This window comes from Saimiri boliviensis, chromosome 1, assembly GCF_048565385.1.
Source record: "Saimiri boliviensis isolate mSaiBol1 chromosome 1, mSaiBol1.pri, whole genome shotgun sequence".
Taxonomy (NCBI): domain Eukaryota; kingdom Metazoa; phylum Chordata; class Mammalia; order Primates; family Cebidae; genus Saimiri; species Saimiri boliviensis.
Genome location: NC_133449.1, coordinates 251465458 through 251568654, shown reverse-complemented (window position 1 = coordinate 251568654; position 103197 = coordinate 251465458). Strand labels below are relative to the sequence as shown.

Here is a 103197-nt window from a genome sequence, read left to right as displayed (position 1 = left end):
CTCGTTACCTCTCCAGTGACTGCAGCCACCCGCCCCCGCCACCCCACCCAGGACTTGTTACTTCTTTCTGCAGAACAGTGACTTCTGGTAGGTACGTTGAGGAATGAGGGAGGCCTGAGGCAGGGCCCTGGAAAACAGGACTCTAGGGCAATGCCCCTGTCCCTTTGTCCTGCACCCAAGCCCAAGTGGAGGAAGGGACCAAACAAAAGGGATGCGTCCGGGTCTCACGCCACCCTGATGCCTGCCCTCCCATCTCCACCCTGCTGTGGTGTGGGCTCTTCTGTGAGCCCATGTCCCCAGAGTTCCAGATGGGGCCTTCAGCAACCCCACCTCCAGACTCGTGAACATGCGGGGAGATGCTAGCCTTGCCTCCTGTCGTGGCCCAAGGATGGGGGAAGACGCAGGTACCCCACAACTGCTCTTTCTCTCAATCCTCCTGCCCACCTGTAGTTGGGGAAATTTTCTCAAATTCTGTGAGACATGGGTGAGAGGAGAGTCTGGAATGAGTTCTCTCAAACTTGTCTGTCTCACACCTGGATGTAGATGAGGCTCTTGAACCTAAAATTTAAGAATTGGATGGGAGAGAAAATGGGTCCGAATGGGTTCCAGAGATGAGAATGTTGCCCTCTGGTCCCTGCTCCGTCATCATCAAAGCCGGAAGCGTCTTCCACTGGACAGTTTGCAAATGCCCCGCCCAGCTTTCCCTGTTTCGTTTCTTCTTTCCTTTCTCTCCTCTTGCCCCTGTCTTCCGCTTCATTTTTCCCCACTGCCAGAGCCTCTCATCTTTTCACACTTCCTATTTTTTCTTGTTTCTTTTCATTCCTTTCTCACCATCCATCAGCCTCCTTTGATCATTTTCCATGGTTACTTTTATTACCTTTGAGGGGTGGGAAGATCGTGGCTATGAGTCCCCAAAACGCAGTGGTTGTCCACGCGCTTAGCTCTCCTGAGCAGATTCACAGGATGCAGGCCTCCGTTCAGAGCGCTGGTGACTTCCTCTCCTTGATCGAGTCACGAACTGTCCCAGCTCTGGGCACGCTGGACTGCCTCTGTGGCTGGAGAAGGCCATCTGTATTTTCCTTATTTACTGTCAGTGACATTGTGAGGATACAAACAGGAAGACTTGTGTTTTGGCAAGGTCATTAAAAATGGGTACAATTCCTGTTAACCAGTTTTCTGGGTCTTGGGGATCCATGCAGACAGCTACGTTAGTGGCCTTTCTATAACAGTCAGAGCAGAATATTTTAAAAGAATGGCAAGGCCGGGCGCGGTGGCTCAAGCCTGTAATCCCAGCACTTTGGGAGGCCGAGGCGGGCGGATCACGAGGTCAAGAGATCGAGACCATCCTGGTCAACATGGTGAAACCCCGTCTCTACTAAAAATACAAAAAAATTAGCTGGGCATGGTGGCGTGTGCCTGTAATCCCAGCTACTCAGGAGGCTGAGGCAGGAGAATTGCCTGAACCCAGGAGGCGGAGGTTGCGGTGAGCCGAGATCGCGCCATTGCACTCCAGCCTGGGTAACAAGAGCGAAACTCCGTCTCCAAAAAAAAAAAAAAAAAAAAAAGAATGGCAGAGAAGCCAATCTGTGGCTTAAATAAAAGGCCACAGGTTTCTTCTGGTGTCTTGGGAGGCAGCAGTGTGAAAACACCATGTAGGGGTCTGGAAAAGGCAAATGATGGGGAGAGGTGAAAAAGGAGAGGCCCCCAGCATGGGTCCCTCCGGCCGCTCTGCGATGCTCCATGTGCTGGCTGGTCCAGCCCAGTCTGATTCTGTCCCCATTTCCAGCATCCGCCTAGTTACTCCTGCTGCAGCAGGCACCCTGCTGCCCAGAGCAGTGGCCTGCAGGCCAAATGCAGGCCCTGTATTTGTAGGTTCAAGTACTAAAAGCCACAATGACCTATTTAAATGGTTGAAAACAAAATCAAATAACATTTTGTGACGTGAAAACATGTAATTCATATTTTGGTGTTCACAAATAAAGCATCGTTCAAACACAACCATGCCCATCACTGACCTACTCCCTATGGCAGCTTGCCCCTACAAAGACAGAATCGAGTAGTTGCAACAGTTTTTCCCACAAAGCCTAAAACATTTACCCTCTGTCCCTTTGCAGAAAAAGTTTATGGACGTCTGCCATAACCCACAAACGTGAAACTCAGACTGCCACTATGTTTCAACTTTGAATTAGTTGCAAATTAAAAATAAATCAGGATATGTCATTCTGGATCTCCGACCAAATAGGGACTGCCCTCTTTGAAGGGTGCACACATGCTTACTGGTTCACCCCAGCCCTCCTAAGTTCCTGTCCCCTTCCCTTTGCTAAGGTGGACAGTTGGTGGCTTACACCAGTGGTTTTTCAACCGGAGTGATTTTGACCCCTACGCGCCACACTTCAGACGTTCGGTGATGCCTGGAGAGATTTTTTATTGTCACTACTGGGAAGGTGCTACTGGCCTCTAGTGGGTAGAAGTCGGCAATGCTGGAAAGCATCCTGCAGTGCACAGAACAGCCTCACGACAAAGAATTATCAGCAGTGCCGAGGCTGAGAAGTCGTGGCCTGATCTACCCTCTCCCTTCTAGATCCACACATGGCACTCACATGAGACTCAGCTCTAGGCATCTCCTCTTTTTTCTAATTTAAAATGTGTTCGACTTTACAATGATAATCCTAGGAGTTTTAAGTAGTAATTGTTTACATCATGCTTAATGAACTCCCAACACGATCTGTGTGCCCCAAACGCATTTTCAGCTAATTGCAAATCATATATTGAATACATTATGTTCTCCCTTGACTTTCAGTTATTTTATATATAAAAATTCATGCACGAGCAAAGCATTTTGAATGTCCAAAAAGAACCCCTGGCATGTCTGCATGGTGTAGTTTGCTAAAGCATCCCTTGGTTGAGAGGATTAGTTTAAAAGTCCTCCTAGTAGAGAATGCAATGCAATAAACATTTATCTTTTCTTACCTTTGTCCTGTCTCTTTCGGGCTGTTTTCAAAAGTGGAATTGCTGGGTCAGAATTTTATGGTTGTCACATTTAGCCTGACTGTGTCCCATCAAAGGTTATGCTGATTGGGGCCGGGAGTGGTGGCTCACATCTGTAATCCCAGCACTTTGGGAGGCTGAGGTGGGCAGATCACCTGAGGTCAGGAGTTCAAGATCAGCCTGACCAACATGGAGAAACACTGTCTCTACTGAAAATACAAAATTAGTCTGGTGTGGTGGTGCACACCTATAATCCCAGCTACTTGGGAGGCTGAGGCAGGAGAATCACTTGAACTCAGGAGGCAGAGGTTGCAGTGAGCCAAGATCGCACCACTGCACTCTGACCTGGGCAACAAAAGCGAAACTCCATCTCAAAAAAAAAAAGGTTATGCTGATTTACGGTATCACCAGACCGGATCCTTTGTCCTTTTCCACTGAGAATCAGCTGTTTACCACTGTGAACTTGACTTTGTCAATTTATTGAGACTAGATAATGAAACTTTATAGTTATTTGTGTTGCTTTAATCCTTGTGAAGCTAAACTTTTCCCATTTTTATTTTGTTGCCGTGTCCCTGTGTTGACATAACAGAATGTTCTCTGCCTTCACGCTCCTGGGGGCGTTGAGAGACCAGCTGAGTTGCTAGAAATAAGAGGCCCTTAGCACAGCAGGTAGACTTTGCCATGTGGTTGACCATTTAAAATACTCAGTTTTGGTAGGGCATTTGAAAAAGCAATTTCACACGGGTGTATTTTGTTAATTGGTTTTACGTAAATATTGATTATTAACAAGGCCTATTTGTAATCAAAGTGTCGGGTATGGTCAGTGTCTTGTGCTCTTATTGTGGAGGTCCTGAAGAGAGGAGTATGACCAAGGATAACAGCAGTCCTCATTCCCTCGGGACACTGGGGTCAGTAGGGAGAGAGTTTGCCCTGAAGCACAAACAGCTCTGATCCGTGCTGGAAGAGTCCCCAGACCACAATAGCCCTCGACACAGAGCCCTGTGCAGGGCTGTCCTGCCCAAGAGATGTCCTGTGCTGGTGAGAAGAACCCGGGAGAGGTGAGGGACAGGGGAGGGGCAGAACTCCAGGAGAGGGCAAAACCTGCTGTCAGCAACCCTCCTGTGGCTGTCTAGGGAAGTGAGATGCATGCGCTATGCATTTCATTTTTAGGAATAGAATTCTCTCGTCCTGCCCAACTTCAATGTAAGTGTGAACTAAAATGCCAGTAAGGTGTCCTGTGCTCTAGACTTTAGAGTAGAAATAAAAATATGCAAACTAGAAAGGACATGCAGAGTATTGTGTCTAGGAAGACTGAATCTGTGGACCCAAGAGAACCATCTCTGAAGACTGGATATGTCTTCAGAACCATCTCTCAAGATTCTTTTCCACATATGGACCATGTATGGGTGCAGTCTGATGCACATGCATGAGAATTCTGTTATTATGGTAACAGGAACAGTTTTTAAAATGCTTTTGTATTTGGACCTTTCATACAAAAAAGCCATAGTACCATTTTCATGTAATGCTATACTTCTGTATTAAAGTTTTACCTACTCAGCCAGGTGCGGTGGCTTCCGCCTGTAATCCCAGCAATTTGCAAGGCTGAGGTGGGAGAATATCTTGAGGTCAGGAGTTTGAGACCAACTTGGGCAACATGGTGAAACCCTGTCTCTACTAAAAATACAAAAATTAGCCAGGCAGGGTGGTGCCTGCCTCTAATCTCAGCTACTCAGGAGACAGGTAGGAGAATCATTTGAACCCGGGAGGCAGAGAGTGTAGTGAGCCAAGATCGTGTCACTGCACTCTAGCCTGAGTGACAGAGCAAGACTCTGTCTTAGTAGTTTTACCTACTCTGCTGTCTAAAATGAGACTCCACAATGTAAATACGTGAGAAATCACGGGACTGTGGGAAAGGGCTCCAGGGCACCAGGACTCCGCAGGTCATCACACTCTTTGCTGCAGGAAATGACTCTTGTCCGCCATTTCCTGCTGAGGATCTGGGGCCCACGGGCTCTCATTGTCTTCCTATTCCAGGCTCCTTCCTGCTCCTGGAGCTCCCTCCGGTCTTGGTCTCAGCTATGAGGCTGCGCCACCCTGGTGGAGCTCCCTGACCTGTTCCTGTTCAGGCCCCCAGGAAACCCCAGAGCGGCAGGTGCCTGCTATTTCCCGTCTCCCGCCCACCCCTCCGTGACCTCCTCTGTACTTTCAACTTCTCCTTCTCTGGCCATTTCCTCCCCTCAGCTTCTAAACGCATATGGGTCACTTCCATTAACGAAGGAAGAAAGAAAGAGCCCCGTTGGTGTTCCTCTCCCTCTGGCTGCCCACGGACTCTCATCACAGCACAGGCTGTGGCTCAGAGGGAACCGGGTCCACAGCCCGTCTGGCAGCTTCTCCAAGCAGCTGAACTTGCTTTTTGGTAGTGAGAGAATTGCACCGCTAGAACTTTCCAGAGGTGTGCAAAGCAGGGAGTGACGCTGAACTCATTCCGGTTCGGGAGACTGCCCAATTCAAAAAAATAAAAAAGGCGTAGAAAGCAAGCACTTGAGAGCAAACCATTTTGGGACAAGGAATAAGGACACCAGAGCAGGCTGGTAAGTACCCAAATATATCCACCATGGTTCTCGGAGAAAGCCTGGGGCAGGGCATATTCACATGCAGCAGCGACCCCTGTTCATCACTAAGCTTATGAAGAACCATTTACCGGCACTGGGTACCAGGTGCTGAGCTCAGAGTGCAGCATGCACTACCGGGTAAGCCTCACAGCCTCACTGTGAGTAGGTAGCTCTGGCCAGTGGCAGATGAGGAGGCTGCGCTCAGAGAGGCTAGATGACTTGGCAGAGGCTCTGGGGCTCTGAGCAGGAAGTGGGGGGTTGGAGCCCAAGCTTTTGCCCTACTTGTGCTTTTCTTCCTCCGGAGAGTAAGATGACCAAGGGGTCAGGGAGATCAAAAGAAGTGAAGGCTCCACGGGGAGCAAAGCCCACAAGGGCCTCCTTTTGGTGAGAGGGGTAGAACATTCCCCACCCCCTCCCCTGGGTGCCTGGACAGCTCTTGAGACTGGCTTTAGAGCCAGTGAGGTCTAAGAGAAATGCTGATGGCGGTCACGGGGGTGAGGAGGGGAACCCTGTCCATGTTCACAGCCCAGGTGACAAGAAGGCAGAGGCTCCCAGAGACCCTGAGCTTCAGAAGGGTTGACAGTGGCTCCAGAAGCAAGCAGTCCCATGACGCTGTAGCATCCGTAAGCACCCCGAGGACCTGGGCAGGACAAAAGCAGATCTGCAGAAAGCGTGAATGTCCCATAACTGTTGGAATAAGGTACCACGTGGGTGCCTTCTCCCACCCCTCCTTCCCCCTCCCCCACCCACCCTGGCGACAAAGCGAGACTCCCATCTTAAAAATAAGTTATTGCCTCATGAACTACACTTTCAAAGTGTCCACAGTTAGTAAGCTTTGTGTCCTCATGCCCCATAACACATTTCCATAAGCTCGATGTCTTCAACCACAGGAATTGATGATTTCACAGTCCTGCAGCTTGGAAGTCGCCCTGGGTTACAGTCCAGGTGTTGGCAGGCTGTGTTCCTCTCTGGAGGCCACAGGGCAGAGTCTTCCTTGCCTGCTCCAGCTCCTAGGCGATGCCTTGATTCCTTGGCTTGCGGCTCGTTCCTCCAGCTGCAGAGCCAGCAGTGAGCATCTCTCAGTTCTGCAGTCACGCTCTGCGTGCAGGGCCTGGGCCGCGCAGCACAAAGGCCCCAACTAAGGCCTCCCTCTCCATGTGGGGACTTGCTCTCGAGCTGCCAGGAATTTGTCCACTTACGAGTTCCTGGCCCATAGAAGACTGTGACCACCTAATCTTGTGTGAGATCAGAACCCAGTGGAAGCTGGATGGGAACTGAGCCCAGAAATCCTTCAAAATCTCATTTTATTGTTGTGAAAGCTATAGGGCCAAAGGATCTAAGGGCCTAGAAAACCTGGCCCTAGACCTGTGGCCGAGGGGGCTCACTAAGCCAGCTGGGTTCCCACTGGACTGGCCTTGCTCTGCAGGGACAGGCTCTGAGAGAGCAGGAGGGGTGGGTCCCGGGGTTGAACCAGGGCTGTCTTGGCTGACTGGGCCTGGGGAGGCCCCAGCCCATTAGAACCTCAAGAGCAGGCCGCAGGAAGGGGGAATAAGGGGAGGCAGGGCCAGTCCAAATGAACGTCCATCTGAATTCAGAATTCTTAAGGATTAGCAAGTGCCGGGGTTTGCACAGGGCTCGGGAGTCCACGAGGGTGCACCCCAGTTAGTGAAAAGCCCAGGGCACTGGTTTAGTCAGAACTACCACCGCCTGTGTGTACCTCACACATCTCCCAGGGGCTTGATGATTTCACATCTTCCTTCACAGGAAACAAGCCACAGGACACAAAACACTTCCAGTTGGCCGTTTGAAAGAAATAATATCTATTTACTTAGAAACAAACTTGCAATTTTCTCTATGAGTCAGCAAATGCTAAGAGTTCTGGACATCAAACACTTCCAAAGACACTTTATCAGCCAGACTTTGTTGTCCTTCAGGAAAAAACATGAGTTCCAGGAAAAATGACAGCATCCCGAAAAATCGGGATGCTGATTTCCTTCCTGATGGTGAGATAGCAGCCTCCTCAACGGATGCTTTCGTGACCTCTCAGGCCGGTTCCAGAGAACGCCTTACTTTAACCACAGGGAGAATGCCGTGTCCAAAGGCATCTTCTCTTGAACCTAAAGCAGTGTTTTCCATCATATATCAGAATTTTCACTCCTTCCTAGATCCTTATCCCCTCACTACTCCTTCCCGGCCAAAAATATAAAACAAGAAATAAAAACAAACGAAACCTTTTTTTCTTAGAGACATGGTCTAACTTCGTTGCGCAGGTCAGAGTGCAGTGGTGGGACCATGGCTCACTACAGCCTCCACCTCCTGGGCTCAAGGAATCCCCCCACTTCAGCCTCCCACGTAGCTGGGATTATGGCACCACACCCAGCTGATTGTTTTGTTTTTCATAGAGATGCGGGTCCGCTTTGTTACTGAGACCAAACTGGTCTTGAACTCCTGGCCTCAAGCAATCCTGCTGCTTCAGCCTCCGAAAGAGCTGAAATTATAGGCATGAGCTGCTGCACCCAGCACCAAATCTTCCAAAAACAGAACGAAATGAAAGCCCCAGGAGTCCTACTGCCTGAATATCATCCTTTGAGTCCTCCCTGACCTCCTTGTCTGGGAGAGCCCTGAGTGAAGGAGCCCGGGACGGTCCCTCTGAGGCCTGTAGCACAGGCAACCCGTCCCTGTGCTGCCAACAACAGAGTGGACTTGCAGGGCTTCTAGATGGGCACCGTCCCTGTAAAAGCATCTTAATGCCGAGTCCGGGCACGGTGGCTCACACCTGTAATCCCAGCACTTTGGGAGGCCGGGGCGGGTGGATCACGAGGTCAAGAGATCGAGACCATACTGGCCAACATGGTGAAACCCTGTCTCTACTAAAAAATGCAAAAATTAGCTGGGTGTGGTGGCGAGCACCTGTAGTCCCAGCTAGCTACTCAGGAGGCTGAGGCAGGAGAATTGCTTGAACCTGGGAGGTGGAGGTTGCAGTGAGCCAGGATCGCCCTACTGCACTCCAGCCTGGTGCCTGGTGACAGAGCGAGACTCTGTCTCAAAAAAGAAAAAAAAAAAAAAAAAAGCATCTTAATGCCTTAGGCTGAATCCCACCTCAGAGTCAGGGTTTAGCTAGCTTAACAGGTGGGAAGCTAACTTCACTCACAGCAGGCCTGGCAATCGGAACCACTGTGTGAGGCCAGATGCAGTGGCTCATGCCCGTAATCCTAGCACTTTGGGAGTTTGTGACCAGCCTGGGCATCATGGTGAGACCTCTTTACAAAATAATAATAATAATAATAATTAGCTGGATGTGGTGGTGCAATAATAATAATAATAATTAGCTGGATGTGGTGATGCATACCTGTAATCCCAGCTACTTGGGAGGCTGAGGCAGGAGGATCCCGCGCACCCAGCAGTTCGAGGTTACAGGGAGCATTGATTGCACCACTGCACTCCAGCCTGGGTGACAGAGTGAGACCTTGTCCTAACAATAACAAAACCACAGGATCATGGTGTGTGAGTTGGAGCCAATCCTCAGCAGGGCAGAGCCATCCTCAGGGTGTGTGAATACGGATGGTCACCCCAGGTTCCTCCCATTCCCTACCAGCCTTGGAGGTGGCGAGTGAGTGGCTGCAGAGAGCGAGTCAGAAGTAACGCCTCCAGGGCTTTGCACACTGCCACCCTAGCTTCCCCGGCCACATCCTCATGGGATTAGGACACCCACCCAGTAACAGACCAGGAATTCTGTGGTTTATTGCTCCCCTGGAAGCCTGCGGATCCACAGCAACAGATCCCTCTCTGCTAAAGCTGGCAGGGCCATCTGCCTCTCCCACAGCTGCCCCTGTGCCTCCCACCTCCCTACCCTGGTGGCTGGTAGGGCCCTGACTGGCTCAAATGATTGGCTGTGTGTGACTGAGGGGTTTATTGAGATGTGGGACCTACAGTGCTAAGCCCCGAAAGTTCCAGGCCAGCTGTGCTGGTGGAGCCTGGTATGCAGCTCCTGGACCCACACGATCCTTCAGAGGGATGCACCAGTGCCGGGGTCATCTTGAGTGTAATGGACGGAGCTGTCCCAGGCCCCCAGCCAACTTGCGCCCAGCAGCTCTGCCCTCAGGGAGCCCCTGCCATGACTGGGGCACAGCTGGGGATGGAAGGGTGGCTGTCGCTGGCTGCTTCCTTGGCAGGCTTGGCCCCCAGGTCTGGCTACCTCCCCTAAGGCTCTGGGGCTCCTCCCACTTTTTATAATGCCTCTCAAGACACTCTGTCCCCCTCAGTCCACCAGGTCTTGTCACAGAGAATCGACCTAGGAGACACTCCTTTCTTTTCTTACAACAGCAACCCGCTGGGCTGTGTCTTTTCCTCACTGTTCAGCTGCTGTCCATTTTAACCACTTCTCACCATGGAGCCAGGTGGGTGTGGGATGCAGTCTTCAGACGTTGCTGTGTCCTGCCTCCTGAGATGACCTGAGCCTAAATTCGGGCTGCCCCATCTTCTCAAGAGGCACTGGTGTCCACACATCTGTTCCTCCCAGGGGACCGGAGCCCGGGCAAGCCCTCGGCAAAGTTGGCTATGTCCATTCCTGTCCTTATTTGGAGGCTCCAGCCAGCCCCTCTGATTGGATTGGTCACATGTCCCCCAGCCCTGCTACACACTGGAGGATGGGGTGATTCCTAGTGAGGGCTCGCTGGTCTGCCTGGGCTTTGGCTGATGCATAGGGCATGTGGGTTAGTGAAAGGGGGTGGGGACAGGGCCACAGGTGTCTAAAGCTGGGCCCCCAAGAGCTCATAGGCCTCAAGGAGCCTGCAGAGGGCAAACACAGTGACACTTCCACATTTCACATTCATGATACATCGTTTAGCCATACACATTTTGGAAGGGTTTTTGTGTCTGATTTTTGAAACCGTTTTACTCTATGTAACTTTGTTTTCTTATTTCTCAGCACTCATCTCGTATCTGTAGGGATCCTCATCTCATTTGCAAATGGTATACAAGTATCACATTTATAAATTCTAAAATAATAAAGCCAATTGTATCAGTCTGTTCTCACACTTTTAATAAAGACATACCCAAGACTGGATAATTAATAAAGGAAAGAGGTTTAATGAACTCAGTTCCACCTGGCTGGGGAAGTGTCACAATCATGGCAGAAAGCAAAAGCCATATCTTACATGGCGGCAGGCAAGAGAGAAGAACCAAGTGAAAGGGAAATCCCCTTATAAAACCATCAGGTCTCGTGAGACTTATTCATTATTATGAGAACAGTATGGGGGGATTGCCCCCAATATTCAATTACCTTCCACTGGGTCCCTCCCACAACACGTGCAGATTATGAGAGTACAATTCAAGATGAGATTTGGGTGGGGACACAGCCAAACCATATTGCTAATGAACCCACTTAATTAAATATTCTTCAATTTTGAGATTTTCTTTTCTTGGTTATTTGTCGTCAGTTGTTTTCTTCAGGTCAAGTGTATTTTTGCAGGTCCCCAAAAAACTCACTGGCCTGGGAGCCTGCCTCTCTGGTGCCAGGTGGATAGAATATCTCTGGCTGAGTGTTGTTATGCAGATGCCCTGCTGGCATCTCACTGGAGACTGCTGTGGAGTCCACTCAGGAACTTCTACTTACAGGTATCGATCGACTTACGACCTATGCAACTTAGGACCATTCGACTTTACGACCACAATCGCTAGCCACGACTGCTCCGCGCCTGGCAGTGCAAACGTTGCCTAGCTGGGCGTACGACAGTGCGGACCAGCTTCCGGCAGGACTACCATCTCCACGTGCACCAGTTCAGCTGTACATAGAGCCTACTCAGCTTATGACCAAATCGTGTCATGACTGTTCCGCGGTCCCGACCGTGGTCGTAAGTCGAGCACTGGCTGTACTTGGAAGCAGTGTGGTCCCAGGTGGAGGGCATGCGGTTGGGGCAGCCTGGGCTGTGGGTGGAGAGGCAGGAAGGCACCTGCAGGCTGACAGGACCCAGCTGCGGTTTCCCTTGGTCCCAGTAGAGCTGGTCCTAGACTGGGTGTTAAATGTGATGCATTAACAGGTGATCCTGATGGGCCCTTCTGGATTTTGCTAAACTGAGGTCTGGTGAGTGAGTCTGACACTTTGGGTGGTTCTGCATCCAACCATCACCTGGACCCTCCTGTGAACACCTTCCCACTGTCGCCGCAGAGAGTGGACCATGCGCAAAGTGTCACAATTCCGAATGCTGTATTTGTATTGGGATGGGGTTAGGAATGCAATCTTAGGTTAAGTCCCTCAAAAGCAACTCCTGAGACAAACATCCAGGTGCAAGTAATTCATCAAGAGCACATTCCCAAGAGAAACTGGTGAGTGAGTAAGGGAGGCTTGAAAGGAGGGGAAGATGTGGCGCAGGGTGGGATTCAGGCAGGGTCCTGCAGGCCAGCTCCAGTCTCATCCCCAGACGATACCAGAGGTATGTGACTCGGTCCTCGGTGCATGGCCTCCCCAGGCAAGGGGCCGGGGCTGTCACACTCCTAAGCTCCTCAGTCTTTACCAACAGCTGTCCCCAAAGGGTGTGAAACCCCCAGCACCTTTGACTCTGTGCTTGGAGGCCAGGAGTCAGGCTCAGGTAGCCCGAGGGAAGCTGTGCAAAGGTAGCTGCGGGTACCCACAGGGGAAGCAAAGCCCAGGGAAGATGGTGGAGATGGGGGCAGATCCTGCACAGCATGTGTTTACATAACACGTACCTATGTGTTATTCAAAGACTGTGTCGTTTAACCCCAGTCTGGCCGGTTCTGGAGTGGGCGCTCCCCTATTATTATTATTATTTTTTTTTTTTTGAGACACAGTTTCGCTCTTGTTGCCCAGGTTGGAGTGCAGTGGCACAATATCGGCTCATTGCAACCTCTGCCTCCTGGGTTCAAGCAATTCTCCTGCCTCAGCCTCCCAAGTAGCTAAGATTACAGGCATGCACTACCATGCTGGCTAATCTTGTATTTTTAGTAGAAACAGGGTTTCTCCGTATTGGTCAGGCTGGTCTCAAACTCCCAACCTCAGGTGATCCACCCACCTCGGCCTCCCAAAGTGCTGAGATTACAGGCATGAGCCACCGTGCCCAGCCTGATGTACCCCTGTTTTGAAGGTAGAATGTAGTCATTTGAAGCAGTACCACTGGGGTCAGACTGAATTTTTGAGCCCCAGCCTTGCTACTTACTCCTCGGTTGCCTTCCATGAGTTCCTCAACCTCTCTAAGCCTCAGTTGCTTTATCTGTAAAATGGGGTGAAATAGTATCACCGCAACGATGGGGGCAGTGCAATGAAGCAATGATTCTACCACTTCATTCTACAACTGTCTGCTGCACAGAGTGCTTGGCACGTAGCGCAGGTGCTTGTCATCCTCACAGGTGACGTGATTGAAGAGAGAAAAGCCCGTGCTGTTTCTAAAGGTGCCTCCGCGTTGATTTTTGTTTCTGTGTGGGTCCCTGTGTGATGGGGGAAGGGATGAACTGGGGCGGTATGAATCTGGCTGTGTCTGGGGCAATAGTCCCCTATTTTCCAAGCCCCTCTCAGGGCCACCTTCCTGATACTGTCCACCAACAAGAAGGGGTCTGTCCAGGCTGGAGGACCCCAGAACCTCATGGCAGGCCTCGGGGGGTGGCGAGGCGGCGGTGCTGGAATAAAGGAGGAGGCATGGAGGAGAAGCTGGCCAGGGGATTGTCTACAGTTGTCCAAAAAGAGGAAACAAGCTATTTCTTGGCCCTTTGCCTTTAGTGCTTGCCTGGAGACACCTCTGTTAGGGTCCCAGGCCAGTCCCACAATCTAGAAACCCTCCCTCCCCACCTCACAGACACAGCCAGAGTCGTGGCATGGGCACCGCATGAGCCGCCACAAGCAACACACAGGCCTCCCCAGGTCGGGAGGCTGCCAGCCCTCAGGAGGGGAGGCCCCATCTGGTTTCTGGAGCCTCAGGCCTCCCTCACCCTCTGCAGGACACTTCCCCTTGGACATGGTGTCACCAGGCTTGGCAGCAGCTACCCCGCCTTCGCCTCCCTGGCTCATTGCCCCTCTCTTTCCCTGGAGCCTCCAGCTGACCGGCCACCGCGTCTGGCAGCATTGCTCCTAAGCTGGCTTTGCTTTCCTAGTTTCCTCCTGGCCTCAGCCGCCTTCAGACTTCACCCGGATCAGAGAAGTGCTCCTGAGCAGTGTCCCGTCCCAGGCTGACCCTCTCTTGTCCATTCCTCCAGTAGGCACTACAGTAATCTCAAAGGCAAGAAATTTGAGAATTAGACTAGTCCCCATCTCATGGGCTGAGTGACCAAAAGCCCAGCTCCCCAGCTGGTGACGTCATCACCAAGCAGGGCCGGGACTGGGGTGAGTCTAGGGCTCACAACAGAAGGAGGCGCTCACTCTCGGGGTCAGGCAAGGGCACCGAGGGCCTCCCAAGACTGTGTGCCCTGGGTTCCTCCCTTGCCTCACCCACTGCGTTTCTTACTCTTCCTTCTGTGCTGTGGGAGGTCCTTTGAAATCACCAGATTGTGACCTTTTTCTTATTGTGGAATCAGGAGAAAATCTGACACCTGCAGAATTATCTGCACGAAGATAGCCTTCTTGTTTGGAAATGGGCCTGGTTTACATTCACACCTGACTCTATTGGAGAAGACAGAGACCTGTTTGATGTTGCCTTAAATGCAGTAAAAATGTTGTGGTTGGGCTGGCACAGTGGCTCACAACTGTAATCCCAGCACTTTGGGAGGCCAAGGCAGGAGGCCTTGAGGAGGCCAGGATATTGAGGCTAGCGTGGGCAACATAGCAAGACCCCGTCACACATTTTTTTTTTTTAATTAGCGAGGTAGGTGGCACATGCCTGTAGTCCCAGTTACTCGGGGGCTGATGGAGGAGGATTGCTTGAACCCAGGAATTCGAGGTTGCAGTGACCTAAGAGCGCATCACTACACTCCAGCCACAGCATGAGACTGTGTCTCAAAAAAAAAGGTGGTGATTAGACATCTATTTTAAATCTGTCTCAATTAAGGTCAGAAGTCTATGATTAGGTGCCACCTTGGGCATTCATTTCTGTCCTGGGAGTAGAAAAAGTATAAGATTACTTCCCCACTGGCCCTTGAGCATGGATTGCGGATAAACGCATCTGTGCCCCTGCTGGGACGGATGGAGATAGGAGGACTGAAGGGTCCTCCTTACTTGAAGTCGCACCTTTGGCAAAGGGCTGGAAAGAGGGCAGGGAATATCTGGGTGCTGCTCAGAGGTCAACAAAAATTCTTCTGACCAGTCCTGAAATATAAGTCTCAATGTAACCATAAGAAGTAGAGTTTAGTCTGACCCAGAGAACTGAGGCAACATTAATTTGAAAACAGTTTGCGCACACTGCTGGCTCTCCTCATCACCAGTTCATGCCTGCACAACAAAATTCTACAGAAGATGCTTTTGCTCCAGGAAGGTATCCTGGATGAGCATAGCTTTACGCCGGAACATACAATGTTTTCTGCAAAATCTTTCCCCCAAAGAGAGGGAGTCCCTTAGCAAAGTACTTACAAAGTTTCTCATATCAAAGTTTCTCTCTTATTTATTCATGTATTTATTATTTTTTTGAGACAGATTCTCACCCTGTCACCCAGGCTGGAGTGCAATGGCATAAATTTGGCTCACTGCAGCCTCCGCCTCCTGAGTAGCTGGGATTACAGGCACCTGTCACCTCACCCAGCTAATTTTTGTTTTTTGTTTGAGGCAGAGTCTTGCTCTGTCACCCAGGCTAGAGTGCTGTGTTGTGATCTTGGCTCACTGCAACCTCCGCCTCCCAGGTTCAAGCAATTCTCCTGCTTCAGACCCCGAAGTAGCTGCGATTATAGACATCCACCACTGTGCCCAGCTAATTTTTGTATTTTTAGTAGAGACAGGATTTCACCATCTTGGCCAGGCTGGTCTCGAACTCCTGACCTCAAGTGATCTGCCCACCTGGGCCTCTGAAAGTGCTGGGATTACAGGCGTGAATCACCGTGCTTGACCCTTCTTCATTGTTTAAACACAAAAGTTCTGTTTGTGAAAGACCCATTCACCAAAATGACCTCATCCAATGTTAATTTTTAATTTTGGGAGGCACATGGAGATCACCAAAAGGAATTGGCATAAAAGGAGACAAAGTCATAGAACAGAGATTTAGTCATTATTCCTGGGATGTGATCTCAACATTAACTATGCTAGATTTCAGCATAAAGGTTTTTAAAGACCATTTTAAAAAGCAAAAGGGTAAGAGGTTATATTATTGGGATAAGGGGAAAGTCTCTTAAAAGTGCATACTTAGAGCTTTAATGCTGTTTTCTGTGACAGTGTCATGTGTGAGAGACGTGTTGTCTCTCACAACTAGGTGGAAATGATGGAAACAAGCTCCCAAAACCTGTGCTGATGATTCACAAGGGGCTCTGGCAATGACAAGGAAGGACCTCAGTGTTCAACTGCAGGTGAAGAGTTGTGTGGAAAAAATCAGTTCGGTATTTCTGCGTTGTTCCACATCTTTTTTTTTCTTTTTGAGATGCAGTCTAGCTCTGTTGCCCAGGCTGGAGTGCAGTGGCATGATCTTGGCTCACTGCAACCTCCGCCTCCCAGGTTCAAGCGCTTCGCCTGCTTCAGCCTCCCGAATAGCTGCGACGACAGGCATGTGCCACCATGCCTGGCTAATTTTTTGTATTTTTAGTAGAGATGGGGTTTCACCGTGTTAGCCAGGATGGTCTCAATCTCCTAACCTCGTGATCCTCCTGCCTCAGCCTCCCAAAGTGCTGGAGTTACAGGCATGAGCCACTGCGTCCAGCCCATATCATCTTATTTAAAATATGAACCATAGGCTGACATCTGACTAAACATCTGTAAAACGTATACAGTTAAGTTGCCTAAAAACTTTTCTTAGGATCTTCTCATTGAGGAATTGGGGGATTGTTTTATATTTGGGGCTACCTGGTGTTTGGCCAGGTGGTAAGTCAGGTTTGTGAGGCCTGAGTCTACTTGAACTTTCTGATGCGTTCTTAAGGTGGAGCCTGATCCTGGGTGTTCACTCCATCTTCCTCGCTAGACAGTATCTTCCCAAAGGCAGGGCTGTCCTTTTATAACCTACAAACCCAGAATGTTCTCCTGTGCTGTTGGGAAGATTTGCTGGCCTCTCTTCTCTGGACCTTATTTTCCTTGTCTCCAGGTTGAGGAGTTTGGACAAAATGATTAGTAAGGATCCATCCTGACTTTAATTTTCTCTAAATTTTTGCTTTTGGATTGAGTACATATTTTGCTTCAAATGAAAGCTCTTGCCAGGCATGGTGGCTCCTGCCTGTAGGCAGCACTTTAGAAGGCTAAGGATGGAGAATTGCTTGAGACCAGGCATTTGAGACCAGCATGGGCAACATAGTGAGCCCCTGTGTCTACAAAAAAGAAAAATTATTAGCCAGCCATGGCAGTGCTGCCTGTAGTCAGAGCTACTTGAGAGGCTGAGGTGGGAAGATTGCTTGAGCCTGGGCAACAGAGCAAGACTCTCTCTTGCAGGGAAAAAAACCTCTTGCCTGTGGTCAGGGTGGGATGGGTGTAAGATTTATTGCTAAGGTAAAATGCGGAAACTGAGGCAAGTATAAGAAAACGAGAAGCTAATTTATTCACCTCCCAAGCGAGGTTCTGTGGTCCAGGAAGGGACTAAAGAAGTCATGCCCGGCTGTTTAGGTCATGGGGTTTTATGGGGAGGGAAGGCAATTGATTGGCTATTGGGGAAACAAAGCAAAGGCAATTTTATTGGCTGTTAGGAAGCAGGAAATACCTGGAACTAGTTACCATTGGTAGGTAGGTGAGACTTTGGGTAAGTGGGCCTCGATTGGCTGTTGGGGAAACAAAGTGAAGGCAATCTTATTGGCTATTAAGAAGCAGGAAATGGCCGGGCGCGGTGGCTCACGCCTGTAATCCCAGCACTTTGGGAGGCCGAGGTGGGTGGATCACAAGGTCAAGAGATTGAGACCATCCTGGTCAACATGGTGAAACCCCGTCTCTACTAAAAATACAAAAAATTAGCTGGGCATGGTGGCACATACCTGTAATCCCAGCTACTCAGGAGGCTGAGGCAGGAGAATTGCCTGAACCCAGGAGGCGGAGGTTGCATTGAGCCGAGACCGTGCCATTGCACTCTAGCCTGGGTAACAAGAGCAAAAAACTCCATCTCAAAAAAAAAAAAAAAAAGGCAGGAAATACCTGGAGCTAGTGGCCATGGGTAGGTGGGCAGGACCTTGGGTAAATGGGCCTTCTGGGGGCATACAGAGCAGACTGCTACCGGGCAGGGTCTGATGGGGCTTCTTTAAAAATTTTTCTGCAGGGTTTTTCAACAGCGGGCTGGGGGTTAAATGCATGATTTAGTGCTGAATGTGGGCTTGGGTCTAGTATGCGGAGGCGGGTGCGGGGAAGCTATGCAGGAGGCCAGATAACGAGTTTGGGTGATGACGTAGTTATCAGGCGCAGAGAGAGATGGATGTGTCTGTTTAACCCTCTGCGAGGCAGCTGGCCTTACAATGGGAATCAGGAAATGATCCCAGATTGGAGGTAGGAAGGAGGCAGATTCCTGGCTGCCCATGGCACTGTGCAACTCTGGATTAGATGAAACTGGAGATATTTTAAACATTTATTTGAAATTTAAAATAACCTATTTATTTACCCACTTACCTCTTCATATAAGCAAGCTCTGCCAAACATGTATTACAGCAAGCACTGTGCTGGGCCTGGAGAGGACTAAGCCGCAGCCTCTCTCCAGGAGCTCAGCAGTAGGTGTCAGGATACAGAAGGCTCTTAACTCAGGGGGAGGGAGACGGGGAGAATGGAAGATTTCCCTGAAGAGGGTATCTATTTGAGTTGATTTTTGGTGAACCAGTAAGAATTTCCCAGCTAAACAGGAATTGGGGACTGGAGAACACTCTAGGAGAGGAAATCATGAGCATGGGCTAGGAGGTTAGAAGAAACAGTATGTTCTGGAAACGGTAAAGTGTGGAGCTGGGGGCCTGGAAAGGTCCAGCAAGGCCCCAAAAGGATAGAAGGCAAAGGTGGGGAATGGTCAGTGCAGCAGGGCAGCAGCAGGCGGCCCCCTCCGGGAGTGGCAGGAAATGGAGAGGAATGGCTGGTGGCACTGTGAAGGCGAGGCAGGCTGAGACGGGGGCTTACACTAGGTTGTGGGCCCGGGTAAGTCTGTGGACAGAACCACCTGGGGCAGGACGGTGGTCTGAGCACCCAGGAAAGGCCCCTGCCCGAGATCCTCCTGTCACTAGCTGCCGTGGGCTGGCTTCCACCATTAGAGTCTTTGGCCAAAAGAATGAGACTCTAGGGGTCCTGTGAGAGGGCATTCTTGGGACAGTGGGACACAATGATCTTTTTTTAATGTGTTGCTCTATGGGGTCAGAGCAAAATGTATGTGCTAGTGGAGGGTGGGGAGCTGGCCTTGGAGTAAACCTTGAGGGCATAAAGAGAAACACTGCTCTGGGCTCGAGGCTCAGTTAGGACGCCTCAAGGTAGGCAGTTGCGGGGGGCTGTTCAAGGGCATGAGGTGCCCCACGTTCACCAACAAGGGTGGTGGGGAGGGAGATGACAAGGGGAAGAGAACCTCAGAAGAGTTAGAAAGGTCTGGGAAGCAGGTGTGCAGCCTCTTCGAGTTAGCCTGGGCACGCCAATCATCAAGGATTTTGCTGGCGGTGGTTGGGTACAATTGGTGTACACATCAAAGAATGTGGACTTGGGATCAGGTTGGAGTTGGAACTCCACTGTTTGTTCACCACACGACCCTGGGCAAGTTCTTTAACCTCGGAGCCTGTGTTTGTCAATGGTGCTGGTATTTACCTCCTAAGTTTCCAAGGATTTAGTAACCCACAATAAACACTCCATAGAGGGCATTTATTTGCTCACCTTTGACACCCTGCTATGGCGTGTGGCCCTGACAGGTGATCAGAAGGGTCTGCTGGTTCGTTTGAAGAGGTGTGGCCTCTCACCCCAGCAACAATGTCTAGTCTCGAGTCTCACCGTGGCAGTTAAAGTTTCTTGGGGGTCCTTTCCTAGGCGCTGATGCTGGCTGCATAGCCCTGGTGTTCCTATGTCTAGATTGAACAACTGGCAAAATCCACACTGGCTGTGACCTGAAGAGTGGCCAACTTTTCATTCTCTGAATGCTTACGCAGAATGATGGTTTCTATTGTCAGAATCTCTGTGCCTTTTTATTTAAATATTCTTCATGCCATTCATTTGGAAGTATTCTCCCTCTCGTGGAACCTTACAGAACCTATTTCCGAGAATTTCTTACGAATTCATTTAAAAGCCACCATTAGTCAACAGGCTCTTTCTGGCTACGGGCAAGACTGCAAGGAAAACCTTTTCCTACAGGGACAGGACCCAGATGTATACTTAATAGCTGTGTCCTGGACCTGTTACTAAGTGAAGAGTGTTCTAGGAGAGTGGGCCTGGACTGAGGTATAAGACTTTTGGTCAACAGGCTGTCTCATTCAGAGTTTCAACCAGTACTCTGGCGGATAAACCACTTGTGGCCACTGAATTACTCTGGCTAGTCTGTCTCAGAAGGAACATCCACAGCGAGGGCTAATGAGACAGTTGAAGAGAGAAATATTTTACCTGAGGTTTTTTTTTTTTTTTTAGTTTTAGTTTTGCGTGTGTGGATTACCACCATGTATCTCACCATGTTATCCCAGAAAGACTCCAATTTCATATAGAATGCACAGATGTTTAAATAAAAAGCCATTTGAGTAGATAATTCTCACTAAAAGCTAAAAAATGAGAAATGACAATTCTAAACTTATTTTGACATGTAAAATGACATACCCATAGTTACAGAAAATAAAAGAATCAGGTTTGGACTGGACACAGTGGCTCATGCCTGTAATCCCAGCACTTTGGGAGGCCGAGGTGGGTGGATCACGAGGTCAGAAGTTTGAGACCAGCCTGACCAACATGGTGAAATCACATCTCTACTAAAAATACCAAATACCTAAATATCCTGCTGTGTGTTGTGCATAATTAATAAATAAAATCGGGTTTGAATGTCCACAGGTTTCTAAAACTAAGCTCTGGCTTCACATCTGTTGAAAATCTTCAGCAGTTGGGGAAAATAGCTATATTTAAAAATAAATATTGAATTTTGAGTTGAAAAGTTGATTTTCCTCCCTTGATGGAGACAGAATTAAGCTATGGAAAACCCAAGTAGCCTTTCCATGGTCTTTCTAGGTTGTCTAGCAGCCAACCCCAATCAGCAGCAACAGGGACTCAGCTGTTCACCTGACTCTGAGTTGGCTGAGCTCCCTGCTGCTTTCACACATTCTTCTACCTCAGCTCCTCTTTGCTCACATTCTGTTCACTCCATTAACTAGCCCAAGCACTGGACTTAAGTATCAAATTGCTTATACATAGTTATAATGTGTTTCATATTTTAAAGTATAAAAGTTTGTATTAAAAAAAAAAAACATAAATGGAAAGTTAAGCAATCCTGAACAAGAAAATTGTTTCTCTATCTTTGGGGTAGGAAAAGAGAATGCTCTAAAGGAGTTACATAATCTTTTCCAAAGCAGGATGGACTGTATCCATCACACGAATTAGGATAAGAGGACATACTCTCCTTAAAGAAATCAGGCTTGAGCCTATACAAGCCATAACCAAATAGAAGATTTTAAACAAAGGAACACATAGCCCAAAGGTGACAAGTTATTTCTATAAACTCTGGTATGTATGTGAAGGACTTACTGTTGGCTGGCTTGTGGGCTTTTTGACTCACTGCATTTTTTTAGACAAAATCACAATGTGAAGGCACGTAAATCTAATAGCTGAGATTTTCTTTTCCTTCCAAGTGGACTTGCTGACTGATTAGTTTCACATAATACTTATAACCTCAAGAGGGAGCAGGAGGATGCCATGTATCAATCTGCTTCAGTCTTAACGCAACAAGGATGGAGACTCCAGCAGAGCGGAGTGGGCATAGACAGGCCACGAGATGGCGCAGCACCTCCATACTTGGGCTCTTGACAACCAAGTAGGTTTCCTTTTTAACAAAGTCCATTAGGCGGTAGGATGCTGGGATTTCAGACCTCAGCTATTGAATAGTAAATCTGGAAAACTGGTAAATAAATCTGCTATCTCCACTCTATGTTATTAAGGCCAAAACAGTGTATTGGTTTTCTTTTAAATCCTATTCCATTATGTCAAACATTTAAAAAGTCACAAAACCCCACAAGAAACATCTGATTTACACTAAGATGCTTATTTACCCAACACCACTAATGATAAATGCTGTTACAAGTATGCATAGTCGGATGATAGTAACCACATACAGAAAAAAATCTAAACAAGAATTTATTAAAATTTACTTAAAGGATTAGAGCTGATATATAATAGAACATTTAAGATAACATTTGGAGTTATGTCAATGTAAAAATGATAGCTGTGGTTACAATTAGCACATGCAATTCACTGCAAAGGTAAAAATACATACTATACTCTAGACAAGCCTTCCAAATGAAGTTAGAGTAGATGGGGTAACACAGCAAGTGAACATGAAAGGATTGCACTTTAGAAGAAAACGGGACATAGCTAGAATATAAAAAAGAGACATACCTAATGCTAATCACTGCATTGTCCTACTAGCAAATTGCACGTTTTTAGGGTATAATCAATACACACATACATTGAGACTAGAGAATTTTCAAATATCTACCTTTAAAATATCCTTTTGTTTCTGACACATCACATTTGTACCAGCACTTGAAACCTGCAGTTATCGTTCAAAGTTTATGTTCAAGAGATAAAAAAAACATCTATCACTTTCGGCCTTAAATGCATCTCATTATGATCCATCAACTTTAATAAAATGAGTAATGAAGTTAAACTAACCAGTTTGTATACTGACTGGAAAAAAGCCCTTTAGGAGCAGGCCAGGCATGATAGCTCACGCCTGTTACCCCAGCACTTTGGGAAGCCACGGTGGGCAGATCACCTGAGGTCAGGAGTTCGAGACTAGCCTGACCAATATGGTGAAACCCCATCTCTACTAAAAATACAAAATTAGCCAGGCATGGTGGCGCATGTCTGTGATCCCAGCTACTCGGGAGGCTGAGGCAGGAGAATTGCTTGAACCCAGGAGGTAGAAGGTTGTGGTGAGCCGAGGTAGTACCATTGCACGCCACCCTGGGCAACAGGAGCGAAACTCCATCTCAAAAAAAAAAAAAAAAAGGAACAAACGAGTAACAGAAGAGCTCACCCTTCGCTGCCACCTTTTAATTTTTAATGCAATGTATATGAGACTATCATGCTGATGCACATACTAGTAGCATGTATGATGGAAAAAAACATCAATGCAAAAGATACTACACTTGGCTTTGTAAAGTTTTGTTTTGACTTTTATCTGTCTGAATTCCATTTAAGTCTTAAAAGGAACTGCTGCCAAGGACCAGTCCAAAGAAGAATTAGGCTGTAAGCCCGCTAGTTCAGACCTTTAAAATCTATGACAATGCCCAATTTTAGGCTAACCCTAAAACACTTGTCATTTTATTACTCTATATTCTTTTAATTTACAGTACACACATTTTTTTAGGAAGTAATCTTATCTGAGTAATATAATCTAACGATACCTATAATAGAAAGATATCCCAGTAAATGTTTTTGAACAATTGAGCTTTTGTCTTATGTAGCTTATAACTTTGGTATTTTACTCATCTCAACAAAATAAAACTCCATTGAAACAGAAGTGTATGGTTTAGGAATATGCTCTTAATAACAACTGAGCAAAATTAGAATGATGTGGACTACAACAGAATGAAGGACGATTTCTCCTGCTTGATTTACTTGATATGTCAGTAAACAGAAATATTTTAGGGAATTCTATATGATTATTCTACTTCTACATTTACATGTCATGGTTTTAACTAGTTAAGTGGGTAGAAAAAAGACATTTTTAATTGTCTGATTTCCATTTCTCAAACTAGATGCTCTACTTTAAATATGAGCTTTAATAAATGTAAGTATACTTAACTAATCTTTAACTTCACATTAAGAGCTAGGGTCATTAGATGACTTCATGTGGTAAAATCCCTTATCAAGGAATAAGGCTGAAATTAAATGAAGAGATAGAGAAGAGGTAGAGAAGAGATATTAACATAGAACATACTGCTTTTTTCCCCTGCTGTTACTCAAATTTTGAGTATGTTCCCAAGTGCTGATTAATCCATACTAAAAAAAGATAGTATTAAAATTTTAGGTTTTAATGGTACAAAGTGTAAAGTTTTAAGTTTTCTAGTAATTATTCAGTATTATCCCTTTGAGAGATGAGGGTGGGATACCACAGACACCAGTAACTGACATTATAATATCAATCATAATATCAATACATGTGACATTTGGGTCCTTTTTTTTTAACCCTAAAGGGAGCAACTGCAGAAACAGTAAGTGAACTAGTTTTGTCCACAAAAGGTTTTCTGATGTGCTAGTAGTATTACTTTAAACAACACTTTAGACACTGAAGATTTAAAGTGATAAAGCTACTAACTTTATTAGACTAGTTTTTACATCAATAAACCAGATTTGCCTACCTAAAATACAATTTGCATGCAACACATAGATTATTCTAAGACATGCTTGGGAAAGTAATTTTGAATGTGAAACAAGTTTTATGATTTATTTTCTCCTTAGGGCAGAAAATGTACATTACATATTAGTGCTAAAATATATATTCATTTCCAGAATGAATTTTTGCACAGTAATCACATATCCATTTAATATATATAAAGTGCTCTTGGGGATGGGGGCATTCACTCACTGTACCATGTTTTATACAGGCTTCGACATGCAGACTTGTTTCTATCATGGCCTTCAATGATCCTCCGTTCTCATTTCCTTGGATCATGAGTTCACACTGTATAACTGACCCGGAAATGTACAAACTTCACACTACAATATTCTTCATGACACTGTTATGAGAAAAGTTGCAGCTGAACATTACAATCATGTGACTTATTTTAAGAAAATGGAAAACATATAAATTTCCTGACACACATAGCAAGACAAATCCAGCCCAGCCTTTGATGATCAATTTAAACGGTGGCGATGCCATTATCTTTTTGTGTGAATTTGGGTCTCTCTATCCCTATACTTCTCTGTGCCTGATTTTCCTCATCTACTTTGAATTCATCATTCTATTAATCTACTTTTGCCTGAAGTGGGAAACTGGATATATCAGAATAAAGCATCTACTTTGTTTCATAAAGAAGATCATATATGTGAAAGAACTTTGAAAGGATCAGGCATTATATAAATGTTAAGAATATAAAAGATAAACAGGAAGTCTAATGTGAATAATATTCTGAGAGTAAAAATTGTAATTATATTTCAATTATAAATGTATACCAAGTTTTCTTAGCTTTTTATTCTCCAATAACCTCTAGAAACTATTCTAAGCCTGCCTGGTTTTTGTTACTTAAATATGGCTGAAAAACCTGTTTCCTCTGAATTCACTTGATAGCAGTAGTCAATCACTAATAACGCTTGTTAATTTCCTCTTACTTTCTTAGCCCCTATAGTTAGCCTTGGCCTTCATGTCACATGTGGTGATTAGGGGACAGCATAAGCACACTAGTGGCTTTAGCACTAAACTCAAGGCCTGGGCCACTTCTCCCCTGAAGAAAAAGGTTTTAAAAATGCCTAAATCACAATGTAGAGAACGAAGTTCCACCCTACCTCAGAACTGCATATTAAAATACCACCTCTTTATTAAGTGTCTCTACAATAAGGATATTTACTAAGATTAAGGTATACATTTTTGGGGGTTCTGTTTTGTTTTGGTAAACATTGCCCAAGTCCTCTTAGTTTGCTTCAAACATTTACTAAAAAAAAATCTAATCTTTGCCTACTTAAAAATAAAAAAATACTCAAAACACAATTTAAGCTGAAGATATATGCTGAATAAAGTACTTCATCTACCCAATTCTCTGAAGACTTAAGAAAGGTCAATGATATAAACATTAATAATGTAAGCCTTTAAAAATGGCAATTTTTTAAATGCTTGAGATAGTTTGGGGGACCCTTAGCTCTTGTCATGGCACTCTGTTAAATTTGTAAAATGGATCTTTAAAGAAGTTGTCAATAATAAGCAAATTTTTGGAAACTAGTGAGATTACTGATTATTGAATAAAAAATGTAATCTGCCAAGTTAAGGCTCTAGAATTCCTTTTTTCCAGTAATAACTGGCAGCATCACTACCAACGGAAGGGACCTACAGAATACTGTGTACATTGATATACACAAGAGGCTACTCTTTTTTTTTGTCAGATTATGAAAATGGGGCTCATTACAGTTTTGGCCTATAGACCTCTTTTTAAGTTACTTTAGCTGAAGTAGATGATCTAGACCTTGCTCCTCTAATCTTTTATATTAACTGTCCCTAAGCCACTTGGATGACTATTCTAATCAAAATCAGTATAGCTGTGCTCACTAAGCATATTCCTGCTTCTTATTTAAATACCTTCTGTTTTCTATGTAGCAAAACAAAAAGTTTTACTTTATAAATTTCAGGTAAGCTTTCTATTTTTCTTCAGTGCAAACATCCTGAAACAGCACAAAATTATTTAGCTAGTCTGAGGATAAAGTCAGTTTATGTAGTGCTTAAAGTAGAATCCCAGATATTCTGGAATGGAAATAGCTCATGTACAAGTTCAGTTCATTTTTGTCCTTAAGGGCAAATGATTATTTTCACAGAGTGAAGACTTTTTAAAATCTGAATTCACAGATAAAATAATTTTAGCTTTTCTCTTACAGGTACTGCTGAAGTGTAACAGGAACCGCTAGTCCTTCACTGAGGCATGTAGCCGCCTTGCCGTACAGTCTGTGGTAAGTAACTTTTAGGCATTCCTTCATCAATTGCAGCCTCCATCGCAACTGTTTCAAATCTTTCTACTTGTCCCTCAGTCCCTGGACCAAAAGCATCTGCTGCAGAAACTTCCTGAAACATTTTCATTTGCCCAGATCCACAGGATTGTGAAATACGATCTGAAATCTGTTGTTTAAGTCTAACAAAATCTTCCTCATTGACTGATGACACTTGCTTTGACCTTTCAAAATGTGAAATATCTGGACTGGATTCATGCTGACTGCAGTTCTGTTTGAAGTACTGTTGCCTGGGCAAAATGCCATCACCACCATCTACATGATCTACTAATTGAAGATCTTCTGGCCGCTCCTCTGAATCTAACAAGGGCTGGGTGGACTCGGATCTTGAGAATACTTGGACTGATGGAACTTGGTGTCTGTAGCCACTGTGTACCACAGTAGAATACTGGACAGTACTCGAAGTGTTTTGTGAAGACTCATTTTCATCACTGCTAGAAATGCTTGGCCTAGAAGATGACATGCATGAAGACCCCCCAATACCACTGCTGTGTCCTTCGGTATTAATTTTTTCCTTTTTGAATAGGTCCAGTGATTTCAGATCTTCTGGAAAAGGCTTTTTGTCATTCGCTTCTATTTCCACAACACTTACATCGGTGAAATTGCCATCTGAATACATTTGATCTTTTGAATTAAAATTGTGCTAAGAAAGAGAGAAAATTTATTATTTATGGGACATGTTCATTTAGAAACTCTCGTATGTATATGGCAAATATTTGTTAAAGTCACAGAGCTAATGCATCTCTGAAACTTCCCAGTAACTTTCAGTGGTGCAGAAATGACCTGTATTATGTTCACTAAGTCAATGACAATGACCCAAAATGCAGATACTGTAAAATGAGTCTAAGTAGTCTAAATCAATATTGTTGGTGTTACATTTTGATAAGCTAATGGTCTACAAATAGTATTTAATTTAATTTCATGCCTAGACTAGGCAGCCTAGGATTAACTGGACAGAAAACTAGAAAATATTAAGAAAATCAAAACTGAACGATGGAGATTTTGTGGAATATAAAAATACACAACACATTTTAATCTGTTAATATCAACTTTAAGGACTATCGGAGGATACAAATACAAATAACTTTCCCTTTGGGGCATATTTAAAATCCAGAGTTTAGTGTAGGTTCCCAGAGATCATTTCATCAGTATTAAAATGATAGACTTTTGAACTTGGTTGTAATATTTAATCCAAAATGCTTGCTTTGAGATAGCATCACTTAGCAGTTTTAGCACCTTAAGTTTACAGTTTGCAAGTTCAACTAAACATCTGTAGTGTTTACTAAACAAATTTAAAACATCAGAACAAATATGCTATGATGGTGATAAACCTCTAAAATGTGTCGTACATATTTTGATTAAAATTTTCATTTATGTACTATTTTCATTTACTTTTTGATTCAGCTTGAATATCTTTTGGTACATTTGAAGATACTCAATATATATACTAACACGTCTGTATATTATAAACAACTCAAAAGCATTTTCTCTTACCCTTGGAGGAGTGTGAGGTGACCACTGGGCAATATGACTCTTTGAGGGATCTGGAACATTAGGCCAGATGTGTTTTTTAATTCTGAAGAGAAAAGAAAAATGACCTATGTAAAACTACATGTAATAAACAATGAATAGTCCCTATTTCTAAACATGTTCATCAAAGACTCTTACCAACCAATTACCTAAATGAACAAAAATACGTACTCTACCCCAAACAAAAATTTTTCTTGTAACCAACAGAAAAATGCTGTTGAAAATGCATACGGATTGTAATGTATTCATAATGAATAACAAGGCTAAATTTAATAATCAGTGTTCAATTTTTTAAAAATCTCTCAAAATTCTGCAATTAAAACCACTTAGAATCTTTATCCAGGCCACGTGTTGTGGTATTCCAATTAAAAGACTCTAGATAACAAATTAATGTTCCCAATGATACCAAATTATTTTTAATAAGAAAAGGCTAACTATTTAAAATTCGTTTAAGATATCCACATACTCAAAAACCTATTGAAGTATGTTTTTCTTACAGTTAATACAGTTCCTAGCTCAAAGTTAGAGGTTCATAAGTGCACAGAAAATGAGTAATCTTAAGAATAAGTTCAAATGTAAAAATCAAATTTAAAAAAGTGACCACTGAGAATGCTGCTTCTGGTAAAAGAGTAAGATCCTACCAGACTGACTCTCCTTAGGAAGTATCTATAACATTTGGATGTAATATAAAAAGCAGTACAGCTGACAACCTAGACAAACCCATGAATGCATTCCTTGAAAGACACAAATTACCAAAATAGATCGAAGAAAAAGAAAGCTGTGCTGTATTTATAAATAAATTGAATTTTTAATTAAGAACCTTCCTACAAAACTCTGGGCAAAAGGAAACATACTACACAAACTCTTCCAGAAAATAGAGGAGGTAATATGTTCCCATTCATTTTATGAGACCAGTATTATCCTAATTTTAAAACCAGACAGACATCGCACACAAAGACAAACTAACATCACTCATGAACACAGATGAAAGCATTTTTAAACTGAATGCAGAAAAATCCAAGGAATGCAAGGATGGTGTATGAAAATAAAATTCACTACACTCATGGAAGGAGGGAGAAAAACCATATGATCATCTCAATAGATTCAGAAAAAGCATTTGACCAAATTGTGACATACGTTTACGATAAAAATTGCTAGCAAAGCAAAAAAAAAAATAAGAACTTCCTCCTGGAAATAGTAGTAAAGGGGAAAAAAACTCCACAAAGCAAAAACTTCAACCTACAGCTAACAACACATGTGATGGCAAAAGACTAAATATTTTCCCCTCTAAAATTAGGAAAAATGCAATGCCCTTATCCCTTCCGGTCAACACTGTACTGGAGGTCTTAGCAAGTACATTAAGACAAAAAAAAAAAAAAAAAACTAAAAGCATAAAGATTAGACCAACTATAATTACTCGCAAGAAGCATGATTGTGTACGTAGAAAATTCTAAGGAATCAGAAAAGCTAATAAATGAATTTATCAAAGTCTTAGTATACAAGATCAATATATTTTTAAAAATCTATTGCATTCTTATATAATTAGAAAATATTTTTCACACCTTCCATTTATAATAAAAAGATACCTTTTGTCATGAATTTAACAAAAGCTATGCAAGGCCTGTCCACTGAAAACTATACAACACTGCAAAAGTAAACTAAAACTCAAATAAATAAACCAGGTTCACAGATTCAAAGACTCAATGGTGTTAAGACTGCAGTTCTGCCCTATATATTCAATAAAATCTGACCTACAGATTCAATAAAATCCCAATTAAAATGATAGATTAAAAAAAATTGACAAGCTGAATTAAAACATATATGAAAAGGCAAAGAACCTAGCCAAAATCACCTTTTTAAAAACACACTGGAAGAATTCTACCTATTTTCAAAATTTACTATACAGCTACACTAATCAAGACAGTGTGATACTGACATAAGAACAGGTACATATACATTGATGAAAAAGAATTGAGAGTGTGGAAATAGATACAGACTTATAAGGACAATTGCTTTTGGCAAAAGTACCAAAGCAGTTAAATGGGGGGAAAGACAGTCTTTTCAAAATAAGTAACAATGGAATTAGACATCTGTAGGAACAAAATCAACCTTGACCCTGACCTCACACCATGCACAAAAATAACTTGAAATGGATCATAGATATAAGAGCTGAAACTACTGAACTTCTGGAAGAAAACATGAGAAAATATTTTTACATTGGGTTTGGTAGAGACTTCTTAAACAGGACACAAAACTCAGGAACCACAGAAAAACTGATAAACTTCATCAAAATAAAAAAAACTGCTTTTCTAAAGCTACAGTTAAGACAAAAAGGTAAAGCATAGACTGAGACAAAAGTTTGCAAAACATATTTGACAATGTTGTAACCAGAACATATAAAGCACTCTTATAGCTCAATTATAAACAAAATAACCCAATTTGAAAATGGGTGACAGATTTCAATAGACATATCACAAAAGAAAATATGTAAGTCACACATGAAAAGATCCATTACTAGTCGTCAGAGAAATGACAATTAAAATGAGATAGTACTACACACCCACTAGAATGAAAGAAGTCTGACAGTGCTGAGTTGGTAATGATAATGGAACATTGTTGGTGGCAATGCAAGACGGTCGGTGTAGCCACTCTGAAAAAGTTTGGCAGTTTCTTACAAAGTTGAACATATACTTACCATACAACCCAGCACCCTCACTCCTAGTTATTTGTTCAAGATAAAAAAAAATATGCTCACACAGTTTTGTATGTGAATATTCACAACATTATTCATAATAGCTAAAAATTAGAAATAACCTAAACTTCCGTTAACAGAGAGGTTTTGATACATCCATACTACAGAAGACTGTTCAGCAATAAAAAGGAAAAGAGTAGCCCAGGTGCCGTGACTCATGCCTGTAATCCCAACACTTTGGGAAGTTGAGGCAGGTGGAACACTTGAGGTCAGGAGTTTGAGACCAGCCTAGCCAACATGGTGAAACCCCATCTCTACTATAAAAACACAAAAATTAGCCAGGCATGGTAGCAGGTACCTGTAATCCCAGCTACTCAAGAGGCTGAGACAGGAGAATCATTTGAACTCAGGAGGTAGAGGTTGCAGTAAGCCAAGATCATGCCACTGTACTCTAGCCTGAGGAACAAAGTGAGAATCCATCTCCAAAAATAAAAAATAAAAAAATACATGCAACAACATGGATGCATCTCAAAAATATGTTAAGTGAAAGACATACACAAAAGACTATATGCTATTTGATTGTATTTATATTAAATTCTTGGCTGGGTGTGGTGGCTCACGCCTGTAATCCCAGCACTTTGGGAGGCTGATGCAGGTGGATCCCCTGAAGTCAGGAGTTTGAGACCAGCCTGGCCAACATGGTGACACCCATGTCTCTACTGAAAATACAAAAAATTAGCTGGGTGTGGTGGCAGGTGCCTGTAATCCCAGCTACTGTGGAGACTGAGGTAGGAGTCTGAACCAGGGAGGCAGAGGTGGTTGTGAGCTGAGATTGTACTATTGTGCTCCATCCTGGGCAACATGAGTGAAACTGTCTCAAAAAAAAATCTAGAAAAGGCAAAACTACAGTTACAGAAAAGCAGACCAATGACTGCCTGGGGTTGAGCTGAGGAGAGGACAGATTATAAAAGAGAACACGGAAGCTTTACGAGGGTGACAAAAATGTTCTATATTGTGATTGTAGCAGTAGTTATACATCTGTATGCAATTACAAAAATTCATCAAACTGTACACTTAAAATGGGTAAATTTTATTTCATGTAAACTACAGCACAATAAAGCTGGAGAGAAATGCGTAACTATGAATAAGGGTACTTACAGGTCTCGCTTATTAAAGCAGAACAACACTCCCAGAAGAGTTGTCAATAGGAATGCTAAGCAAACAGGCACGACTATGGCTTCAATTTCTCCTTGAGCTTAAAAAAAAAAAAAAAGAGGCGTGATAAGAAATAATTGTTGATACATGCACTCAGGAGATATAATACAATTTCTCAGCCAGACTTACTGTTGAAAAGATAAAATACAGTCTTTTTTTTTTTTTTTTAAGTCTTTTCAGATTGGGTGTTTTTTCACCCTCGTCTCTCCTTGGTGTAAATCACATCCCAACCATTTACGTCTTAGGCAGTAACCTGGTCACACAGCATAAAATGTTGGTTGGGGGATAAAAATGATCAGTGAATTGGGTATTAGAGCTTTCAAACATAACCATTCGTAACATTTATGATCTGCATTCAGTAGAATCTTAGTAAAAGTTTATCTCTGAGTTCTAATACTGTATAACAGAGAAATTATGTCAGAACAAATTAATACTGGGTAAAATGGAAAAGCTATAAAAATATAATTGAACTATAAATTTAACCTTCTAAAAGAAATAAAAATGCAACTCTCAGAATTTTAAAGTTATTTATCATTTTCCAAAAAGATGATATATCTGACACAGGGCTAAGAAATTTAGGAGATGCTCAATGGGCAGAAGGAGCGGCACAAGTAGGAATAAACTAAAAAGTAACCAAGCCTGAGATTCCTAAATACCACACAAATCCTCATCTGCATTTAAAAGAGGACTTGTTCATCAAATGAATCACTAATTTATTGGAGATTTTTAAAATCTCCAATATTAATTTTTAAAACGAACTTTCCTGATGGTTGTTTCTGGTTAATTTTGAATTTTAATTAGTCTTTTACAGGAAAAATGTATGAAAGTAATATTGCAGTCATATACTACTCAATTTTATCCTTCCACCACACACATCCCTTTGTAACTACCATCCTATGAAACGCATTAGAAATCAATTCCGATAAATGCTTGAGAATAAACTATGAGTTGGCAAACATTAATACTAAGCATCATATGTATGTGTGTATATACATGTATTTATGTGTGCACATATATTGATATGTGTATGTATGTGTGTATACATATAAAATGTCAAATCTAATTTAGGCAGAAACTTTTCTTTATTAACAGCTACTTTTATGTTTTCAATCCTGAGCCTTTGCTCGTGCTGCTCTCTAAGGTGCCACCTTCTTCCTATCTGTCCACATCTTAACTCAAGGCTCAAGTATTATCCCCATAAAACCTCCTTTGAAGGTAAAATTATCTGCTACTGATATATTTAAATTCCTCCTCTATTTACTGTCTACATATTCCACTGGTTCTTTTTTTGATTTACTTATGTAAAATTTCTTCAACAAAGCTACAAGGTCCTTGTTGGCAAGACTCATGCCATGTCAAGAAGCCATAATGGATTCATGAGACTATAGAGAACTGAAAAAAAGGTTATGAAGTAATACTAATATAATTTTTTTGAAAAAAAGATATACAGAAAAAAGACTAAAAGGATATATACACAAATACATGTGAGGAAAGGATTAGGACTCATTTTTCTTCCTCTACATTTTACTATGCAGTCTAAATTCTCTTTAACAAACACTTTTATATTTTAAAAATTTTAGGCTGAGCATGGTGGCTCATGCCTATAATCCAGCACTCTGGGAAGCTAAGGCAGGAGGACTGAGGTCAGGAGTTCAAAACCAGCCTGGGCAACATAGCCAGATTCCCATCTCTACCAAAAAAAAAAATTTTTAATTAGCTGGGCATGGTGGGCCTACCAACAATCCTAGCTACTTGGGAACCTGATGCAGTACCGCTCAAGCCCAGGAATTTGAGGTTACAGTGAGCTATGACTGTGCCACTGCACTTCAGCCTGGGAGACAGAGCAAGACTCTGTCTCAAAATCAAAAAACTTATATGGGTTTTTATGTGTGCATGTATGGACACACACAGAGCTCTGTGGCTGGTCTCCACAGAAATATATAAAACATACGTTTTTAAAGTTTATTTTGAGATGGAGTCTCGCTCTGTCACCCAGGCTGGAGTGCAGAAGGCACAATCTCAGCTCACTGCAACCTCCATCTCCCACGTTCAAGCAATTCTGCTGCCTTGGCCTCCTGAGTAGCTGGGATTACAGGTGCCCACCACCATGCCTGGCTAATTTTTGTATTTTTAGTAGAGACAGGGTTTCACCATGTTGGCCAGGGTGGTCTCGAACTCCTGGCCTCATGATCCGCCTGCCTCAGCCTCCCAAAGTGCTGGGATTACAGGCATGGGCCATCACACCCGGCCCTTTATTTTTTTAATTTTTCTCAACATTATGGTATAAAGTTTTATTTCAAATAATGTTAAATATATATTAACATGCCATCACATGGGACAAACCTTGTCCCAGTAACTACATTCATTACTGGCCCTAACAACAAAGCTCAGGATCTTTTATAATTTATGACTCATTCATTTTCTCATTCAGCAACCAACAAGGCACACGGAACTTACTACTTATCATTCACTAGGGGTTGGCACTTGGGGGTGGGGGTTACAATTATGGTAAAATTAGGTAATTTTCTATGATGATTCAAAATGCAATGAGAACAAGAAAGAATGATATCTGGATAATGAGGTGAAGACCTCACTGAGGGCAATGCACTGAGAAAGGTTAAGTTAGCACAAGGAGCTTGCAGGTGAAGAACGTGATGATTAAAGAGTACACACAATCAACAGGACTTGACACTCAGCTTACATAAGGGGGAAAACATGAATACATTTATTATAATCACATCTAAATTTCTGGCTTTGGCTAAGAGTTGGATAGTTGTGGAACAGAATGAGGGAGGGGAAATGTATTTGGGAAGGAAAGAGGACGGTGGACAGAGTTTGAATAGGCAAGAAAATAGGGTCAAGAACAGAGCTCTGGGGAATACAAACCATTTAAACGTAGAGCAAAAAAAAGGAGAACAAGCAAACACCAGAGAATAAGGGAACCGCGCTAGTAGAAAAATAAAAGTATGGTTAGAAAACCCAAGGGAGGAGGGAGTTTGACAGATGGAAGGCCAACAGAGTCAAAAGCTGAAAAGAATAGAAAAGGCTGGAGGCAAAAAAAAAAAAAAAAGTAAAAAATAAATAAAATTGATTTGCAGTGGCTTTGAATAAAAACAAAACAAACAAACAAACAAAAAAAATAGAAAAGGCTGGAGGCAGTGGCTTACATCTGTAATCCCAGCACTTCGGGAGACCAAAGCGGGAGGATCACTTGAGCCTAGGAGTTCGAGACCAGCCATTTCTATAGAACAATTAGCTGGGTGTGCTGGCACTGGTCCCAGCTACTTGAGAGACTGGAGGTAGGAGGATCACTTGAGCCCAGGAGGTCAAGGCTGCAGTGTTATGTTCATGCCACTGAACTCCACTGAATAAGACCCTGTCTCCAAAAAAAAAAAAAAAAAAGGAAAAAGATAAAAACTAAAAAGCACGCAGTAGATATGAGACCAAGAGGTCTTCTGAGTGATACCACAGAAGTTTCAGTGCAGGGGTGGGGTTGGAACCCTGATTTCAGTATGTTAAAGACTAAGTGGGAAGTATGAAGTGAAGATTGTAAAGTGGATTAGTCCTTCAAGTAATCTGAAGATAAAGACCACCACACCCAAATCAGTGAAAAAAATGAGCCCACTTGGAAAGATACACAAATTCACTTGGGATTTTGAGTATAGCTGAATTTAGTCAGAAGCAGTTAATAAAACACCAAAAAGGTGATAAATAACACTTTTTAAGTTCTGGGGTACATGTGCAGATCATGCAGGATTGTTGCATAGGTATACACATGCCATGGTGGTTTGCTGCATCCATGCCCTGTCATCTACACATTAGGTATTTCTCCTAATGTTATCCCTCTCCAATCCCCCCACCCCCTGCTATCCCTTCCCTTGGCCCCTCCACCCCACAACAGGCCCTGGTATGTGATGTTCCCCTCCCTGTGTCCATGTGTTCTGTTACACACCCACTTATGAGTGAGAACACGCAGTGTTTGGTTTTCTGTTCGTGTTTGTTGAAAATGGTTTCCAGTTTCATCCATCTCCCTGCAAAGGACATGAACTCATCCTTCTTTATGGCTGCATAGTATTCCATGGTGTATCTGCCACTTTTTTATTATTAAAGTTCTGAGATACATGTGCAGATCTTGCAGGATTGTTACACAGGTATACACATGCCATGGTGGTTTGCTGCCTCCCTCCCCTCTTTACCCACATTAGGTATTTCTCCTAATGTTATCCCTCTCCAACCTCACCACCCCATGCTATCACTCCCCTAGCCACCTACGCCCACAGCAGATCCCAATGTGATGTTCACCTCCTTGTGTCCATGTGTTCTCATTGTTCAAGACCCACTGATGAGAACATGCGGTGTTCGGTTTTCTGTTCTTGTGTCAGTTTGCTGAGAATGATGGTTTCCAGATTCATCCATGTTCCTGCAAAGGACATGAAACTCATCCTATTTTATGGCTGCATAGTATTCCAGTGTATACGTGCCATATTTTCTTTATCCAGTCTATCCTTGATGGGCATTTGGGTTAGTTCCAAGTCTTTCCTGTTGTAAACAGTGCCGAAATGAATGTAGTGTGCATGTGTCTTTATAATAGAACGATTTATAATCCTTTGAGTATATACCCAGTAATGGGATTGCTGGGTCAAATGGTATTTCTATTTCTAGATCCTTGAAAAATCACCACACTGTCTTCCACAATGGTTGCACTAATTTACACTCCAACCAACAGTGTAAAAGTGTTACTATTTCTCCACATCCTCTCCAGCACGTTGTCTCTGCATTTTTTAATGATCCCCATTCTAACTGGCATGAGATGGTATCTCAATGTGGTTTTGATTTGCATTTCTCTAATGACCAGTGATGATGAGCATTTTTTCCTGTGTTTGTTGGCCACATAAATGTCTTCATTTGAAAAGTGTCTGTTCATGTCTTTCGCCCACTTTTTGATTGGGTTGTTTTCTTGTAGATTTGAGTTATTTGTAGATTCTGGATATTAGCCCTTTGTCAGGTGGGTAGCTTACAAAATTTTTTCCCCATTTTGTTGACTGCCAGTTTCCTCTAATGATTATTTCTTTTGCAGTGCCAAAGTTAAGTTTAATTTGATCCCATTTATCTATTTTAGTTTTTGTTGCCATTGCTTTTGGTGTTTTAGTCAAGTCCTTGCCTATGCCTATGTCCTCAATGGTTTTGTCTATGTTTTCTTCTAGGGTTTGTACGGTGTTAGGTCTTATGTTTAAATCTTTAATCCATCTGGAGTTAATTTTTGTATAAGGCGTAAGGAAGCAGTCCAATTTCGGCTTTCTGCACATGGTTACCCAGTTTTCCCAATACTTTCCCCATTGCCTGTTTTTGTCAGGTTTTTCAAAAATCAGATGGTTGCAGGTATGTGTGGCAATACTTCCAAGGCCTCTGTTCTGTTCCATTGGTCTATATCTCTGTTTTGGTACCAGTACCATGCTGTTTTGATTACTGTAGCCTTATAGTATAAAGTCAGGTAGCATGATGCCTCCAGCTTTGTTCTTTCTGCTTAGGGTTGTCTTGGCTAGGCATGTTCTTTTTTGGTTCCACATGAAGTTTAAGGTGGTTTTTTTTTTTTCAGTTCTATGAAGAAGGTCAATGGAATAGCATTTATAGATTCAATGATGTGGATAGCATTGAATCTGTAAATTACTTTGGGCAGTATGGCCATTTTCACGATACTGATTCTTCCTAACCATGAGCATGGACTCCAATCAGTTTGTGTCCTCTCTTATTTCCCTGAGCAGGGGTTTACAGTTCTTGAAAAAGTCCTTCACATCCCTTGTTAGTTGTGTTCCTAGGTATTTTATTCTCTTCATAGCAATTGTGAATAGGAGTTTGCTCATGATTTAGCACTCGTTTTTGGTGTATAGGAATACTTGTGATTTTTGCACAATGATTTTGTATCCTGAGACCTTGCTGAAGCTGCTTATCAGCTTAAGGAGATTTTACACTGAGACAATGGGGTCTTTTAAATGTACAATCATGTCATCTGCAAATAGAGACTATTTGACCTCCTCTCTTCCTAAATGAATATCTTATTTCTTTTTCTTGCCTGATTGCTCTGGCTAGAACTTTCAATACTATGTTGACTAGGAGTGGTGAGAGAGGGCACCCTTGTCTTGTGCCAGTTTTCAAGGGGAATGCTTTTCCAGTTTTTGCTCACTCAATATGATACTGTCTATGGGTTTGTCATAAACTGCTTTTATTATTTTGAGATACGTTCCATCGATACCCAGTTTATTGAGAGTTTTCAGCATAAAGGTCTGTTGAATTTTGTCGAAGGCCTTCTCTCCATCTATTGAGACAATGGTGTAGTTTTTGTCTTTGGTTCTGTTTATGTTATAGATTACATTTATAGATTTGCATATGTTAAACCAGCCTTGCATCCCAGGGATGAAGCCAATTTGTGATGAATTAAGCATTTTGATGTGCATTGGATTCGGTTTGCCAGTATTTTATTAAGATTTTCGCAGCAATGTTCATCATGGGACACTGGCCTGAAATTTTCTTTTTTAGCTGTCTGCCAGGTTTTGGCAACAGGATGATGTTGGTCTCAAAAAAGGAGTTAGGGAGGATTCCCTCTTTTTGTATTTTTTTGGAATAGTTTCAGAAGGAATGGTACTAGCTCTTCTTTGTACCTCCAGTAGAATTTGGCTGTGAACCCATCTGGTCCTGGACTTACTTTGGTTGGTAGGCTATTGCTGCCTCAACTTCAGACCTTGTTATTGGTCTATTCAGGGATTCAGTTTCTTCCTGGTTTAGCCTTGGGAGTGTCTAAGTGTCCAGGAATTTATCCATTTCTTCTAAATTTACTGGTTTATGTGCATAGAGGTGTCTACAGCAGTCTCTGATGGTAGTTTGTATTTCTTTGGAATCAGTGATGATATCCCCTTTGTCATTTTTACTCATCCATTAAATTCTTCTTTTATTTTTATTTATTATTATTATTATTTTTATTTTTATAAAGACAGGGTTTCACCATGTTGGTCAGGCTGGTCTTGAACTCCTGACCTCAGGTGATCTACCCACCTTGGCCTCCAAAGATTACAGGCATGAGCCACTGCACTCAGCCTCTCTTTTCATTAGTCTGGCTAGCGGTCTATTTTGTTGATCTTTTCAAAAAACCAGCTCCCGAATTTACTGATTTTTTTTGAAGGGTTTGTGTCTCTATCTCCTTCAGTTCTGCTCTGATCTTAGTTATTTCTTGTCTTCTACTAGCTTTTGAATTTGTTTGATCTTGGTTCTCTAGTTCTTTTAATTGTGACATTAGGGTATTGATTTTAGATCTTTCCTTGCTTCTCATGTAGGCAGTTAATGCTATAAATTTCCCTCTAGACACTGCTTTAAATGTGTCCCAGAGATTCTGGTATGCTGTGTCTTCATTCTCATTGGTTTCAAAGAACATCTTTATTTCTGTCTTCATTTCATTATTTATCATTAGTCATTCAGGAGCAGGTTGTTCAGTTTCCACGTAGTTGTGCAGTTTTGAGTGAGTTTTTTAATCCTGAGTTCTAATTTGATTGCCTGTGGTCTGAGAGACTGTTCGATTTTCCTTCTTTTGCATTTGCTGAGGAGTGATTTACCTCCAATTATGTGGTCAATTTTACAGTAAGTGCGATGTTCTGGGGAAGAATGTATATTCTGTGGATTTGGGGTGGAGAGTTCTGTAGATGTCTTATTAGGTCTGCTTGGTCCAGATCTGAGTTCAAGTCCTGGACATCCTTGTTAATTTTCTATCTAACTGATCTAATATTGACAATGGAGTGTTTAAGTCTCCCACTATTATTGTGTGGAAGTCTAAGTCTCTTTGTAGGTCATTAAGAACTTGCTTTATGTATCTGGGTGCTCCTGTATCGGGTGCATATATATTTAGGATAGTTAGCTCTTCTTGTTTCATTGATCCCTTTACCATTATGTAATGCCCCTGTCTCTTTTGGTCTTTGTTGGTTTAAAGACTGTTTTATGAGAGACTAGGATTGCAATCCCTGCTTTTTTTTTTTTTTTTTTTGCCTAAATTTGCTTGGTAAATCTTCCTCCATCCCTTTATTTTGAGCCTGTGTGTGTCCTTGCACATGAGATGCATCTCCTGAATACAGCACTCTGATGGGTCTTGACTCTTTATCCAGTTTGCCAGTCCATGTCTTTTGTTTGGGGCATTTAGCCCATTTACATTTAGGGTTAATATTGTTACATGTGAATTTGATCCTGCCATTTTGATGTTAGCAGGTTGTTTTGTCTGTTAGTTGATGCTGTTTCTTCATTGTCTCCATGGTCTTTACAATTTGGTATGTTTTTGCGGCGGCTGGTCGTGGTTGTTCCTTTCCATGTTTAGTGCTTCCTTCAGGAGCTCTAGTAAGGCAGGCCTGGTGGTGATGAAATCTCTCAGCAATTGCTTATCCATAAAGGATTTTATTTCTCCTTCACTTATGAAGCTTAGTTTGGCTGGATATGAAATTCTGGGTTAAAAATTCTTTCCTTTAAGGATGTTGAATATTGGCCTCCACTCTCTTCTGGCTTATAGGGTTTCTGCCAAGAGATCCGCTGTGAGTCTGATGGGCTTCCCTTTGTGGGTAACCCGACCTTTCTCTCTGGCTGCTCTTAGCATTTTTTCCTTCATTTCAAGCCTGACGAATCTAACTATTATGTGCCTTGGGGTTGTTCTCCAGGAATATCTTTGTGGTGTTCTCTGTATTTCCTGAATCCGAATGTTGGCCTGACTTGCTAGGTTGGGAAAGTTCTCTTGGATAATATCCTGAAGAGTGTTTTCCAGCTTGGTTTCATTCTCCCCATCACATTCGGGTACACCGATCAAACGTAGATTTGGTCTTTTCACATAATCCTATGTTTCTTGGAGGCTTTGTTCATTTCTTTTCACTCTTTTTTCTCTAATCTTGCCTTCTCGTTTTATTTCATTGAGTTGATCTTCAATCTCTGATACCCTTTCTTCTGCTTGATTGATTCAGCTATTGAAACTTGTGTATGCTTCATGAAGTTCTTGTGCTGTGTTTTTCAGCTCCATCAAGTCTTTTATGTTCTTCTCTAAGCTGGTTATTCTAGTTAGTATTTCATCTAAACTTTCTAGAGTTTAAAAAAACAACCAAAGCCAGATAATATGAAAACCATTATGAATCCAAAGACATACTTCTTAACACAATTTTAGCACATAAATCAAGTTCATTTCTAATCTAAGTTTGAAAGAGGGAAAAAACAAACTTCTTTATTTCTTACCAAACTTTGGTGTAGTAAAAGTGAATTCTGGACCATCCTTCCCACCTTCATCTGTGTATGCTGCCATTCGAACCATGTACAATGTGTCACTAGTCAAAGAGGACAATGTATATTCTGTGTGGGAAGAATCCACATTCACAGCTGGAAGAAATAAAAAACTGTGCTTCATTCAATTATTCAATGCTTTTACTTATCTGGCCTATATGTGGCACATAAAAGTATTAACGAAGCAAAGTATTTTTGTCAGAAAACAACTTTTTTTATGTTCTGACACAATTTTATGCTCTAAAGCACAACACAGTAGTTTTTTAATACACCCATGAAAGCAACCATAAGGCACATTCTCAGGTCTCTCCTGAGACCAATATACTATAATAAGATGTATAACATAACAAAAATAGACTTAAATTAGCACCTAAAAGCTTAAGGAAAAAATGTCGGATCTAAATAACTCATACAGTTTTATTACCGGTTTCATTTCCAATGATGGTTCTATAAAATATAGTGTAATTTCTGATAAATCCATTCTGAACATCAACAGGAAGTTGGTCCCACTCTAAGACCGCTTCATTTTTCCCTACTTTTTTTGTCCGAACAGTAGGTCCTTTGGAAGGTGCTGTAAGAGAATAAACACATTTGCTAACTGAAAATCATTTGGAATTTAGTAAAATTTCCTTATCATAAAATTATTTGAACCTAATGAGATATAACCTTATTTAAAAGTGATAAATTTTTTTTGTTAATACAAATCCCTAAACTTTTTTTTTCCCCCCAAAGAAAGTGAGCTTGGACTTACGGGCTTGTTTAAGGTATGCCTTTATGGATTGAGGCCTTCCTGGTCCATCAGCATATACTGGAGTAACTGTTATCACATAGCATTTGCTCTCTGCTAAGTTCCCTAAAACAAGAACACCAGATTAAGCATGTTTTTCTATAATGAAAAAGTTAATACCATTATTTATTTACATTATAATTTCATGACCACTTAATTTTCTTTTTAAACGGCAGTTTTGAGCTGGGCACAGTGGCTCATGCCTATAATCTCAGCACTTTGGGAGGCCAAGGCAGGTGGATCACGAGGTCAAGAGATCGAGACCATCCTGGTCAACATGGTGAAACCCCATCTCTACTAAAAATACAAAAATTAGCTGGGCATGGTGGTGCACGCCTGTAATCCCAGCTACTCAGGAGGCTGAGGGAGGAGAATTGCTTGAACCCAGGAGGCAGAGGTTGCGGTGAGCCGAGATTGTGCCATTGCACTCCAGCCTGGGTAACAAGAGTGAAACTCCGTCTCAAAAAAAAAAAAAAACCTGCAGTTTTCTAAGTAAGCATTGCCTTTTGTGTACTGGATTCAAGTTTAATTGGGTACAACTGTCTGCAAAAGTATTGCCAATGCAGTGAATAAAAATTATATTGTTAAGAATAATGATGGTATTTACATTTAGAATTTATAAAACAATGATCTCAAATTACTCTCGATTTTAGAGTCTCATTATTTTTGTATGTCTTTTTTTTTTCTTGAGATGTAGTCTCACACTGTTGCCCAGGCTGGAGTGCAACGGCACAACCTTGGCTCATTGTAACCTCTGCCTCCCAGGTTCAAGTGATTCTCCTGCCTCAGCCTCCCGAGTAGCTGAGATTACAGGCACTCACCACCACGTCCAGCTAATTTTTGTATTTTTAGTAGAGATGGGGTTTCACCATTTTGGCCAGGCTGGTCTCGAACTCCTGACCTTGTGATCTGCCTGCCTCGGCCTCCCAGAGTGCTGGGATTACAGGAATGAAACACTGCGCCTGGTCCTTGTATGTCTTACCTACAAGAGAGAACCGCCTAAGGAGCAAGATGAATAAACTAGTAAGATCTAGGAGAAAGCACTAATGGCCCTAGTTTGTTGGGTGAGTTGGAAAAAAGGTATCTGAAAAACTTCCTTGGCCAGGGGCTGTGGCTCCTATCTATAATCCCAGCACTTTGGGAGGCTGAGGTGGGTGGATCACTTAAAAAAAAAACAAAAACTTCCTTTATTTTTATCTTTTTTAGCATGTAGCAGTTAAATTCCTTTTTTATACAGTATATTATCTGTATATATCAGAAAACATTTTATTGAAATTTACCTTCAATAAGAATGTACATTCCTTAGCTATCACTCACGAAATTACATGTTCCTTTACCTTCTTAAACAAAGTGATTTTACCTTTTGATGATTCAATATTACCAAGAAATGAACAGTTTTTATATTCTATTCTAATAGTGATGCTTTTAGGCTTACTGAGCTATATAGGACTACCTATCCCAACCTTAATGTCTCCACAAGCTATGCTAGTTTTTTTTTTTTTTTTTTTTTTTTTTTTTTTGAGATGGAGTTTTACTCTTACTGCCCATGCTGGAGTTCAATGGCGCTATCTTGGCTCACTGCAACCTCTGCCTCCTGGGTTCAAGCAATTCTCCTGCCTCAGCCTTCCAAGTAGCTGGGATTATAGGCATGCGCCACCATGCCCAGCTAATTTTGTATTTTTAGTAGAGATGGAGTTTCTCCATGTTGGTCAGGTTGGTCTCAAACTCCTGACTTCAGGTGATCAACCCACCTCAGCCTCCCAAAGTGCTGAGATTACAGGTGTGAGCCACCATGCCCAGCCACTTTTTTAAAAAGTTTCTATTGGCTCTGAGCAGTGGCTCATACCTGTGATACCAGCACTTTGGGAGGTTGAGGTGAGAGGACTGCTTGAGGCCAGGTGTTGGAGACCAGCCTCTGCAATACTGAGTGTGGCAGCATGTGCCTGTAGTCCCAGATACTCCAGAGGATGAGGCAGACGATCACTTCAGCCTGGGAGCTGAAGGCTGCAGTGAGCCATCATCACGCCACCATACTCCACAAGATGAACTGAGACCCTGTATTTGTTTATTTTTGAGGTTTCTATAGTTATTTTCAGCCTGTTTCTTCCCTAAGCGCCAAATGTTTTTAATTTGATATGGTCAACAAACCAGACAACCAAGCTCATTAAAACTGTACACTAGTAATAGGTCAATGAAGTCCAAACAGCTTGTATTATGATTAAAGCTCAAAAACTTTATGGTAGGAATCTCTCTGCTTACGGCTTTTCTCTAATTAACTATATTATTCACAGCTGAATTCTAATTATTAATTATCCTTCATCAACAAAAGAACATAAATTGAGTTTGTTTTCTCTTTAAAGTTGTTATATCACTTTAAAAGCACTTAAGCAGCTCTGTAACACACAGACTGGAGCGCTATGATTCATTACTTCTGTCCTTCATTAGTACTTCCAATTGAAAGATATAAGGAAATCGGAATTCTAGTTCTGCTTCCTCTGTCTGATGGCTCTAAGACATTCAACAAGTCATCTGGATGCTCTAGGAAACCATTTTCTCATCTGAAAGATGAGGGTGTTAAGTACAGAGAACATACAACTAATCTGCAGCAAAGTTTCGACTCTTGTATATTTCCCTTTACTCTATAGTTTTAAGAGTTTTCCCTTGATGATAAAACTGTACTGGGGTATAAACAGAAGACAGTATTAACCCCAGTCTGTTCATAGAGAGACTCTGTAATTCAGAGAGGTTAAGTATGAATTGCTGAAAGTCACACATTTAATAACTAGTGGGGCTATGATAAATTGGAAGTCTTTTCAACGGACCACAACACCTATAAGCAAAAGAAAAAGCTGCCTAAGGAGTTAGAAAAAGGATATCAACTTAAGTGTTTCTAGCCAGGTATACCTCTTAAATAGGTGCGATGCACGGTACCATCTTCTTGTTGCCAGTCTGTGATACAGGGTGATGTATCTGATAACACACACCACTCAAGTACATATTTCTTTACAGATTCCCTTGGAGTAGTCCATTCTACCCAAAGCATGTTATCTTTGGGGAATGCTTTAAGATCCATTACAGGGCGAGTAGCTTTAAAACAAAGTTTGAATATTGACATAATAAATACAAATTTGAAATTTCCATATTTTACAGTCATTTCTAAAACATGATTTATCAATTTTTGTAGCATATATTTCCTTGCATAAAAGCACTTTATTGTAACTTACAGGTAAAGTAGTCAATTAATTTTTAAATGTAAATGTTGCTTTGCCCGCCGGGTGCGGTGGCTCTCCTGCCTGTAATCCCAGCACTTTGGGAGGTTGAGGTGGGTGGATCACTTGAGGTCAGGGGTTTGAAATCAGCCTGGCCAACATGATGAAACCCCATCTCTACTATAAATGCAAAATTAGCTGTGTGTTATGGCGCATGCCTGTAATTCCAGCTACTTGGGAGGCTGAGGCACAAGAACTGCTGGAAGCCAGAAGGCAGAGGCAGCAGTAAGCTGAGATCATGCCACTGCACTCCAGCCTAGGCAAAAGAGTGGCACGCTGTCTCAAAAAAAAAAAAAAATTGCTTTCCCTAAATTCTTCAAATGTTTGGTATTTCTAAGTTTGTAATTGCAATTCTTCTTCTTTGAAAAGTACAAATAAAGCTAAACATATTTCAGTCACATGTATATGAGGTTCCCAAAGTCTTGAAATAATATTTTAAAAACCATGTAAGTAATCAGAATATGCTTAAAAGAATTAAGTAGCTTACTGCAAAGTTTAAGTGAGCATGTTGTGATGGAAATGTATCCTGAAGAAATTTGTCTGTTGACTGATTCCTAAAAATGTGTCACTGGCTATGTGCAGTGGCTTATGCCTATAATCCCAGCACTTTGGGAGGTCAGGGAGAGATCGCGTGAGCTCAGGAGTTCCAGACCAGCCTGAGCAACCTGACGAAACCCCCCCCCCCCCAAAAAAAAAAAGGGAAAAGAATCATTATTTATAAAATTAAAACAATTTAAAAATAAAAACGTGATTATCCCTGATACTGAGGAGATAGTCTTAGATGACTTGTGGTTTTTATGGGAGCCCTGTCCATCCCTAACCACCTTTTTTCCATCCAAGAGTCAGTCTCCATCTCACAGACACAAACCTTGAAAGTCACAGGCAGGAATAGTTAAAACAGCTGCATCTGATTTGCCAACAAGATTTCTTGCTGTTAGGGTTGCTACATAGTGATCACTTGTAAGATTTGCTGTCAGCTTTGTGTCATTAACTGTGTAAAAATTTTGTAAACGTGATTTCCATCTTGTGAGAGTCACTTCATAATCCAAGATTTTTCCATTGGCTTCAAAAGGAGGCAATGTCTGTAATAAAGTAGTTTACTTTTAAAAATAATTGCATAAATCTTAAATATAAGTTAATCAGTTTTTTCCTCATATTCACAAATCATGCCATTATGTCAAATCTCTAAATATTTAACTGTAAAGGACTCACAATCTCATTTTAAATTTGGTTCTAAAATAAAACAACCACATACTAGATGAAGAGCAAAAGCATGACCTCAACTAAAACAGGGTAAGTAGCATCATTCTGTTAGCTTTTGGTTCTGTATGCAATTCTGCATTGTGGCTATGTAGGCCTAAATTATTGAATTTATGCTTGAGTATTTTTCTTTCTACCTTCTTTTTTAGTATGATCTACTCATACACTTATCAGCATACATTTTGATTATCATGAACTTTTATTATTTTCTGAGGTACTCTGGAAAATTCCAAATTACAAAACAACATTCCTCTTCTTATAGAACTTATACTTTCACAGAGCTGTACTTAAATACCTATGAGGTATTATTTATAGTTTATGAACTTCACTTCTATATATTAATACATACAAAGCTTTAACTTTTTAACTTTTTTATTAAAAATAGTAATCAAATGCTTTGCTGTTAAGATGAATAAAAACTTACCTGTTTAAAAAACCACCACTCATAATACCATCCAAAATATATTTATAAGGGTCAGGTACGGTGGCTCACGGCCGTAATCCCAGCACTTTGGGAGGCCGAGGCAGGTGGATCACAAGGTCAAGAGATCAAGACCATTCTGGCTAAAAAAATGGTGAAACACTATCTCTACTAAAGGTACAAAAATTAGCTGGGCATGGTGGCATGTGCGTGTAGTCCCAGCTACTCAGGAGGCTAATGCAGAAGAATTGCTTGAACCCAGGAGGCGGAGGTTGCAGTGAGCTGAGATTGCACCACTCCACTCCAGCCTGGTGACACAGCAAGACTCTGTCTCAAAAAAAAAAAAAAAATGTATTTATAAGAGATAAAAGACTGTAAATGTGATTTTTACCTTCCACATGAGTTGTACAGTTCTATTGCCACGAGTATGGGATGGATCTGTTTTATACCAGAAACTCGGTGCTTTAGATGGTCCTAAAGAAAAGACATAAACTTCTTAAAATAAAAAGGTTTTAACAGTAAAATAACATTCTGCAAATTATTCTTTTACTTTGTTCTGGCTACTCTTGCCCTCCAATTGCATGGTGTCTCTACCTCTTTATACCAGCATTTTCCCATCCCAGCATGATACACCTGGCTCTTCCTTTTGTCACAGTGATATAGCCTGATGATTCCAATTACAATGGAACTCTCTTCTAACCTCAAAATTGTAAAGGTACAAATGTATCCTGAGCAACATCTAGAAGAGGCATCACTCTTTCTTATAACTTCATGTTCTTTATTCGGTGTGTGTGCTGCACTGTATTCTTGCATATTTATCTACTTGAATCTCCTGTACCAGCAGCCTTTCCCCAGACTTCCTGGTCTGCCTGTCTTCACTTCTGTTTTGTCATCTGTAATTGCCTCTTCATGATCAACACATCACTGCTTAGATTTTATTTGGCTCCTCTCTTATTCTATTGATACTACTTATCGCTGAAAATCAAACTCGAAAAACTATTTAAACACATTCAATATTCATAGGCATATAAAACAAGCTAAATGTAGTAAAATAAGTTTACTACTTTTACTACTTTATGTAGGGATGATTGAGAGTGATGGGATGTAATAAAAACAAATTCACAGTATTGTTGTGATAATCATTGACCATTTGAAAAAGCACTCCATAAAACATAGTGTGTTGGTTTTTTTCCAGAGACAGTGTTTCACTCGGTTGCACAGGCTGGAGTACAGTGGATGACTGTAGCGCACTATAACCCTGAGCTCCTTGGCTCAGGTGATCCTGCCACCTCAGCATCCCAAGTAGCTGGGGTTTGGCCACCATACCCAGCCAAAACACAAATTGTTAAATATCAGTAATTAAATTAGGTTTTAAAAATGCCTGTAGTATCAATTCTTCCAAACTTTTAATAACAGCTATTGGACTTTCTGCAATAAGTAATATCAACTGATACTACTGATACTTTTTATTGTAAAAAGTTTGTCTTTAAAAAATGAATGGCATTGATTGGTTTCTCAAAATTTTTATAAATATAATAACAAGGTATGGTCATTAGGAGAGTAAGAAAAGAGTTGAATAAAATCTAAGCAGGGAGGCTGAGTGTGGTGTCTCATGCTTGCAATCTCAGCACTTAAGGCTGAGGCATGTGAATCATACTTCAGCTCAGTAATTCAAGACCAGACTAGGCAACATGGCAAAACCTTGTCTCCACAAAAAATACAAAAATTTGCTGGTCATGGTGGCATGTGCCTGTAATCCCAGCTACATTGGGGGCTGAGGCAGGAAGATCGCTTGAGCCTGGGAGGTTGAGGCTGCAGTGAGCTGTGTTCATGCCACTGCACTCCAGCCTGGGTGACAGAGTGAGATCCTGTTTCAAAAAATAAAAACTCTAAATACTGATATGTTATAAAGAGGCAATTACCGACAACAAAACAGAAAAGAGGACAGGCAGACCAGGAAGGCTGGGGAAAAGGCTGCTGGTACAGAAGTTCAAACAGATAAATACGCATGAGTACAATGCAGCACCCAAACAGAATAAAGAACATAAATTATTTTTTGTTGTTGTTGAATAAATAATTTTATTTTTATTTTTATTTTTTTATTGCATTTTAGGTTTTGGGGTACATGTGAAGAACATGCAAAATTGTTGCATAGGTACACACGTGGCAGTGTGATTTGCTGCCTTCCTCCCCCTCACCTGTATCTGGCATTTCTCCCCATGCTATCTCTCCCCAACTCCCCACCCCCCGCCGTCCCTCCCCTATTTCCCCCCAACAGACCCCAGTGTGTAGTGCTCCCCTCCCTGTGTCCATGTGTTCTCATTGTTCAACACCCGCCTATGAGTGAGAACATATGTGTTTGATTTTCTGCTCTTGTGTCAGTTTGCTGAGAATGATGGTTTCCAGGTTCATCCATGTCCCTACAAAGGACACAAACTCATAGTTTTTGATGGCTGCATAATATTCCATGGTGTGTATGTGCCACATTTTCCCTGTCCAGTCTATCATTAAAAAATGTATGAGCCGGAAATATTTCCTAACATAAAGAGAACCAGAGACTTCATGCACTCATTGATTTGACTAAGATTATGTACCTCTGTCCCATAAAAATGCACACAGGCACTAACCACAATATTTTACCTACATTTTAAAGTATTTCATGAACTCTTCCCCATGTACCTCAGTTTAAGAATTCATGGTCAAGACAAAGGAATCTGGCTGAGGACTCCCAAGCCAGCAATAGCAAAATTGCTTTTCTGCCTTTGACATTCTCAAGTCACATCATCTAAACCACTAGATGAGCTCTAAGTAAAGGGACATAGGTGGTAGGGGATTATTTAGCCATAGCTACTGCTATTGATAACTAAGGGGTGAATCTGTGACAGGACAGTGTTCAAAATGAAAAATCTATGCCACAGGATTATTTCTTGATGGCTACACAAGAACTTAGTAACATCAGCTGCTTTGCAGTGAGAATCTTACTTTAGACTGTATACTCTTTTTGTACCTTTTATATTCTATAACATATATATTATATTATCTATAGGAGAAAAAAGGAAAATAAAAACTAACCAACCAAAATTCCAGAGTCAATCGCTTCACAAGGCCTTATCAAGTGCTATTAGAAAAAAAATGAACAAACAGTATAATACAAATATCTTTCTGATAGTGAGGATGGATCTAAGGTATAGTTTGCTAGACAGTCTGATTTTAATGATTCAGGATATGATTCTCTAGTTAGGAGTATCTCTGGACAAGTCTCCTTAAATAAAATCTTCTACAGACGTATCAACACTTAAGTCAATGGTTTTCTGATAGTATCTAAGACACAAATCCATAATAACTTAATTAGGTATCAAATAGACTTATACTATCAATAATCTATATTAAATTTTACAAACTAATGTCCTTAAAAATGAAAATGTAAAATACTGCAGTTTGAATAAAATGATCACAAAAGAAGAAGCAATCAGGCTATATTATTAAAACCAGAACCAATTCACAGCTGGAATTCCAATAGCTTTACTTCTTCATATATATGTATTTACTTACTATCTTCATAGGTGATCCCACTTGCTTCTTCACTCCAGTCACTCCAGTATCCCTTACCATCTTCCTTCATACAGCGAATCCTAAATACATATTCTGTGAAAGGCTTAAGGTCCTGGACAGTGAATGAAGATCGGGTGGATGCTGTATCTTCAGGAGGAATCTGAAACAAAGGAAATCAACCAACAGAAAACCTCGATTAGTAAGGTCTTCTAAATTTTGTTAAAATTTAGAAATTCTTTTTTGAGGTAGAATCTTGCTCTGTTGCCCAGGCTGGAGTGTAGTGATGTGATCTAGGCTCACTGCAGCCTCTGCCTCCCGGGTTCAAGCGATTCTCCTGCCTCAGCCTCCTGAGTAGCTGGGATTACTCACAGGCACCGACCACCACTCCCAGCTCATTTTTGTATTTTTAGTATAGATGAGGTTTCACCATGTTGGCCAGGCTGGTCTCGAACTCCTGACCTCAAGCAATCTCTACCTGCCTTGTCCTCCCAAAGTGCTGCCGTGGGCCACAGCACCCAGCCTATAAACTATATTATTGAAACAGGACTGATACATTAAACTCAACCTCAGGAGAGAAATAAGTGTAAGTTTTCCAAATCAGTAGTTATTAGGTTTGAGAAGTATGGAAACATCTGTTACCCTTCCTTTTTTCCCTTTATTTCTTCCACAGGGCTTTTAATATAACTCAGGATTTCAGTAGAAAACAGATGGCTCACTTCACTTAGAATTAATTTGAGGAGGGCTTTGTAAAGGGACTACATGCAGAGTATATGAAATCTTTAGACGGTGCAGTTAATACTCTGGGGCTGTTTCTACTTCTAGGCCCAAAGGGATGAGGAGAGGTACCAGAACTTGAAAGAAGAGGGTCAGCTAGGGAGGGCTGTCTTGACAGGCAGTGATCTTAAGTTGAAAGACAGCTGGCTGGGTGTGGTACTTAACACCTGTAATCCCAGCACTTTGGGAGGCTGAGGTGGGTGGATCACCTGTGGTCAGGATTTCAAGACCAGCCTGGCCAATGGTGAAACTCCATCTTTACTAAAAATACAAACAGTAGCTGGGCGTGGTAGTGGGTACTATAATCCCAGCTACTCAGGATTCTGAGGGAGAAGAATCACCTGAACTGGGGAGGTGGAGGTTGCAGTGAGCCAAGATAGTACCACTGCACTCCAGCCTGGGCAACGAGAGCAAAACTGCATCTCAAAAAAGCAACAACAAAAAAAGCCAGTTCCAGAGAGGAAGCAGAGAAAAATCAACATGCCAATTTCACTTTTCTTCTGTCTTCTCTCCTGCCCAGCATTAGCCAAAGTCACTAGGAAGCTAGAAAGAATGGGAACCCACAGATGAAATCCATACAGGTCAGCATAACACAACAAAGAGACGGGTAGGGAAGAGAAGAGTGTAGATGTGGATGGACAAAAGGAAGGTATCCAGCCCAATCAAGAAAAACAAGAGTTTCTGTGGCTTTTAAACTTGGCTTTCAGAGAAAAAAAAAAAAAAAAAAGAGATTAAACATAGATAAATAAGTGGTTTTATTACTCTGACAATTTAATATTAGATACAAAATAAATGTCAGTATTTTTGTAGCACTGAATTAAGATGCTATACTTAATATCTCATTCTGAAGAATTTCAGGTATGTACATTCTCTATACAACATGAAGCATTAATCCAATTTTGTTTTATTGCTTTTTCTCATTGTATTCTGAGCACTTTAAGTGGGATAAAAAGAAGTAAGGTCATGAGCCCAATTCCCTTATAAGCTCACTGTGACCACAGCAGCAAAAGCAAAGACATACTGTTAGTGATAAATGAAATCAAAACAGAGAAGAGTATGGATAGCTGAATGCTATGGTGATAGCCTTTTAAAAAGCTCCAAGTATTTTTTCTTTTGCTGACAAGCATCATCTTTTGGTACACTATCCTTTTCAGTCCTATAAGTTCCCTACCAATCCCTTCCTTTACCTCAGTGGTTGGCAAACTTTCCATAAAGAGGTAGATAAAACATTTACTAATATTTTAGGCTTGCAGTCCAGATGATCTCTTTGAAACTACTCACTCTTCCAATGTAGAATAAAAATAGAGACAATATGTAAAGAAATTAGTATGTCTGTGTTCAAAAAACACTTTATTTACAAAAACAAGTCACAGACTGATTCTGGCAGAGTGCAGCACACCAACTAGCTACCTTATCTTTATAATCTCTTTATTTTTGCTCCTCTACTTAATTTGCTTATTACCTATATTCTTTGTATCCCCCATTGAAAATGCCATTTCTAGGTTTGGAGTGGTAGCTCACATCTGTAATCCCAGCACTGTGGGAGGCCAAAGTAGGAGAATCACTAAAGGCCAGAAGTTTGAGACCATCTTGGGCAACATGGTGAGACTCTATCTCCACTACTACTACTACTAATAATAATAATAATAATAGCAGCAGCAGCAGCTACGTGTGGTGGTACACACCTGCAACGAAACTAAGGCAGGAGGATCACTTAAGCTCGAGTCCAAAGTTGGAGTGGGCCGGCAGCCTGAGCAAAGGGAGACCCTGTCTCTTTAAAAAGTTGCCATTTCCTATCAACCTGTATCATTTTCATGTTGTACTTTAAGGCTACTCTATACAGCAAGCTGTATTTTCTCTCTTCCTGATTGCCCTTGTTTGAAATAAAGACCCAGAAGAGGTGTCAAGCAAAATATTTCACTTAACCAGAAACTTAAGACATTTAGAAAATGACTGAAACTTTTTAAGGTTACAGGGTTGAAAGAAGTATTTGAATAAACAGTAACTTTCAATTTACCTGGCTCCAAGTTGAGGCATCTTTGGTCCTATATTGAATGTTATATTTTAGTGTTATTACACTCTTAATACCTGGGTTGGTCCACGTCAGTTTTAAGATACTAGACAGTTCCTCTGAGTTGATCACTGATAAATTATGTGGTGGATTGGGTTTCACTGAAAAATAAAATAAATCCTAAGGCTTATTATGTTTTACAATTTAATATACAAACTCAAATATACTCTTTATATTATCCTTTATTTTACAATATTCATTTATCCTTACCAAATGAACTAATTTCTCTGAAAATTATGCTATACAATATATCTTATAATGGAAAAAAAAAAGATTTCTAAAGAACCTTTAGTTTTCCTTGTCAGTTTACTGTATTTGTCAATCTCTTCAGGTTCATATATCAAAAGACAAACATTTATGATATCAAATTTAAAATGAGAATAAAAATGGAATATACATATTGTAATTACAATGGTGTAAAATGTTTGAGAACTCGACAAATACCAGAAGATAACATTCAAAGTGAAAACAGCTATACGTGTGGTTAAATTATGGATATTTTTCTTTTTCCAAATTCCATTTGATATTATTGATAAAATTACTTCATAAAAATCACTAAGATAAATAAATGCTTGTATCTATATTAATTGAAATCTAAAAACTGCTTTAATTTTTAAACTACTAGAGAGTCAAATAAACTCTCAAATTCAGGTTTATAACTACCTTTATATACAGGATCAAAATTGATGTGATCTGATGTGACATTCCCAAGCGCATTCTCTGCTTCTACCCAGACTTCAATGTTGACAAAATACACAGTAGAATAATCAACAGTGCATGAGGTAGGGGTGTCACGTTTTGCTATGCAATCAGGAAACTTGTGTGTTGCCCTAAATACAAAAAATTGAAGAATCAGTCATTAAAAACACATCTGAAAAAATTAGACTGAAAAAAATTACTTGCAAAGAATTTGATGAGATCTAGACTGTTGTAGCAAATTTTGCAGTAAATTGATCACTAACAAAATTTCTTAAAAATTAACCTTTAAAATTGACTTTGATCTAAAGACATAAATTATTTTCAAATTTGTAGTCTAAAAATATTGTGCTTTAAAATTTTATGCTCCATCTCCACTGACTCCTCTCCAAAAATTATCTATTTCCTTGTGATCCCAGTGCTGTTTTTTCCTAAAACAGAACCCTTACTGTACCAGAAATTTCTTTAAGCACAATATGCTTTCTCTAAGCACAGTATGCTAGAAGATGACAGGAGGTTAAGGATAAGAATTTCTATCACCCCTCAGCCTTTAGTCTTAAGGCAATTCCTCTTTCTAGTCAAACTTAAGCAACCACTATCTGATTTCTAACACCATGGAAAGTTTCAAATAATATTACTATATTTATTTATATGTATATAAATTATGCCTCAATTAAAAATATATATATAAAAAACACTTTTTAAAAATAGAAGGATAAACCAAACCCCAAATTGAACCAAAACACAAACAGCCTCTAAGAGGAAGAAGGAAATATAAGGCAGAGGATTCAGGAATATAAACTTCACTGAATATGCCTTAATACTATTAATAGATTTGACTTTTGGGATTATAATTATTAAGAAAAATTCCTAAAAATCAAAAGCAAAATGGAACACATAAACTTGTGTACTGACTATGTGGTATAACCACATAGAAAGGAACTATTCCAAGTAACATTAAAACATAGTAATATTCCATACTTTAGCTAAGCCTTAAAAAAAAAAATAATTTGACTACTACACATCCTTCATAGAGAAAAACAATCTTAAAATCATGGTTGGGCAAGGTGGCTCACGCCTGTAATCCCAGCACTTTGAGAGGTCGAGGCTGGCCGATCACGAGGTCAAGAGATCAAGACCATCCTCGCCAACATGGTGAAACCCCGTCTCTATTAAAATATGCAAAAATTAGCTGGGCATGGTGGCACATGCCTATAGTCCCAGTTATTCAGGAGGCTCAGGCAGAAGAATTGCTTGAACCCAGGAGGCAGAGGTCGCAGTGAGCCGAGATCACGCCACTGCACTCCAGCCTAGCGCCTGGCTACAGAGCAAGACTCTGTCTCAAAAAAAAAAACATTTTTAGTAATCATTTTGTTGGTGCTAATACTGGTATTATTCTGCAGCTGTTGTATTAACCACAGGATGAAGCAAATGAATAATTATATCAGTGTTGTTGTGAACTAGGTTTTTCTGTTCATAAGAAAGAAGATGTAGATGTTAGGTGAATGTAATTATGTAAAAATCTACAGTCCTAATTTTAAACTGAAAATATCAGTATGAATTTGTATCTTTTTAAAAGATGTATTGTATCTCAAACCACAAAACATTCTAGCTCTTTTGACTGAAAAAAACCTAAAAACTATGACAACCCAGTAGTAATGAATTCCACCCAGATTGTAGTCTCTAAATATTATTTCCCACTAAATGAAACCAGAGAGTTTTGGGGAATAGTTGACTCCAAGTCTGGGTGAAGAAATATGTAAGATGAGCCTGTAAAAACATGTTATATCAGAGAGCTACCAACGGCTAAGGAAGTTGTGTCAAAGCGATGAATGAGCTGGGTGTGGTGTCTCACACCTGTAATCCCAGTACTTTGGAGGCAGGTGGATCACTTGAGGTCAGGAGTTCAAGACCAGCCTGGCCAACATGGTGAAACCCCATCTCTAATAAAAATACAGGGCTGGGCGTGGTGGCTCAAGCCTGTAATCCCAGCACTTTGGGAGGCCGAGACGGGTGGATCACGAGGTCAAGAGATCGAGACCATCCTGGTCAACATGGTGAAACCCCGTTTCTACTAAAAATACAAAAAACTAGCTGGGCATGGTGGTGCGTGCCTGTAATCCCAGCTACTTAGGAGGCTGAGGCAGGAGAATTGCCTGAGCCCGGGAGGCGGAGGTTGCAGTGAGCCGAGATCGCACCATTGCACTCCAGCCTGGGCAACAAGAGCAAAACTCCGTCTAAAAAAAAAAAAACAAAAAAAAAAACACAAAAATTAGCTGTGCATGGTAGTGGGCACCTATAATCCCAACCACTCAGGAGGCTGAGGCAGAAGAATCACTTGAACTCAGGAGGCAGAGATGGCAGTGTGCTGAGATCATGCCACTTCACTCCAGCCTAGGCAAAAAAAGTGAAACTCTGTCTCCAAAAACAAACAAACAAACAAACAAAAAGGCCGGGAATAGTGGCTCATGCTTGTAATCCTAGCACTTTGGGAGGCCGAGATGGGTGGATCACCTGAGGTCAGGAGTTGAAGACCAGCCTGGCCAACATGGTGAAACCCCGTGTCTAAAAAAGGAAAAAAAAAAAAAAAAAAAAAGACAGAGGCTGACAAATGCAGTTTCTCTTAAAAATGAAAAAAGAAAAAAAAAAAAAAAAGACAAATGAGCCAATCTGAATAAAGTGCCACTGATCAAAGATGGTAAAATTTAAGCATCAATAATAACAACCACTATAATGAATTAAAATATCAAATGTGTTTAAATATAAATTTATAATGAAAAAGAAAAGCCCTCATTATCCAGGAGGATACTAAAAAAATCAACTCATTATAAAACTGGTAATTAAGGAAAAATATTTTTTTTTAAATTTTTTTTTATTTTTTTTATTTATTTTTATTTTTTTTTATTTATTATTATTATTATTTATTTATTTTTTTATTTTTTTATTTTTTTTTTGCACCAGGGGCTTCCGGGATTTCTACTATGATGGGGTGCGCTTCTGCTTCCAATACCTGGACACTTCAGAATGCAAAGTGCCGGAGTCCACCGGAGCTCAGATCTTGCCTATAAACATCACGAATGTCTTTTTTTTTTTTTTTTTTTTTTTTAAAGAATAAAGAAGAGGAAGAAAGAGAAAGAGGAAGAAGGAGAGAGGATGGGGGTATTGCTTTATTGCCCGGGCTAGAATGCAGTCTAAATATGGGTATGCCTATAATTGTCCTTAATAATGGAGACATGAAAGAAAATGAGGGAAGAGAATAGCAAACAAGGAGCCAACCAAGATTTCTTTTAAACTTCTAAGTTGATATGATGTGGTACTGATAAGAGTGTATATTTTGTATATTTAAAGTGCAGAGTTCTATAAATGTTAATTACATTTACTTGTTCCAGATCTGAGTTCAAGTCCTGAATATCGTTGTTAATTTTCTGTCTCATTGATCTGTCTAATATTAATGTTGAAGTCTCCCACTATTATTATGTGGGAGTCTAAGTCTCTTTATAAGTCTTGTATGTCTGCGTATTCCTGTATTGGGTGCGTATATATTTAGGATCTTTAGCTCTTCTTGTTGTTGCATTGATCCTTTTATCATTATATAATGCCCTTCTTTGCTTCTTTTGATCTTTGTTGCTTAATTGTAACTTCTGCTTTTTATTTATTTATTTTAGCTCTCTGTTTAGTTGGTAAATCTTTCTCCATCCCTTGTTTGGAGTCTTTGTGTATCCTCGAATGTGAGATGGATCTGGATGCAGCATACTGATGGGTTTTAGTTTTTTATTCAAATTGCCTGTCTTTGGATTGGGGGATTTAGTCAATTTAAATTTAGAATTAATAATAATATATGTGAGTTTAATACTGCCATTAGCTGACTATTTTGTCCATTAGTTGATGTAAATTCTTCATTATATTGATGCTCTTTTTGATAATTTTTTTAGAAAGGCTGATACTGTTTGTTCCTTTCATATGTGTAGTGGTTCTTTCAGAAGCTCTTGTAAAGCAGGCCTGGTGGTGATGAAATCTCTGAGTGCTTGCTTATTCACAAAAAACTTTATTTTTCCTTCACATGTGAAGCTTAGTTTGGCTGGATGTGAAATTCTGGGTTGAAAGTTCTTTTCTTTAAGGATGTTGAATATTGGCCCCCACTCTCTTCTGGCTTGTAGGGTTTCTGCTGAGAGATCTGCTGTAAGTCTGATAGGCTTCCCTTTATGGGTAACCTGACCTTTCTCTCTGGCTGCCCTTAGTATTTTCTCCTTCATTTCAACCCTGGTGAATCTGACGATTATGTGCCTTGGAGTTGCTCTTCTTGAGGAATATCTCTGTGGTGTTCTCTGTATTACCTGGAGTTGAATATTATCCTGCCTTACTAGGCTGGGAAAATTTTCCTGAATAATGTCCTGAAGCGTATTTTCCAGCTTGGATTCATTCTCTTCGTCACATTCAGGTACACCGATCAAGCGTAGATTAGGTCTTTTCACATAGTCCCATATTTCTTGGAGACTTTGCTCGTTCCTTTTTATCCTATTTTCTCTAATCTTGTCTTCTTGTTTTATTTCATTGAGTTGGTCTTCGACCTCTGATATCCTTTCTTCTGCTTGATCAATTCGGCTGTTAAAACTTGTGCATACTTCACAAAGTTCTCCTATTGTGTTTTTCAGCTCCATCAATTCACTTATATTCCTCTCTAAATTGTGTATTCTTGTTAACATTTCGTCAAATCTTTTTTCAAAGTTCTTAGTTGCTTTAGATTGGGTTAAAACAAGTTCTTTTAATTCACAAAAGTTTCTCATTATCCACATTTTGAAGTCTGCTTCTGTAATTGGAACACACTCGTTCTCCATCAAGCCTTGTTCCGTTGCTGATGAGGAACTGTGATCCCCCGCTGAGGGACAGGCGTTCTGATCTTGGGCATTCTCAGCCTTTTTTGGCCGTTTTCCTCCCTTCGTTATAAATTTATCCATCTGTGGTCTTTGAATTCACCGTCTTTGTAATTAGGTTTCTGAGTGGACGTCCAACTTACTGATTCTCAGCGCCGAAATCTGAGCAACCCACTGCACCGACCAAATCAGCGGCGTTAAGATTAATGGTGCTTTTCCGACTCTGCACCAGGAACCGTCGCTCCAAGGCGCCGGCAAAACCGCCTCGCCGGTCACAAGAGTCGCGCTGGCGACCCGTGGGGCTCCTCCGCTGGGACTCTCCTGGTGCGTGAGCAACAAGAATTCATGTGAAGGTGTGGCGTCCTCTCATTCTTTGCGCTTTCAGTGGGAGCTACAATCCCGAGCTGTTAGTGATCAGCCATCTTGGATCTCTCTCTAGGATCTCTCTTGGATCTATACACTATTCAAGGAGGACCCATACTCAGAAAAAAAAAAGACTATCTTTATATTCATTTATATGACCTTCTGTAACAGGAAAAAATAATCTATGGTGAAGAAAATCAGGTTGTTGCCCATGGGTGGGGCAGTGGCTGAGATTGACTGGGAAGGAGCAGGAGGGAAATTTCTGGTTGTAATGTTCTATGTCTTGATACTGAACTGAGTTACACGAGTGTGTGTACTTGTCAAAACTCAGTGAATGATACACTAAGATCTGTGTTTTTGCTATATGTAAATTTTATCTAAAAATACTGAACTCTAGTTCATGTAAAGTGATTAAGGGTGAAGCGTATTAATGACTGCAACTCACTATGAAATGCATAAAAAGGAGATGAATAGATAGAAAGAAGGATGCATAAATAGATAATAAAGAAAATAGAGTAAAATGTTAATTGTAGAATCTAGGTGATGAATATATGAGTGTTCACTGCAAGATTCTTTCAGCTTTTATGTTTGAAAACAAAATGGGAAACTTACTAAATAAAGGAATAAGGCTGACAACACCTGAAACCACTGCTCAATCTTAATTTCAGAAAAAAGAAAAACAGTGAAACATTATCTGGATGTTCCTGATAGAAGTATCCATCACTCCTACAAAATATTTTTTTGGGGGGGAAAAAAAAATTAAACCCAAATCTGATGAAATCTGTAGGTCTAACAGCAACTTTTTGGAAATAAAAAGACAAGGGAGCTGGGCATGGTGGTTCACACCTTTACTCCCAGCACTTTGGGAGGCCAAGGCAGGTGGATCACAAGGTCAGTATTGAGACCAGCCTGACCACCATGGTGAGACCTACCATCTCTACTATAAAATACCAAAAAAGATTAGCTGAGCGTGGTGGTGCGCACCTATAATCCCAGCTACTCAGGAGGCTGAGGCAGAACAATCCCTTGAACCCCAGAGGCGGAGGTTGCAGTGAACCGAGATTGCACAACTGCACTCCAGCCTTGGCGACAGAGCAAGACTCTCAAAAAAAAAAAAAAAAAAAAAAGACAAGGGAATATGTTAAACAATGAATTGTAAGGAAAAAGTTTTAACAACTGAATTTTAAGGAAAAAGAAGAAACAGAACCTATAGTTTGAGGGACAAGATATAAATTCACAAAGTATGGAGCTTATTCTAATCTTGATTCAAACAAATGTAAAAAAAATTATACATCCACACATATTTATGAGACAATGGGGGAAATTAACACCAACAGAAATGATGTATTTTATATCTGAGTGTAATAATGGTATGTTGTTATGCTTTTTTAAAAAGTCCTTATCTTTTAGAGATATGTATCGAAATATTTTTGATGAAATGATATCTGAGATTTTCTCTTCAAGATAATATGGGCAAGAGTATCTTTGAAATAAGACTGGTCACGAGCTGAGCAGTGTTGAAGCTTAGTGATGGGCATGTATGGGTATTTATTATATGATTATTTCTACTTTTATATTTTATTTAATTTTTTGAGATGGAGTCTCACTCTGTTGCCCAGGCTGGAGCACAGTGGTGCGATCTCGGCTCACTGCAACCTTCGTCTCATGGATTCAAGCGATTCTCCTGCCTCCACCTCCGAGTACCTGGTATTACAGGTGCCTGCCATCACGCCCAGCTAATTTTTATATTTTTGGTAGAGAGGGGGTTCCATGCTGTTGGCCAGGCTGGACTCGAACTCCTGACTTCAATTGATCCACCTGCCTCAGCCTCCCAAAGTGCTGGGATTACAGGTGTGAACCACCACAACTGGTCTCTACTTTTACATATATTTGATATGTTACAAAATAAAAAATTAAATGTTTTAAAATAGCATTTAATATTATTACTTGGAAAATGAATAACTTAATAAATCTAACACAAAACAAATTTAAAACAACATACCATTCAGATTTTAAAGTGAAGTTTGTCTCCAAGTGTGTTTCCCTTCCAGGATCCCACTGACACATCATTTTCTTTCCCTCATTCACAATGCAAGTCAAATTTTCAGGTTTTTCTGGAGCCACTAAAAGATATTATTGTTTTTCAAAAAGCGTTACATCCACAAATAGTATGCAATTTATATACTACCCAAGACATTTACAACCTAAATTAGATGAAAAAAAAAAAAACAAACCCAAGCAAAAAGTATGGACACTATGAAAGGCTGGTAATGTTGTTAATTTCTTTTCTAACTAAATTGTTATACTTCTTTTTAGGCAGTGATACATATACATCCATCCTAACTGTCATTAACTGGTTTGTTTCATATTAATTTTCTACATAAAATCAACTTTCATTTACAACTGGATAAAAATATCAGCTGATTTCTCCATTAAGTGCATTTTTAAAGGTAATATTTATATATGTTTGTAAGAGGCAATTACATAGAAGCAAAAATGATTCATTTATATTTATCTTCTTATTGTATTCCCAACTCTCTTGGAAGAAAAGCAAGTGCCAAAATTGTAAAGTCTGGGTGATCTACAAATTTAATAACCCACCTTTAGATCACAGTAAGTTTATTTTGTTTACTTTCTTACTACAAGGCCAGGCAGGGTGGCTCACACCTGTAATCCTAGCACTTCGGGAGTCTGTGGCGGGTGAATCATTTGAGGCCAGGAGTTTTGAGAACAGTCTGGCCAACATGGCAAAACCCCATCTCTACTAAAAGTACAAAAAATTAGCCAGGCATGGTGGTTCACAGCTGTAGTTCCAGCTACTTGGGAGGCTAAGGCAGGAAGATCACTTGAACCTGGGAAGTGGAGACTGCAGTGAGCTGAGATCATGTCTCTGGACTCCAGCCTGGGCGACAGACTGAGAGTCTATCACCCCCAAAAAAAAAAAAGATTTACTCCAGTATTGATTTGCCTTTTTTTTTTTTTTTTTTTGGAGACAGGTTTTCACTCTTATTGCCCAGGCTGGAGTGCAATGCCATGATCTCAGCTCACCGCAACCTCTGCCTCACGAGTTCAAGTGATTCGCCTGCCTCAGCCTCCCAAGTAGCTAGGATTACAGGCATGCACCACCATGCTTGACTATTTTTGTATTTTTAGTAAAGACAGGGTTTCTCCAAGTTGGTCAGGTTGGTCTCGAACTCCCGACTTCAGGTGATCCGCCTGCCTCCACCTCCCCAAGTACTGAGATTATAGACGTGAGCCACTGTGCCCAGCCTTATTTTCCTTCTTCACGTAGCTGTTTTACATGTGCATTTTCTCAGCAATTAAGGGATACTGAGACATACCATCATAGATGTCAATTCAACAATACTTTCTTGTGGTAGGAGGGAGGGTGTCATGTCAAATAGTTATTTAGTAAACTGAAAACTGCTTGACTTTCAGGAAAGACAGGAGACTAGTATCACTCTTTAGTCTTTGGCACATTAATAATGGAAATGTAGTTCCTACTTCTAAGCTTATTTTTTAAAAAACAAACATGTCCAAGTCACTAAGTCTACAAGTCGCTACATTTTATAAGATGAAAGGACACCATTAAAAATGCAGTTCAATAGTCATGACAATGCCTGAAGTAAGACAAAAACAAAACTTACAGCCTGAAATTACTGTGATTCCATAAACATTCTGTTCAAGCTGTCCAAATGTAAGAATGTTGCAAGTGAGCTGAATATTTAATGAAGCTATATCTGTAAAGGTGACACTGGATGCTGTTCTGTTTATGATAGTATATTGTTCCTTAGGAATAGTAAAATGGTTTGTTTTCCAGAAAATGTAATTCGCATTTACATGAAAATAATCCATACATTTTTCCTTTAGCACACAAACTGCAGTGAAATTAGAATGAAGTTGTACAACTGGAGATTCAGGACTGATATGACCACATGGATCTAGAAGTTCACCTAAAAAGGAACAATAGAAAATATATAAATAGACTGAATTTTTCTGGTACAAAATGATAGCTGGTAGCACTCAATGTAGAGTCCCTCAACCTTCACTAAAATATCCCTAAAGGCACAGAAAAAGAATACACAACTGAAAATCAATATGGTTAGAATTTAATGCCTGAATTTGTAAAGAAATATGCAAATTAGAAGGATAATAGAGCTGAATTAAGAAAAACCCATTCATGCTTTAGCCCAAGGTATTAACTGTTTCTTTAAAGAAACACAGACTACCTGCGGCATGATATATACTTGCCCCATGACCTATTCTGTCCCTCCATTTGGACCCCAGGTCTAAACTAAACTCTCCAGAAAATAGGCAGTTGTAGTCTCCTCTACAGTACTGAATGCTGTTGTGGAGTACAGTTGGGGTCACAGACAGACATATATATGTCCACACATAAAAACTTAGACATCAAAAGAAACAGCAAGGGACCAATACAAAACAGGAAGAATAAAACAAGGTGGCCAAACAGTTTACTTTTAAGAATAAATGCATGGAGCTGCATGTGGTGGTTTATGTCTATAATCTCAGCACTTCTGGAAGGCCGAGGCAAGATGACGGCTTGAGCTCAGGAGTTTGAAACCAGCTCGGGCAACACAGGGAGAAGCCATCTGTACTAAAAATAAAAATAAAAGTAGCCGAGCATGGTGATGCATGCCTATATAGTCTCAGCTACTCCGGAGGCTGGAGGCGGGATGATCGCTTGGGCCCAAGAGGTGAAGGTTGTAGTACACCATTGCACTCCACCCTGGACAATGGATTGAGAATAAATGCATGGGATAAGATCCCCTATTTAGAAACAAAGAATCAGCATGACCAACAGAGTGAAACTCTGTCTCTGTAAAAATTAGCTGGGTATCGTGGTGGGTTCCTGTAATCTCAGCTACTTGGGAGGCTGAAGCATGAGAATCACCTGAACCTGGGAGGTGGAGGCTGCAGTGAACTGAGGTCAAGCCACTGCACTCCAGCCTGGGCGACATAGCAAGACCCAGTCTCAAAAAACAAACAAAACAAACAAAACACAAAGAATCAGATTGGGTAAAAAAAAATTAAACTATATGCTTTACCTATCACCTAATCCATGTTGATGGCATCTCAGTTCCCATCTCTAGCACTAACCCCTCTATGCTTTCAATAACCCATTAGACATATATCTACCTGAGATTTCCTGTAGCTATGTTTAAATGAGCATGTCCAAAACTGTATGAATCACAATTTTTTCAAACTTATTTATTCTTACTTCTTTGCCTCTGCTAGCAGCGCCACTCCCATCCAGACATCTAGGCCAGACACTCTGTAGTCATCTTCCAACATCTCTAATTAGCCTCCACTAACCTCCAACTTAACAATATTGCACTCTATTGGTTCTATATTCTTAATATGCGTATCAATCTCTTCTTTCCAATGAAATAAACCTTTTGACTGCTGAAGCACAGAGCACTGTATTATTTATATCAGCCTGACCTCCTTCCAGTTTATCTTACATACTACTGTCACAGACACTGTTCTAAAATAATTATGACATTTGTCTACATTAAATGATTTAGTGACCACCTATTATCAAGATATAAGTTCCAACTATTTGACATGATTTTATTATTTTTCTGTAGCTTCAATGTCCACAATTTTACAGTGGCTTTCCTCAGTGAATCCTATTTGCTGTGGGGTTCCTGGGTAGTTATCCATGAAATCTTTTTGAGATTAAAAATTACTAGCTTGGGCAACATGGCAAAACACTGTCCCTACAAAGAAATACAAAAATTAGCCAGGCATAGTGGCACATGCCTGTAGTACCAGCTACTTCTACTTAGGGATGGGGGTAGGGTGCTAAGGTATGAGGACTGCTTGAGCTCAGGAGGTCAAGGCTGTAATGAGCTCAGACTGGCCACTGTCCTCTAGCCTGGGCTATGAAGAGAGACGCTGTCTCAAACAAACAAAATACAAAAAAAATTACTTATGTAAAGCACTTAGTACAATGCCTGGTACTCAACAGACCTCCAATAAATGGCAGTCTATCATTATTACTACTTTCCAGAGACAGGTAATCTAGTCACACTGATAGGGTCTATAAGGGTCCATCAGAGGTGACTGTTTTAGCAGTTAAGGTAAAAGGCATAGAATAACAGAACTGTGATAGTACAAAGAACCTTAGAGATCATTTACTTCAACCTTTTATAGATAAAGAATGCTGAGATAACTAAAAAGTCAGCCTCAGTTAACAGACTCTTCCAATTCCCAACTTGGTCCTCATCTAGGTGGCACAAAGGATAAAGCTATCTTAAAAAATTAGATAATTATTTTCTTATTCCATCTCTCAAAATCAGCAGGGAAAATTAAAAATGGTCTTTACAGTCAAAATTGTATCCCCAAATGGAATCCTAGGACCTCTCATTAAGCCTGGAAAACCCAGAGTTGGAATGTGTATTTCTTTGTTTCAAACTTATAATGTGACCTGTTTATATCATCTTGCCATTATTTATACATGTCTACTGTAAATCTAAGTGCATACTCTCAATGTCTAATAGTATGGTCCTTCACCTTTTGGAGAACCTCAGTACTAAGTTACCCTGTGATACTGGGCCAGACCTTACAACTCCCTAGACCTCAGTTTATTCTTTGGCAAAATCACTATACTTTAGAGATAGTAATTACAGGGACATTAAATATGAAATATTCTCTAAAGTACTAAAAACAAAAAATATAATTAGAGACCTAATACGATTAATTTTTAATCACATAGAATAAAAGAAATATTAAAAAATGGGCAAATGTTCTGTTTTTCAAAGTGAGACACAGCTTCACTAAAACCATCCCATGACAAATTAACTCCATTTTATAGGGCTACCAGGTGGAGATTAAATTGTAAAAAGAAAGTATTTTAATTAAGAAAAGTATCTGATAAAGTTATTTTTTAATATTTATAGGGTAAGATGAAGACATGTGAATTAGCATGTATTATAACCAGGTAGGATGTCATAGCTCACATCTGTAATCCCAGCACTTTGGGAGGCTGAGATGGGCAGATCACCTGATATCAGGAGTTCTAGACCAGCCTGACCAACATGGTGAAACCCCATCTGTACTAAAAGTACAAAAATTAGCCAGGTGTGGTGGCCCATACCTGTAATCCCAGCTACTCAGGAAGCTGAGGCAGAAGAATTGCTTCAACTCAGAGGGCAGAGGTTGTAGTTAGCTGAGATCCCACTGCACTCCAGCCTGGGTGACAGAACAAGACTCTGTCTCAAAAAAAAGTCTCAGCTACTTGGGAGGCTGAGGTGGGAGAATCACTTCAACTCAGGAGGCAGAGGTCACAGTGTGTGGAGATTGTGCCACTGCACTCCAGCCTGGGTGGCAGACTGAGACTCTGTCTCAAAAAAAAAAGAAACATACACACACAGCCAAAAATAAGTTAATATAGAGAAAACATTTGGACAGTGCCTGGGTACAATAAGCATTATAAAAATGATAGTTATTGGATATTTATTACAAATATTTTTGTCTTTGAATAAAAGGCTCTTTATGACCAGTGATGATGAGCATTTGTTCATATGTTTGTTGGCCTCATAAATGCTCATGATCACTGGTCATTAGAGAAATGCAAATCAAAACCACATTGAGATATCACCTCACACCAATTAGAATGGTGATCATTAAAAAATGTGGAGACAATAGATGCTGGAGAGGATGTGGAGAAATAGGAACTCGTTTGTTTTAGTTTTTGTTTTTTGTTTTTAAAGATAGGGTTTCACCATGTTGGTCAGGCTGGTCTTGAACTCCCGACCTCAGGTGATCCGCCCGCCTTGGCCTCCAAAGTGCTTGGATTACAGGCGTGAACCACCGCACCCGGCCAGGAACACTCTTACACAGTTGGTGGGGGTGTAAATAGTTCAACCACTGTGGAAGACAGTAAGGTGATTTCTCAAGGATCTAGAAATAGAAATTCCATTTGACCCAGCAATCCCATTACTGGGCATACACCCAAAGAACTATAAATCGTTCTACTATAAAGACAAGTGTAGACGTATGTTCACTGTAGCCCTGTGTACAATAGCAAAGACCAGGAACCAACCCAAATGCCCATCAATGATAGACTGGACAAAGAAAATGTGGTACACATATACCATGGAATACTATGCAGCCATAAAAAACGATGAGTTTGTGTCCTTTGTAGGAACTTGGATGAATATGGAAACCATCATTCTCAGCAAACTGACACAAGAACAGAAACACAAGAAGCCAAACACCACACGTTCTCACTCAATAGGTGGGTGTTGAACAATGAGAACATGTGGACTCAGTGAGAGAAGCATCTCACACTGGGGGCAGTTAGGGGGGTAGGAGAGAGACAGCAGGGGGTGGGAGGGAAGAGAGGGATAACATGGGGAGAAATGACAGATATAGTATGCACCTAAAGTTAAATAAATAAATAATTTTTAAAAAGAAAACGCTCTTTATGGAAAAAAAATAAATGTAATATACCAAAACCAATCTGACTACAGTGGCTCTGATACACACACACGTACAGATAAATATTTTTTATGATATAGGGTCTTGCTCTGTAGCCCAGCATAGAGTACAATGGCATGACCATGGCTCACTGTGACCTTGAGCTCTAGGGTTCGAGTAATTCTCCTGCCTCAGCCTCCTGAATAGAGACTTAGAGGGACGAGGGGCATGATATGCTATGAATCTGTGTCCCCATCCAAATCTTATGTCATATTGTAATCCCAGTGTTGAAGGAGGGGCCTGGTAGGGAGGAGACTGGATAACTGGGTAACTGTAGTTTGGGGAGTTACCAAACAGGGAAGAGACACAGGAAAGCAACCCTTTAGTACTTGAAGAGCATGCAGTATGAAGGACTTAAAATTTAACAAGATTTAACAGATTTTCTCCTATTCATTTACTGAAAAAAAAAAAGAAAAAAGAAAAAAAAGCCACACATTTTTTTCCTTCCCCTTTTTTAAAGTTATTGTTAGTATCAATACATAGCATTTAAGATTACTGAATGACTGTTACAACTCAAATTATACAAAAAAGATTATCAAGCATATTTTTACTTATTAAAATCATTTTAAGATATTATTCCCACGATTATTCTAGAAAGAATATATGAACATAAAGAATAATTAAACATAAGCTTTATTACATATAATGATATAAAAATATACAAACCTAATTTGTGAAGTTAGAAGGTAAGAGTATCTCATGAACCTTACCTATAGATTCAGTGGTGAGGAAAATAAACAAAGCTTGCACTAGCCAAGTCTGCAACGTCAACATCTTGAGTAGCTATGTCTGCAACAGAAAAATGTAATATTACTTTTAATATTTTTGTCTCTTATATATACATAATTTAAGATACAATCTTGTTTCCATTCTGTAGCTGTGTTTCTAAAAGGTGGTAAAATTCTTATGAGAATATAGAAAACAAACTTAAGTCTTCACATTATTTTTCTTTATTCCCAATGAAGTTATGTCTATGGAAAACACTGCTAGAAAACATAATTTATACTTTAAGATTAAAAGAGATAACTTGTTTCTTCCTATGTGAAGTCCTGTAATAGTAAATAACTGTGAGATTAAGAACTTCAGGGACAAACTTCTACATGGCAAAACTCACTGTATATGTATCCTTAAAAGATACCTGACTAATGGGGAAAAAACGTAATTCATAGCATGGCCAAAAATTTTCCCTAATATATAAAGAATGCCTACAAATCATTAAAAAATTTCTAACACCTCGGGGAGAGAGATCCAAGACGGCTGATCACTAGCAGCTCGAGATTGTAGCTCCCAGTAAAAGCGCAAAGAACGAGAGGACGCCACACCTTCACATGAATTCTTGTTGCTCACGCACCAGGAGATTTCCAGCGGAGGAGCCCCACGGGTCACCAGCGCGACTCTTGTGACCGACGAGGCGGTTTTGCTGGCGCCTCGGAGCGTCTGGTGCAGAGTCAGAAAAGCACCATCAATCTTAACGCCGCTGATTGAGTTGGCGCAGTGGGTTGCTCAGATTTCGGCGCTGAGAATCAGTAAGTTGGACGTCCACTCGGAAACCCAATTACAAAGACGGTAAATACAAAGACCACAGATGGAAAAATCTACAAGGAAGGGAAGAAAACAGTCAAAAAAGGCTGAGAATACCCAAGATCAGAATGCCTCTCCCTCAGCAGGGGATCACAGTTCCTCATCAGCAATGGAACAAGGCTTGATGGAGAACGACTGTGTTCCAATTAAAGAAGCAGGCTTCAAAATGTGGATAATAAGAAACTTCTGTAAATTACTTTGGGCAGTATGGCCATTTTCACGATGTTGATTCTTCCTAACCATGAACATGGAATGTTTCTCCATCTGTATCCTCTCTTATTTCGTTGAGCAATGGCTTGTAGTTCTCCTTGAAGAGGTCCTTTATGTTCCTTGTTAGTTGTATTCCTAGGTACTTTATTCTCTTTGTAGCAATTGTGAATGACAGTTCGTTCTTGATTTGGCTCTCTTGAAGTCTATAACTGGTGTATAGGAATGCTTGTGACTTTTGCACGTTGATTTTGTATCCTGAGACTTTGCTGAAGTTGTTTATCAGTTTCAGGAGATTTTGGGCTGAGATGATGGGGTCTTCCAGATATACAATCATGTCATCTGCAAATAGAGACAATTTGATTTCCTCCTTTCCAATTTGGATACCCTTTATTTCTTTTTCTTGCCTGATTGCTCTGGCTAGAACTTCCAGTACTATATTGAATAGGAGTGGTGAGAGAGGGCATCCTTGTCTAGTGCCAGATTTCAAAGGGAATGCTTCCAGTTTTTGCCCATTCAGTATGATATTGGCTGTTGGTTTGTCGTAAATAGCTTTTATTGTTTTGAGATACATTCCATCAATACCTAGTTTATTGAGGGTTTTTAGCATAAAGGGTTGTTGAATTTTGTCAAAAGCCTTCTCTGCATCAATCGAGATAATCATGTGGTTTTTGTCTTTTGTTCTGTTTATGTGGTGAATTACGTTTATGGACTTGCGTATGTTGAACCAGCCTTGCATCCCCGGGATGAATCCTACTTGATCATGGTGGATGAGCTTTTTGATATGCTGTTGCAATCGGTTTGCCAGTATTTTATTGAAGATTTTTGCATCTATGTTCATCATGGATATTGGCCTGAAATTTTCTTTTCTTGTTGAGTCTCTGCCGGATTTTGGTATCAGGATGATGTTTGTCTCATAAAATGATTTGGGAAGGATTCCCTCTTTTTGGATTGTCTGGAATAGTTTCAGAAGGAATGGTATCAGCTCCTCTTTGTATGTCTGGTAGAATTCAGCTGTGAACCCATCTGGACCTGGGCTTTTTTTGGGTGGTAGGCTCTTTATTGCTGCCTCAACTTCAGACCATGTTATTGGTCTATTCAGGGTTTCGGCTTCTTCCAGATTCAACGTCAACGCTATTCCCATCAAGCTACCAATGACCTTCTTCACAGAACTGGAAAAAAACACCTTAAACTTCATATGGAACCAAAAGAGAGCCCGCATAGCCAAGTCAATTCTAAGCAAAAAGAACAAAGCAGGAGGCATCACACTACCGGACTTCAAACTATACTACAAGGCTACAGTAATCAAAACAGCATGGTACTGGTACCAAAACAGAGATATAGACCAATGGAACACAACAGAGGCCTCAGAGGAAATACAACATACCTACAACCATCTGATCTTCGACAAACCTGACAAAAACAAGCAATGGGGAGAGGACTCCCTGTTTAATAAATGGTGTTGGGAAAACTGGCTAGCCATGTGCAGAAAGCAGAAACAGGACCCCTTCCTGACACCTTACACCAAAATTAACTCCAGATGGATTAAAGACTTAAACATCAGACCTAATGCCATAAAAACCTTAGAAGAAAATCTAGGCAAAACCATTCAGGACATAGGTGTAGGCAAGGACTTCATGACCAAAACGCCAAAAGCAATGGCAACAAAAGCCAAAATAGACAAATGGGACCTAATCAAACTCCACAGCTTCTGCACGGCAAAAGAAACAGTCAGTAGAGTGAATCGGCAACCAACAGAATGGGAAAAAATTTTTGCAGCCTACCCATCTGACAAGGGGCTGATATCCAGAATTTACAAAGAACTAAAGCAGATCTACAAGAAAAAAACAAACAAGCCCATTCAAAAACGGGCGAAGGATATGAACAGATACTTTACAAAAGAAGACATACAGGAGGCCAACAAACATATGAAAAAATGCTCATCATCACTGGTCATCAGAGAAATGCAAATCAAAACCACATTAAGATACCATCTCACACCAGTTAGAATGGCGATCATTAAAAAATCGGGAAACAACAGATGCTGGAGAGGATGTGGAGAAATAGGAACACTTTTACACTGTTGGTGGGAATGTAAATTAATTCAACCATTGTGGAAGATAGTGTGGCGATTCCTCAAGGACCTAAAAATAGAAATCCCATTTGACCCAGCAATCCCATTACTGGGTATATATCCAAAGGATTATAAATCATTCTACTACAAGGACACGTGCACACGAATGTTCATTGCAGCACTGTTTACAATAGCAAAGACCTGGAACCAACCCAAATGCCCAACGATGATAGACTGGATAGGGAAAATGTGGTACATATACACCATGGAATATTACGCAGCCATCAAAAACGATGAGTTCACGTCCTTTGTAGGGACATAGAACCTGGAAACCATCATTCTCAGCAAACTGACACAAGAGCAGAAAATCAAACACCGTATATTCTCACTCATAGGCGGGTGTTGAACAATGAGAACATATGGACACAGGGAGGGGAGCACTACACACTGGGGTCCGTTGGGGGGAAATAGGGGAGGGGCGGGGGGGTGGGGAGGTGGGAAGAGATAGCATGGGGAGAAATGACAGATACAGGTGAGGGGACGGAAGGCAGCAAACCACACTGCTATGTGTGTACCTATGCAACAATCTTGCATGTTCATCATATGTACCCCAAAACCTAAAATGCAATAAAAAAAAAGAAACCTCTGTGAATTAAAAGAACTTGTTCTAACACAATCTAAAGAAACTAAGAACTTTGAAAAAAGGTTTGACGAAATGTCAACAAGAATACAAAATTTAGAGAGGAAAATAAGCGAATTGATGGAGCTGAGAAACACAATACGAGAACTACGTGAAGTATGCACAAGTTTTAAGAGCCGAATTGATCAAGCAGAAGAAAGGATATCAGAGGTCGAAGACCAACTCAATGAAATAAAACTAGAAGACAAGATTAGAGAAAAAAGGATAAAAAGGAACGAGCAAAGTCTCCAAGAAATATGGGACTATGTGAAAAGACCTAATCTACGCTTGATAGGTGTACCTGAATGTGACAAAGAGAATGAATCCACGCTGGAAAATACGCTTCAGGATATTATTCAGGAAAATTTTCCCAACTTAGTAAGGCAGGATAATATTCAACTCCAGGTAATACAGAGAACACCACAAAGATATTCCTCAAGAAGAGCAACTCCAAGACACATAATCGTCAGTTTCACCAGGGTTGAAATGAAGGAGAAAATACTAAGGGCAGCCAGAGAGAAAGGTCGGGTTACCCATAAAGGGAAGCCTATCAGACTTACAGCAGATCTCTCAGCAGAAACCCTACAAGCCAGAAGAGAGTGGGGACCAATATTCAACATCCTTAAAGAGAAGAACTTTCAACCAAGAATTTCACATCCAGCCAAACTAAGCTTTGTAAGTGAAGGAAAAATAAAGTTTTTTGTGAACAAGCAAGCACTCAGAGAATTCATCACCACCAGGCCTGCTTTACAAGAGCTTCTGAAAGAACCGCTACACATAGAAAAAAACAAACAGTATCAGTCTTTCTAAAAAATACCAAAAAGTAAAGAACATCAATATAATGAAGAATTTACATCAACTAATGGACAAAATAGCCAGCTAATATTAAATGACAGTATTAAACTCACATATATCATTATTAATTCTAAATTTAAATTGACTAAATTCCCCAATTCAAAGACAGACAGGCAATTTGGACAAAAAACTAAAACCCATCGGTACGCTGCATCCAGGCCCATCTCACATTCAAGGATTCACAAAGACTCAAAACAAGGGATGGAGAAAGATTTACCAACCAACCAGAGAGCAAAAACAAATAAAAAGTAGAAGTTACAATTTTTGCCTCTGATAAAATAGTATTTAAAGCAACAAAGATCAAAAGAAGCAAAGAAGGACATTATATAATGATAAAAGAATCAACGCAACAAGAAGAACTAAAGATCCTAAATATATACGCACTCAATACAGGAATACCCAGACATAAAAGACTTATAAAGAGACTTAGACTCCCACATAATAATAGTGGGAGACGTCAACATTAATAGTAGACAGATCAATGTGACAGAAAATTAACAACGATATCCAGGACTTGAACTCAGATCTGGAACAAGTAAATGAATTAACATTTATAGAACTCTCCACTTTACACAAAATATACACTCTTATCAGTACCACATCATATCAACTTAGAAGTTTAAACGAGGCCGGGCGCGGTGGCTCAAGCCTGTGATCCCAGCACTTTGGGAGGCCGAGGTGGGTGGATCACGAGGTCGGGAGATCGAGACCATCCTGGTCAACATGGTGAAACCCCGTCTCTACTAAAAATACAAAAAAATTAGCTGGGCACGGTGGCGCGTGCCTGTGGTCCCAGCTGCTCGGGAGGCTGAGGCAAGAGAGTTGCCTGAGCCCAGGGGGCGGAGGTTGCAGTGGGCCGGGATCGCGCCATTGCACTCCAGCCTGGGTGACAGGAGCGAAACTCCGTCTCAAAGAAAAAAAAAAAAAAAGAAGTTTAAACGAAATGTTGGTTGGCTCCTTGTTTGTTATTCTCTTCCCTCATTTTCTTTCATGTCTCCATTATTAAGGACAATTATAGGCATACCCATATTTAGACTTCATTCTAGCCCAGGCAACAAAGCAATACCCCCATTCTCTCTCCCTCTTTTTTTATTCTAACACCTAATAGAACAACAGGCAAAAAGATTTGAATAATTTATAGAAAAGGAAATACAAGCAAATTGCATATAAAAAGATGCTTTCAACCTCACTCAAAATGAGAGAGATAAAACTATTCAGATAGGAAGGCAAAAGGATATTAAACACTCTGGTAAACAATCTGGTAGTTCGTTACCAAGTTAAAAGCACACCATAAGACTTCATATTTCCACTCCCTAAGAGCGTACTCCCCAAAATAAAAACACAAGCCCGCACCAAGACTTATATTCAAATATTCACAGCAGCTTTATTCATAAGTCCCAAACTCGAAACAATCCAAATGTCCCCCAACTGGTGAATGTATAAACAGATATCCAAACAATGGTACAGACATACAACAGAATACTACTCAGCCAAAAAAAAAAAAGGTATGAACTAGTGATATATGCAATAGTGTGAATGAATCTCAAAAGCATTACACTGAATAAATGAAGCCAGACACAACAGGCTATATACTGTTTAACTATTTACAGGAAACGTTGTGTTTGTTTTAGGGACTGGGGATTACAATATGACATGATTTGGTTGGCTGGGGACACAGATTTAAACCATATCACACCTCTAGTCCCAGCTACTCAGGAGGCTGAGGCAGGAGAATCACTGGCCCTGGAGCTCGATGTCACAGTGAGCCACAGTCACACCACTGCACTCAACCAAATATCCATTAACACTAGGATAAATTATGGCATATTCCCTTTAGAGATGGTAAACTCCTAGGCTCAAGTGGTCCTCCTGCCTTGGCCTCCCAAAGTGCTGGGATTACAGGCATAAGCCATTGTGCCTCCAAAATTCTTGATATGGCAAAACTAAAGTGACAAAAAGCAGATCCAGGGTTGCCTAGTGCTGGGGTAGAGGAGGCACATGTAAAGGAGAATAAAAGAAATCTGGGGTGACAAAAATATTCTGTGACTTGATTGTGGTGGTGACTGTAAGACTCTATATATTTGGCAGGGTGCGGTGGCACTGCACTTTTGAGAGGCTGAGGTGGGTGGATCACTTGAGGTCAGGAGTTCCAGACCAGCCTGGCCAACATAGTGAAACCCTGTCTCTACTAAAAATACAAACATTAGCCAGATGTGGTGGCTCATGCCTGTAGTCCCGACTACTCAGAAGGCTGAGGCAGGAGAATCACTTGAACCCAGAGACGGAGGATGCAGTTAGCCAAGACTGTGCCACTGCACTCCAGCCTGGTGACAGAGTGAGACTCCATCTCAAAAATAAAAAATAAAAAACCCCACAAAAATTAGCTGGGTGTGATGGTGTGTAACTGTTGTGCTAGCTGCTTGGGAGGCTGAGGCAGGAGAATCGCTTAAACCTGTGAACATGTTGCAGTAAGCCCAGATCATGCCACTACACTCCAGCTTGGGCAACAGAGCAAGACCCTGTCACCAAAAAAAAAAAAAAAAAAATAGCTGGGTATGGTGGCATGTGCTTGCAGTCCCAGCTACACGCGAGCCTTGAGGCAGAACTGCTCGAACCTGGGAGGCAAAGGCTGCAGTGAGCTGAGATCGCACCACTTCACTTCAGCCTGGGTGACAAAGCGAGACTCTCCACTCTATTTAAAAAAAAAAAAAAAAAAAAAAAAAAAAAGGCCGGGTGCGGTGGCTCAAGCCTGTAATCCCAGCACTTTGGGAGGCCGAAGCGGGTGGATCACGAGGTCGAGAGATCGAGACCATTCTGGTCAACATGGTGAAACCCCGTCTCTACTAAAAATACAAAAAACTAGCTGGGTATGGGGGCGCGTGCCTGTAATCCCAGCTACTCAGGAGGCTGAGGCAGGAGAATTGCCTGAAACCAGGAGGCGGAGGTTGCGGTGAGCCGAGATCACGCCATTGCACTCCAGCCTGGGCAACAAGAGTGAAAAAATGCTCATCATCACTGGTCATCAGAGAAATGCAAATCAAAACCACATTGAGATACCATCTCACACCAGTTAGAATGGCGATCATTAAAAAATCGGGAAACAACAGATGCTGGAGAGGATGTGGAGAAATAGGAACACTTTTACACTGTTGGTGGGAATGTAAATTAATTCAACCATTGTGGAAGACAGTGTGGCGATTCCTCAAGGACTTAAAAATAGAAATCCCATTTGACCCAGCAATCCCATTACTGGGTATATATCCAAAGGATTATAAATCATTCTACTACAAGGACACGTGCACACGAATGTTCATTGCAGCACTGTTTACAATAGCAAAGACCTGGAACCAACCCAAATGCCCAACGACGATAGACTGGATAGGGAAAATGTGGTACATATACACCATGGAATATTACGCAGCCATCAAAAACGATGAGTTCACGTCCTTTGTAGGGACATGGATGAACCTGGAAACCATCATTCTCAGCAAACTGACACAAGAGCAGAAAATCAAACACCGTATATTCTCACTCATAGGCGGGTGTTGAACAATGAGAACACATGGACACAGGGAGGGGAGCACTACACACTGGGGTCCGTTGGGGGGAAATGGGGGAGGGGCAGGGGGCGGGGAGGTGGGAAGAGATAGCATGGGGAGAAATGACAGATACAGGTGAGGGGACGGAAGGCAGCAAACCACACTGCCATGTGTGTACCTATGCAACAATCTTGCATGATCATCACATGTACCCCAAAACCTAAAATGCAATAAAAATAAAAATAAAAAAAATAAAAAAATAAATTAAAAAAAAAAAAAAAAAAAAAAAGAGTGAAACTCCGTCTCAAAAAAAAAAAAAAAAGTCGCCGCGCTCTCCCCCCTCCCGGCGCCCACCCCCGCGGGGGGCCCTCCGCGAGGGAGTCCCCCCCCGCGGGGGCAAGCCGGTGTCCCTCGGGGGGACCGGGCCGCCCCTCCCACGGTGCGACCGCTCTCCCACCCCCTCCCCGTCCCCACCCCCGACGACGGGGGTGGTCCGCGCGGGAGGGGGCGGGGCGGACTGTCCCCAGTGCGCCCCGGGCGGGTTGCGCCGTCGGGCCCGGGGGGTCGGTTTCTCTCATAATACAAATGAAATAGAAGCACTAGAGACCAGTAGATTTTATGAAGACAGTGGCTATTCTTCATCTTCTCAATTAAGTGGCCTCAATGAACATGAAGAAGATAGCCTCCTGGAGGAAAATTTCAGTGACAGTCCACAATCCTGCCTGCTACAGGTACAAAGCCCAGACCAATATCCCAACAAAAACTTGCTGCCAGTTCTTCATTTTGAAAAAGTGGTTTGTTCGACATTAAAAAAGAATGCAAAATGAAATCCTAAAGTAGATCAGGAGATGCTGAAGGAAATTATAGCCAAAGGGAATTTTAGACTGCAGAATATAATTGGTAGAAAAATGGGCCTAGAATGTGTAGATATTCTCAGTGAACTCTTTCTAAGAGGACTCAGACATCTCTTAGCAACTATTTTGGCACAACTCAGTGATATGGACTTAATCAACCTGTCTAAAGTGAGCACAACTTGGAAGAAGATCCTAGAAGATGATAAGGGGGCATTCCAATTGTACAGTAAAGCAATACAGAGAGTTACCGAAGACAATAAGTTTTCACCACATGTTTCAACCAGAGAATATGTTATGTTCAGAAGCCCACTGGCTTCTGTTCAGAAATCAGCATCCCAGACTTCTCTCAAGAAAGACGCTCAAGCCAAGGTAGCCAGTCGAGGTGATCAGAAAGGTTCTGCTTACAGTCGACACAATGAATTCTCTGAGGTTGCCAAGACTTTGAAAAAGAACGAAAGCCTCAAAGCTTGTATTCGCTGTAATTCACCTGCAAAATATGATTGCTATTTACAAAGGGCAACCTGCAAACGAGAAGGCTGTGGATTTGATTATTGTACAAGGTGTCTCTGTGATTATCATACTACTAAAGACTGTTCTGATGGCAAGTTCCTCAAAGCCAGTTGTAAAATAGGTCCCCTGCCTGGTACAAAGAAAAGCAAAAAGAATTTACGAAGATTGTGATTGAATTAGTTGTTACTGATCATGAATATTAGTTAGAAAATGTTAGTTTTTAACTTAAAAAAAAAAAACAAAACTGTATTGTGATTTTCAATTTTATGTTGAAATCAATGTAGGATCCTGAGGTTTTTTCCCCTAGAGTATAAAGAGGATAGATAACCTCTTGAAATATTTTACAATTTAATGAGAAAAAGTCTAAAATTCTCAGTACAAATTGAACAATTTAAATATTTTAAGAAGTTAGGTAGTTACATGATACTGAGGGTTTAAAAAAAAATTGATTCAATTTTATAGTAAAGGAAAGCCATGCAATTTTACCTAGACAATCTTAAATATAAGTCTGGTTTTCCATCTGTTAGCATTTCTGACATTTTATATTTGACTTACCCAATTGATATGAACAGAAATATCAACTTCCGGCATCTGTTAAATGTTTTGTCACCTTTCTAAGCTTTTTTTCAGTGTGTGTATTTCTCAAGAATGTATCCTTTGTCAAAACTTGTTTTTCTCATTTCTGAAATCTGTGTTTTAATATTTTTGTATACATGTAAATATTTCTGTATTTTTATATGTCAAAGAAAATGTCTCTTGTATGTACATATAAAAATAAATTTTGGTCAATAAAATTCTTAAAAGCTTAAAAAAAAAAAAAAAAAAGACTACACATTTGTCAAAATTCACTGAATTCTGTACCAACTATTTCAAAGTGAGATTTTACCTCACTTTAAAACTAACAAGTCAGTCTACCCCAGTGTCATGGATACTGGCAAAAGGCATGACATTCTTGAGTCAGAGACAAAGGACTTTATTACTCATAACAGTAGTCAGAGTATCAGCATTTTCTTGTGCCAGCTGCTTGAGTCTCAACTGCCACAGGGCACTGTGAAGTCAGATGACACCTGCACAGGTTGCTTCACAGGAAAGAAAAGACAGAGCTTAAGAAACCCCAAACTTGAAAAATGTGCAGGAAGCGTGTCTGCCATTTACTCTAGAGAGGGACAATATCTCTAACTTTGACTATAAGCAAACCTGCCCTTTGCTCCATGGCTCTGAGAGCCTATCTTCCAACAGTCTTTAAAAGCTAAGTTGGCCACGTGCAGTGGCTCACAACTGAAACCCCAGCATTTTGGAAGGTGGAGGTAGGTCGATCATGAGGTCAGGAGTTCAAGACTAGCCTGGCCAAGATGGTGAAACTCCATCTCTACTAAAAATACAAAAATTAGCCAGGCATAGTGGCAGCTGCCTGTAATCCCAGCTACTTAGGAGGCTGAGGCAGAGAATTGCTTGAACCCAGAAGGCAGAGGTTGCAGTGAGCCGAGATCACACCACTGCACTCCAGCCTGGGCAAAAGAGTGAGATCCAATCTCAAAAAAAAAAAAAAAAAAGAAGGTTAAGTTCAGAAAAAAAGGCAGACATCAGGAATCTGCTCATAAGAAATGCAGAAATCTAAGACCCATGGGTTTCCTATCAAGTTGTAACTAAAAATTGATGAATTTTATTGTTTATAAATTATAAATAAAACAAAATCTGCCCAGTACGGTACAGCCAAAATAAATGAATGCTTAATACCTCCAAAGACATGTACAAGAATTTTACAGAAGTTTATCCAAAAAAGATGAAAAATAAAATCAACCAAATATCCATTAACACTAGGACAAATTATGGTATTCAAGTTACTGAATCACAGCAATGAAAAAGAGTAACAGATGCATGCAACATGGATGAATCTCACATATACTACAGAATGAAAGAAATCAGAAAGGCTGGATGCAGTGGTTCACACCTGTAATGTCAGCACTTTGGGAAGCTGAGGGGAAGGACTGCTTGAGGCCAGGAGTTTGAGGCCAGTCTGAACAAAATAGACCCTGGCTCTACAAACATTTAAAAAGATAAAGATGGCAAGAAAGTATACTCTGCATGATTTCTTTCATAGGAAGTTCAAAAAGATGGGAAAGTCTACCACGTTTGGTGACAGAGGTCAGAGCAGTTTTTTGTGTGTGGGGGGAATAGTATAAAAGGGGACATTCTGGGGTGCTGACCATGTTCTGTATCTTGACCTGGACAGTGATAAACTCACTGAGCTGTACACTTATGAGTTCTGTTTTACAGTATATAAGTTGTACTTAGGAAAAAAAGGTAAAAAACAAACAAACCAAAAATTATCCCAATACCTTTCTTACATATTAGTGTTGGTAAAAATATAAAAACCAAAAAGGTATCAACATGGTGTTGTGAGACTAAGCAATGAAGGTATTGTTACACACTTCAGGCTATAGTGTAAACTGGCATAAGCTTCCCAATACATTGCATACTTTAAAAACTGTCAGTTTCATTGTTTGTAAATTAGACCTCAATTAGAAACAAAGAAAAAAGCCCTACCCAAATAAGGGAGAGAACCAGTTTGGCAATATCTGTCAAAATTACAACACATACATTTAAATCTAATGATTGTTTTATTTTATCCTATAGATATCAATAAAACAACACCATGTACAAAGTTATTCACTGCATTGCTTTTAATAGTAAAAGGTTCAAACAACCTAATTATGACAGGACACTAGTTAAATTATGGTATACCAAAACCATGTAAAAAAAAATGAGGAAGCTCTGTATGTACAGAAACATAAAGTTATCTAAAATACATTGTTAAAGTACAGAACAATGCATTGATATTATTTGTGGGCAAAGCAATATACAAGAAAGCAAAACACACATTCTTTTCTTTATATATGCATACAGTATCTCCAGGGGGATAAAAGTTCGAATACTGGCTGTGACTGGGTATTTAAGAGATCAAGGTGGAAGGGAGACTCTCCACCATATACTCTGTAGCCTTCCAATGTTGACCATGTGAATCTTTAGTACTTACGCAAAAAATAAATATAAATTTAAAAATACTTAACGTTGGCTAGGCGCAGTGGCTCATACCTGTAACCCCACGACTTTGGGAGGCCGAAATGGGTGGATAACCTGAGGTCAGGAGTTCGAGACCAGCCTGGCCAACATGGTGAAATCCCATCTCTACTCAAAATACAAAAATTAGCAAGATGTGGTAGCACACACCTGTGATCCCAGCTACTTACGAGGCTAAGACAAGAGAATCGCTTGAACCTGGGAGGTGGAGGTTGCAGTTAGCTAAGACTGCACCACTGCACTCCAGACTGGGCAACAGAGAGAGACTCTGTTTTAAATACAGTAATAATAAAATACTTAGGCTGGGCAGGTGGCTCATGCCTATAATCCAGGCAGTTTGGAAAGCCGAGGCGGGCAGATCATCTGAGGTCAGGAGTTCCAGACCATCCCGGCCTATATGATGAACCCCGTCTCTACTAAAAATACAAAAATTAGCTAGGCATGGTGGTGGGCACCTGTAATCCCAGCTACTCAGGAGGCTGAGGGAGGAGAATTGCTTGAACCCAGGAGGTAGAGGTTGCAAGGAGCAGAGATGGCCCCACTGCACTCCAGCCTGGGTGACAGAGTGAAACTCCATCTCAAAAAATAAAAATAAATAAATACTTAATGTTGAAAAACTAACTATTGGGTACTATGCTAATTAACTGGGTGACAGTTCAATCATACTCCAAACCTCAGCATCACATAATATACCCATGTAACCTGCACATGTACTCTCTGAATCTAAAATAAAAGCTAAAATTATTAAAGACAAAATACTTAATATGTCATTTTTTTCTCCTGAATAAAACTATTAACTCTTCTTGATGAGAAATGGTTCTATACTTGGAACACAATATTCTTTTATTAAATATACCTACTAACTTGACTTTATGCACTCCCTAACATGGTTTTGTTAAAACAAAATTTAAAAAAAATTTTTATATGTAACAGCTTTCCAGCACACCCAGCTAATTTTTAAAAAACTTTTCTGCTGCCCAGGCAGATCTCAAACTCCTGGCCTGAAACAATCTCCTTGGCCTCCCAAAGTGCTGGGATTATAGGTATAAGCCACTACACCAAGCCAAATGTACTATATTCTTGCAACAAAGCTGCTCTAAAACAAGAGGTCCATGAAAGAATTTACGATTACTTCAAAGCAACTAGATTTGTTTGAGTAGTACCATGGAATACAAATAAAGGTAACCAGACAAAGTAAACTTTCCTAATTTTTAAAAGATTGTCATGGAGAGGTGATGAAGAAACATCTATTACGGCACTTGATTTCATAGTCCAAATCTAAGCGATGAAGACACAGTAATACTATATAAAATATTATATGCAATACAGTTAACTTCATTTGGGGCTTATCTTGTTTAAAGAATTGACAGCACTTTGCTTATTTTTTCCCTTTTTTCCTTCTGTTGATCTAATATTTAACTTAAAATTCTATTAATAGCACTATCTCCTCACCTCTTGCAGAATTTTCTATGCATATATTATAACCATACATTGCATACACTAACCATCCTTGATATCTGCAGGTTACTTGAGACACTTCTATGAAGCCAAAACCTAACTAGTAACCATAAATACAGGAAAGATTAGCTCTGAGAATTAAATGCTGTAATCATTCCTCAACTATGGTAACTTAACATGGTAATGTGCTGAAAGGAGCTAGATGATGTGTGACAGGTATTGCTGCTTTTAATGTTAAAGAAACAAAGTTTATAAATGATTTACTCAAAATAGAACAAATTCAAGATTATCCCTATAGTTGTTCATTCTCATTTACTTTCATTTCCATAATTTTATCAAGTGGGAGAAAAAGCAGTAGAGTTACAATTGATAAATATTTAATGGTTGTGCTCTTTATAAATTATTTTTGTCACTTACGGATTGTGATTTTTTTTTTCATTTTCTAACTTAACCTAAGGATGGAATAAAAAGCATGAATATATTTGGATTTACAATGCATGTGAAGAAGAATGTCAATATAAACTGTATTACAATTGTAGAACAGTATATGAACTAAAATTGCCAAACAGAAGGCAAAATAATGATTGTTGAATGAATAAGTTGAGTGGGGATCAGGATGAGGAAAATTTCTATGTATCTGTCACAGCACAGCGTTACCGTGACTAAATGAAGATGGTAACACCTACACTAAATTAACTGATTATTAAATTAGTTTTTAAATTATCCACACATTCTGTTCTCTTCCATCAGTATCAATTATGAGTTCATAGGATACTATTTTATATTACACAAAATGTTTTCACATAAATTATTTCACTGTAGTCTCCTAATATTCTAAAGAATTAGGTGAGTGGGGCAGAGATTATTTATTGGAACTCTAAAAAAAAAAAAATTCAGACGAGACCAATTACTTACCCAAATCACAAAATTAGTAAGTGAAGGAGCAGGAATTTGAAGCTAAGTCCTCGGCTTCTAAATGTCATGATTTTTCCACTGAGTTTCACTGTAAAGACAGGAGAGTCTTTTTCAGAAGGCTGCCTTGTTAATTTTATTTTATGTGTACTTTTAAAATTCCTGTCTGCTCTTAGGCTTTTGGTTTTGCAGATATCCCACTTCAGGTATCTTCTGACCTTCAGAATAAAATAAACCCATAAACACTTGTATAAGAGTATTCAAATACCCTAGTGCTTTTTTTTTTTTTTTTTTTTTTTTTTTTTGGTGAGATAGAGTCTCACTCCCATCACCCAGGCTGGAGTGCAGTAGCACAATCACAGCTCACGGCAGCCTCAACTTCCTGGGTTCAGGTAATTCTCCCACCTCAGCCTCCCAAGTAGCTGGGACTACAGGTGGCACTATCAAGCCTACCTACTTTTTTTTTTTTTCACTTTTAGTAGAGATGGGGTTTCACCATGTTGCCCAGGCTGAGCTCAAGTGGATCTGCTCACCTCAGCCTCCCAAAGTGTTGGGATTACAGGCATGAGCCACAGTGCCCAGCCCTAGTGCTATGATTTGATATATACTTGCAAACATTATTGGCTCAACCACACCTAATGCAAACTTCCCTAATGTGTATGTAATGTCATAGAAACAGGAAAGGAACATTTATGACAGTTCTTACAATCACATGTTTTTTCTTCTACTAGCACTAAATTAAGCCTGCTAAATGTAACCAGAGATAAAAATTCATTTTAAGATTTGCTCACTTAAATTCTATCTTAAGTACTAGTGGCTCCTCTATGAAATACAAGTAAACTTCAAACTTAGGCAAGGTGCTGAATCTTCCATTTTTGTTTCATACACATTAAGCCTTTGATATAATTTAATAACACATAAGAATTTATAGGCCGGGTGCAGTGGCTCATGCCTATAATCCCAGCACTTTGGGAGGCCAACGCGGGTGGATCACGGGGTCAAGAGATCGAGACCATACTGGTCAACATGGTGAAACCCCGTCTCTACTAAAAATACAAAAAGAAAAAATTAGCTGGGCGTGGTGGCGCACGCCTGCAGTCCCAGCTACTTGGGAGGCTGAGGCAGGAGAACTGCTTGAACCCAGGAGGCGGAGGTTGCAGTGAGCCGAGATCGCGCCATTGCACTCCAGCCTGGGTAACAAGAGCAAAACTCCATCTCAAAAATAAGAAAAAAAAAAAAAGAATTTATAAAAATATTTTTAAAATACCTAATGAAAACAAATGGAAAAAATGCCATGTGAAAGTGGCACTATAATCCCACCAAGAGATAACTACTATGAACATTTTGGTGGATATTCTTGCAAAATTTCCTGGAAGTGTATTATATAACTTCATATTGTATAAATATTCACTTTCCTATTTTACAAAGATGGAATCATATAAGTGAGATATGTTTTCTAACTTTTTTCAGTTAACACTACATAGTGGACATCATCCTAATACATAAAGAATAATTCCTTGTAGCCTTTGCTCAAATTCACCTCCTCACAGAGATCTTCCCTAACCACGCTGTGTTGCTTATGCTCCTTTCCTGTTTGTTTTTTTCTACAATGCTTAACACCTTCTAAAATAGGCTGGCAAACATTTTCTGTAAAGGGCCAGATAATAAATATTTTAGGCTTTGCGGGCTTTAAGTTCTCTCTTACAATTAGTTAACTCCATTATTAAAGTACAAAAGTGGAGGGCGCGCTGGCTCATGCCTGTAATCCCAGCACTTTGGGTGGCTGAGATGGGTGGATCACAAAGTCAAGAGTTCAAGACCAGCCTGGCCAATATGGTGAAACCCTGTCTCTACTAAAAATACCAAAAAATTAACTGGGCGTGGTGGCGCATGCCTGTAATTCCAGCTACTTGGTAGGCTGAGGCAGGAGAATTGCTTGAACTCGGAAGGTGGAGGTTGCAGCAAGCCAAGATTGCACCATTGCACTCCAGCCTGGGCAACAGAGTGAGACTCTGTCTCACCAAAAAAAAAAAAAAAAAAAAAAAAAAAAAAAAAAAAAAATGCAAAAGCAGCCATACACAATATGTAAATAAGTGAGCATAGGTACATTCCCATAAAACTTTATCTACAAAATAGCTGTAAGCTGGATTTGGTTTATGGGCTATAGTCTGCCAACCCCTGTTCTAAATACAATATAATTAACTTAATTTTTTTGCTGTTAGTTATGGGCAGAATTGCTCCCCCAAAATAATATGTTGAAGTCCTAACCCCAGTACCACAAAATGTTGCCCTATGTGGAAATAAGGCCCTTACAGATTTAATTAGATGTTATAGTAGGCCTTTAGTACAATATGACTGTTGTCTTTAAAGAGACAGAGCCAGGAAGAATGCCATGTGACCAGAGACTAAAGCTGGAGTTATGTAGCTGTAAACAAAGGAATGTCAAGGACTGATGGCTACCACCAAAAGCTAAGAGAGGCAAAGGAAGATTCTATCCAGTCTCAAAAGGACTTCTAGCCTCCAAAACCTTGAGAGAATAGATTTGTCATTTTGAGCTACCCAGTTTGTGGTACGGGTTGAACATCCCAAATCTGAAAACAGAAATGCTCTAATTCCAAAACTTTTTGAGCTCTCACATTTTAGATTTCAGATTTTAGGATCTGGGATGCTCAACTGTAAGTATATAATGCAATTTAAAAGAAATCCAAAATCTAATATACTTCTGTCACTAAGTATTTCAGATAAGGGATACTGTAACAAAGGGATGCTCTATTATAGTAGCCCTAGGAAACTAACACATAGTTTGTGTCCCAAAATAGAAGGCAAGTGAAGAGCGGCATGGCTAGACCCCATGGCAGGTGTGTGCTTGGCTATATCTTCTTTGGTGATGTGTCTGTTCAAACATATTGATGAGCTGGGTTTCCTGTTTTCTCATTAATTTTCAAAGTTCTAAGAAGATGCTCTAGGTTTTATTAGAAAATAGATTTATGCATTATTTTCCTGTATGCTTATCTTTTCATTCTTTTAACAGTGTCTTTTGAAGAACAGGTAATTTAATTTTAAGAAAGTTCAGTTCATCAATTTGTGTTTTTGATGTACCTAAGAAGTCTTTGCCTAATCTAAAATCACGAAGGGCCCACCGTGGTAGCTCACACTTGTAAATCCCAGCACTTCAGGAGGCTGAAGTGGGTAGACTGCCTGAGCTCAGGAATTTGAGACCAGCCTGGGCAACATGGTGAAACTCTGTCTCTGCTGAAAAAAAAAAAATTAGCCAGGCATGTTAGTCCATGTCTGTAATCCCAGCTACACAGGAGGCTGAGGCAAAAGAACACTTTAACCCAGGAGGCAGAGGTTGCAGTAAGCCAAGATAGCACTCCAGCCTGGATGACAGAGCAAGACTCCCCCGCCCGCCCCCCACCACACCCACCGCCAACTCAAAAAATAAAAATAAAAAAAAAACCACAAAGGTTTCCTACAATTTTTATAGTTTCAGGGTCATTTAGGTCTCAATTATTTCAAGTTAATATTTATGTATGGTGTCAAACTGGAATTCAAGTTCATTTTGTATATATGAAAAATTGTTTCTAAACTATTTGTTGAAAAAACTATGCTTTCTCAAGTGAATTGCCTTTGTTAAAAATCAGTTGTTCACATAGGTGTGGGTCTATTTGGGTACTCTTAATTCCAGGGTGGGCAAGCTTTTCATGTAACAGCTAGGGGGTAAACATTTTAGGTTCTGTGGTCTCTATTGAAGCCACCAATCTACTGTTGTGACACAAAAGCAACCAAAGAAAATGCATAAACAAACAGAAGTGGCTGTGTTCTAACAGTACTTTATGAAAACAAAAGGTAGGTTGACTCCTACTCTATTTGTTCCACTGATTAATTTGCTTATTTATATGCTGCCACCACGCTATCTTGATGACTGTAGCCCAGGTGTCCCCAAACTTTTTACACAGGGGGCCAGTTCACTGTCCCTAAGACCGCTGGAGGGTGGCCACATACTGTGCTCCTCTCACTGACCACCAATGAAAGAGGTGCCCCTTCCTGAAGTGCAGCGGGGGGCCGAATAAATGGCCTCAGGGGGCCGCGTGCGGCCCACAGGACGTAGTTTAGGGACGCCTGCTGTAGCCTTATAAACCTTGAAATCAACATTCTGTGTACACTTAAAAAGCACTGCTGTTGCTGGTAGAGTGTTACATAAATGGCCATCACACGAATTTGGTTGACAGTGTTGTTCAAGTTTTCCATATCCTTACTGATTTTCTGTCTTCTTCTTTTATCATTGTTCAAAAAGGGATACTGGGCCGGGCGCGGTGGCTCAAGCCTGTAATCCCAGCACTTTGGGAGGCCGAGGCGGGTGGATCACGAGGTCAAGAGATCAAGACCATCCTGGTCAACATGGTGAAACCCCGTCTCTACTAAAAATACAAAAAATTAGCTGGGCATGGTGGCGTGTGCCTGTAATCCCAGCTACTCAGGAGGCTGAGGCAGGAGAATTGCCTGAACCCAGGAGGCGGAGGTTGCGGTGAGCCGAGATCGCGCCATTGCACTCCAGCCTGGGTAACAAGAGCGAAACTCCGTCTCAAAAAAAAAAAAAAAAAAAAAAAAAAAAAAAAAAAAGGGATACTGAAATCCCTGAATATAACTGTGGATTTATTTCTTCTTGCAGTTCCATCAGTTTTTGCCCTGTGTATTCTGAAACTATGTTATTTGGTAGATCTTTGATAAACTGACACTTTTTTCATAAGAAAATGCTGTTATTTACCCCGGATAATATTCTCTTCTCTGAAATCTCCTTTGATATTACTGTAGGCAATTCTATCTTCTTTTGATTAGTGTTACCATGGTATATCCTCTTCCAACCTTTTTTGTTTAATCTGTATGTTTCTTCATATTTAAATGGCATCTTCAGGGTGTAGGCAGCATGTGGATGTATCCAGTCTGATAATCTCTGCTTTTTAATTGGGTGTTTAGACTATTTACATTTAATATAATTTGTGATATGATTAGGTTTAAAGCTATTAGCTTCATATTTGTTTTCTACTTGACTGTTCTTTGTTTCTTTTCTGTACATATTTTTGTTAATTATTTTTTATTCTTTTCCTTGTTAATAAGCTGTAATTCTTTGTTTTCTTATTGGTTGCTTTAGGTTTATACTTGTACATCTTTAACTTTTCACAGTTTATCTTCAGGTAATACTATGCCACCTCATGCATAGTAAAGTATACACTAGTATAACTTCCATTTCTCCTCCTAGACCTTTGCGCTATTTTAACATACATTTTACTTTTGCATATATTAAAACTTCACATGGCTCAGAATGGTGGCTCCCACCTGTAATCCCATCACTCTGGGTGGCCAAGGCAAGAGGATCACTTGAGCCCAAAAGTTTAAGACCAGCTTGGGCAATATAGTAAGACCCCCGCCTCTACAGAAAATTAGAGGCTGTGGTGGTGCAGGATTGTTGTCCCGGCTACTCAGGAGGCTAAGGTGAAAGGACCACTTGAGCCTAGGAGGTTGAGGCTGCAGTGAGCCATGGTCACACTACTGCATTCCAGCCTGGATGACAGAGTGAGACTATCACATATTTACTCATGTGGTTGCCAATCTAGAGCTTTTAATTCCTTTCTATAGATCTGTATTTCTATCCAGTATCATTTTACTTGGGCTTGAAAGATTGCCTTTAACATTTTTTTGTAGTGTGGGTAGAGAAAATAAGCAGATTTGAAAACAAAATCAAAGTGTGAATGCTAGCAAGTATTTAGCCTAAAATAACAAGCACAGTTCAAAATGAGAAAAGATACTACGAATTACTATATTAACAGATCAAAGAAAAATGACAAGGTAATTCCAACAGATGTTTGAAAAGCATATGATAACATTCAACAACTATTCATTTAAAACTTAAAAATAACAACAAAGTGTCTGAAAACTAAGACTGAAAGACACCATCCTTACCTTGGTAAAGGATAAGAAAAAAGAGCAGGGATTCTGGAACTAGATTGCTTGTGTTCAAATTTTAGCCCCTATATTTTTTGTAAAACACCTTAGGCAAGTTTTTAAATAGCCTTCACTTTTACTTCCCCTATCTATAAAAATGGGGTACCACCACCAGCACCTATGTTATGATGATTAAATAACTAAAAATACAGGAATGTGCTTAGAATCATTTGGCTCACTGTAACTACTCAATAAAAGGTAACAGCTGTTACTATTAGCACAGCTCTTGCTGTTGCTGCCACAAGTACTACTATAAGAAACCTATAACAAGTATCTACAGGTTTAAAGGTAAAAATCAGAAGCATTCCTATTAAAGTCAGGATTCAGACAAGATGTTTGGAGTCATCACTTACTCACCACTGCTCTAAAGGGCTTAAGCAAAAGTAAGATCTAAAAATGGAAAACAAATTGTGGATTATTTCATCTATCAAGAAAGAGTGAGAATCACATGGCAAACTACTAGGATTATTGAGAATTTAACATAGAAGTCATACAAAACATCATCAAAAATAATAGGACTATTCAGAGTTTAATATAATAGTCAAACAAAATATCACCAAAAAATAGCTCTCTAGCTGGCACAGTGGCTCACGCCTACAATCTCAGCACTTTGGGAGGCCGAGGTGGGCAGATCACCTGAAGTCGGGAGTTCAAGATCAGCCTGATCAACATAGAGAAACACCATCTCTACTAAAAATGCAAAATTAGCTGGGCATGGTGGCACATGCCTGTAATCCCAGCTACTCGGGAGGCTGAGGTAGGAGAATTGCTTGAACCCAGGAGGTGGAGGTTATGGTGAACTGAGATCACTCCATTGCACTCCAAACTGGGCAACAAGAGCAAAACTCTGACTCAAAAAAAAAAAAAAAAAAAATAGCTCTCCTAAATACCAGTAATAAATAATTAGAAAATATAACAGAAGGCTGGCTGCAGTGGCTCATGCCTGTAATCCCAGCACTTTGGGAGGCTGAGGAGGGTGGATCACGAGGTCAAGAGATCGAGATCATCCTGGTTACATGGTGAAACCCTGTCTCTACTAAAAATACAAAAATTAGCTGGGCATGGTGGCATGCGCTTATAGTCTCAGCTACTCAGGAGGCTGAGGCAGGAGAATTGCTTGAACCCGGGAGGCAGAGGTTGTGGTGAGCCGAGATCACACCACTGCACTCCAGCCTGGGTAACAAGAGTGAAACTCCGTCTCAAAAAAAAAAAAAAAATTTTTTTTTAAAGTAGATGGGCGTGGTGGCGCATGCCTGTAACCCTAGCTACTCAGGAAGCTGAGGTGGGAGGATGACTTGAGCCCAAGTTATAGAAACTGCAGTAAGCTGAGAAGCTGAGATCGTGCCACGGCACTCCAACCTGGATGAGAGGGGAAAAAAAACAAGAAAGCAAATGTAATGAAAAAACCCTACTCACAATAGTACCAAAAACTATAATACATCTAGGAAAAATTTAGTCAAAACTATGTGAGAATTTTATGGAGAAAACTGCAATATCCTATTAAATGATACATTACTAGGATCTGAATACCATGAAATGGAAAAAAAAAAAACCTAATATAGTACAGATGTTAATTCTTCACAATTTTTTTTTTCCTGAGACAGTCTCACTCTGTCACCCAGGTTGGAGTACAGTGGCACCATCTCAGCTCACTGCAACCTCCGCCACCCAAGCTCAAGCAATCCTCCTACCTCACACTCCCAAATATCTGGGACTACAGGCATGTGCCATCATGCCTGTCTAACTTTTTGTACTTTTGGTAGAGACAGGGTTTCACTATGTTGCCCAGGATGGTCTCGAACTCTTAAGATCAAGCAATCCACCCACCTTGGCCTCCCAAAGTGCTGGGATTATAGGCATAAGCCACCACGCCAGCCCTCTTCACAAATTAATATACAAATTATACAAATATAAAAACACAATTTTAATCCAAATGGCAAAGTAGCTTATTATAAAACTTTAAAAGCCAATTTAAAATTTCATATACAGCATCGAATAGCCAAAAGCCAATTTTCAAAGAGAAGAACTGAAGAGAAGAATACTTGTTTTACCACCTATTAAGATAGTCTAGGCTGGGTACTGTGGCTCACGCCTGTTAATTCCAGCACTTTGGGAGGCCGAGGTGAGTGGATACCAAAGTCAGGAGTTTAAGACCATTCTGGCCAACATAGCGAAACACAATCTCCACTAAAAATACAAAGTTAGCTGGGTATGATGGCGTGCACTTATAATCCCAGCTACTCGGGAGGCTGAAGTAGGAGAATCAGGTGAACCCAGGGGGAAGAGGTTGCAGTGGGCCCAGATCGCGCCACAGTACTCCAGCCTGAGTGACAGTGCGAGACTCCATCTCAAAAAAAAAAAAAAGACAGTCTAAAGGTAGAGTAAACATAGCAATGGTTGGCAAACGAATAGACAATTAAATCAATGGTACAAAACAGACTCAAATGTATATAAGAATTTAAAATCTGATTTTTTAAAAGGTTGCTCATTGGCTAGGAAAATAAAGGACTATTCAATAAATAGTATTGGGACAAGTGGCTCCATAAGCAACAACAAAAAACAATTCAATTTCATGAGACAAAAAGACACACACATCCGGGTGCGGTAGCTCAAGCCTGTAACCCCAGGAGGGGTTTGGGAGGCCGAGGTGGGTGGATCACGAGGTCAAGAGATCAAGACCATCCTGGTCAACATGGTGAAACCCTGTCTCTACTAAAAATACAAAAAATTAGCTGGGCATGGTGGCGCGTGCCTGTAATCCCAGCTACTCAGGAGGCTGAGGCAGGAGAATTGCCTGAACTCAGGAGGCGGAGTTTGCGGTGAGCCAAGAACGCGCCATTGCACTCCAGCCTAGGTAACAAGAGCGAAACTCTGTCTCCCAAAAAAAAAAAAAAAGACACACACACATGCAAGTGCACATGCATGTATAAGCATACACTCTCTCTCCAGATTAAGGACCTGAATGCAAAAGCAAAATTATAAGCACACTGAAAAACATAGAATATGCGACCTTAGAGAGGGCCTTTTACAAGTGGGTATTGACTATTTTAGCCAAATGAAAAGGTTTACAGAGTACTTTGATGAAAATCCATGTTCTTACCATTGCTACTTTTTTTTTTTTTTTTTTTTGAGAAGGAGTTTCACTCTTGTTACCCAGGCTAGAGTGCAATGGCGCGATCTCGGCTCACCGCAACCTCCGCCTCCTGGGTTCAGGCAATTCTCCTGCCTCAGCCTCCTGAGTAGCTGGGATTACAGGCACGCGCCACCATGCCCAGTTAATTTTTTTTGTATTTTTAGTAGAGACGGGGTTTCACCATGTTGACCAGGTTGGTCTCGATCTCTCGACCTTGTGATCCACCCGCCTCGGCCTCCCAAAGTGCTGGGATTACAGGCTTGAGCCACCGCACCCGGCCTTACCATTGCTTAAGAAATAAAAGATCAAGCTTTTATTCAATTTTTATTCTGTTACAAATATAATTGAAGCCATATAAATAGTTCTTGCCCTTCAGAAGTCCGAAGTTCACAGACATAGAATATGCACGAAGTGCCAGGGGAGCACAGAAAATACCCAATTCAGACAGAAGCCAGGAGTACCCAGTCATAAAATAAGGGTGGGGGTTTCCTAGACAGAGAAAATAGCACACGCATGAGCTATACATCATCTTTGACTCTAATTGTCAAGTGAAGATTATCAATGGCAAAATCCCAGAGCATTCCGGTCTAACCATAGCTATGCTATCTGAAACATAGTTCTGATGAACTCACTTTGCACTGGGGGATGGGGTTGAGGGTAATATATAACACAGAACAAAACAAGATTGTGCAGATCAATCAACCTTAGCGCAGAGGGTAAAACTGATTACTTTAAAAAAAAATGAAAATTTGGAGGCAGAACATTCCAATTTTAACAGGGCAACAGATTTACAGTGCTGAAAGGAATGAATCTCCTGCTCTGGATACGTATACACAAAACTTTAAAATAATAATCTATATACTATAGCCATATTTCAACCGATACAGCTCTCTTATTCATGATCAATTAGCTAATCTCTTATTAAATCTTAACAAGATATACTAGATAGCAACAGAGTAAAAAAAGAAGAGATTGTAGCTATTTTGACTATATCGCATGTGTTTCTGAAGCCTTTCACATACTTTCTATGTATCCAGATAATGCAGTTGAAGTCTTTACTTTATCCTCTTTCTTATCTCCTTTGCTGAATTCTCTGCTAGCTTTTATCTCCTGGCTATGAAAGTACCCAAAGAGAAAGTACTGGGCATAGACTTTTCTTTTTAAATACCAACTTCTTTGAAGACATATGACTTTAACTATTATCTTCAAACAAAATAATTTCAATAATTCTGGCTTGGATTTTTCTTTTAATTTCAGTTACATTTCATATTCTTAGATATTCCCTGATTCATAACGATTTAAGAAGTCTAAAAACAGTACACACATATATACATGCTCATGAACACATACACACATAAATGCACATCCACTTTTTAAAAAGTCACAGGGACTTACCGTTTTTCCTTATCTACCAACAACTCATCCTCTTAAATTGCCTAAGTCAATGGAGTCCATCATTTCTCTCATTTACCCAGTACATTTTAGCTTTTCTCAGTTATAAATCTTATCCCGTCTTCTTTCCTATAATGTCTTTCCCACCTGTCTCTTCTTTTTACCCTCTACCACAAACTAACCTAATCTGGACATCAATCACCACAATAATTTTAAGTGTTCCTGCTTCCAGTCTCTTTCCTCCCTCCCAAGCGTTCTGAACACTGTTGGTGGATCACCCTCTCTAAAAAACTTCAAATCCGCCATTCTTTTCCTCAACAGCTTTTTAAAAGGTGAATAATAATGCCAAATATTTTAACTATTTAAGAACCTAAAATTTTGGCCTTGGTGTGCCTATCCAAACTATCTTTTCCAATATTCAAGTTTCTCTATTCTTAAAAAAAAAATTCCTTTCTTCAGACTTCTCTCTCAAGCTACTCTACTTCTGTACTTCTAGAGAGAACTGCTTGCAGTTGGAAGTAATCTGGCTAGTACTCCAATCATGCTGAAATTATTTTTGTAGTTTCCAAATTGCAAAGCAAATGTTTAAGCTCCTCATTTTGCTTGACCACACCATGCCATTCATAATTCAGTCTTATCTTTCATCACTCCCTACTAACCATCCCTACAGTCTCAGGAAACCACTAGACTTCCTCTAACATACCTTGTTCTTTCAGTTTGTGCTTCTACATATGTTATTCCTTGCCTCTACAATGCCTTTCCTGACTCTGCTGTGCACTACAAACTGCTTATGAAATATCATCTCTTCTATGGAATTTCCCCCCACTTCACAAACATCTTTGCTGTCTGTGTACTCTTTCATGCTTCACTAACAGGATTCAGAACACTGCACAATAATTGTTTCACATATCTTGATATTCTCAGAATCTAACATAGTTTGAGGCACCTAGTGGACGATTAAGGGTGGGTTTTTAAAGACCTTCTGGTATGATCTTATTATTCTATCTACTCACGATTACTCAAGTATAGTGTATGAAGAGGCAGTATGTATCATGGTTAAGAGCTCAGATGCTAAAGCCAGGCTGTCTATCTATGAACTTTAGATCTACCACATAGCTCTGCAAATTAATTAACCTTCTTGCGCCTGGATTTCCCCATGTGTAAAAAAAAAGGATTATTACCCTATCATTACTAGATCTACTTTATAATACTATGAGGATTCTATATTCTCTATTCCATATTATGTCCTCTATTCTCTATTATGAATGGGCTCCCTTCATTTTTCCCTTTATCCAAATCTTACCCAGGTTTCAAGGCCAACTTCTGGTAAATCCTTTACTCATTCCAATCCTTCATTCCCTAATTTTAATATCTACAGCATTTTCTGCATCACTCTGCATTTAATTAAAACTGCTTTACATCCTTGTAGTTTTTCTCATATAAGTTTGTCGATCCAATCGTTATAAAGTCTTTGAAGATCCTGATGACACCTCCTGCACCTTTGTGAGTTCCTGTTGCTTAGTATTTGCTGTGTAAAATAATAAAGCACAATAGGAACCTCAACGCTGATCATTCTGCCTTTGCAATCAAAGAAAGGGAGAAGGCTGTGAGAACATTCCATGCTTCTCTAGGAGCCAAGCTGCAAATGTATTAGGGCAAGGGAATTCTGACTCCCATTAAAATTAACAGCTCTGACATGAGGCAGGGGGAAATCCTCCCTGCCACTGTAGAGGATTTATGGGTAGCCCTTAAGTTCCCAAACCAAATTGTAGCACTGGGTGTTGTTTGTTGTTGTTGTCGTTGTTGTTGTTGTTTTATGAGAAATGACATAATGATTGAGAGCACGGGATTTGGAGTCATACACAGATCTGGGTTTCAGAGGGACTCCCAAGTCTGTATCCTTCTCTATAAAGTGGACATTTTAACACCTACTTCACAGGTATTTAACATTCACCGGTATTTAACATTCACTCTAACAAAACTGAAATGCAAAGCCTTGGAAACAAATTTAAATAAATAATACTGCAATTCACAAATAAAAGTGAGAACAGGCTGGGCGTGGTGGCTCAAGCCTGTAATCCCAGCACTTTGGGAGGCCAAGGCGGGCGGATCACGAGGTCAAGAGATCGAGACCATCCTGGTCAACATGGTGAAACCCCCGTCTCTACCAAAAATACAAAAAACTAGCTGGGCATGGTGGCACGTGCCTGTAATCCCAGCTACTCAGGAGGCTGAGGCAGTAGAATTGCCTGAACCCAGGAGGCGGAGGTTGCGGTGAGCCGAGATCGAGCCATTGCATTCCAGCCTGGGTAACAAGAGTGAAACTCTGTCTCAAAACTCAAAAAAAAAAAAAAAAAAAAAGTGAGAACAACATTTTTAGTTAATAAGAATATAATAAATGTGGTGGCGGTATTTATAATAGTCTAAATTGCCTGTGAGAAAATTAAACTAGTATTGTCAATAAGACATACTTAAGATGAGGGAAAAATCCCACCACAAAAGTTTGTCCTTTTTGACACTTTCTCCTTCCGGTTTTTTGTTTGTTTGTTTGTTTGTTTCCTGAGGCGGAGTCTGGCTCTGTCACCCAGGCTGGAGTACCGTGGCGCGATCTCGGCTTACCGTAACCTACGCCTCCCGGGTTCAAGTGATTTTTCTGCCTCAGCCTCCCGAGTAGCTGGAACTACTACAAGCGCGTGTGTGCCACCACGCAGGGCTAGTTTTTGGTATTTTTAGTAGAGATAGGGTTTCACCTTGTTAGCAAGGATGGTCTCCATCTCCTAACCTCGTGATCCGCCCGCCTCGGCCTCCTAAAGTGCTGGGATTACACGTGTGAGGCACCGCGCCCGGCCAGTATTTTTCTTTCACTTAATATTTTTTTAAAAATGTTCAAGATTATCCCCAAAGGGAAATAGGTTAAAAGCACAATTTAATAGCAAATTGGTTCTGTAAGTTCATAGTTCAAAAATACTTCCAAGTAGGAATTGACAATTTAAGAAATTAACATAATGGCTAACAGCTGAGCTGATGATCGGAGTAATTTCAATTAAGAGTTGTTCCAACTTGAAGCTGGCAGTCACACTCAGTCTAAAGGGTTTGTTTACAGCACTGACAAAACTACCCCAATCTTTCAGAAAATTCACCCTGGCATGCTAATAACTAGTTATTTTAAGGCAGTATAATTGTTGAAATACTTCACGAACTAAGCCAAAATGCGTTTCCTTCTGAAGGCAAAAAAAGTGACAAGTCTTATTTTTGACCTGTGATTTTTTTTTTTTTTTTTTTTCAGTTTCGGATTATGAAATAAAACGCTGTTCATCCACTGAAGACATAATCGCTGCCTGGACTATCTTCAAGCTTAAGGGAGGAGGTAAAATTGTAAAAACAGATTTGTTCTCCTCGGGATACAGTAGGATGTGGGATTAGTTAGGAATGCTAAGTATTCATAGAAGAGATCAAAAGAAAGAAAGAAACGTTAATGTTTACAAGCACTGTGAACTTTCAGCAATGTTGAAACCTTACGATTTAAAGATGAAAATACAGCTTTTGAGGAGGGAAATCCACCTCAGGGTAGAGAATGAAGAGTCAAGTGCGGACCGAACAGAATTTCAGGCGAGATGGAAAGGGGACTGACTGCGGGAGCTACGATCCTGAAGGGCGTTCTGCGGGGCGGGCTACGAGGGGTGCGTGCGCGCGCGTGGGTGAGGTTTGTACTCAGGGCTGAGATAATCGAGGTGACAAAGTTGTGGAAGTAGAATTCGGAGGTGCGGGAGCAGGGAGGGGACGGAATGTGGGGATTTCCAGGCTGCGCTGCCAAGTTCCGGGCGCTGCTCTCAGGGGGAAGGGAGGTCTCCACGAGTGCCAGAGAGTCCGTCCGCAACCACCCACCCTCTCCCCGCCACTACGCGGCCCAACAGCCGGCCCCTCCTCACCTCAGGCCGCGCCGCCTCGATCCTCCGCCTCTCTCCAGCACACGAACCCCTCGGCGCCAGGCTGGGCCAGACTCTTCGGCCTGGCAGGCGAGGCCCCCGGTTCAGCTGCGCCGAGGCAGCCCAGCGCGGCTCCGCCGGCCTTTCGGCTGCTCGCCCCGGCTTCGGAACGCTGGCGGTTCCTACGCCGCAGAGGTAGCGCACCGCCCCAGTCCCGCGGCGGGGCGCGGCGCCTCCAATCCCACCCCGCAGTGCCTCCCGCTGCGCCCCGCCCCCGACCAGGACCTAGGCGCTGATTGGCCCCTGCGAGACCCTTTGCGCCAAGGCATTGGTCCAGCGGCCACCCGTCGACGAGAGGGCGGGACTCCGGGGGGTAGCGATTCCCGTAACGCGGCTCCCCGCGTCCCGGATTCCGGTGGCTGCGCCCGCGTCTCCTCTCCTAGACGAAATCGAAGGGTTCCCCCCACCTCCCCTCTGTGGGCGGAAGGAGCGGAATGTTCCATTTTTCCGTGGAATAACGGGGTCATGAACTGAAGCCCGGGTTGCCCGCTGCCCCCGCCCTCCCTTCTCGCCTGGGCGCCTTCGGCCTCTCTTCGCGGCCTTCCCCTTGGTACTCAGCTGCGAGGGACCGCCTGGCTCCCTTGGGGACGGGGGAGGCATGGGAGCCTCTTGGGGAAAGTGAAGAGCTCGGTGGCCGTGACTCCACACGAGGCTGCGACAGATTGTGGCGGCGGCTTCGCTTCAGGTTTTATGTAAACGAAGCTTGCCACAGTGTTTTTTTAAATTAGTAAATGAATTTGGGTGCGATTGATGAGTGAACCCCAGAGCTGTTGGCCCGCCAAGCGGCTAGGGTTTCTCCGCAGCTTGTACCTCCCCGTTTGTGGTTTAAAATATATGTATATACCGGGTAAAACCTATTCATCTCCCCTCCTCTGCCCGCCTCCGTTCCCCACTTTCCCTCGGAAAACGGACCTAAAGGCTCTTGATGTTTGTTTTTCCCCAAAGCAAGATGAGAAGAGTTAGAAGATAAGGCATGTGCGTGGGGAGGGTGTGTGTGTCTGCTAAAGTAAAGAAACACCCAAAGTAGAAGCTTTTGTGGAAGAATGAGAGGATATAGGAAGGCAATAATGGTTAATGAACTTAAATTATATCTATAAATTAACAATTATAAGGTTCTTCATTATACTGAGGATTCAGATAGAATAAAATGTAAATCGAATTACAGTCTCTTAGTTGTTGATCCAATAATTTATAAAAACGCAAAGTGGGCCTGCTAACCGAGTCCTAGGCAAACTAGATAGTGTTGCAGCTAATGTGTTCAGCTCTTGCTGCTCACCTACAGATCGTGACCAGATTGTATTCTAGCTTTGCCATTAATAGGGGTGTTTATTTTAAAACAAACTTTTATAAAAATATGTTAAATTGAAATTTTTGTATAGATCCAGGAAACTTGATTTTTTTTTTTTTTTTTTTATTCAGAGTCTCACTCTGTCACCCAGGCTGGAGTGCAATGGCTGAATCGTGACTCACTGCCGCCTCAAATTCCTGGGCTCAAGCAGTCTTCCCACCTCAACCTCCCAAGTAGATCAGACTATCGGTGCCCCCTACCATGCCTGGCCAATTTTTAAAATTTTTGGAGAGACAAGAGTTTGGTATGCCACCCAAGCTGGTCTTGAACTCCTGGCAGCAAATGATCCTCCGGCCTTGGTGGCCTCCCAAAGTGCTGAGATAATAGATGTGATGTAAAGGTGTATTTAGGGGAAATGTGTAGTGGTTAAATGTACTCTCTGGTCTAGATTGGCTAGATTTAAAGGCTGATGCTGCTATTTCCCATCTCTGTGTCTTTGGGCAAGTCTTTGTAAGTCTCTTCATCTGCAAAGTGAGAATAACAATACCAACCTAATGGAATTGTTGCAATTGCTAAATGAGTTAAAATACATAAGTGCTTGGCACATAGTAAGTACTCAGTATCAGCTAAAATCATTGTTGAATGTCTACTCAGTCAACGCTTCTGAAATCTTTTAGTATCACAACATATATTAAAAATGACATTTCACTGGACAGAGGAGGGCAGGTACACAGAAGGGGATTGATACCTAACAATACACCAGCCTGCCTTGGCACTGTTAGGAAAACAAATGACTGAGTTAGTGCTTTTATGGATGTCTTTTTACTGGCTCAGCTCAGGTCCTACTCCAAAGAAACTCACATTTTGTGGGGGTGATTAAAGTCTGAGGCCAAAAGGATGAATCAATATTGGAGAAAGATTTTTCAGAACGACAGGACAGGAGACCTCTGCTGTGCTGGAATTACATGACTTTGCAGACACCTCTATAGAGTATTGGCCTTGAAATGACCAATTTCAGATTAAGAATTTGTTACTAGAAAACCTTGTCAAAGTGCAAAGGTAAGTAGGGGAAAGTGACATACTAATGGAGAACTCTCCATTAATGTCCTGGGACTATTTGGGATTTTAGATGTGTCAAGAACAGGCCAGGCAGCAGTGGCTTATACCTTTAATCTCAGCACTTTGGGAGGCTGAGGCGGGCAGATCACTTGAGGCCAGGAGGTTGAGACCAGCCTGGCCAACATGGCGAAACCCCGACTCTACTAAAAATACAAAAATTAGCCAGGCATGGTGGTGGGTGCCTGTAATCCCAGTTACTCCAGAGGCTGAGGTACGAGAATCACTTGAACCCAGGAGGCAGAGGTTGTACTAAAGCAAGATCCATGCCACTGCACTCCAGCCTAGGTAACAAAGACTCCCTTTCAAAAAAAAGAAAAAAAATAGCAGAGATTGGGGAACCTGTACAGTGAGAGGGTAACATGAAGGCACCGAAATTACCTGGGAGTAAGTGAGCAAAGCTTAGGAAATCATGCCATGGAACAAAGGTGATAAATGTCAAAGACAAAGTTTGCCTACATTTCTATTTCTTTTTTTTTTTTTTTTTTTTTTTGAGACGGAGTTTCGCTCTTGTTACCCAGGCTGGAGTGCAATGGCGCGATCTCGGCTCACCGCAACCTCCGCCTCCTGGGCTCAGGCAATTCTCCTGCCTCAGCCTCCTGAGTAGGTGGGATTACAGGCACGTGCCACCATGCCCAGCTAATTTTTTTGTATTTTTAGTAGAGACGGGGTTTCACCATGTTGACCAGGATGGTCTCGATCTCTCGACCTTGTGATCCACCCGCCTCGGCCTCCCAAAGTGCTGGGATTACAGGCTTGAGCCACCGCGCCCGGCCACATTTCTATTTCTTTAAATCTGGCCCTCAGTAGGATATCCCTTTACTTCTTTGTCTCTGCCCAGTTATGTTTCTGAAACTCTGTGTCAGCCATGGAATTATCCTCATGTTCTGCATCAACTTAATGACTTCAGCATCCATGTTCATGACTCATTAGTACTCTGACCTCATAATTTATCATCCTTTTATTTTCCAATCACGTTCAACTTCACTCTGTATCAGCAACTCACAGATGGAGCCACACCTTCAACCTAGTCATTGATGAAATTACTTCCCCTTCAAAATGTTGGATTGTGAGTTTCCCTCTCTGTACCTACAGACCCCTACCCCCCTCTACCTCTATTTTGTGGTCACTTCCATTGAATCTGCAATTTGTCCTCACTGTGACAGCTAGTCTTTCTACTCATAGTTTATAACCCGTTTCCTATCCTTTTATCTCAAGCCTCAGCCTCCTGAGTAGCTGGGATTACAGGCATGCGCCACCACGCCTGGCTAATTTTTGTATTATTAGTAGACACAGGGTTTCTACATGTTGATCAGGCTGGACTCGATTTCCTGAATTCCCAACCTCAGGTGTTCCGCCCACCTTGGCCTCCCAAAGTGTTGGGATTACAGGCGTGAGCCACTGTCCAGCCAAGAACCTTTTTTTTTTTTTTTTTTTTTTTTTAATGAGACGGAGTTTCACTCTTGTTACCCAGGCTGGAGTGCAGTGGCACGATCTTGGCTCACCACAACCTCCGCCTCCTGGGTTCAAGCAATTCTCCTGCCTCAGCCTCCTGAGTAGCTGGGATTACAGGCACACACCACCATGCCCAGCTAACTTTTTGTATTTTCAGTAGAGACGGGGTTTCACCTTGTTGACCAGGATGGTCTCGATCTCTTGACCTCGTGATCCACCCGCCTCGGCCTCCCAAAGTGCTGGGATTACAGGCTTGAGCCACCGCGCCCTGCCAAGAACCCTTTTATCAACCATTTTAACTGCACTCTCTCTAATATCTTCAATTCTCTTGACCTTCACTTATGTTTACCTTATCAGGCCATTTCCTAACAATTTCCTTTTTCCTTGAGGTATCAGCCACACCCTAAGATTTATTTTTAGTACACAATTTTGTTTTACTATTCCATGGAAAAATCGAGACCATCATTTGTGAGCATCCTTAACTTTCCAACTTAGGAGACAAATATATCTATATCTTCCTTCTCTTTGCACTGTTCCTCAGAGGAAGGAAGGCCCCTTTTATTTTTCTTTATTTATTTTTGAGACAGAGTCTCACTCTGTTACCCAGGCTGGAGTGCAGTGGAGTGCACGATCTCAGCTCACCCAAACTTCCACCTCCCAGGTTCAAGCAATTCTCCTGCCTCAGCCTCCCAAGTAGCTGGGCCTACAGCCACACCACCCCCATGCCCAGCTAATTTTTTTCTATTTTTAGTAGAGACCCGGTTTCACCATGTTAGCCAGGAAGGTCTCAAACTCCCAACCTCAGGTGATCTGCCCACCTCAGCCTCCCAAAGTGCTGGGCTTACAGGTGTGAGCAACCGCACCCGTACCCCCTCCCCTTTTACTGAGATGGAGTTTTTGCTCTTGTTGCTGAGGCTGGAGAGTAATGGCACAATCACGGCTCACTGCAACCTCTGCCTCCCGGGTTCAAACGATTCTCCTGCCTCAGCCTCCCGAGTAGCTGGGATTATAGGCATGCACTACCATGCCCTGCTAATTTTGTATTTTCAATAGAGATGGGGTTTCTCCCTGTTGGCCAGGCTGGTTTCAAACTCCCAACCTCAGGTGATCCACCTGCCTTGGCCTCCCAAAGTGCTGGAATTACAGGCTTAAGCCACCATGCCCGGCCCCCTTTCCTTTTAAAAGGTTAATTCCTCCTCCTCTGTTCTTGGCATTACTAATAAGTTTAGTCTCCTAATTTCATACTTTTCATTAATAGCACTAAATGTCTTC

General features: G+C 41.0%; 1 protein-coding gene and 1 pseudogene across 4 annotated transcripts; one reads left to right on the top strand and one right to left on the bottom strand.

The window, feature by feature from the left end:
• Nucleotides 1-24698: 24698 nt before the first annotated feature.
• IL6ST (interleukin 6 cytokine family signal transducer) lies at nt 24699-98218 on the bottom strand. 4 transcript variants are annotated; one of them, XM_074385815.1, is made up of 18 exons: nt 98010-98218; nt 83556-83643; nt 69125-69397; nt 68513-68591; nt 62945-63250; nt 61300-61420; nt 54031-54197; nt 53314-53468; nt 50523-50682; nt 47362-47444; nt 46158-46371; nt 44925-45107; nt 41985-42086; nt 41658-41804; nt 41189-41329; nt 31886-31982; nt 28000-28081; nt 24699-27148 (listed from the first exon to the last, which is right to left on the bottom strand). In XM_074385815.1, exons 4-18 carry the CDS (start codon nt 68574-68576, stop codon nt 26411-26413), a joined length of 2760 nt encoding a protein of 919 aa, XP_074241916.1. In that variant the 5' UTR covers nt 68577-68591; nt 69125-69397; nt 83556-83643; nt 98010-98218; the 3' UTR covers nt 24699-26410. The 4 variants fall into 4 exon arrangements, with proteins under 4 accessions (XP_074241916.1, XP_074241913.1, XP_003925890.1 ...); XM_074385812.1 differs by having other exon boundaries at nt 69154-69397; XM_003925841.4 differs by lacking the exon at nt 69125-69397.
• LOC120365071 (F-box only protein 5 pseudogene) lies at nt 68903-78676 on the top strand (annotated as a pseudogene).
• Nucleotides 98219-103197: the final 4979 nt, after the last annotated feature.

Bases quoted from the DNA above. Each gene is read 5' to 3' on its own strand.
- IL6ST (XM_074385815.1), bottom strand. From the start codon at position 68,576: ATGTTGACGTTGCAGACTTGGCTAGTGCAAGCTTTGTTTATTTTCCTC. The intron at 47,445-50,522 runs GTAAGTAAATAC...TCTTTTCTTTAG, and splicing joins TGGGATCACCTATGAAGATA to GACCATCTAAAGCACCGAGT. The intron at 46,372-47,361 runs GTAAAAATCACA...ACTTTATTACAG, and splicing joins CTGTACAACTCATGTGGAAG to ACATTGCCTCCTTTTGAAGC.